Source organism: Hippoglossus stenolepis, chromosome 4 (genome assembly GCF_022539355.2).
Source record: "Hippoglossus stenolepis isolate QCI-W04-F060 chromosome 4, HSTE1.2, whole genome shotgun sequence".
Lineage (NCBI taxonomy): Eukaryota > Metazoa > Chordata > Actinopteri > Pleuronectiformes > Pleuronectidae > Hippoglossus > Hippoglossus stenolepis.
Window position 1 is genome coordinate 3,170,316 of NC_061486.1, and position 121,251 is coordinate 3,291,566.

The window sequence follows — 121,251 nt, forward strand, 5'->3', positions numbered from 1 at the left end:
TTGAACGTCTCTGAACGTGAGTGAAACACCAGTTGAAACCTAATTACCTCAGCTTGTTAATGGCTGTAATCTTTCCCACGGGAGTGAGAGCAAAAGGCACAAGAGCATAGTTAGTTAATGAGACGCCACCGGAGAGAAGAGCAGCAACAAACTGCACACGAGAGAACTTGATAAATAAATTACTCACTGAGCCAGAGAGGGAACTTTGAAATAAACTGCAGCCTTTGCAGTTTTATTCAGTTTTTGGGTTTGTCGAGTGGCTCATGCAGGGAACACTGTGAGCCATTCTCCTTTAGCACACACACACACACACACACACACACACACACACACACACACACACACACACACACACACACACACACACACACACACACACACACACACACCATGTATCACATATCCAATCTGTGCTCAGTTCCTTCACCAGTTCAGCCTCGGAAAGCTTGTCACCATGAGGTGTGTGTATGTGCACGTGTGAGTGTGACTGCATATCGGACCATATCGGAGTGTCGGACTGTGTGTGTGTGTGTGTGTGTGTGTGTGTGTGTGTGTGTGTGTGTGTGTGTGTTCTCAAAGCAGTGAGTCACAGTGTCTCTGTTCCTGCTGTGGCTTCATCTGACTTTTTCAAAGAGGAATCTAATGAGTCAATAAGTCGGTTCTGGTTTCGCTGCAGTGAAATTACAAGAGCTGCTGAAGATCATGTTGACGGATACAGGAATCTACTGAACGTTAACAGGACAGATACACTGGAATGTTATTCATTTAAATAAAATGAAGTCCAGGCAAAGTAAAAGAATCATCAGTTAGTATGAAGATATGATTATTTAATTGCCTTAGTTCACAACATAATGTGATTCTTCTCCAGGGACGGAAATTATACAGAAAGATGAGATCAAATTAGATTTCCAATCAGTTTAAGGAGATTGGAAATTTAAACTACATTAATTAACCAATTCCAATCAAAAGAAAATTACATTATGTTAGAATAGAATAGAAAAGATCTCTATTCTCCACCAAGGTGGACATTTGTCTTCAGTCACCAGAAAGAACAACAACATAAAACAAGCCAGCGGAGAGTGAAGGCTCTTGATGGCAGGTGGGATGAGGGACTTCTTAAATACCCTTTCAGTTACAGAGGGACTCTATAGCGCCTCCTGGAGCTCAAAGGCTCAAACTGGCTGAAGAGACGATGGCAGGTGTCTGCCAGGATCGTCCTCCCTCTCTTCCTCGTCCTTTGAGCCAACATCTTTAGGGGTTTGCCAACTGATCTTCTTGACACCGACACAAACACTGGTAATGAATATAAAATTCAGTTAATTAAGGAAAAAACTAAGACTAAAGCTGTTTTCGTGTATTGTGCAAAATGCTACCACACACATGCACGCACACACACACACACACAGACACACACACACACACACACACACAGCACACCACACACACACACAGTGTTTCACACTTGTGAGCAGTTAACTGTGCTCAGTGTCGCTTCCTCCCACAGTCCAGTGAGTTTGTGAATGAGTTTGAACGTTTCGCTGCAACGAGGCAATAAAAGCTAATGTGCTCATTTGAATAATAACATCTAGAGCATTTACAGAAGTGTGTTTTATGGACAGAGGTAAATACATTTACCTCGAGAAGCCCTTAAAGTTCAGGTTAGTTGTGACTGAGGGACACAGGGAAATGAGTTTATATCCTGCTGCTGTTTAATCTCGTTACCGACAGAAGGAACCAAAATAAAACTGAGCAGAAACATTAAGAGCCTAGAAGACAAACTGTCGGGGATCAGCTGTGCAGCCGGAGACGTTCAGGACCAAAGAGGACAAACGTCTCCTGTTTGCAGCATTTCCACCACTTCCTCATCCAGTCAGACGTAATCTGTGTAAACAGACTCTACATGTGAACGTGAAGAATCAGGAGAGGCTCAACATTTTGGGGCCACAAGGTTTCTGGTTTGTAGTTTGAGCAGCTCAGGTAAACGGTCCGGATGCAGAGAAGAAGAGGATCGGCTTCGGCTATTTAATTAATCAGCTTTTAAATGTAGACAGCTGTTAATAGAGATGAGCCAAACTTTCATCTGGACCGAAAACACCTTCGAAAAGCTTCACTCTTTGTGTTTTGTGTGGAGAAACATTCGACTCATGCGATGAAAAGAAACTAGTCAGACTGTAAACGTCGTACGAAGAACAGACGACGGAGTCTTCACCTGGAAATCTGCTTCCAGCTCCAGAGTGTCGGCCACTGCTCTCAGACAGACAAGGGTTGATTTAGATTTTTATTGTGCAAAACAAATCCCTGTTCTCACGTCTTGGCATTTTCTCAATCAAAAATACAGCTGCAGGAAATCTTGCTGCAATCCTCTCACTCAGTTCTCACACCAGCTGTGCATCTATGTTTCTGTGGGATGACCTTCATACGAGTGGTGTTTCCTTTTCCTCTTCAACATGCTGCAGCAGCTCGGACTGAGTTTGTGAGAAAATGTCATCGACCTCATCTCTGTTCTACAACCCTCGTGATCCAGGCTGAAGTATTTCACATGCTTGTCTCACCCAGGATCTGCTGTCACCATCAGGAGGCCGAGCTGCACACGCTGACATTTCCTTTCCTTTCATCACACCTGCTGAACGCCGCTCACGCTCCTGCTCCTGTATCGGCTCCGTCACGTTTCTGCCGAGCTCGCTGCCCACCGACCTGCAGAACGTTTCTCCACACAACAACCCAATGATCTGGACTGGTCACGTGTCTAACAACGTGTCCACGTGCACAGACGAGAGCTGCTCAGTCACACACACACATGAAACCTCTCATGATCACTCACATCACAGCATGTTCTTGTGTTTGCAGACTGAATCTACTTTGCAGCACGTGAAGGAAAACCAAACCAAACAGATGACGAGCATCTCGTGGAGAAACTTCATCACAGCAGAGACAGTGATGCAGGTTAACGTGCACGATGAAGATTAAAGACTCGTCAGATTCATTATAAAGACACTCTGCTCCTGCTCGAGTGAAATTAATGTTCTTATACTGACAAACGAGTGCAGAGGAATAAATGGTTTGTGTTTACAGATGTGCACGGCGATGGTTTGTGTTTACAGATGTGCACGGCGATGGTTTGTGTTTACAGATGTGCACGGCGGTGAAAGGCATTATGAAGCAAACTTACAAATCGAAGCAGCATCAGTTTCTTTCAAGGCAGAATTAATCAAATGAATATTTGTGTTTCCTTCTCCCGGCTCCGTTCTGGACCAGAGGAAGGAGTTTCTGCTGTTTTGTGTTCTTTCCTTCTTCCGTCTTTTTCCCCCCTTTGATCTGTTTTAAGCTCTGAACGCTGCTTTTACCCAGTTTGAATAAAACCCTTTGGGCTGCTGCCAATCCACAGAGCGAAGCCAACACAGAGCGAAGCCAACACGGAGCTCAGCGTGATTCAGGGAGAGGTTAGCGAGTGAACAGGTAATTCCCACACGTCTCTCATCAGCCTTCCATCTGTAGCATAACGTGCACAGGCGTGTACACGGCAGGAACTGTAATGTGTTGCGTAACAGTTGGACTTTTAATGCAACAAGGCATTTGCAGTATTGCATGAACTGCATTAAATTATGTAGTTATGTAAAAGAATGATGTAAAGTTGGCAGTTATATCTCTGAGCCGCTGACGGGTCTGTTATGACGGCACATTCTGTTATTTTATGGGAAAGATCAGAGGTTTCTGTTTGGCCTCCGGCCTGAAATCCATATATTCAATCACATAGACTGTGCCAAACCAGCAGCAGGCTAAACAAAGGGGTAAATAAGACTCAGCCCAAACCTACGGGACTTTCTACGGCTGCTGCTGGGTGGTATTTTTGCCGTGTTCACCGGGGAGCAGACACACGACCCGCAGGAGGGACTACATATCCCATGTGTCCTGGGTGGGATCCCCAGGAGGAGCTGGAGAACGGGGGCTACAGCTTGCAGCCGCTGATACCTGGAGTGTTCAGGTGATGAAACATGGGTGGACGTCTTCACGCGTGTGCTCTTTACAGCTGAGGTTGAGCAGCCGTGAACATTGTTGTGCTCTAATTGACAAAGAGCAGCAGGAAAAAGACTCATCGATAGTGTAAAATCTCTGCTGCTGGATTCAGTCGTGTGGTGAGTTCACTCCAGAACTTTATAAATGACTGATTTACACCTGACAGATCCTCCTTCGTCTTATTGTAACACTGATGGAACAGTCGTCTATTCACAGCTGCAGCCGACACACACAGAGAATCTACTTCTTCTGATTCACTCCATCACGTGATGTTACGTCCAATATTCACTCTCCTGTCGCTCTGGTTCCGTCTCCATCTTGGTTTTACTCTCTTCTGCTGCTGAAGAGGGAGATGATGAAAATGGACTGAACCAATATCCCAACAACCCTTTGGAGAAGTGTGCATGTGCCCAGGGCCCAGGAGCAAATCAGGACCCTTGACCTTAAGATTATCACTTCACTTTTCTAATGTATTGAATATAAATATGATTTTGAAAATGTTGCACGTTTCTGAGAGTCCTTCTGTCCAGGACCAGGACGACGACTGAACACGAGAACTTTTGACGAAGGATATTCTTCTCTGCAGGTTTGTGTGGTCGTGTGGCTTTGTGGTAGATTTCATGTTTAATTATGTAAACTCCTAAAGACGTAAGCGTGTGAGAAAGACCTTAAACAATCAGAAAGATGTGGTTAATGGACTTTTATAAAATGCTTTTCCAGTCTGATCCACCGCTCAAATGCTTTAAAGTACTTTTACACATCTTCTGCACACAGGAATCAAACCATTCAAAACATGTTTTGGTTCGGTATCTTGCCCAAGGAAACATGAAAACCCTGTTTTAAATGTGTTGTAAAACCAATGAGCTCAGTGATGATCTGACTGTTCGTTGGATTCCAGCTTCAAACTGATCTAATTATAACTGGACCAGGTTCGTCCCTGAAGTTCAGGTGTGTGTCTTTTTGTTTCCCTGTGACTGAACAACACCAGGAAACAGCTTTGATCGCAGGTATGAGACAAAACAATTTGAAACGTGCAGAACAAAGAGTTCCGGTTGCTGCGACCTTCCATCGGCGGCCGTGTGGCTCACACATGCACGTCCACACCTGTGTGCTACACAACCTGTGTGCTACACAACCTGTGTGCTACACAACCTGTGTAATAAAATACAAGCTTTGTCTCACTCTGGAGCTGATTCAAGAGTCACTGGTCTTGATGTCTGTCGTCCCCGCGTGACGCAGAATAACCAGCTCGCCGTGATTCAGCTCACGGTCGGACCTGGCTCTTCGCCTGCTGACCGGCCGCAGCTTCGTTTATCAATCACACACTCTGATCCTTCTCTGGCACCAACTGATCCCAGCGTCCATTGTGCTTCGGTGATGAAGCATTTTCTCAAAGACGAGACGTCCGATGCATCAGTATCAAGCTTCAACTCAACCGAAGAGCAAACGGTAGACGTGTTCAAAAAGAAACCAAGGGGCATTAGAACTTTATGAGCAGCTCTGTTGCTAGGAGACAGCGGTAAGGTCAGGACCAACTGGTGACGCCATCACGGAAATACTCTGGAGGCCAGACCGTCTCATTTGTATTGAAATGAAAGGAGTCGCTCTCTCTGTGACAGCTGACGTTTGGTTGAGCCCGTGTATCGGCCCGGACCTCGACCCCGTGGCTCCGTCCCCCGACTGCTGCTCCACTCTGACTCCAAACGGAGACGCGTCGTCCATCTTTATCCACAGTCTGTGTCTGTCGCTACTAAACCTCTCGTTAATATCTTAAGATTTACTGCAAACACAGAGCAAATCCTCAAAGACTGTGTGTGTGTGTGTGTGTGTGTGTGTGTGTGTGTGTGTGTGAGAGAGAGAAACAGAAGCTGACAGATAAATCTCCTCGTTGATCTTGTAACTTCTGAAGTTGCATATAAAAAATAAAACAGCCAAGAGAAGCTGCGGAGGTTCATGAAGTCCTTAAACTTTAACGTGATCTTTTAATTGTGTTCGATGGAGCGGAACCTTTGTGTGGACCGCTCAGTCGCCGAGCTGTGAAACAGACCATATGACAGCTGAGCCTCGGGAAAGAAAGAACGATCCAGGATACACAGCAGGCAATTAGCACACACCTCCTCTAATCGCTGGGCGCCCCACGTGCATTGCAGCACTCATTATTGAGACAGATTTTCTATGATTCATCACGCTGCTGTGTGATTTGCCACCAGTCGGTTGTCAGGCGAGAATCCATTTCGCCATTAGAATGCAAATCCCCCCTTCAAGAACGAAGGCATCAGTTTGCAGGGCGACGCCTTGGCTAAGCGGCCGTTTGGTTAATTGAGTCGCTCTGTTTAGAGAGCGGATTAGCGCGGGAGCTAATCAAGGTCGCTGCCCACAAACAGCCGGCTCAGACAGAGGCAGAAAACAATGAACCATCCTGGGGGCAAATGTCGGCTCCGAGCCGGGGGATCGTTCTTCAGCAGCACCGGACGATAAGTGAGGAACGTGGTGAAGTCCCACAGGTCAGGAGGTCGGGAGGTCGGGTGTGTCGGTCTGTTGTCATCACAGCTGAGCTCCACCGACGTGACACATGACTTCTGGTCCAGAGGCATCGATATACAGCTGGAGCAGAAGATCACCACCTCACACTGGAACTCAGATGTGATTCTGTTCCACTACATCAACTTTTACATCTACACACTGAGGTTCATGCATTTAAATACGCTTCTAGAGGAGATGGAGCGTAAAGCTGCAACAGAGGGCAACATTAGAGAAAACACATGTATGTTGAACTTATATATTATAAACTGAAATACTGATCAAACTTTCTGGTTTGTGAGGATATCAGAGGACTTTGAGGTTCACAACTTGGTGGAAACGACCTCGTTTTGAGTTGAATTTGAACGTCGGGGCTCACGGACACTTGGATGACATCACAGGAGCAGAACGGAGACATGTTGTGTTGTTTTTCTGTAGTTTCTTTTACCCATTTACTGTTTTTCATAATTGTAATTGGATTTGGCTGCAACGCTGTTTACCCCTGAAACTCCAGAAGTGTTTTGTGGACTCAAACACTTCACCCCCCCCCCGTCCATCAACATAAAGCTGAGTAGATAACGAGCGAATCTTCTTTTTTGGGTGAACTATCCCTTTAACCTTTAACCTTTGACCGATCAGCTCCAAAGAGTTAATCACAAAAACAAAACAGCACAAACACACGTGTGTCCTGCAGCAGCTGCAGGTTTGATTCCTCACCGGCTCTACGCTGTGTGTTTCCCGCTCTCTCTCCACATTTCATGCTTGACTGTCACATCCATAAACTTATCATCTAGATGAGCAGAGTTTGTCCAACAGTGAAGTATCGATGTGTTTCCATGGAGTCAGTGAACTATGAAGCTGAATCAAGCATCTGCCAACGGTGAAAAAAAGGAATTCACCACGTCCAGGACAAGATAATGGAGACGACCCAGATCAGCCAGGAGGGGAGATGAGTTACAGATGGACACAGACAGGACGGGCTGAGGGATGGTGGTCCGCTCGGCGACATCTGGCCCAAACAACACACACACACACACACACACACACGTGCACACACACACCCAACGTGTACACGCAGAAGCTGAGGGGGAGAGGGGGACGTTCAGAAACGGTTCGAGCTGCAGGAGCGTCTGTGAACACTCACCCTTTGAGGTGAACAGTTTTTTTTTCTTTCTCTGACAAACACAGAATCACACATAACATCCAACACATTTATCAGCCATCTGCAGGAGCCATTATCACTTTCACATACCCTTGAGTTTTGGGCACATTACCATTAGGCAGGCGAGCAGCCACACACTCCGAGACACCACGGTTATAAATATGCTGATTAACCCTGAGTGGAAGCTGACGGCTCAGAGTGACACACACACACACACACACACACACACACACACACACACACACACAGACAGACACACACACACACACTTGGATGGTGTTTACAGCCTCTGAGCTCGTGCACATCACCAGCAGCTTAAAAGATGGATGAGAAAGCCTCTGGGACAAAAGCAGGGAAAAGCAGCAGCAGCAGCGACATGTATTTTTTACAAGCGTCTCCACGAGGGCAGTGACCATTTGGGAGTTCAGCGGATCTGACGACCCCCCGCTGATCTGACGACAGGCGAACAAGCTGACCCCCCGCTCAGCAAACATCAACCTGTGAGAATACGAGGCTCACTTTTATTCTGAAGGCCTCCAGAGATGTATCCTGGACTCTCCCAACGTTGACTGAAAATACCCCTTCAAAATAAAAAGGATTCTGTTCTCTGAATGCCAAGAAAATCCATTTGTATCAGCGTTCAGATGACACATCACCGGCTCAGTGAGGGGAGGAAGCATTGAGGATGAACTGAAGCCGGTTAACTCTCCATCTGTCAGCGTCAGGGCAAAGCCAAGTGTGTCTGTGTGTTTTCAGCTTCATGTTTTATCTAAATGCTTTTTTAAAATCAGGGCTTTTATACATGTAAGAGCAGAAGAACTAAAAACACAGACACCAACATTGGACGTTATCACCGTGAGTGAACAGTGAGTGTAATCACATGTTTTTTCACTTGGTCTCAAACATGAATTATTTGTCTCCCTGACTGTGTTAGAGTAGAATCACTGGCGGACAATGAAAGCAAAAAAACATTCTCATTCAGAAATGATCCCTGCACGTGTCCACAGGATGAAACATTCATCTGGTCCGGGATCTGCGTCGAGACAACACTTGGACGATAAAGACACGTTCAGAAACAGACTCAGACAATGAGAGAACATGTGATGACACTTTGTCTTTCTTCCTTTTACCTTCCTTGTATTTTATGTTTCTGACCTCGACCAAGTTTTCTCTTTGTCCAGATTCGTATTTTTGAGTTCAGTTCATTAACCTCTCTCCTGATCTCTAAACCTTCTTTAGAGTTTAAAGAGACATATTCACTGAATTGTAACAAAAGCTATTTCATAACTTTATATATTTCTATCAGAAGTTAACGGTGCATCTGCAAGAAGAAAAGCTGCTTCACAGCTACAGCAGATAAACATCTCGCAGACAAACTTCTAACTTCTGCTTCTGCAACGAGACGAGATGATCGATACATTAAAAAGCTGCAGTGAATCAATTCATCGTTTACAGTAAATGACCACTTGCGGTCCGTTTACGACTCGTTCATCATTACTGTGAACGAACGGACGGTAAACGGCCTCGGACGTGATGAATGGGCCCAGTGGAGCTGTTTAAAGTGCGCCAGTGAAACAAGTCGCAGCCAGAGCAGCAGAGACGAAGGACATGTTTAAATCCTACATTAACTTTTCAGTTCCCAGTCTGGAATATATGTAACACATTTAAAATAGATGGTGTTATGTTAATTAGGCAATTAAAGCTTCAATCTGAATCTCCAAGGTTGTCGGACAGACGGGGAAATTGATTCTTGTGGAAATTAAATGTGAAGACTAACAAAATTAGGCAGGAAACTGAAATGACTCTTTATAAAAAAGACGATACCTCCACCGAGGCCAAACACTTTCCTTAAAATCAAGTATGAAAACTTTTATTTTAAAGAATAAATAATGCAGATGTGCATTTATGTTTATTGTCCTAATTCAGGTTATTTTTATTTGGTTGTTTTTCGTTATTGCCTATTACAATAAAGTTTATAGTTAAACTTAGGAATCATTGCCAAGTTGTTTTTAATAAACAGCGGCCAAAGTATATCTGAAATGTTTTTATCCCTGATGTCAGAATTGGTCCCAAAAATCCATATTAACCGGATCTAATATGAGGGAGAGAAACTGAAGATTTCTGAATACAACCGAGTTTAGACTTTACTTTTGCCTCAGTCACCAACTTTCTGCAGGAGCGTCTGAGTAAAGTTATAAAGAAAGAACAGGAGCAACTTTATTGTCACTGGAACTTCGCTCTGTCCTTGTTCAACCAGAGTGGATCTGTCGTCCTCTGAGTGCAGCACAGGAAGCTCGGAAAGTATTGTCTTCAAATGTCAACGTCCCACTTTGTCCCAAGTGAAAAAAAAATGAATATCTGCCAGAAATACTGTATGAAAAGTGCACCTGAATTCATCTGTGTGTGTGTGTGTGTGTGTGTGTGTTTTACACGTGAAATGACAAAGCAGATTATTACCAACACATTTATTACAGTGACAGTTTCCACACACCTGCAACATCCCGACAGAAACACACATCTAAATCAAACGTTAACATCTGGGTTCACATTCAAAAAGACAACACATTAAAATAAACGTAAACTAAAATATCAGTAAAGGCTTTTTTCCTCAGAAACGCTGGACTGAAGTAACATGACTGCTCGTGATGCTCCTACATTCTCCTGGATGGGGACTGACCCTGGATCAGATTAACTGTTTATGAGCCCAGTGTTGTGTCTATTCACCAAAGAGCTGGGAGACGTGAAGTCATGAGAGGATTCAGGACCATAACCTTCTGTAACGTACTAGAACAAAGCCGGTTTCAGACATGAACTCTGGAAAACTGGGTGCGGACATTTTCCTGAGTCCGGGACGTTCAGGCGAGGGGTGGAGCCTATGTACAGAACATCGACAGGCGTCAGGACTTTATCGTCCAAAACCCTCTTTTGTCTTTGTCTTAACAAGTTGACGTCTTCATGTACAGCTCATATTTTTCATCCTGAGATATTTGAATTCTTGTGAATTTTCCAGATATACAAATATCTGCAGCCACTCAGATATTTGGACGTCTGACATCCGACATCCGACCCCTCTGGAAAATTTCAGGAAAATGTGGGTGCATGACTGAAAGCAGCTTCTGATGGCTTTGTTTTCCTGAGACTGAAATCCCCCCCCCCTACTTCGTCAAGCAGTGTTACCCAAAGTGTTTTCAACATCAAGATACTGAAATAAGTCAAATACAATCATTATAACGTTGGAATGTTGTGTAATATAACCCACTTTCTACTTATGTAGAGCAAACCTGTACGACTGGTGTAAACCGTCTGTGGAAAGCTTGAACGTTCCAGGCTCGGAGCTTTGAAACCGAGCGAAGCCGACGCTGGATGAATGTGCAACAGAGCAACAATTGTACTGGGGGTAAAAAAAAGAAGCAAAACACAAAGAGCGCAGTGAGAAGAAGCCTGTTTCTGTAAAGAGACTCTCCCAGTGGAGGTGCAGCTTTGATGCTCCTCTCTCACTGCGGAGGAGACGCAGCCACCGTCCTAATGAGTAGGTGGAAGAGCAAAAGGTGTCCGGGAAAGATGTGCAACTCCCACGGAGGAGACGGAGGAGAAGTGAAAGAGACGCTCCTCACATGCTAATCATGTCCTGGGCTATAAACAACACATCAGAAATGAGGCTGATGATGTGGAGGCTCCACCAGGTTCCACTTCAACCGGGTAAAATCTCCCCAAGTGCTGCCAGACTCATAAAGATTAAATCAAGAGACATTTATAACAGTGACTCCTTCGAACGGAAAGAGAGGGAGAACATCTATAAACATGTACGAACAAAAGAAGAAGCAGGTCAAAATAACCGCGAAGGGGAATGTAAGGGAGGAAGTGAGAGGGAAGTGTCTGGTGGAGCCAAAACGATTAAAGATCAAGGGACAGAATATAAGTGTAGATGGGAATGAAAGCAGCTGTAAAAAAGTAACTGTCCACTCAAAGTGAACGGGAATAAAATCATCATCGAGGCTTATTCTTTCGCAATCAGTACCCGCTCTGTCCATCCTCTCTCTCTCTCTATCAGCATCCTGAGATGTCTTTGGTTTTGTTGCGTCGTTGGAAGCGCGTGTCCGTCGGGTCGAATCCCTGCTCGGAGGCTCCGAACAGAGCCCAGCTCGGGGTCTTAGCGGTGTAGTCCAAGGCCGAGAAGCTCCGTTGGCCCCCGCTCTCCTCGTGGGCCCGGACTAACTCCTGGAAACGCTCGTAGTCGATCCACGTCCACCACTCGCCGGCCACCTTGAACTGAAAGCACATGAGTAGAAAAACTTATTAAAGATCAGTGGGATTCATTTAAAAACCTGTTTTATTACCAAATTAGAGCAAATCTTGTTTTTAGAAATTACAAAGAATCCGACTGGATGTTTTAATAATGAAACACAAAACCAAAGATACAACAGACGGCCTTCAAAGTAAGTATTTTCAGTGCTAAATAATCAAGTAATTTATTTTTGAATAATGGATATTATGGTCTGCAAAATGTCACAAATGATGAAACAGGTGAGTTACCACAAATATAAGTTTTGTATCTGAAGCCTGAACGAGAAAACGAGATCATTACCTCAATCTTTAGATCGAACACGGCTATGAAACTCAGAGTTTAAAGTATATTTCACAAACAGATAAATATCAGTCCTGTAAACATGTCAGATTTTAAGATCCATGAATCATCCATCAATCATTTATAACACTTATCGTTCTGAGGGTTTTGAGGGACTGGAGCCAATCACAGACACAACAGACGAGAGACAAACACCTACAGACAATTTACATTCTCCAATTAACACAACCCCAATCTCTCTGTGTGTTGTGACTGTAGAAACCAGGGAACGTGGAGTAAACCTGCACAAATACAGGGAGAAGATGCAAACTTCACGAAGAAAGACCACGGCCAAAGCGGGATTCAAACCAGAAACCTTCTTGCATTGAGGTGATATCCATGAAATATTCAGAGGAATCAAGGGAAATTTAGAAAAACGCTGTATCTTGCAATGTTCCTGGATCCTTTAACTGCACCAAACTTTAATTTAACACTAGCTTTTCTGTAATCCTGCGAACTAACAAACAAATGCAGATGAAATTATAACCTCCTGACAGAAGTTAAACGTACAAACAGAAAAATGCTGTTTATTCCAAATTTAAACAGAGAATTTAAAGACGAGCTGAAGGAGGCAGAGCGTCTTGCTCCACATCTGCCACTCGCTGTTACTTTAGCCTTTTTTAAAAAAAAACAGCTCCACCTCCTCCCTTCTCCTCACATCTTCTCCTTCATCAATCACCGTTTCTTACTCCTTCACCCGATTCGCCATCCATCATAGTAAAGAGAACAAAGGAGGGAGATAAATGGACAGAAGGAGAGCGAGCAGCCGAAAAGTGTCTGCTCTACTGGGAAATACTGGGAAGAAACAGAGAGAGAGCAGGCCGAGCAGCGAGCGAGTTACACACAACACGTCCTCTGAATGTTTACTTCTGTTCACGTGCAGCAAAAGTTTTATCTTTAAATGCTCCTCGATAACTGGAGCTCCCTCTCGGGATTTGTTTGGATTTTCTCGATGAGCTGCAACCGGATGAAAAAATCTCAGAAGCCCGTCACTGGGGATGAGCGTTGTGCTTTTAGCCTTCAGCCTTTAAAAGCTCTTTCAGGTTCACGGCAGCTTTGGCCCGACCCCCTCGTGTCCACATTACATTCTGAGAAAAAGACTCAAAATGACAAAATGTTCTGACTCACATTTATTTGCCCAGTTAAAGACTCTGCACCGAGGGAGTAACGGCACAGAGCGTTTGAATGCTGGCCTGCGTCTGCCTCAGCCATTAGAGAGAGAAGCTTCCCACTGCATTGCTAATGAGGCCTGAGAAGGGGGAGATTAAAGCAGCATCTACTGGGAGTTAATGTTTCTGGTAATGAGAAGGGCTAATATTTGCTCAGGCAGCATCTCTGCAAACAACTTCGGTCTCCGAGCAACAAAGCGGAGCTGCTCTGTGCAGAGAACAAGACGGCCCTGTTGTTTCCACTAACAGGGACTTTGCTGAGGATCAGCGAGGATGCTGAGGGCAGCGTCTGCAAGCGAGCGCCACGGGAGGCGCGCTCACGTCGAGGCACACGACAAAGAGCTGAACCCGACTTTCACACACGTCTCCTGTGTTTTCTTTAATGAAAAATAAGCGTCTGAAAGGGAGAGGTTTCTAAATATAGTGTGTTCTTTTGATTAGTCATTAAAATATCACCGCTAACTGTGTTAAAGGGAATCATTTTATTGCTTATAGCTAATTGAAATATTCATTAATTTTCAGGTCAGTGTCATTTTCTTATGTTTGGACAGGGAGACAGATTTGTGTTGGACATTTCGTTGCAGAACGAGCTCCAAGATAAACTGTAGAGGTTAGAGGACGAGAGAGGAAAGACCTTCAGGTCGACTGGTGGAGGTGAACCAGGAGGAACTTGGGGAATTTGTGAGAACACACGTCTCCTCCCATGTGAGAACACACGTCTCCTCCCAGGTGAGAACACAGCAGTGAAATACCCAGAAAATTCCCAGCGAGCGAGTGGGCGTGTTGATGATGTTCTAAACAAATATCTCAGGATGTAAAAGAGACAAAACAGACAAACTACTGAGGATTGATCTTTAGAGCTTCTAAACGTTCCCGTCAGTCTCTCAGTCTGTCAGTGTGGATGCTGAATTGTGTTTGTGAACTACAGACAGTGTGTCTGTGCCCCGGCTCAGCTGACAGCCGAACATCTGCACCAGCACAGCTGGAGGCTAAGAGACACAGTTTGGCTCCTCACAGTGATCTGAGAGTCAGGGAGGTTTGTGTCTTAATTGTGTAGATGTGTGTTGTTTTCTCCGTACACAGTCGAAGCGAGACAAACAGAAGTGGATGGAAAATAAGAGGAGAGATGAAAGTAGAACGAGGGGGGAGAAAAGCAAAGATGGAGAGAAATGACTATGAATGGGAGGATCCCAGAGAAACTAATGATGATGTGTCAGTGTGGAGAGGACACACACACACACACACACACACACACACACACACACACACACACACACACACACACACACACACACACACACACACACACACACACACACACACACACACACACACACACACACACACACACACACTTTAAAGGACTACATCAAACACTGATATCATGCATCTGCAACTGAGATCCGAGGACTGTGAAGTACGCAGACACGCACGCTCGGCTGATGTGTCTCAAACTCGGCTGTTATGCAAGTTAAAACCTGGAGGATTCTCGTCCTGCTGAGGAGACGCTGAAGACACTTAACAAAATAACTTCAGACTTCAGACGTTCTCAGAAGGAACCTAAAAATGCCTCCAGCTCCCGAACTCTGCTGGATTATTGATGTCCGCCCGAAGACAGCGGCGTGCTGGGTTAGACACACACACGCCTCTGTAAACATTTAAACAGGCTCATCCTCGACGCCCCAGTTTCTGATTACGCTTAAATTTTCGTCTTATTCTCACTTTTCCCTCTTAACTTCTGCCGTTGACCTCATTTTAATAGTGAAGAATTTCTCGAGTTGTGATACATAAATTCAGATGACTCCAAGTGCTGCTTTTAATCCTGTACTTGATAGTAAGCTTTAACTAGGCGTGACTTGTGAATCATAACTAGAGATGATCTCACTCTTTTCTGTTTCAAAATGTAATAGAATTGTTCTTGTAGTTTCCTTCAAGCTCATAAAAGACAAAAGAAAATGTGGATCAATCAAATTCAGGAGCAAGAACAATAAATACAATACGTACAAAAAATACTCGTTAATCACACTGATGTATGTTCATGTGTTTATGTTTCTGATAAGTTTGGGTTTACTTTGTTATTTGATGCTGTAAAAACAGGGTCAAACTTCATGATTGACAGCTGAGACCCCCCCCCCCGATACTGAACAATGGCAGCGGACGCATCTGGGATATTTTTACTTCAATTCTGGACAGTGGGAGGAAGTGGTGACGTGTCGTCCATCTTTGTTTTCAGTCCCTGATTCATAGTCATTTCAGCTCAGATGTTAGATCTTGCTTTTAGGTTTTCAGGGGATTTTAACTCAGCGTCTTCAACAATCAAGACATTTGACTTTATGAACTTGAATTAACACCAGATCTGATGCGTGTACTTCATCACACAAAAACACATTAATGCCCTGATAACGTGTACATTAATATTTCCATATTGGAAACAGAGAAACACAGTGGAAAAGGTTTTAATTTGAGGTACAGTGTGTGTGTTTGAATCTGTTTCTTCTTAAAAAAGCCTTTCACAGGTTCCTAAAACGCCTGAGAAGACGAGTGTGTGTGTGTGTGTGTGAGTGTGTGAGTGTGTGAGTGTGTGAGTGCAGAACGCTGTTCATTCTCCTCACGGTGGCTCAGCCCCAGATATTAGTTAACAGGCAGACAGATCCCGCCTCAGAGCCCCGAGCACTAATACTGCAATCTGTGTGACCGCGTGCAGGGAGTGGAGAGAGATGGAAAGAGAGGGAGTGTGTGTGTGTGTGTGTGTGTGTGTGTGTGTGTGTGTGTGTGTGTGTGTGTGTGTGTGTGTGTGTGTGTGTATATATTAAGAAACACTGACAGTTGTAGGCGAGAAGGTGCAAATAAATTGGTCTAATGTGTCTAAAGCAGTCACACAAATGGCCACATCTATATTTGTGAAGGTGAGAGAACGATGATAATGAAAAGAGAGAGGGGGGGGGGATATAGAGAAGGTGTAAAACCAGTTCAGTGAAACAATGATGTGTCCTAGAGAGAAAAGAGAGAATTTAAGTCTTTCTAACAGCGTCTTGTCTCCTGGGGGTGTGTGTGTGTGTGTGTGTGTGTGTGTGTGTGTGTGTGTGTGTGTGTGTGTCATCAACAGAAAGGTACTGATAGAGATGATGATCTTTGAGTTAATGTAAGTGAGTCTATCTTTACAAACCAGAACTGAATCTTCAAATGGCATTTTGGAGGAAAGTGTACATCTCTGCTGCCGCTCTGTAAGACTAGTTCTAGGATAGCAGAATGCTAACATTCGCTAACCAGCACCAGACACCATGTACAGCTGTGGCCGACGGGGGATGTCATTTATTCTGCAGGTATTCAGTCGACTGACAAACCGAGATGGTCGGTGCCTCAAGCTGCGCTGCTGGCGCGGCTATAAATAGATTTCCTTTTATAGAAGTTCCCCTTAAATGTTGGATGTTTACTATTTCCAGCCAGAACCAAATGAATGAAGCCTGAGTTCATACTGTCAACATGAAGAGGAATCATTATCATGTTTTTATTATCTCTCAATTGTATTTGTTATAACCTGATAACATTTATAACTGGTATTAATTTGTGAAACCAGCGTCCACATTGAGATCTGATTGTTCGCTTCATTCTTACCTCCTACTTTCATTTGCATAGGAGAAGAAGAAGAAGATGGTAGCAACACTTTTCCAATTGGTCTTTTCCTCCCTCCATCCACGAGTTTCTTAAATAAAGTGAGGACTGAGGAGAGGACTGAAGAGAGGACTGAAGAGAGGACTGAGGAGTGGACAGAGGAGAGGACAGAGGAGAGGACTGAGGAGAGGACTGAGGTGAGGACTGAGGAGAGGACTGAAGTGAGGAATGAGGAGAGGACTGAGGAGAGGACTGAAGTGAGGACTGAGGAGAGGACTGAGGAGAGGACTGAGGAGAGGACTGAGGAGAGGACTGAGGAGAGGACTGAGGTGAGGACTGAGGAGAGGAGTGAGGAGAGGACTGAAGAGAGGACTGAGGAGTGGACAGAGGAGAGGACAGAGGAGAGGACAGAGGAGAGGACTGAGGAGAGGACTGAGGAGAGGACTGAAGTGAGGAATGAGGAGAGGACTGAGGAGAGGACTGAGGAGAGGAGTGAGAGGACTGAGGTGAGGACTGAGGAGAGGACTGAGGACTGAGGAGAGGAGGAGGAGAGGTGAGGTGAGGACTGAGGAGAGGAGTGAGGAGAGGACTGAGGAGAGGACTGAGGAGAGGAGGAGGAGAGGAGGAGGAGAGGAGTGAGAGAGGAGAGGACTGAGGAGAGGAGAGGACTGAAGTGAGGACTGAGGAGAGGACTGAAGTGAGGAATGAGGAGAGGGCTAAGGAGAGGACTGACGTGAGGACTGAGGATAGGACTGAGGAGAGGACTAAGGAGAGGACTGAGGAGGACTGAGGAGAGGACTGAGGTGAGGATGAAGAGAGGACTGAGGTGGAGGACTGAGGAGAGGAGGAGAGAGTAGGGAGAGGACTGAGGAGAGGACTGAGGTGAGGACTGAGGAGAGAGGAGAGAGGAGAAGAGAGGACTGAGGAGGGACAGGAGAGGACTGAGGAGAGGAGTGAGGAGGACTGAGGAGAGGACTGAGGTGAGGACTGAGGAGAGGACTGAGGACTGAGGAGAGGAGTGAGGAGAGGAGTGAGGAGAGGAGTGAGAGGACTGAGGTGAGGACTGAGAGGATGAGGACTGAGGAGAGGACTGAGGTGAGGACTGAGGAGAGGACTGAGGATGAGGAAGGAGGAGAGGAGGAGAGGACTGAAGAGTGAGACTGAGGAGAGGACTGAGGAGAGAACTGAGGAGAGGAGTGAGGAGAGAAGGAGGAGAGGACTGAGGAGAGGACTGAGGAGAGGACTGAGGGAGGACTGAGGACTGAGGAGAGGACTGAGGAGAGGACTGAGGTGAGGACTGAGGTGAGGACTGCTTCGTGTGTTTAAATCACTGCCTCAGTGGATTGGAATGTTTGTGTATGATTATTATTTCTGTCCAGGTATGTGAATCGACAACGTAATTGCATTTATAACAATGCTTCCCTGCCCATCAATCAGATCACAATGTGTCCTCAATGCATCTTTCATGTGATCGTTTCCAACCTGATCCAGGATAAACACATTTAAAGGTGTAAACGATGATTTCTTTCCTGTTAACCCTCCGAATACGGCTCCAACACAAAGAGCCGGCAGGTTCCTCAGAGGTAAATACACCTGTAAAACTAAGGGTTAGTTTGGGTGGTAAAAGAAACAGTGATAAAACATCACTTATCATTCATGTGTGTCTGTGTTTGTAAATGTGAATGAGTGTGTGATCTGTTCTGCCAGTGAGAGTCAAGACAGCAATTAATCATCATTTGTTAATCATTGACGGACAGAACCCCCCCACTGACTGAGGCTTTGTGAGCGAGCGGCTGCCAGAGTAAACCACTGATTCATATTTGGAAAGGAGAGGCAGAGAATTGATAATCTAAATAACACAAAAAAGACTAAATCAAAACACAAATTTAAACAGTCACTTTATGAGCCGTTTAAATAGATAAAGCTCGTGTTTGTGTGTTTGTGTTTGAAAAGAGCCGATGTAGAATCACAACAGATGCAAAGAGGATCACCAGCTCATCCACTGTGTGTGTGGAGGCTGATGCAGTGTCCACCGTCTGCGTCCACTGATAACACGGATAACTTAGAAATGCTAATGTGCAGAAACAGCAGCAGCAGCCAGCGAGCTGCACTTAGTAAATATCCATCAGACTGAGGCTCCTACTGAACACACATCCATCTACACACACTAGAAGGAGTCTGACACTACAGGTAATTAGTTTTACTGATCATGTAGTTGACAGTAAATAAACAAACCTGTATTTTTATTAGAAAGTAAGAATTTAAGCTTCTGATCAATAACTTGTTTTAAAATCGAATTATTCTGTCTAAACTAATAATCTATTCAAACGTATATATTCAGTCTTATAAATAGAGGAAAAACGCTTTATTTCTTTATCATCAAGTTGCTTGGTTTGTCATATCAACAGTCAAAAGCTCAAACTTACGAACACAGCGGACTAAGAGAATTCTGACTGTCACATTTGAGAAGCTGGAACCAATAAATTCTTGGCACATATTTGACAAATAAGATGCAACATCTAATACTCAGCAGAACAACAAGCCGTGTTCCTTACACTACCAGGTCGGAGCTAGCTAACACGATAGAAGCACGTTTGATCCATTTACAAGCTCACATGTAGCGTTAGTTGTGTTTTAGTGTAAACGCCGAACATGTGTGCGTTTGGTGTTTTTATGTATGAGCTCCCCTGGAGCAGCGTTCTTACCTTGGTGTGTGCGATGAGCAAACAGTTGGAGTGCTCGTGCTCGCAGGCGATCTCGTACTGAGGCAGCATGTCGGCGAGCTGCTGGACGAAGGCGACCACCTCCTGGTGCCAGGGGACGTTGGCCATGGTCAGGGTGCTGGCAGAGCTCTCCCCACAGTACGTCACCCCCTGGACAGACACAACATACCGTGAGAAATGATGGAAGTGTGGAAACTGTGTTGCAGTAGGATGATGGTGAAGGGGTCATGAATAAGGAGATGAAATGTAGAAGTGAGTCTTTAGGTAAAGAGGTCTTTAGGGAAAGAGGTCTTTAGGGAAAGAGGTCTTTAGGTAAAGAGGTCTTTAGGTAAAGAGGTCTTTAGGTAAAGAGGTCTTTAGGTAAAGAGGTCTGTAGGTAAAGAGGTCTTTAGGTAAAGAGGTCTTTTATTCAGTCTGAAGTGTATCGATGACAAAAAGGCTTCATAAACTGACGATTATCCCCAGTATATATTTTCTGAGCTGACAAATAATCTCTGATTCGACCGCTGACAGAACTGGAGGAGGAAGTGAAAAACCATCTGGCCCCGGCCACGGAAATCAATCAAAATAGCAGCTGAACGCCGGGTGTTTTCTGATCGATATTGGCCAATCTGTGCTGTGGCTACAAGTGATGGGGGGGGGGGGGGGGAGAACAGCTCCCTCTGGCACGGACAAACTATTGATGAGTCGGGCTGAGAGCAGAAAGGTGTGAGGGAGCCATGAGGAGAGTGCGTCATTAGCCGAGCTCCCGAAATACACAGCGAAAAAACACTGTGAAGACGGCAGATACAACTGATCTGGGATCGGTGGAAGCTGCGAGGATTTCACTTCAGTATCTGTTTGAGCTTCAAGATGTAAAACAGAATCTGAGTCTCGTAAATCTGAGCGATGAAAACACACATCTGATTATCACTCATCTGAATGGTCATGATGTTAATATATTTCCTTTCTAATGTCAACATAGAATAAAACCCCCTTATCCCACATTTACTTATAAACTAAATATTTTGTTTTTTAAATGTCCACCACATGAAGAAAAACCCAACTGGCCTTACTATGTGTTTTTATTTTTATTTAGATTAACATGAATGTTTCATGTGATTTAAAACACAAGTTCAATAAGACTTTATATTTATTGCATTTCTCTCATTTCCCTCTTGTTGTTTACTTGGATGTGATGAAAAAAGCCCCGGGACGTCGCAAGGAAATATTCAAACAAACAATCTCTTGGACTCGGAATAAAAATAATCTGCCGGGGGGGAGATAAAGAAACAAACGTTTCCTCGGTTCTCCTGAGCCATACCCTAAAATCCAATAAGCCTAATTTACAACCCATGAAAACACTGGTTGGTCTCAGACGTATTTACCTGCTTTCACCGTGTGCCAAAACATTCTCACAACTCATCCCCGTCTCTGATTGGCGTTGATATTGCCAGACCGCAGCCGTCGGGGACCTCTGACTCTGCTGGTGAACTGCAGCCGTTTCTTCAGTGATTTAACCACACGTGTCCTGAAGGGCTACTTGCGAATTCACCTCACAGAGAAACCTGACGCAGCTCTTTACTCTTTCGGGGTCGAGTTTGGAGAAAGAGAAAAGGGTGCAGCTCGGGGTAAAACAGGGCGGGACGTTGGGCAGAATTTATGAGGGACCTTGGTATTATCGGGTTTGCCTGGAGGCCCCGCTGAATAAAGATCAAGTCTTCAGGCCTCTATAAATCACCAGGAATGGGCCGGGCAGGAGGAGGAGAAGATCTTTGAGATATACGTGGGGAGTGACTGCATTGAATCATCGAGGAACTGCATTATCTGTTTACAAATAATGCTTTGACTTTAAGGGGAAATCATAAATGCTGATCCCCAAGGCCCCCCCTCTGTGCGTACATGCCGCTACACCAAATTTATCTCCAGATTTACACCCTTACCAAAACCCCTTCTCCCCCTCATCCCCCCCCTCTCTCTCTCTCTCTCCAGAAATCCATTCCTCCCTCAGCGAGCGAGGGAACAGAGGCAGGTAGCTGCTACTGAGATGATAAATCACACATCGGACGACAATCGGACAGCGGATGGTAAATTGCCCGAGCAGAATGTGTTGCACCGCACAAGATGATGGACTAATAATTAATGGGTCAATAGCAAGTGTCTCACTGCTGTCGAGGGAGGACACACACTGACACATGCAAAACATCATTTCAACACATACATCTTGATCAAATGCACGGACAACCCTCATCTGTCTGCACAGTCTGTGAAGGTGGAGGAAAAACGGAATAAATTGGGAGGAAAATACACAAGACTGTAGATGCAAGTGAGAAGATTATTTCTGGCTTGCTTTGGTTCAACTTGTCCCTTTAGCACGACATGTTTGCTGCAAATCAATCAGCTATTCTGATAAGTTAACTTTAGGCTCCCTTGAAAAATGTGACATCCGATTAAAGAAAGTTAAAAAAAAAGTTGTTTCCAGCTCGACCAGGCCTCTGCAGGGCCGGAGGATCACTCGATGAGTTAGTGAGTGTGAGAGTAATGTGAATCATGTGCTACAGTCTTCAGAGTCTCCAGAGCTCCAGCTAATTAAACACCTATGGGAGTGTTGGATGGAGATCTGGAAAAAAAACCCGTCATCAAAACAACAACTTGAGGAATATCTTTTGGGAGAATGGTGTTTATACTTTCGTGAGCGCTTCAGGGCCTTGGAGCGTCTGTGCCAAACACAAAGTCCCTCTTCAGGTGCATTAAGGTGGAGATGATATTTTTATCCGTCACAAATCTTTATAATTATCTTAGAAAAACCTGACTGAGCCGGTTCAGTTAGATTTGCTATACTCACATTTTCCAGTCGGCCAACGTCAGCACAACAACCGTCTCAACAAGCCAACAATATATACACGCAATAAAATATAATATAATCAAAGCGCAGGTTTCTGGGTTTTCTGATTTATAGAGTTGAATGACTTCTCGAGGATGCCGACCATTATATAAGCAATATAAAATGACAGAGAGAGAAAATGTGTGTTTTGCTTCTGCTCCGTTCTTCCTGTGCGTGAACAGAGTGGAAAATGTGAGTGTGGCTTAATGATACTGACATGTCAGTATCTGTGTCAAGCCCACGACCACGTCTGACGGGTATCTCTGATTACTTGTCCAATCCAATGTTCCCCGCTGTCTTGTTAGTGTTGCTCTTTCTCCAATATAATGAAATGCCGTGAAGTGATGGATCAATACACACTCCTACGCAAAATCCTTAATAGAAAATCCAGCCAAGTCTCGGGGGACGACTTAGTTCCAGAGGAGTGTGTTTTACACCACTTACACATTAACAACACATGAAAAAACACCAAAATGCTCTAAGCAAGTGGTTCATTACATAAGCAGCATTAAAACAGTTGGTAGAAACAGTAAATGAGAAATTTGGTAAGATGTGCTTAACGTAGAGGTAAAAACGAGGAGGAGGAGGAGACAGAGCCGTGGATCCTTGAACTGTCACATAACTCGTCCAGTTCCATTTTTGCACTGATGGCAAAAAAATTGCTTTGACATTTACAACACATGATGGACTTGAGTGAAAAAGCAGATTTTAACACATCGAACAGAGGAAAGAGGAAAAAGACAGAAAGTAAGTTGGGCGAGGGTAGACACAACTGTGTGTAGTCATAGGAGACAGGGCCAGGGTGCCATGAATTAGAAAATAAAATATATAAAGCAAATGATGTGCAGAGAGAATTAGTAACAACCTCTTCGGCTGCAGGACGTGTGAATCTAATGTTTCTTACATTTCTATTTCTCTGTTTCTCATCAGTTCTATGGACTGTGTGCTTCTATCCAGACTGTTCACTCAATCGACAGCCAGACGCATAGACTGTACATGAAAAGGTCAGAAGCAAAAGTGCAAGAGTGGCTGAAATAGCAAGTCAGACTGATCTTTCTCTGTTATGGTGATTAATGCATTTTTAGTTACTCCTCAAAATCAACGATCTTTACCGACCTACATCCCCCAAGCAGCTTATGATGCCGTAATGTTTATTTCATTGTGCTGCAAATCGCTCTTCACAGTGATATTTCTGAGGGTTCAGAACGGGGTGATTTTGAACATGAGGACTTCAAAACAAAATGAGAAGCTCATATTTAAAAGCATGGCGACTTCTGTCTCATCAATGTGGTTTTACATGGACCTGAAAACCGTTCTTTGGAAATGTATCTGCAGACCAGTTCACACACTTTTACAGAAATCTGTAACTTGGTGTTTTGCTCTATTGCTGCACTGTTAAACCTTGGTTGCAGCTCGATTGGCCACTTTGCACTATCATCCATAAAGTGTTTACCGTCCACGCAGACAGACAGACCTCCCAGTTTCAGCTGCAGTTGCGTGCGTATATACCCACAAGTGGCATGTAAAGCAGTTATCTCTCTGTCAAACAAAGTGAAAACATAACCTCAATAAACAAAACGCCAAAGAATCACGAACATGGAAAAAGTTAAGAGCTGTTGTTGTAACTTGCATCTGCAGCGATAAGGCCTCAATTCAAACGTTGGAGTAACAATATGCATCATCTGGATATGAAATTACTATTGATGATGATGAGATTCTGTTGATATTGGAGAGTCCAAACTACACACCATCAGATTTAGCCTCCCCATCCCAAAGTCAAAGCCACATGACAACAGCCTGCGATGACATCTAGCAGCAGACTCTACGCTGGCCAGTGAAATAGAACTGGGTCCCATTGGGCTCAGTTTAGGAAACAGATGTCCCGTCACCAGTGTCCACGCCACCAGCCAAACCACAGCAGGATTCACGCTTCTCCAGGCGGCTTGTGAGAAAACCAGCTGTGACTGTGGGCAAATACATTTCAGAGGATGGAGAATGAACAGAAAGTGAACTGAAAACAGATCTGTGTGTCGAGTACGGGCCACAACAGGATGATTGGTAAGAAAGTGGGTTTCTCTATAGGAGCTTTACTGCCAGGTCAGCAAAAGTGCTAAAAACACTTCATTAGGGGGGGAAAAGAAAAATATCTTCACACACCTGCATACACACAACCACAACAACACACAAACACACATTATATAGTTGTCTGCTGGCCCATGAGAAAGTTGTTGTGCCCGCCCACATGATCTGACCTTCCGACTGCAGGAATCCCTCACTACGGCCCCAGTTCCCTTATCTCATTAATTTGAAGAGAAAACGTATATAAACTTCTGTTTGTTTTCCGACTGTTGTGAAAGTTTAATAGGGATTCTAGTAAAACTTGTGTAAATGTTGGTGTGAAAGTCTCTGGTGGACAAACTTTATTTTGTTTCATTAAAATCAGCCAAATGAATGATTCATTTGACAAATTGTCATCTGTATGTGGAGCTTAATGCAAAGTGAACGGTATCCAGCAGAAATGAGTCAGCTTTTATTATTCAAGTAAATGCAAAAGTGAAACTAGAGAAAAAAGATAAACTAACAAATTCCTCAAAACAAAAATGTAATCCTTTCCAATCCTCATCAACAATTAAGAAAATGTCACTCTGCTGCTTTTTAAAATTAAAATAATCTGTGTGAACTGGAGCTTCAGTGGGAATCAGCAGCCCGAGGTGAGTGTGGTATATCTCCACTGGGCTGTGCATAGTGCTGCAGTGCTGGCAAACCGAGAACCTGCAGGTAGTTCCACACGGTGAACAGCGAAATCAATAGGCTGCTCACGGCAACAACTGCCACTCGTGCATTCCCCTGCACATTTCTAACAAAATAAAGTTGAGTCATAACCATTTCTGATGTGTGTGTGTGCTCTTATTTCTGCACCATTAACACTGTGATGCAGCACCAGAGGGAAAAAGGAAGAGGACGTGAACAACTCGCTGCCGGGTGCCACCAAGCAAATGTCAACAATGTGCATTGAGACAGAAAAACAAAGACTAATTTTACTCTTTGGTAGACGATCGTTTGGTCGACATCAACATTTGAAAGTTTGCATAATGAGACAGGACACTTCAATTGTCAATATTAGGCTTTATCGTGAGTTTCAGAAGGAGGGGGGGGGCACTGCAGCAGTGTATAATATGATACAAATAATATGCATTTATAACAGAACAAAATGTAAACTTACTCTAGTCGACCACAAATTGTTATTCTGACCCCAACATGTGCACTGAGAGTTAAACCTTAACTTGCATGTTGTCTTTGTTGGACAAAAACAAAAGTCAAAACATTTCTGTGTGTTGTTAAATGCATGGGTGATCAGGAACACTTCAATTAATATCACAGTGGACGTTACAATTATCAACACCTAATGAAGATTGTCACTAATGGTCCAGCTTGACGGTTTAATTTATTGTATTGGTCACTGAACCGTGTCTTAGATAATGTTTGTTGACGACATCAGCCACACCCATGTCTCTTTCTCAGCCCCCCCCTCATTACCACTTGTTGCGTTGTCCTTGAATAAGACACGTTATCCCCGATCTGCTGCTGGCCCACAGATAAGACTGTGCTGGTACTGGGCAGTTCTCTGGTGTGATAATGTGTCAATGTCTCTTCACAGTAGTAATCACGGCCTGGATGAATGAAGGTTAAAGAAGGAGATAGCTTGGAGCAGTGAGGTCCCAGCAGAGGAACTGAGGTGTGCTGTGGATTATGAATCAGAGGGCGTGGGGCAGGATTCCCATGTGGGGGCTCTGAGCAGTAAGAGGTGCGTCATGTATGACAACTTTGTCTGTGGGAAGCCTCTGCTCTTTACAGCAGGACGTTGGGCATGTGGGACACGTGTAATGGGTGTATTCATGTGTAAGGAGGGTGGAGCCCATCACCTGATCAAACCAGATCGCCTCCACCCCCTGCAGGACGACTGCATCCCAACTTTGGTTCACTTCCAAGGTCGGGGCTCTGATCCCCGCAACCTGAGGTGGAGCCCATTAATTATGCTGACCTATTTCTTTTTCCACAGTGTTTCAAATGAAGAGAGGATAAACTGCACCACACAGCAAATTCCTGTGGTTTTCAGTGTAACGAAGCAGAATACAAATCAAAACAAACAACCAAAGTTCCAAGTCTATTCCCCAACGAGACCATATATCAACAGGCTCTGCAGCTACTGCATATATGAAGAAGCACAGTCCCCCTAATGCCAGAGGCTCCGTGAGACAACCTCACCATAATTGAAAAACCGTGTCAGACCTGCCACAGACAAATTAATAGACGCACTGCAGCACGTTGAGAGCTGGGGACAAAGGATAGATCGAAACAATGAAATTAAAATGATGCAGTCGCACCAGGCGGAGAAGCAAACACCGACCATTGTTTCCAACGTGAAGCCACTGACTACAACACAATACAGGCTCCTGAATTCAATTCTAATCCACTTTAAAAGGAGCAAATGGTCCTGACAAGTAAAGTCTCGTGTGGGGAGCAAACAGAATCTGCTGCAGTACGATGACGGGTCCAAAGCAGGAAGTCTGCGAGGAGAAGCTGAAAAAGTGACTCGAATTAGATCAAATCGGGTTTGAATATTGATTTTATTTAGATCTAAAACCATAAAATGTTACACTTATATATATATTATAGAAGTTATAAAGTATTACCAACTTGTGCCACCACTTTTTATGTTAATACTATTAATGCAAAAGAAACAGTAGAGGGATTAAAACAAACCCTTTCACTGTCATATACATTCAGACCGGATACAAAGATGGACGATAAGACGGCTTCCTCCAAAGTGAAGCAAAATCCCCTTGATCGCCCCCTGGTGGCTGGCTACAGTGTAGCTCATAAACCCGCCTTGACATGGACCAAATTAAAATCAATCAATTACTTATGTGATGCTATAAAAAATGTGGTGAAACATCACGATTAACAGCTGAGACGAACTCGCGATTGGCCGATCGACCTCGATACCACAGCTCCTTCCCCTCATTGCTACCATGCATATTTTAGCTTTATTTTAAAACGAGAGAAGGTGAAAACGTGTCATCCATCTTTATAAACGGTCTGTGGCTGAGATAGTTTTATTATGCAGCTTCTGCTAAGGATGAGCACTGCTTTCACATGTCCTTCCCCCAAAACCTATTATTTAATTCATTACCAATCCACTGTGCTGTGAAAACATGACAGATCTCCAGCCCCCTCCCTCTAGATAATAAGTGCTCGATAACAATAAGTGGCTTTGAAACTGAACCTCGTAAATCTCAGTGAATGAGGTTTTTCTTAAATTCGGAGGAAGATTTCCCCACATACAGGCAAGAGGAGCTGATAGAATCTGTTACTACTACAGCGACTTCTGCTGCTGCTGCTGCTATTATTACTGGAATCAAACCTCGATGTGACTCTAAGTAATGAACACAGACTGAGGCGAGTGTGTCACTATGACAACCACGGCTCAGACTGCCACCAGGTGCTCCCTCCCATACTATTAATACCTTCTCCGCCAAATGAGCGGCATAAGGTCGCTGTAGTTCACAGCCCACTATTCCAGTGAATTATGCCGCTTTTCTACTGACACATATTTGGACACAGAGTCTGGCTCCATAAAAGCCGAAGGGTGTTAGCATAACAGCAGTGCTGGCATTTGGCGCGGAATAAATATAGATGTCATATAGGTGGCATTGTGTAGGAGGCCTTGTCCTTGGGAGGAAGTAAATTAAGAATTTGCCGTCTCTCACAATCTAACAAGCTCACAAACAAGTCTCCTTACACATAAATTCACCAGCACGGAAAGAACCTTGAAGTTCTTACATCATAAAAGCTTTAAATGACTCCTCGGCTGTTAGTGAGAGGATTAATGATATGTGATATGATTTGTTGTGGCTCTAATATTTTAAATAAAAGCAGAAATAGAAGCAGACCTTTGCAGAAAGTGAAGCTTTGAGTCTGGTTGTTTGCTCAGCATGTTCCCGCGGTGTTTAAACTGGTGGGGTGCCAGAGTTACTGATTCGTTTAGTTTCAGAAAACTCATTAAACGAGGAACAAGTGTGACAAGCTTTGATTTAGGAGGGTTTACTCCAGACACACATCAAAGCTGGGTACAAAAAATAATGAGAACAAAGACACAAATTTATTTTAAAAAAAGGAAACAAAAGAGATTTATTGGTCTGTGAAATATGAAACATAAACTGAGAGGGGGGACGGAGAAACAAGGACAGATACAATGTACACAGGGCCGAGTCCTACCTTGACCTCAATGAAGTCCGGCTGACCCACAGAAATGAGCTCCGAGTACGACAGCATCTCCTCCACGTTCCAGGCCTTCACCAGCGTCAGTCTGTACACCGTCCTCTGTCTCTGCACGGGGGGTGGGGGGGGACAGGAGGTGGACAGGAGGTGGACATTACAACCACATTCAAATAAGTCACTTCCATCTTATCAATCAAATAATTCAGACAGAAACATGAAAATAACCCTGTTGTTGTATGTGCATCTTTTCATTGGCGCTTGTTTGTTAATTAGCAGGATTTCGTAGAACCTACTGAACCGATTTCCATTAAACTTCGTGACCGGCTGGTGCACGAGCCAAGGAAGAAGCCATTACATTCTGGAGTGGATCCAGACAAACCAGACTAGATTCCACTTTCCTGAACATGGTGGAAAGAGGGCGTTGGCCTTGGCAGAAGTCTGCGCTCTCCTCTCGCCCTTCAAGTTCATGAAGGCAACTGAACGTTATGGTTTTATTCCTTCTGAGGAGGAGAGGCTATTTAAATTCACTCTGACAAACATTATAGGACCCTGGGCTATATTATTTCAGTGACATTGTATTTAACCAACAGGTTAATGCAAGTATAATGTATAGGGCTTTACATCAAAAAAAAAAAAAGATATTAAATATGAGTATTTATTGGAAGATACTTAATATATACAGATCTGAATCAAGGCCAAGAAAAGCAGGTCTTATATGAGCCCATTCCACTTTCCCCCCGGGTGAATGAACGGACTGAATAGATCCCGGCTCACGGCTCAGCGGAGTGGATTCAGGATACTGTTGTTACTGTGTGGCACCAGAAAGAGGATTATTGAGAATGTGACTGAGAGGAAGAAAGGCATGAAAAGACGAGCAGAGGAGATGAGAGACGGGGGATTGTGAGGACAGAGGACATGAAAAATGGATGATGTAAAGAAACTAGTAAATGACAGGGGGAGAGGAGAGTGTACTCTTTCCCTCATTTGTCTTCCCCCCCCCTCTCTCTCTCAGGCGCTCTCACTAGAAGGTTATCTATAACACTAGGTCCTTTCAGCCCAGTAGAGTAGGGGGATAATTGGCCGGTGGAAGCAGGAAGGTGATGTATTTCAAGCTGCCTCTTTTCTAAATCCGACACCGAGGGACAACTCTATCAGTCCCACTGAACCGCGGCAGGGAGGCCAGGTGGAGGAGAGCTGGCAAAAAGGAGAAGAGAGAGGGATAGACGCTTAGGAAGGATGGAGCCAGAGAACCACCGTGAAATGGAGACGTCTGGAGCAATAAGAGGCGGAGCGGAGGTGATGGGAACAGAGAGGTTATTTTTAGAAGCTGGGAAGCTACACACCGACATATTGTCAAAGTGAGGTGTACACATTCATACACACAATTAAACGCACTACCCTCGGGGACGTGCATAACTAGGTTGCCACTTAGTAGAGCGCATAACGCTGCCGAGGCCCAAGAGTCCCCTCAAATGTAATCAAGCTGCACCACACAATTCCAATGCCGAGAAAAATTCCCTCTATTCGAATCCACACCACATTTGTATGGGTTCTTTTTTGGTCCAGGTCTCATTCTTCCAGTAAGGAAATCAATTCAGCAGGTTTTGCGTAATCCTGCTGACAAACAAACCAACCTTTAAAAAGGGGCTTAAACAAAAAATACAAAATAACCGTAAATACTGGTGGACAGCGTGGATATGACCATACCACTAGGGGCGCTCTCACATCTACCTCGTTTGGTACGGACCCCTTAAACTTTTAGGTTTAGTCCGAAACAAAATACCAGGTGTGAACGGTTCCTCGGACCACAGTCTAGGCCAGCGAACCAAAATTTTGTAGCATTACAACATTAAACAATAGAAGAGGAAAGATCTAAGTTAAAGGAATATCAACATTATGTTTAGTGTCAACTCACGTGACGTCACTTGGTATTTTGTCTAGCGCCATCTTGTTTTTATCGAAACCATAAGTAAGTATATTTGGTAAAGTGGGGTAAAGTGCAAGCTGTCAATCACATGGCATCCACGCCCCGACACATACAGTGCGTTATCGTCTACCTGACTCCAAACGGGACCATAGTTTACCAAATGAACATCTTGCTGTATTGAAGAATTGTTTACTGACGATATAAATCAAGTGAGAAGTGAGATTTCTATAGAAACTGTTGGTTTCTGCCGGTCATTCAAGAGAACACATGGTTTGCAGGCACTTCCACGTTGGCTTTAGTTTCCAGTATTAGGCTGGAGTTAGACCAGTGCAGCACGGGGGGGGGGGGCCTCACAGCGAGAAGGACCTTGATTTGAACCTACAAGTTATTTCTGTGTGGAGTTTGCGTGTTTTCCCCACTTCTCTGTACTCTGGCTTCCACCCAAAGACATGCAGGTTAAGTTAATTCGCCTAATGGATGAAGGTTTTGGCTCATCAACACATATCATTTACAGTAATTAGAGTCTAGATTGAGGAGGCTGCTGAGAAGTGAACGCAGTCCGTTCAGGGATTAATGTGGAAGGGATCATTTACAGTAATGACCTTTAAATGACCACAGACTCGACTGGAACTGAACATCTCAGCTTCCCAGTGGCTGAATGTGAGGCTACTGATTATCTTAACTCCGAGACGTGGTGTTATTTCTGGTGCACCGGCACTTGCTTGTTGGCCTGTGGTGAAAATAGCGATCTAGATGCAATTAGGGTGCAATGATCCGTCACCAGTGATTTGCCTCGAGCCGAGCGAGTCACCAGCACCTCCAGCTGAGTGCTAATGAATTTGTCCGTTGTTTGCTAAAGACGCCGGCTCATTACAGGTCGGTGCAACAGAGGCTCCCTCCGAGAGACTTCACAGCCCACATGTTTCCCAGGCTCTTTGTGGCAGTGGCTTTTTTTTTCCTTCTCAATTTGGTTCATTGGAAAAGCACACGAACCAAAAGGAATTGATTTGCACAAGCAGCGTAGTGGTTAGATTCAGCCTGTGATGACGGACCTTCCATCTATTTCGTGAATGATAAACAGGACTGCAAGGTTATTGGATTTCCTTTTCTCCTCAACTGCTGTGGGGGTATCTGCAGGATCCTCTTTGGATGTGGCATTTCAACTCTGATACGCCAAGCCAAAATGTTAAAAGCTTTAAGAATCAATAAAATTCCACCCTAGAGTCTGCACAGTAGGCACAGGTTGGCAAAATAACCAGACCTGGGAGAACATAACTGTGACAGAATTAATATTTTCAAAAAGCTCTGAGATCTAAATGTCAAGTCCTAGTTTTGGTCCAGCTTCCTAACACAAGCACAGATGATTTGCGTTTACATTTATCACGTGAATAAGGAAAATGCAGGGAGCTGATGGGAGCTGAGAATTCAAACCTGAACAGCGTGTAAACAATGTATTTCCCGGTTTTATCCCAGTGTGTTTCACAGAGCCCCATGATATTGTAAAAACCTACTGGCGATACATTATTTATGATTATGAAGTCATAACTCCAACTACTTGGAGTGAATCCACACAAAATGTACATGCACTGGCACTCACTCTGCATAGTTTAGGCATATATATATACATGGAGCTTTAGAATTTTACAACTGCACAACATAGTTTTGCATAGTTTATCTGGGTGAATATGACTGAGCAGACATATACGTCTTGAGTAGCACTTAACTTTGGAGTCGCATACAGTTCAACTTCTTGTTCACATGCTCACATCTCCTATCTCCTGTGTCTGGAAATCAAACTACCACCGCAGACAACCTACCTTCTCTCCCAGGGCCTTGAGGCTGTCCAGGAAACGTGGCCAGAAGTCCTTGAAAAGCGGCCGGTCAATCTTCTTCAGGCTGTCTCTGGTGCTCGCGTCCACACTCACGTATAACTGGGTAACTGGCACCAGGGTCCTGGAAACGACAGAGGGAGGGAAGATAGGAATGAGAGAGTTTGAATGATAAAGAGAGTCTGGCAAGAAAAATCTAGATGCATTTGAAAAAAAAAGAAAACAAACATCTCTCTGCAGTTCGGTCACGTACAAGAAAGTAAACATTTGGGCTGAATATAAATTTGTCCCGTTCAGATCCACTCAGAATATCCATCTCTTTTTGTTTTCATTCATTAACATGAAGTCAAACACGTCTACTGAAAAAAACAGTCATTACAAAGGGGGGATGAAGGAAGGGGGTTAGAGAAAAAGGTAGTTGTTGAAAACTAATGAGCTTCTAAATATATGAATTTATTTGCATGTAGCTGCACAACCTTTTAAAAGCAGGAGGAAGCATCGGAGGAGTAAACAGAAGCAGAAAACTACAAGATTAACACGACTGCAGCAGAAAGAGCACCGAGTGTTCTTAGATGGAAGAAGATGCATCTGCTGTGTAAATTATGTAAAGATGTAAAAAAAATAACCAATTAGCCGAATGAGCATCAAGAAGGAAATTAAGGGAAATTCTGTTCTTTCTTCTGCTTTCTGAAGAATCACTTCCATTGCTGTACTGAAATATGGAGCCAATAAACTGAAACAGCTCATCTCCAACCACGTGGCTGCGGCCGACAGGATAAAGAAATAGCTGACGCTCGCTGTCCTTGCCTTCAACCTGCTCAATGAGGACACACGATAAGTCGGCCTGTGACGGTCTAGTTAGCCGACAGATCCCATGTGTCACTTTATGTCTCGGTGACAAGTTGCAAGGTCTCAAGACAGAGTGGCATCTCTTGATGGGGGGGGGTTAGAGGACACAGAGAGTGACAGGGTAAACATCTGGACATGAAAGATTAATGTTTATGTCAAGCAGGTCCACAGGCATACATCATTTTCTGTCTAGGTTGGGGAGAGACTGCCTGGGGATGTGTAGGTGTGGACATGTTCCCACCGGTGACACCAGTATTAAAACTGCACATTTTACAGGAAAAGATGTTCAGCTCATCTGTGGAGCTGACTGAGATCTTTAATGATTTAGCCTCACTCCTGCAGTGCACTTGAAGTCATATGCAGTGTTTCCCATTAATTACCTAGACCATGTTGGGTAGGTGACTCCTGTGTGAGTTAACATTAAAATTACATCTGCTTCCACATGTTGTCTTGTGCTGTTTAGTGAGTTCTTCCAACACCGTGATGGGAACAAGCTTTGTTTTATTTATCTCCTCCACAAAGTGATGTCAGGGAGGCTCCGCACCACAGGGCTGTGTTGACAGAGCCCAGTGGGGAGAAGCTGCAGTGTTGAGGATAATGACACCTCGAGGTCACTTCAGTGTTTCCTCCCCAGACGCTAAACTTCTCATGTCGACACTCACACACACGCTCTTGCATCTAAAGTACGACGTGTGTGTGTATTTGCAAAGCGTCCACCTGCTCCACCTGAGGTTGTGTCGTCTTTTATGAATGTTTCATGCAGTTGCTTTGCATGTGTCTGTAGGAGATGTGTCTGTCGTGAACTCTTCCGTCAAAGAAACCCTGGTTGAAGAAAGTACAGACAGGAACTCTCACAGACAGCACAAAACGAGCATAGCATGTGTGGACTGCAGGTGAACTTGAGATGCTACATCTCATGGGAAAGAGCTTTTATTTTTGAAAGATGTGAGAGAGCATGTGGAGCCAGCAGCATGTGGCCATTAGAGAGAATGCACGTTTCAGCACTCCGGCACCGGTTTCAATATTCTGCAATTATGGTGTAAAGGGACAGTTCATCTAAATTAGAGAGGAAACATCTCCCTTACTCCTTCCTGCCATCTGGTCCTGCCGACAGCTTGGGCTTGACGAGCCAAGTTTTGGACGTGTCCGCCCCTGAAACTGAATCTTGAAGCTAATTGAGTTTTACGTGTCCTGCTCGAAGCACCAAGGGGTGTAATCTGACAACGTAGAGCTATTTACAAAAAAATAATTATGTGCATTATAAATAACATCATTCAACACTGTCTTACTGTCATAGGACACAAAACACGTCACTTTCACACCGACCTTGGACTGGATCAACCTGAGCCATGATCCGGTTTGTTTGTTTTTAGGAAACCTCCGACTTTCGGACCAATGCCAGGAAGTTGATTATGAGCACTTGAGCTATTGTGGAGTTCTGCGCCTAAAGTTGGTGAAGCAGTGTCACAATGATATCATAAAATTAAGCAGTTCAAATGTCCGCCCATCTACAAACCAATCAATGTCAAGTATAGGGAGACACAGCCCATGTCTGTGATTCCCAACTCCTCCTCCCCGACATCAAAGAGAAAGGCAGGAGAACTTTAAAGACATGAAAGAGACAGACTGGGACGTACAGTACGTTTGGAAAGTAACAAACAAGTTTTATCACCCACAAAAACAACATCTCCGTTCAGCTCTTACCTGATTTCCTCTGGAAACTGTGCATTTGTGACCAGGAAGCTGGAGATGCGTTGGGAGTGGAGGAGGCGGATGAAGGTGTTGATTTCGGGGTACATGATTGGCTCGCCCACCAGGGAGAGGGCACAGTGCTTGACTGCCAAACCCTCCTCGTAGCGCTCGGGCTTCACGCCAGGAACCCCTGCAGGGCGAGAGAGAGAGAGAGAGAGAGAGAGAGGTCAGTGGCTGATTAGATGACGGTTGTGAAGTCGATTCCACCTTTGACGTCGTCATTGTCTCCCAACAGTGAAATCAAGGGCCTCACACGCAGAAAGACCAACACTGCCGGGTTGAATAACTGCGGGAGGTCAGACTTTAAAGAGAAACCTCATGCTCATGAAAAATGGAGGGATGGGATGGGAGGGGAAGGGGAGGGAAGGGAAGACACAGTATATTAAGTTTGAGCTTTGGGAGTTCGGCCCAGAGCATCTCTCTCCTCTCTCCTTCTCTCTCCCCTTCTCTCTCCCCTTCTCTCTCCCCTTCTCTCTCCTTCTCTCTCTTCTCTCTTCTCTCTCCTCTCTCCTTCTCTCTCCTCCTCTCTCCTTCTCTCTCTCCTTCTCTCTTCTTCTCTCTCCTCTCTCTCCCTCTCTCTCTCCTTCTCTCTCTCCTTCTCTCTCCCCTCTCTCTCTCCTCTCTCTCCCTCTCCTCTCTCTCTCCTCTCCCTCTCTCTCTCCTCCTCTCTCCTTCTCTCTCTTCTCTCTCTCCTTCTCTCTCCTCTCTCTCCTTCTCTCTCTCCTTCTCTCTCTCTCCCTCTCTCCCTCTCTCCCTCTCTCTCTCTCCTTCTCTCTCTCCCTCTCCTTCTCTCTCTCCTTCTCTCTCTCTCCTTCTCTCTTTCCGCTGGGTGGTCTTGGCTCCTCTCACTGTTCAGTGGATATACAAGGAGAAAATGCAAGGTGCAGTAAAAACCTGCTCAGTAGTGGTTTGAATAGGATCATGAAAGCACAAAAGGTAGTTTATGTATGTTTTTTAAGTTTAACTGACTGTTTCTCTTCAATTTTCAGAATACCAAATAAAAATATAAATCATAAAGAAGCATCAAAAACCGTTCGGCCCTCAGCCTCAGTTATTAGATGCTGCTGTGAATTATATCCATTACCAGACTCAATCAAATTAGAGTAAGAGGGAAAAATCAAGTCTTAATTTCCATTAGTTATAGTTTTGCGAAAGGAAATCATGGTTTTCCACATTGGGATTACAACCATACGGAACTAACATTTGACATTAATTAGATAAACTGGCCAAACTTGATTAACTAAACCACCTGGTGATGAAGTCTTAATTTCAAAATATAGCATCTGTGATTTTATGAGGTATAATAACATAAAACAAACAGTTTTCTATTGACAGACTAGACTGTAAACAAAGACGACATGTCTCAACTTCCTCCCACTGAAAAAAAATGGAGCTATGATTTCCCAGATACAGGTGGCGCCATATTTCGCTTTGGCGTCATTTCAACCAATCCCGAGTCAATAACATTACGCCACATTTTCATTGCATTAAATATTTGATTAAGACCAAACTTACTCGACACTTAACACTTGAACAAACATCAATAACCTGATATGACGGAAACAACTTTCTTTTAAATTGGTCCATGTCCTAACTGCTAACATGGAGGAGCATGTGGTTTAAGAGCCACCCGGGTGTGAACAGGATGGTTTGGCTTCAACTGTGATGTCGTCCATCTTCATATCCAACCTATGCCTGGCAGTATGAAGACGTAAATGCCAGTTAACACAGTAAACAGTCGATTGACACTCAGGGAATAGAAACTCGTTTCATACCCTTTCCCTGGGATTTGATGTCATATTGATGTAGCTACAGCAGATGCCATTTCATTTAAGGCTACAAGCAGGGAATCTTAATTAAATAAAACTTTGGACCGTTGCCTTCGTATGCTTTATGAAAATGTCCATGAATTATTGATAAGGTCTCAAAATTCTCTATGGTCGAAACCGCAGAGAGCAACTGTTACTGCGCCGCCTTTCAAGGACAAATTACATCGCACGACATATGCAAAGACATCAGAAAGGCAAGCTGTCCCCCCCCAGGAGAAATCCCACTTAACTCTGTTCATAAAAGCCAGCTGAGGCTGACGGTAAGTGTGTGTGTGTGTGTCAGAAATCTCATTAAATGTATGCATCTTGTGGAATTAGTTATGTGAAATTCCATTAAAGTCTCACATAGCTCACCCTCTCGGGGCGGAGAGTGAAATCAAGTCTATCAGCGAGGACATGGGACTCTATTAGAAGCCAGTGAATTGATTCAAGAGATGACAGCTATTATCAAAGCCCTTCGATTTCTCCTGGACTTGACCTGCACTCTGTGTGGAGACACCCACACTCATGGAAGATTATCCTGTCCTGTACTTCTTATCCCGGTTTAATTGGCTTTTTTCTCATTCTTACCGAAACACTTTCCACTGGTATTTTTTCATCAATAGACTTAAAATTTAAAGTTCATACAGTTAAGTGGAGAATTCATGACGGGAGTGAGTCTTCTTAAATGTTAAAAGTGCGGTGATGTTGTGGCTAAGAGAATGACGGAACTAAATGTTTAATTCATGCACTGACTTGGCTGTGAAAGTCAGAACATCCCCAATCTTCTTCCTCATATGCAAATGTGCCACACGGTGACATTAAATCATTTGAAATGTATCGTGATGCCTCACACACACACACACACACACACACACACACACACACACACACACACACACACACACACACACACACACACACACACACACACACACACACACACACACACACACACACACACACACACACACACACACACACACACACACCACGGCTAAATGTGAAATACTAAATAAAATAATCAAAGTGCAAGTTAAAACCTCAATAAACCATTCTAGTTGTTTATAGTTTCAAATGGTCCTGGAAATTGTTTTGGTATATCCTGTCCCAACTTCCTGTGACAGCAGAAATAAATCAACACAGAGTTCTGTATCACTGGACACAGAACTCAGGGGAGAAGAACCTGATATAAAACACTTCAGTGAAAAGTGGCAGCACATTAAACAGCATATATTCACACTTTAAAAAAGGTGACTAATAACTTTACATAATAAACAGTAACGTGGTATTTAAAGCTGCTATTCGATGAGACCTTTTAGGCAGAAGATTATCAAGCAGTCAGAGCAGAAACCGATCTGGTAAACCACACAGAGGGCTTCAGGAGTCATCTGGATAATTCACATTCACCAGTGCATCACTGTGGACGGCAAATGGACCTGAACGCTGCCGAACTGGAAAGGAAATTAGAGACGATAATGACAATATGGGATTTCACTTTGCTCCATTATACTTGTTATTTCAACTGCAAAGCTTTGATTTGTCAAAGCATCTAAAAATGTACTTTTTATTATTTCCAGCACAACACATTGTGGCTGTAATCCCTTTAGTGACAAATGTGTTTCTCACTCTAAGTGGACTAAAGAGCAGCTTATAAGCTTGTGTGCACAACTGTTCCATTATGATCACATCAGGAAATTACATTTTCAATGACAAAATGCCTGATAGCTCATTATGAATAACACAGAGAATGATAGGAGCTATAAAAGTGGGCCTTTTAAAGACGATACGTCTCAGAGGTTTTTAGCATTTGGCTTCTGCATCATGTCAGGACAATGGCCTCGTTATTTTATAATGGGATCAGCAGTGGCTTTGAGGTTAGATCATCCGACTCTGATGGTCACAGGATCTAACCAGGCTTTAAGGATGCTTCAGCTGGAGGTACAGTCGTGCACGTCAACGTACTGCGGATTTTGTATTAGACGTCAACTTGGAATGATATCGAGATTCGAGAGCTTTTGATAATAAGGATAAATGCCGGTGTTGATGTGCAAAAACATTTGATTTCCACAGTTGAATTTATACGTTATCTCCTTTCTCATGCAAGCAGCCCCTTGCTTAAATGTTCTGGACATTTCCTTGTTGTTGTGAATCCGTCTCCCTCGGACAATCTCCATGTCTAGACCCAACTGAGCAGCCAGTCTCAGGAGTTCTTGTGTTGAAACAGCTTGTGAGAGTCGATGTGGCTGTGCTGACTCTGGGGTCTGCAGAGTAAATCTGTTTCAATGGGCTGCAGACTGGGGCAATGTCAGAGTCTATTACTTTTCTGTTTAACATAATGGCAAAACAAGTTCACCTGAGAAAACTTTGCCTGGTACTTTTGAATTAAATGATTAATTCCTTAATTAACAAAAAAGTAAAAAACAGACAAATCAATAAGAATCATGTACAGTCGGCTGCTACTTCTGTTCAAGTCTTGATTCTAAACTGGTGAAGATCTTGCTTTTTAAGCTTAGAATCCCTGTGGAATACAAAACAATTTTCTAATCAGCATTTGTTTGTCTTTGATAAATATCTGATTAATGTGTCACCACTTTGTTTTGACAACATTTCCTCAAAAGCCCTAAGAGCAAATCTGCTCAGGGAATACTCACAGAACGATCACGAAATTCTGTTTTGCCTGAGCTTTGGGCGCCTAACCAGACGTCCTCAGCCAACGCCGGTGGAAGCCAGAGAACCAAATCCCACATGGAAATAGTATCAAGTACAAGTCGTACAAATGGAGCCCAGAACTGTGGATCCAGACAAGGTTAATTCTTCTACTACAAAACAATACCCAGTGTAATTCCTGTTCTTTTCTGTGGAACCATCTGCGAGTTTACAGCACCACTGTTGAAAATAAAGAGAGTTGGGACAAATAGGACGCAGTGAAGGAGCAAGATGGGGAAATTACATTGTGTGTGTGTTTGTGTGTAGGTTGAGGAGTGATTGATGAGCTGCTATAGCGAGGCTGGGAAGAAACAACAGACAAACCATTAGCATTCTGATCTTCCCTCTGCTACACTTCCCCGAGTGTTAGAGGTCACGAGCAGTGAGTTCAACATAGGAATCAGGCAGAGTGCGATGAAGATGTTGCTGCAAGTGTCTGAGTTTATTTCTACGTGAAGAATAAAATGTATAATGTTGCACTACTAACTGATGAATCGATAAATAAAAAGACAGACAGACTTGTCACAGAAACGGAGATGATCGTAGCGATGGAACATAAACAAACCTCTGAACTGTCGAATGAGGCTCTGGTGCTTCTCCACGGCCTCCTGCAGGATTTTCTCTGCTGGGTCCATCTTCCAGCGCCACTCTGTGCCCACCGGGTTGGTGTGATGTCTGTTAGTGGTGCAGACAACAAAACAGATGAGGAGCTGGACAAATTCCAACAAGCCTTAGAGCTGAGGCTACACACTGGTGGTATTCACAGGTTTGTCGCCCTTATTGTTTCATCACAGAGGCTGAACCGAGTATCAGCTGACAGTCGGTATCACTCTTGATGTATTTATCTGATTGAGACAGATTCTGGTAATACACAGTTAATAAACATATTTCACTGGAGCCACGAAAACATCCTTCTATCGAGGTGAAAAATATCAAGACCACAGAAGTTTATTCTCAATCTGAAAGTGAAACAAGCTGGTCGTGTGTATTCTCACGCTATAAAAACACATAAAGGGAAAGAATCCATCCTACTCTAAAGATCGCACCTCCTCTAGGTGTTGCTGACACCTATTCACTGTAAAAGTGTGATGTCTGGGTGCAAAAACAAATCCTGAGACATAACAAATATCCGACAGTCTGTTGCGTGCATATGGGCACACACCACACGCACCGGCCGTGTCCGTCACATCCACTTCCACCTGTTGCTGCGGAGACGGATGGCGAGAGCAGCGGCGACGATACGTCTGTGCCCCGAAACTGCTGACTCCCCGTCATCTCACATATCTGCCTGCAGAGAGGACGGCATATCTGTGGCGACAGGGACGCGGTTCACCGCTGCACATTCTGACAGCGACCTTTCACTGCTCAACACAGTCGCCTTTCCAAATGAATCTTGAGAGGTGGAGAGGGCCCAGTCTCTCACCAGTGTCACGACGAATCACTGTCCACCTTTTCGGCCTCGCGGTTGCGCTCGCCATTCGTCTTCTGCGCATTAATAATAAATGTGTGTGCCGCAGAGAGAGAACATTGCTCGGTGCCTCATGGAGGAAACAAGTTCAACCCTTTTCTAAACAGGAAAACTAAACATGCAGAAAATAATTAGAGCCCCATGATTTTTGCTTTCCAATGGGGAGTAAAATCAGTCGAGCTCTACTGATATTCCTCAAATGCTGGTGGATGTATTTGTAGGGTACATACCTCCAGCAGAAGACGCACTTGTTAGCGCAGGCGAGGCTGGGGGTCGTTTCCATGCAGCGGTGGGACTCGATCCCGTAGAAAGTGTGTTTGTAGCAGCCTCCTCTCCCTCGCAACATAGACTAACCAACAGAAGAGACGCAGTCAATGTGAACACATGTGTAAGTTTGTCAAAAAATGTAAAGCTCTATTATGAAGAGTTAAATCTAATACCTTGGTCCATCGACAAAGCTTCACTCCTGAGTGACTTCCAATTAGTTTGTAGCCTGCATGGAAAGAAAAAGAGCATGTGAGGAGAATAAGAATCAGAGAGTCTGTTTCTAGAACCATTTAAGACAAATTCAGCTTATAACTAATACACAGAAAAGTGGAGATTACATTATCTGTCTATAAAGTCATGCTTTCACAAAATCCTGTTCATTCACAGTCCTTTGCTCAAAGCTACTCAGCATCTCAGTAAATCCACGAGCAAGTGCTCAAGGACAAGCTAACAGCAGGAAGGAGAGGAGGAAGAGGAGGAGAGGACTTCCAGCTCCCTTTCAGCACAGGAGGAGGAAGAACTGTGTCCAATTCAATTTCTTTATAAGTCGGCCTCTCTGTCACAGCCTCATAGCACCTGATACAAACAGCCATGTTGGGAGAGTCCTTGCTGCAGGCTTCGATTTTATATTTTTTAGTAGATCCTACTTAACCCGTGTAGATTAAATGTCTAAATAGCAGGAAACTTTAGTTAAGATGGATACGAGTTCTCACAGCTTCCACACATCTCAGGTTTGATGCTTGATGAGTCAAATCCAACTCATTCATCGTTCTTCACGGCAATTTAGGAGAATATCTGAAGAAAAATAAAATGCTCACACACTGTCCTTGCTTTGATTAACCACCTGAATGAAACTGCCTGCGGCTGGTCAATGGTGTTCTTGACCAGTAGAAAAAACACCCAAAGGCACACACACACACACACACACACACACACACACACACACACACACACACACACACAAACACACAAACACACACATGCACACACACACACAGAATTGAATTTCTTCACCTAATGTTTGCTGTGGTGTTGTGACCGACATCAAATTGATTCTCGGCTTTAAAACGCCTCGGAGCGTGTCCTCGTCTGACCTCGTTCCTAGTTACTGCAAGGCTCATTGAAATGAAAGATCCCAGTGGAAACCACAGAAGGGACCTGGACCGGCCGACAGTTTATTTAACTATTATTAATAGTCCTAATGGGAACAAAGTTTCCTCACTTGTGTTTGTTAGAGAATTCAATTGCCAGTGACTTTATCTCATGTGTCAGTGGAGCTCAAGCCAAAGTGAGGGGGGGAGTAGATGGAGAGGAAAGTTTACTATTTCTCCTTTCTCTGAGGAATGGTGTCTGCTAAAAACTAACATGTGCTATTAATAATCTTACAAACCTACAAGTGCAAAGCATCAGTAGTTCAGGCAAAGTGAAAAATGACCCTCGGCTTGTTTTCCTCCACCAACAAGTGCAGCTTCTGTCTTCATACATTTTTTTACCAGACTCATATGAGGTCACCATGACCTTTGAACATCAACTGAAATATTCTTCAGTTCATCTTTGAGTTCAACTGGTCACATTTGACCTAGGACTTGAAGATATCATGGTTTAAGACCATCTGATTCTGATCTGATTTCGGGGGTCTAAGAGAACATTTGTGCCAAATTTGAAGAAACTCGCATGAGGTGTTCCTGAGATGTTCTGTTCACAAGGCACAGAACATGTACGGTGAGGTCACACTTTGACCTTTGACCACCAAATTCGAAAGCAGTTCATTCGTGGGTCCAACTAAACATCTGTAACAGATTTGAAGACATTTCTTCAAGGCGTTCGGACGGACGGACGGACATCCATAAAACATAATGCCTTCAGCTGCTGGTCGTGACGTGAAGGTGTAAAAGTTCAGATGAACAGACTGAATACAAAGTGAAAGCCTGTTACTCAAACATCTGTTTCTGTGGTTAAATTAGTGACCACCTGCTTCTCAACCAGCTCTTTATAGACGACTTCAATTTGCCACCAGACCACATCAACTGTAAACTGCTGCTGAACAGAAACAAGTCCTTACTCAGAAGACTTTTAATCTGTAGGGCACAAAACCAGTGGTGGCCTCTAACTGTGGAACTAAATAACTTGAGATGAAAGTTATTTGGGTGCAACATTATTTACTATTTATGTGCGATACTCTGTTCTCCACTCTGAGCCACCTGGGGGGGAAATAAAATGAGCAGGGAGCAGATTTGTTTAATCAAAAAAAAACTAGAATGGTGGCAAGTATAGCACATATTTCAACCAAGGCCCAACAGTCCTCTTAAATTCAATCAAGCTGCACCAAATTTCACATATTCATAGATATCACTCGTCTAAATATGCCAGATTTTTCATTAAGATTCATGAATTATGCCCCGGGAAACTTTGCAAAAAGAGGAAAGAAAGCTCTTTGTCCCGATCCGCCCCAAAATTAATCAGGTTCTGTCTTGGCCCATGTCCCATCCTTCCACCGAGTTTCATGGAAATCGACGGTTGTTTCTGTAGTTTTCTTGCCACAGCCTCTTGTTAAACTCTCTGAACTTAGAATATCGCCTCATTTAAAAAATCTGCAGCTACATCAAAGACAACACTGACCGATAACCCACTTCTGTTGTTTTCTGTTGTTGCAGACAAACACGTCACCTGCAGCTACAAATGGAGCAAAAAAAATAAAGAAACAAAACACAGTTTTCACTAAACCATAACGGTGACATTCCAGGTTTTGATTTGAGGAAACCGTGTACAGGTTGGACTCCATCTGAAAGTTGATGGCACATGATTTGCCTGAAACATGGAGCCATGTCCAAACTTTCTTGGACGCTTTCAGTAGTGGGACTTTTGCCTCCATCATGTCATGCCAGAAAGATCGGCTATAAAACATCCGTCCAAGACCCAGTCTCATTCAAACAAAGCCAAAACTTTCATCCTTTGCTCCTTTTACTTTGCAAATAAAACAAACTGTCCACTGGGACCGAACGTTGCCAACACACACACCATGAAATAGGTCGGCATTTGGTCAGATGAAGTCTTGCTCGGTCCTATTTATAGAGTGTTGTGTAAGCCAACAGCGGGGGGGTCATTAAAGTGACCTGCCTGAATTAACTAAATATTAGAATAGATCAAATGAATAGTCTCCCATCATATAAAATCTAATTTAAAGGGCTATATTTTTAATTCTCTCTTTTTATTCAGCCTCATGATTTAGTCAATGTTCATTTTCTAATTTAGTTTTCTATTATCTTCTGTATCTTTTATTGCATTTTCCTCTTACATAGATTTTTTAATTATGCCATTAAAGTTCTTTTTATCCATAAATGCATTGTTTTTTTCTTCACCAGGATATTTCCTCATCATCTTAATCCAATTAAAATCTCAAGTTTTAAACGTAAAGGACTCGGTGAAACTTTCCCACTTTCCCTGTGTAATAAGACACATTTCAGTGAGTTAATGTCATAACCCTCAAATCTAGACAATCACAGTTTTCCTTAATGCTGGTCATTGAATTAAGAACTTGAATATCATGAGGACAGAAGCTGAGTAGTTCTGCTGAGGTTACAGTGTGGGAGCAGGGAGGAGCTGGACGGCGCCCTGAGGACAGGAGGAGGGTAACTGGACAGCAGGACGTCTTTTCAGAGCCATTAGACATCAAACATTCCCCCAGAAAAAATAAAGACTGGACCAAGATGCACTTTCAGCTTCTGAATACTCACATATTCCCTCTTTCTACAAGGAGCATCAGTGTTTGAGGCAAATGGATGCGCAATGATTTTGGAAGAAAACATCATTAAGTACCTGATTTAACTTGACTTTGAGAAAACTGACACCTCTGTTAAGGAATTAGGGGATGGGGGGAGGAGGGGGAGGAGGGGGGCATGCTTGTAATGCATTCTGCTGAAAAAAAAAAGAAAAAAAGACACGACTCATAATTTCTGTTCCAGAGTGAATTACATCTTTGCCGCCCTTGTGACCTTGGCAAGGTTAAAGATATGCAGCAGCAGCTGGTGTGCTCAGTTTGTAAAGTGATTTTCTTATTGCCAAGTAATGCAGCTATAATTATATGCATATATTATACACAGTGAATATTATACAGTCACCAGCGATACCCGGCAGATGTTCCTCTCAAACTGGCTGTATTTATTGTATGTATAAGTCAGAACATGTTGTTTTACTAAAGAAAGATCCTCTGCTCCTCACCTTGTTTGGTCAGTGCCTCTCTCAGGGCCGGGGTGATCATCTCTCTCCTCTCCTCTTCATCCTCAGTCTTCTTCACTCCATTCAGCTTCGACAGCTTCACCATCTGTCCGCCTCCTCGACCCTCCTCTTTGCTCTGTAGACGCAGAACTCACAATCAGTCATTGTTTAAAACCACGATCTGTGGAATCTTGAAACATCAGCCTTTGGTTTTGCTGTATACATCTTTAAAATAAATAGAAATTTAAGTTATATGATCAAATCATGATCTCGATTTAAAACCGTTTGCAATCTCATGTCTACCTGATCATGTTCTAAGATATAGGAGTTATAAGTTTCTGTTTGACCACACCATCATCACCGGACACTAGAGGAGTCAAGGTTTGATGTGAGCCGACCTGGCGTCACAACAGTTCCCTGTTCCTCTGCTAACTTGGTCAAGAACCATCCAGGTTAGCAACGAGTCACTGGCCAACGATGACTCAAGGGATATTGTGTTGCCTACAGAACAATGCCGACAAATGGGGAGATGTTTTGAGGACATTGTTCTGCAAACTGCAACTTGATCACACCCGTCACTGCAGCAAATGTCCTGAAGAGCCACAGCAGATTAAATAACTGCATGTTTTAACTTCAGCAGCATCGGAGAAGGTCAAAGAAACAAAGAGCTCAAGTTTTGTTTGTTTCTTTAATCCAGATGAAGGCATCGAATGTTGAGGAAGCAGCTACTACTTATTCAGAAAGGCTTTTTAAGTGCCAAGACTTTAAGGAAACAAGTTAAAAGTAAGAAATACTAAAAAGCTCCTCTGAAGCGTTAGATGTTGGAAGGAACTGTTGGAAGGGCTGTGATTTAGTTCTTACATAACTTTGTGTATGAAATAACCATTTAGTAATAGATTTGAGCAAAGGGGCCTCGTCTCGTCTAGACAGCATAGTTGTCTTAAGGTCCTTCAGGGGCCCAGTGAAATGCAACAAAGGGACTTGAGCTTGATACGACAATTCTTGGACTTTATATCGCGACAGCTTTTGATGAACAAAGCCACTGCAGCCTTTTGCTTTCAAGGATTAACAGCTTCCTTCAGGCTCGGATTGCATTTGTGTTGTGAACAGCATTTGTATGTAAATCTAAATATCTTACAGATGCTGTTTACAGATACAACAGAAGATTAAGTTCTGCTAGAGAAGTTGCCCCAGGGGAGTAGGTATTAGAGTAGAGTAGGGTTTCCTCTTCAGAAAGTGGTGGACGAGCTGCCGTTCAGATTAAACATGTTCAAGTGACAGCTCCTCACAATTACTCTACTGGTGCCTCTGCGTTGGCTTGTATCAGGATATGGTGTATGTCACCTTCTCAGCACAGCAGCACTCTTAAGGGGCCGATACGCTGTCAGCAAACATTGACAAGTGTTTGTATGTGTGTTCCTGAGGAACAGAGACATTCCCCTGGTTCCTGTGCAGCTCGCTGCAGGGCGACGGCTCCTGTTCATTGGTCTCACGGCTATAAATGCTACAGAAATGTGCCACTGAGTCGTGAAAATGTCTCAGAGAAATGTGGGCGAACGAGGTCTAGGTGCTTCAGCCAAGCCAGTGTGATTACCACTCGACTGAAAGTAGTGTGAGCTCCATCAGACCATTATCTGAAGAGCAAACTGAAAACTTGAAACAGCAGTGACTGATTGTTTTGGACATTAAAGCTGCTTATTCACACATCCTGCAGACGTGCAGCAACATCATTTGCAAAACCTTGTCTGTTTGGTGAAAAGCAGGTACAGTGTTGAGTGGTGTCTGCTGCGGCTACAAATTAAGCTACACGGTGGAGTCATTTTGTAGTGGTAGCGGATTTTTTAGTTCCCTACATAGTGCAATTATTGTTTCCCATAATGCATCATGAAAAATAGGGTATGACCGGTGGTCACTAACCGAAAATATATACCTTCATGCATTGCACTCACGGCGGAGAGATGAGAGAACAGCAGGAACAGCCCGACCCGTCGTACAAATGTAAATATAAATAAATAAAAGTATTAAAACTAAGTGTCAAATAAACATTTTAAATTCATTGTGGGATTTTCCACTGGCAGATGTTGTTGTACGTCATAATCCTGCAAGAGCCTATTGGGGTTAGTGAGTGATGGGGTGATTTCGGACGCAGCCTGAAGATTATCACCGAGAAGAGACCAAGCTTAAACATGAGCGGTGTGAATACACAACCTATGGATTGTGCGTCTGAGCGTGACGTCAGGTGTTCAGGGCCCATCTGTCTCTGCTGACAAACCACACAGCGGTGTACTTTCACCTTCGAAGCCCATAGCAGCTCTATGTGCTCTCTGCAGCTGAGGCCACGTACTGTAGGTCTCATTTAGGAGCTAAGGCCCCATGTACATCAGAGACGGCACATTACTAACAGCAGCAGCAACGGCCCCTACCGTGAGCAGTTTCCTTTGTCAGCAGGGGATGCAGTAAATAAACAAACCATTACGCTGTGTCAGAAACCGCCAACACCTCATTCTCATGGTGGAAGAAGATTAGGTGCTGAGCTGGATGGACATCGGGACACGTCATTTATCTTTCTGCAAATTGTGCGGGGTGCTGCTGTGCTTTGGGTGGTTTAATGGATGCTATAAGTCAAGCTCTATATCCAGATATCAGTGCTGGTCTGTGGCAGCCCACACACACAGTCAATCAGGGACAGCGTTAGCCACACTGAGGCACATTATCACCAGGATGTGGCTCAAAAAGCTTGTTTAAGTTTCCAGGTATTTGAACCAGACATGAGAATTCTGTAACCTGCACTTTCCTTTAAATCGCAGAAGATGAGGAGGCTAGTTTCCGACTCTCAGGCGGCACAAATGTCCACTTCCACAAACTGAAAATTCAGAAAACATTCACAACAAGCAGCCGACAGTGCAACAATCTGTCCCTGTGGCGTTTAGCGTGCGGCCCTTGTGATTCATCTGGCCCCGGCCCCTGATCCCCACTGCTCAGCCTGAGAGCCTTCAGACATCCAGTCATGACCGGGCCTGTCCGGACAAACAGAACTGGGACATCTCACAGCATCGAACTGAGCTCTGGAACCGTGACACAAAACGAGGCTGATGCAGCTGGACAGTGCATCGACAACACACAGAGAGACGGGCAGGTGACCAACGGAGAAACCCGAAGGCTCAGAGACATGAAAGAGAGCGAGAAGAAGCGGAAGAAGACCTGGGAATAGAATAAATTAATAAAGTATCAGCACCTAGTTCTGCAGTTACACACGTACAAATGAGGATGTGATTAATATTGTATAAAGAACCTGAATTACCCATGTGGCAGTGCCTTTTTAATTATTATACTAATTAAAGCCTTAATATGTATACTTCTACATTTCAGGGGACACAAACAATAATAAATGAGTCATGTTTATTTACGAATGCAAACAGTATTGTATTATTCTCTTCACAGCTTCTGTATCACCTGCATGAAGAAGATGATCAATTTGTGACTTGAACATTGTGAAGCAACAAAATCCGACATTCCTGTAGTGAGTCGTTTCTCGGTCAGTGTTTAAACAGCTTGTTTACATGGAGCTATAGAGGTGGTGATGTAAAGGATACACAACATACACAGCATGACTTTCATACTAACTAATATGGTACCATTAAGGTTGTGTTTTCATCCCTGTTTGTGTGTTTGTTTGTGTGTTTGTTTGTTTGTTTGTTTGTGTGTCAGCAGGATTACGCAAAAACTACCGAACAGATTTCCACGAAACTCCAGATCAAGTAGTTAAATGTGTTTTTATCTGTTGGGCCAGTCTAGTTGTTGGACACATATTTAGCAAACAAAAGACTTGCTCCGTTTCTCCTTTGTCACCACTGAGTTTGTGCGTTAACACCACAGACCTTTAAGTCAAAGCAGCATCTGCACCTCAGCTTCTCTTCCCTGGAAACCGAGTTAACATTTAAACTCAGCTGAGAACGCTGTGCAGCTGCTCAGGTTATTGATCCGCTCCACACTATCTTCTATCTGGCAACACTTTGCCTGCATGAACTGGACAACTGGCAGAAACAGACGACTCCTGGGACAAATTTTTATTGCCAATGCAAAGGTGCAAAATCAATAAGAGCAACAATGGAAAATCTGACACTAGACAGACTATGAATAAATCTACAGCCCAAAAGACTGACATAGAGTAAAATTGAGCAATATAAGCTCTGCAATCTGGAAGCCAATCACAGCCAGTCGATCAATGAGGACGTTTGAAGAATCGCAGACATGAACCTATCATCAAGTTCAGAAGTAATTCAGGCTTTCTCAATCCTGCCTGGCAACAAGCAACACTAAATTAATGCAGGTAAATCCATCTGTAACATATTTAGCTCTTCATCATTTGGATTCATAGGGTTGGATGAAGTAACTTGTTCAAGTGAGAGATGATTTGTGAAGAAAGTAGACAGCTGCCGACACGTCAACCAATTAATCAATAATAAAAAGAAAAATCTAAACAATTAATGCTGCAGGCTCCTTTTCTGAAATGAATTTTAAAGACCACACGTTTTTTAAATTAAGTTCAGACAAGATCCATAAAAACAGATCAAGTCTGGATCATTAGATTAAAGAAGTGCTGCAGTGGTTCGCCTCACACCAAGAAGGTTAATGTGCTGACTTTTACTTTAACTGCAAGGTCACGTCTGCGTATTCCTATGGAGGCTCACATAGCTGTGTAATGAATATGGAAAAATATGAGTAAACAAACGTGATGAAACATTGCCATGATCGTTAGGGGAAGACGGTAATAAAATCTAACTCAATGGAAGCCAGAGAGGAAATTAATGAATCCAGAACAATTCACTTAAAGAGCATTTACCACCAGTGAGTCAAAGCACATGAACACAGACTCAAGATATAAATGAAGGTCTGGTTTCCGTTTGGTTGCATAAACAAAACAAAAAAAATCTGTGAAGCGTCGATCTTGTTGATTCATGCAAATATCTTCAGAAGTGAAACAACAGCAAGTGTTGAATATCAGCCGGAGACCAATGATTCACTCAGAGTCCAAGTTAACTGAGGGTCTCTGCCATCACCTAGTGGTCAAACACGGCCTGAGATCAGTTCTAAAGAGACGCATCTCAAGCAGTTCCACACCACAGCTGATCTTCAGCTTCGTGTTGAATACAGCAACACAGAGTCCATTCTTCATCAATAACCGGAGACTCAATTGTAAAAGATCAACTCCATATTCAGCGGTCAGGATTATTAACAGGGAGTCGCACGAAACAGATTGAGACCCTGAATCTAAGCCGCTGCTCCGTCGTAAATTAGCTAATTTCCTTGTTCACACTTAATTTGTAGCTTGGCTAAATACTCGTCGTCTCTTGGCGAGAGCAAATGTTTAATGTAACAAAAAAAAAAAACTAATTACATCTTGTGCCGCCTGCTCTGTGCGACCAAATTATGCAAAGAAAACACTAATTAGTTTCCTCTACGCACAGCAAACTTGTCATCATGACACGAGCCATCGCAGCAAATAATTAGAATGTTATGAGACAAGTTACAGGTTGAATAAAAGTATATTTGCAGGAGGCGAAACGGAGGAATGGGAGTGAATGGGGACTTTTGTGTTTGGCCGCTAATCTTCAGGAAGAGAAGAGAATGAGAATAAAAACTAAACGTAGTCTGGCTCTTCTCACGGCGACAGACACAACCGATAAGAACTGAGGGCTCTGACACAGACGTCTGTCCAAACCTCCCAGAGCCAACACACAATACACTGTAATATTTATGTCACAAAACAAGGGACGGTCCTGTTGTTCACGTCATGTTCCTCATCTGTGTGCGAGACATAAACAGGAACTCTGTCGTGAAGCATCATTCATTTATGGGAACAAACTTTAGGAACCAGAACGGCTCACGTCAAACTGCGGTCACATGAAATGTTCCGTCTAAGGTAGAGACGGAAAAACAGAAGAAAATGATTTCACACTTCCCTGACCTGAAGAGAAAATACTCATAAAGGCAAATCTTCCTTAAAAAGTTTCATTTCAATTCTCAAAAGCAGCTCGTGCTCCGAGCATCTTGTTGTTATGACCTGATATTTCCAGCTGAGAACGAAAAACTGCACCTGGAGAATATTTTAAAGTGTTAAAGAGTGAGAAATGTATAATATCCACCAAAGAAAAATAAATGGGCTTATAGGTTGATCGACTACTATTACACGTTCAAGGTTTCCAGTAAACAATAGAGATGAGGTTGCCAGTTTGACTCCCAGCTTGCCGCATTATTTTCTCTCTTTCATTGCCACTAACTAATAAAAGGCAAAATAAAACTGGTTTTCATCAAAGTTTTGGAATAAAACCAACCAACATCAGGATCATGGGTTCACAGCCTGTGGAGCTATGATTTGTTTCTGTTTGAACACAACCGTTGTTAATGCAACATGAAAACTAGTGAACAGAATTTATTATAAACTCACTCAAGTCAAAGTTTCCATGAATGTTTCCCCTGAAATGAGATTCAAAACAACTGGAACATTCATATTTTCTATTATCTCTGCTCTCATCGCTCACTTCTTTTTGCCCGGCTCATAAAAAGGAGACCGATAATGCCTCCACCATCTTTCTCTGCTCTTCTTGAGTCACCCGTTCCTCACACGTCTGCGAGGTGGGCGTCCTCACTATTACGCAAGCCTCTGCTTCTCGCCTGCCGGGGTCTGGTGTCTATCAGCCCATCTGCCATCTCTCCCTCAGTGACACCACTCTTTCCTCCTCACTTAACACTCTTAGGCTGGATTAACGCGGGCGGAAGCTTAATGCGACGACGATGCCCGTTTGTAGACCTTAACACAGACGCACTGAAAATAAACCTGCTGCATGATGAGGCAAGAGCAACCTCCAGACTGTACAACTATGATGCAAACAGCTACGTGCTGTACATCGGCCTCGTATCGAGAAGCAGAAACGTACAGTACTCCGTATGTAGTACTCAATCTCTGAATACTCCGTTGTAGACGAGTGCCTGAGACACCTTTAGAAGTACTGAGGATAGGGAAAGGTGCTACGATGGTAACTGGGATCATTTTAAAGGTCATGGTGACTTGGACGGTGTTCAGTGGAAGGAGTCTGACCTTGGCTTTCTTCATGCTGTTCATGATGTTGCCCAGATCCTCCATGTCCACCACTGAACCGGATTTCTTCTCATCCTGCAGCCCTGACTCGTCCTCATCACTGCTGGATTCCATCAGCTCTTCCTGAAACAAGAGAGAAGAACAAAACCCACATTAGTGGATTCAAAAAGGTTTTCAGGAAAAAAAAGGTCAAGGACACGAGGAGACAGACGACTGAAAGGAAAATGCAAATGATCCTCCCGACCGCAGAGAGTCACATATGTTCCAGCCCGTAACCAATTAAAAACTTCATTGAGCAGGGGGAGCCCATATGGGAAGTATTTATTGTACATAATTATCCCCTCTCATGCTGCCTGATTAAATTAACCATCGCACGTATATAGCGTTTCATAGAGTTTGTCTTAAATCATGGCCCGGGTGTGGAAGCCGCTGCCCACATGTGCGGCGGCGGCGCCTGAGTCGTACGATGGGCAGAGAAAAACACGATGCTGGTTGTTGCCTCGCCAACGTTCTCAGCTGCTCTCGGTTCCGGTTGAATGCCGCCGCCGCCGCTGAGCGCACAGAAAGAGCGTTGAGTGTTGCAGACCGAGGGGAAGAAGTGTCAGCTAGAGTTGGCGCCGAGGTGCCCGCTGCCATGACAACTGGTCATCTGCGTGCACCGTGATCCGTGTGACAGCTGTGCGTGTGTGTATATATATATTACACGTCTGTTTTTGCTTTTTTTTTTTGTGCAATCTTTATTTTCAGCGATTGGCGCAACTTTTCGAATTTCTAAATGATTGACAGGGTTGACAGAGATGATATTTCCCCCCCGACACCGTGCTGCCCTTGAAAAACATCAGTGTCGTTAAAAAAGGATTAACAGTGTAACACAAACTTAGAATAAAGTGAGAGAAACACTCCTCTTCCTCCTGTCCTCTGATTTGACTGACAGGACATTTTACTTATTCAAATTTCAGTTTTCGATCTGACCCGAAGGACTTGGCTGAGTTATACTCTGTTTTATGATCTAATGATGAAACAAGAAAGAGGAATCTCTATGTTGTTAAAACTGTTAATGATTAAAACTCCGGGCGAAGGTCGAGGGGAGAAAATAAACAGTTTGTTTGTTCGAGAATGATGTCGTAACATTAACATGTGTTGCGAGTACAAGAAACAGAAACTACACAAAAAACAGAGAGAACCAGATCCCACATCCAGGACCGCCCCCCCCCCCCACGTATCTGTCTCTGAACACATGGACACAATATGTGGACTAAATAATAAAGTCATGTTTAGCTTTTGGGTCTTTCAGTTAAAAAAGCATTAAAACTTGATTAGATTTGGGATGTAACAGTTATGGATTAATCATATATAATGATTGTGTCGTTCCAGATCATTACCTCGGAGCTGACTTCCTGCGGCGCTGCCTCCTCCTCCTGCTCCTCCACCACGTGTCCATCTTCTCTCTGATTCTTACAGGAGCCTCCAGTTTTAGAGTCCCTGTTGCCGCTCTTCTTCTCTCCCTTGGCCAGGGCCTGTAGCCGGTCCAGGAACTTCCCCTTCCAGGCCTGGTAGTCGGCCTGGATGCTGCCATTACGGCTTTTCACCACGTTACAGTCGCCCTCTCCTCGGGTCATGATCCGCATGCCGCTCAGCATCCAGAGCCACTTGTCCACATTTGTACCCACCTGGAGTTGGAAGAGGAACAGATTATGTTTCCCGCTGCTGAACTACAGTTGTGAAACGTCTTCAACTGATTATAAAGCGTATGACAAAGCAGTATTATCATTAATCTGACAGAAATCTCTCACCGTGTTGTAGTGGCCTTCGTAGACAGAGTGGCCCAGACCAAATACTGCGTATCTGAGGCCTTTGAGGAAGGTCTTCCCGTATCGGAAGTCAGTGGACGCCTCCTCCAGCCACTTACAGAACCACTCTGCGTTCTCTGTGGGCTGTCCGTCCGTGTACGTGGCCACAAGGAACACGCAGACCGACTTACTGGTGCACTGAATGGAGACATAAAAGGACAGTGAAACAGTGCAGTAAGACATTTGGGACAGAGTCATCCATAACAACAGGAAGACTCTGGAACATTAAGGTGAGGGATGGCGGCTGTAGAGCAGCAGGAGGCAGGACATGACGTATCAGTTCTGTTGTGAGAAGCTCAGTGTTTTTGTTTACAGAACATCGACACAAAAACTCATCGTCTTTCCAAGTCTGCGTCTGATACGTGACTCCTCTTGTTCATCCTGACATATTTGAATTCTTCCAGTTTCATGTCCATCACGAGTTCTCAAGTGATAAGACATTTGCTTTCTCATAAAAAGAACTACTATAAACATAGGGTTTTCTTTTTTGGAAACAAAATTAAACACCGGTGTTAATTTGGATTTGAGGAACAAAATTATGGATCAACTCTGAACAATATGGAGCAGAAAGGAGACACCGAAACAAACTTGAGGAAATAACTTATTTATGCCTACTTTAAGTCGTAGCCGAAGAAGAATGCACCAAAGCACCATGAACAACTTGCTCCAGGAAGAAGAACTTATCATATTTTCAGCATTTATCACTTGTGGAAGCTGAGTGATGAATAATACACAAAGTAGATTATGCGGACTTGTCCACAAGACTAGAAAATCAGTCTAGATTGAATATAAAGTGGGTCCATGTATGAATAACCAGAAAACTTCTGAAGTGAAGCAGCTGTCTCATGTCCAGCTGAGTCCAGGGAGCTGCTGCTGCCTGCCGTCTTTTTCATTCTCAATTTTCTTTCCATCCCAGAAAACTATATTACTGCCCTGTTGAATAAATGGCTATTTTCTCTCCTGCCGTGCAGCAGTCAACCAATCTCTGATTCATCTCTCAGTGCACTGCACAGTGGCCACAAAATAAAAAAGGCAACACTGATGAGATTAATCCATCTTTCTTCAACTGAGCAGGATTAGTGTGGCACATTTTCCTCTGTGCTGTCGTCTGAAGAATCAAATCGGGGAAATAGACGGAGGAAAAGGCTGAGCTGCAACATCACAGAACTTGAGGATTACTGTGCTGTTTGTTGTTCGGCTCTAAATTAATAACTTATCATTTCTTACACTCTGATTAATTCTGTTCTGATTGAGTCTTGCATGTAAGTGCACGTTTCCAGGCCTTATCCGCTTGAAGTTGCATTTTAGAGATTTAATTGACAGCCCAGAGCGAACTCTCACTACAGTACACACAGCTTCCTTATCCTCTGAACAGCGCTGCAACAATTAACTGATGCATAAATTAGTCGCTTAGTTTATGAAATGATAAAGTTAAGGGTTAAGAGGAGCAGCTCTGATGTTTGGTGGTTCAGGTTCTTGCTCGAGGACAATCTTTTAATCTTTTATCAGGTTTTAGGGCCAAATACCTCATCACACTCATATATTTATCACCTGTCTGACCTTTATGAGACAAAGACAAAGCCTCTTCTCTTTGGACTCAGCTTCCCCCGGGGACGTCATTGTCTGTTCCTCGCTTGTGTCACAATTATTACAGCATCAAACACATTACTACCAGAGAACAGAAACCCCTCACCTGTAAATAAGCTTGTCTGTGCTTTTTTTAACAGCTTTTTGCTCAAGCATTTTAGATTATGTATCTTCAATCAGATATAAAAAAACGCTGAGCCCTTCTTCTCTGCTGGGGCTAAATAAAGATTTACAAAATCTAAACAGACAACGGAGGAATGCCGAGCAGAGATGATAAACTCAGAGTTTCTTTTGCCTCCCGGAGAGATTTATTGTCCACTTATCAGCGAACAATCACAGAGGGGGAGCAACACCAATTTTTCAAATCAGAATGCTCAGAAGGGTCACACTCCCAGAATCCATTTTAAAATCATAAATTATGTGATTGGTCCCCTGCCCAGGCAGACAGCTGAATCCTCCCCAGAGAGATGTGAGGAATTTCTATATTCCCTTTATAATAAAACTGTAGAGATCGGCTGCACGGATGATAAAAGCATCCTCAGCATTAACCCTTTTCAGGGAAATCTCTCTGTCAACCCTGTGAATCCCTCACCTGCCCTTCAGGCTGAATTCCCACTGGTTTATAAAAGCTGTATTTCAGACAGTTGGTTCACAACTGCTCTCTGTCTACTGGTATTTTCCCCACCCGGTTTTAAACATACTACTGTTAACTCCCTTTCAAAGAAGCCTTCTCTACATCCCTATGATTAAGGTCATCCATGAATAACAGCTTGAAGCCGACTCACATCAGGTCTTCATTTCAATTCCTTGACCCCAGTTCAGCCTTTGATACAATGAAGCCTAATATCATAATCAGCCATCTGAAGAAACATGTTACCCTCAGTGATGCAGCTCTGAAGTGTCTAATCTCCAAACTTTCTACTTTATTTCGTGGTGTCCCACATGGGTCCAGTTGGGGATCCCCCCACTGGGGCAAATAGCCGTGACACTGCTTTCTACTGACGCGGATGACACCCAATTATCTTTCCTGTGAAAGCCTGGTATCGCTGATTCATCCTCTTTCATGTTCTGCGTTGCTGAAATTAAAAATTGCATGTCCAAACACCTCCTGCAGCTGAATGACTCCAAATTAGAGATGATTATAATTATCCCCTGTGGCCCCGGCACTAAACGCTTTAATAACCTCTCCTCTAATCTGGGTACTTTATCCAATCATGTTGGGAAAGAGGCCCACAACTGATTTTTTTTAATTCAGAGTTGTACTTTGATGCTCAAGTGACTAAAGTGGTGCGGTCCAGCTTCAGGCGTATCAGGTCATTTTTTTATTTCTTCCCGACATGACTCGTGTAATGGATGAGCAGGCGAGTCATCCAAAAGCTGCAGTGGATACAAAGAGAAATGTCCACATTACACAAATCCGTGCTGCACTTCACTTGCTTCCTGTGAGATTAATATTTGATTTTGAGATTTTACTGCTCGATTTAAAAAAGCCTTGAATGGTCTGGTTCCTTCCTACGGCTGCGATCTGCTGATTTCCTTTTTTTTTTTTTTTTTTAAATCATAAACTATTAGTGCCCTTATTATATTTGTGCTATATAAATAAATATTATTATCATTTTACCTCATCAGCCAGTCGATCATCTGGATCGTAGTCTTTCATGTCAGTCACCTCCACTGGTATTCCCAAAGTCTTCACCTCTTCCGACAGCTCTTTTGCGAAACCCTGAGAAAATGAAAAGTGTCCGTTGATGTCAAAATGATAAATATACTGTGTGGGATTAATTAATCACGGCTGGAATTTCACTTACATATTTTGTGTTAAATTCTGCTTTACAAAAGCTGAATACATGGTTATGGTGAACCAGGTTTGTTTGTATAGCCCTGAATTAATTCCTACTTATGTCAAACTTCTTTTGATTCTTCAGCATTGTGTCAGTGACTGGTTATATCAACTGGTCACATCAACTTACAGGATGATCTTGTCTTTAATGTCAACACTATGAGCTCGGGGACCTTGTTAACCTTTTCAGGTGAACATCTCTACCTTTGCTGTTCCAGTTTGTGAACCGTAGAAGATCTTAACTCCCGACACGTACTCCACAGAGTCAGGGCGGTCGTTGTTCTGCACAGCTTTGTAGACCCACGGACCGACGGGCTTGGAGAAGCTTTTCTGGAAACACACAGAGGAAGAGACGACGGATCTTAAAGTTGGAAAACAAAAGAGAGAAAGCAGCAGCTCTTGACAGAACAGTTTCACACAAATCTACACCAGAAGACTAACAAGACATTTCAACTGTATTATTATTACAACTGCTGACTGGATGTCCTGATGAGGAACAGCTCGGTCAGTGGAGGTGGTGGGACAGAGGAGGAGGATGATGGACAACCAGTCCCCCCCCCCTGCAGGACACCATCACAGCACTGGGCAGCTCCTTCAGCCACAGCCTGGTTCACCCAAAGTGTCTGAAGGTGAGGTATCGCAGGTCGTTCCTTCCTGCAGCAGTGGGACTAATACAACCAGCTCTGCTCCCAGTAGAACTACAGGCACCACCATTATGGACTGAACTTTAACTCTTTACTGAGCTATATTCATCTGTCTGTGCATTATCAACGGTTCATGTGCACATATTTCTCCTGTCTTTACACTGTGTATTATAGTTTAATTACATTCATATTTTTCTCTATATTCCTTACACTTCAGTATTGCTTGTCACGTATTACTTGCTGATGCCTAGTTTGACTCTTGCTGCTGTGATCCTGCAAATGTCCCCATTGTGGGACTAATAAAGTCTCATCTTATCTTATCTTGAATAATTGACATCTTGAGTGAAGAGGGGATGTGAGGAAGAGGGGATTCACCTTCTTCAGAGCCACCTTCAGGGAGAACCAGACCCCGAACACCAGAGCAGCAGCCGAGTACAGGTAGAGTCGGTTGTGCCACAGGGACGTGAGGAAGCTCTCGGTGTGTCTGTGCTCATCCTGAGAAACTGGAGAGGGAGACAAGGCATCAAACTCTGGGTTTCACAGGGAAGCTAAGCTAGCAACAGCAATGCTACGTGCACACATGCAGTAAAAGCAGGGGGGGGGGTTCCACGGGGCTGCGGCAGCGGATCCTGAAACCCCCGAACCCGGATATATCCTCTTCACCTCGGCTGACCTGCAGCAGGTTGGTAGGGGCGAGAGCCAGGGGGCTAGCAACACATGCTAGCTAGCAGCGTTAGCACAAAGTCAGCTCGGAGTTGGCACGTGAACAAAGTGGATTCACCTTTAGCGTCCGAGGCCGACACGCGCCCCGCGAAGAGGAGGAAGACGAAGATGAGGCTCAGCATCTCTGCGGCGTGAACACTCCTCCGCACCTGGAACAGTGCGCCACCATGTTTGTTTTTGGCCGCGGAGCATGCTGGGAGGTGGAGTTCTTTAGCGTCGTGGATGAAGCGGATTGACTCGAAGCAAAACTAAAAGGAAACGAAGCCTTGATATTTAATAATAAAACTAATTTTGTTTTCCTGATGGTGTGAAGAACGATTCCGTCACTTTGAAGTTGTGTGTTTGGCTGTTTTAAAAGTTTTATTTCTAATATATTTACCGGATTTTCTACTTTTGAGACTCACGTGTATTTAAGTTTCATATCCACGTGTTGTTCTTGTGTCCAAATATATTATTTTTCAACTTCAACCCAAAAATAAGTCGTTTTTTTAAATTATTCCGTCTGTTTGTTGTTTTTCCATTATCGCAGGCGGAACCTTCGCGAAGGCCAGTGTTGCGCAGGGGACCGTGAATAACAGCGCACCCGTGCACCCCTCCTCGTCAGTGGCGCAGCAGTTCTCGGTCTCGTCGCCTCGTTGAAAACATGTCGATTTTTACCCCGACAAACCAAATCCGCCTCACCAACGTGGCGGTGGTGAGGATGAAGAAAGGGGGCAAGCGCTTCGAAATCGCCTGTTACAAGAACAAGGTGCTGAGCTGGAGATCCGGAGCGTGAGTACAGTGTCAACAACAACAACCACACGATCTGCACGTGTTCCGCTTCCAAAACAATGTGTTTACCTCCTGTTTTCTCTCGTCAAACGTGTAATTAGCTCTGATCTGTCGGTTTGAATCACCCACACGCTCCTTAAGCTGAGATATAAACCCCAAAACAAGTGTTGTGACATGGTGTGTGTGTGTCCTCCAGAGAGAAAGACCTGGACGAGGTTCTGCAGACTCAGTCCGTGTTCGTCAACGTGTCCAAGGGCCAAGTGGCGAAGAAGGAGGATCTGACCACGGCCTTCGGGACAGACGACCTGACGGAGATGTGCAAACAGGTGAAGAAACCTCGTCCTGGATGTTCGTCACTTAGATTCACTGCAGGTTTGACGCTGCAGTAATGATCGCAGGGTGTTCCCCACACGAGACACGTTCACTTACCTTGGACCTTCAAGCAGCTCTGGGTTTACAGGAGTAGACACTGGAGCGTTTGGTCCACATCAGCGGGACGTCCTAAGTTTTGGGTTCAAATCAGGTATACTGTATTGTCCCTGAGGGGAAATTTGTCCTGGGCCAAAGTGCTACAGCAGCAGAACAGTACATTGTACAACAACAAAACACCACACAAGGACTTATCATGTAAGACCCGGAATAATAACGCACAATACCAGTGAGTTGAGTATCGCACCTGCCCTGAAAACACGTAAAATGATATAACTTATAAAAGATGACAAAACTAAAAACTGGCATTACAACTTAAAAAACCAAGTGTAAAATGTGCCAGAGTGGAGACGATGAGATCACCCATAATGATCCTTGTCCTATTCTCTGTCTCTATATATTCGTTTCAATACTTGTTCATGTAAATATTTAGTAATATTTTGAAGGTGGACAGCTCTGGAGGAGGCTCCGTAGCCCCAGGTCCGGTGCTTGGTCCTGAGCGGAAGTGAGAGGAGGTCGGCCTCAGAGGAGCGGAGGGAGTGTGGTGGTGGTGGTGGTGGTGGAGCATGTCAGTGACAGTGAGGTCGGAGGGGCCTGGTTATAGTGGGATTTGTGAGTGAAGGAGAAGGACTTTGAAAAGGATCGACTGTTGGACAGGAAGCCAGTGAAGTTTGTGAGGTACGAGGGTGATGTGGTCACAGGCAAGTAGCAAGAGTTCAGGATGTATTTTACTTTTGACGATGTGCCATAGAGAATGGTATTGCAGTCGTCAATTCTGGACGTTATGAAGCCATAGATGAGTTTCCCAGGCTACTGCTCTCTACAATATCCTCTGACACCCCCTGACCTTTAACCTGTCTGTTTATTAATGTTGTGGACAGATCTTGGCCAAAGGAGAGCTCCAGGTGTCAGACAAGGAGCGGCACAGTCAGCTGGAGACCATGTTCCGGGACATTGCGACTATAGTGGCGGAGAAGTGTGTCAACCCAGAGACCAAGAGGCCCTACACAGTCAACCTGATCGAGCGGGCGATGAAGGACATCCACTACTCTGTCAAGGCCAATAAGAGCACGAAGCAGCAGGTGAGGGGAAAACACAGGTTTGCTCTTTCATGAAGGCGTCACTACCAAGTTCTTTATGCTGGAGCCTCAAACTGTGAGAGTCTGTTCAGTCTCCTGCCTTTGTTCTGGCAGTGATGATCTGTTTGTACCTGTGTCCTTTCCCCAGGCCCTGGAGGTGATCCGGCAGCTGAAGGAGACCATGGAGATCCAGAGAGCCCACATGAGGCTGCGGCTGGTGCTGCCAGCCAAAGAGGCCAAGAGGCTGAAGGAGAAGCTGAAGCCGCTCCTGCAGGTCGTGGAGAGTGAAGACTTCAACGAGCAGCTGGAAATGGTGAAGGAACACGAAAGGCCTGTCTGTGATCGTCCCAGAGCAAACTGCACAGTCACTGAATACAACAATCAGGTCTTCAGGACTGTGGATTTGTGCAGAGTTACAATCAGACATCAGCTAAATTCTCCCAAAAACTAAAACTGTATCGTCCCATGATTTTAAAGTTCCCATTCTCCCTGTGTTAACATCTGTCTCCCCCCCCCCCCAGGTGTGTCTGGTGGATCCTGGCTGCTACCGGGAGATGGACGAGCTGATCCGCTGTGAGACCAAAGGCCGCGGCTCCCTGGAGGTTCTCAGTCTGAAGGATGTGGAGGAGGGAGACGAGAAGTTATAGGAAACCAACCAGTCCGGACTCTGCACCTTATCCACACTAACTTCCCTGCAGCACACAAGCTCATTAAAGAGAATATATATATATATATATATACAGTATATATGATCAGATTCAGACATTTTTTATTTCCCAGCTTGTATGAATAATTAATTTGACTAAAAATGTTTTCTTTCGTTTGCATTTCTTGTGGAATGTATTTTGAAAATACATAAATTGCAGGTCAGTAAAAAAACCTGTTTGCCTGCATTGAATTATTATTATTATAATTTTCCTAATTTTCCTTATGTCTACTACATTATTGCCTTGCATCAGACTTTGCGTGCCATGTAGACATGCTCATATACCTTATGGATAATTAACCAAATATTAATATTTTGTCATAAAAAATGAGTTTGCTCTGTAACAAATAAATATTTAACAAAAATATGGAAATGCTCAGTGATTTTTCATGACACTCCCTCAGTTTTGCAAACAACAGGAAATCCAACTTTTGCTTTTAGCTCAGAAAAATCATGTAAGTGTAAAGTTGTTCTTTTGAAACAGGACAATGCAGAATTACATGTCTTGAATATTACAATAGTACAGTAAATGACTTTCATTGTTCAAATTGCAGTGTTCATAAATGTTAACGTCACTGATGTATGATGTTCTGTAGCTGGAAGACTCTGAAACATCAAAGATGCTTTAAAGTGTTTTTATTTGCAAAACAAAAGCAGGAAACACACACGCACACACACACACACACAACAAGGTCCAGATGGTTTGACTTGAGAAGAACGATCACAAAGATCCTGGGTTTGAGGTCACAGGAACAAACAGGATTAGAGGGTTTTGAATCAACTTTTTCTCACAATTAAAAGCTCAGAAGAATAAAGTCTAAATTAGAAATGTGTGACATTTAAATGAGAAGAAAACTGAAGTTGTTGTTTCAGTCAAAAGCAAAAGTAGAACTGAAGGTTTCACTGTAAAATTGTGTGTGTAAAAGTCAAAGAGCACATTCAGAATCATGTCTCTGTTTAGTTCTGACCCTCCAACTTAACATTGGTATAAAACTTCAAATAAAAGTCCAGTTTCACATCCGCTCATTTGAAAGCGTATCAACCAACCCACAAAACACCGGCCTCCTCTTCTTTTCAACGATGGAAACAGGCAACAATTCAAATCAAATAACTTTTCTGAACAAATGCTCCTTTCAATGTTTTTATTCCGTCCTCATCTCAACATTTTTTTTCACTCAACAACAAACCAAACAAATGTGAAACTTCATGACTCTTAATACCGTGCAGTACAGTGTCTAGTTTCAGGATCAGTATGAACTCAGTCACTTTTAAGGCATCACATTATATTAGAAGCATCGGGGGCAGTGGTCAGTGTCGGACAGTGTCATGAGATTCAGTATCAGTAACTTCATCAAAACTCACGAGTATCAAGTCACAGTGATATTATGTTTTGGGGTAAATGACGATTCAACGTAAAACATGTGTTTGTGGTATATTCCGTGTGTTAGCAATAAAGAAACACAACTCTTATTTAAAATCCTATCCACACTTCTATGACTAAACCTAGCTCAATAACACAATGACCCACAACCTTGTGCTTTTCTAGTGTTAAATTCCTTCTTGGTTTAAACCAGTGTGTCGTTACCCAACATGTGCAGCCAGAGTTTGACCTCTGCTGTTAAATCGACCCCCAGTCATTCCACTTATTAATGATTCTCCAGTTGAATCATTCACTCTCGCTTGTTCCGTTCCAGTCCGTCAGATGGGCTCTGACCTGTGTTCGTACTGGCTGTTGGTGAACGTAGTTCTGTTGATCCTGCTCAGAGGGTGACTGCTCTCATCCTCCACAGTCGGGTACCGGCCCTCTTTAGGCTGCTGGGTCTGACTCTCCCTCGTGGGGCACCTGGTGGTGAGGAACCCCCCTCCGACCACCAGCAGAGTGACAGAGATCCACCCGAGGTACAGAGCCGGTCCCCAGTCTCTTCTCAGCATCTCAGCGCCATCCAGTGGCTGACTGGTGTGATGGGACGTCCAGGCTGTGGGAACCAGCAGCAGGATTCCAGACAAAACAAAGAGAATACCAGAAAACACTTTGACCTGGCCACGCTGGGGGAACCACACCGCCCCCACTGCACTAATCCCCACAGCAAAGGCCCCGGCCCCGACGGCTGCCATGATGAGGGCTCTCCACGTCCGAAAACTTCCAGAAAGAGACATGAGAGACTGGTAGAAGGAGCAGTGCAGGCTGCCATCGTGGGCCAAGTCCCAGTGATCCCATTCCAGCCACACCCCATCCCAGTAGGCCGGCAGGGTGGCCGTGTTGTTGTCCAGGGTGCCGCTCACCTTCCACAGGGCCAGGCAGCGGGTCAGAATGGCACAGATCCACCCCGTGAAGGCCAGGCCGAGGGCAGCGAGCTCCAGCTGCCGCATCATGACTGCAGGCCTGCTCCTCCTCTTCACTGCAGGCCCAACTGTCTGAGCAGAAACAGCTGGCAGCGGAAAGCAGTGGGGTGGGGTGTTGTTTTAACGTGTGTGTGCATGAGTCAGGCAGAGGCAATCTGTGTAAGTGTGTGTGTGTGTCTGTGCAGAGAGGAGAAACCAGTTCTTTGGTATTCATGGAGAGAAGAAGGCACAGGCTGCCGCTGGGTGGAGATGGGGAATCCCTCTGTTTGCTCTGCCATGGTTTCAAAACAATCCCTTTCTCCCAGTTTGTGCCGAGAGGGAGAAACAAAGGTTCCACTGTGCTCAGTGTTTTTCAGGCGCTGTTGTGCTTCTGAGAGGAGATTTGATTTAAAGAGCCACAACTTGTCACTGGAATGAAGGTTTGTGTTCTCACTGCAGAAGAGTAACTCAATTCAAACCTGTTTTACTCTGCTGTGTTTATTTTTGAATTCTTCGATGGAAATGTTTAACACACAGATTAATGTCACACAGATAGTGAATAAAACATGACTAAACGCAGTTTCCTACTGGACCAGTACACGGGTCACATGCACATTCCACTGTTTCCTGTTACCTTCGCCCAGGAGGTTATGTTTTCACCCTGTTCATTTGTTTCGTCTGAAAGCACAATTACACAGAAACTACTGAACAGATTTCAACAAAAATAAAAAGGATGTGATACAGATCCGGGAAGAACCCATTACATTCTGGAAATCAGGAAATGTTTATCACTATCTTTAAAACTGTGGGATTTTTTTGATCTCCCAGGGAATCGTTTATGGATTTTGATGAAAAACAATCGGACATATTTAGGGAACTGATATTTATGAGTGTGTGTAATTTGGTGCAGCTTTATTTACTTTAAGGGGACTGCTGTCTTACTACTGAGGGTCATTCCAGTTTCCTTGTTTGGAAAGGAACTGGCAACAGATGCATACTTCATTCCATACGATGATTCACTGGGGCAGTTGGCAGCTATAATAAAAACAGAAAAGCCAGTTTGCCACAGCTGTATCAGACAAACAGTGAAATATACCTCCTGTTATAAGCATCTAATAGTTCAACTGCACGTTTCACTACAACACTTTGAATGTCCACAATGATTAATCAAGAATTAAAGTAAATTGGATAATATTCTTATATTATTACAACACATTTATCTATCTAGATATGGCCATTTTACTACATTGCACAGTTCAAGATGTGTTAGTTATTCCCTCCATCCTGACTTCAGACATAGTTTTTGATGGCATAGCTGCCCTGGGGGGGGCTCCTGGCCCGGGTGTACCCGCTGGAGGGGAACCTGGGCCTCTGAGGTGGGCAGCTCGTGCACAGGATGGCCCCCCCACAGAACAGCAGCCCAGAGGTCACGAAGCCGATGTATATGGCCGCTCCGAGCTCTCTCTTCAGCACCTCGGGGACCCGTGGGTTGTGGAAGTCGCGGATGACGGTGTTGGCCGTCCAGGAAACGGCCACCATGGTGGTCAGCGACGACAGGCAGAAGATGGCCCCAGAGCCTAGCACCACCCGGGCCTTTATCCCCGGGTGGCTCAGGCAGTTGGTGCAGCGGGCTCCCAGGAGGAAGACGAGGAATCCCAAACATCCCAGCACCAGGCTGATGCAGATGAGGCCTCGGGCTGCCTGCAGGTCAGGCGCCAGGTCCAGCAGGGCATCGTAGAGCTTGCACTGCAGCTGGCCCGTGTACTCACTCACACAGGTCATCCACAGGCCCTCCCAGAACACCTGCATGACCACCAGGTGAGTGCCGATGAAGGCCGTCACCTTCCACATGGGCAGGGCGCAGATCAGGATGGTCCCAGCGACGCCGATCATGGACAGGCTGATGCCCAGCTCCTCCAGAGCCATGGGACAGAGGACACGCACTCACACCCTGAAAGAGAAACAGGAGATGAGGGTTTTATTCAGAACGGAGAGATTCTATTCTCTCTTACTCACATCCTGACATCTTGATGGCCTGCAGTGTTCTATAAAACTGAAAATGATTGAACATAATGTGAATGTGTCATGCAAACTTGTTCTGTGCATTAAATAAAAAACTAAATACAAGAATGAAATACAATAAAACAAAATATCGTAAAATAAACTTGATTAAAAGGCTAAAAAGTTGATTAAAAACTTTCTAGAGAATATGTGGGACTTCAGTTTAACCTTAAAAACAGCTCCACTGTCATTGTGGAAGGTGGAGCAGAGTAAATTAAAGCTTTTAAAACAAATAAAATAATCTTATACTGGATCTGAAATAGTATTGGGAGAAATAAATGAGCAAAATATGAATGTTGTCTGTAAATCCAGAAATATACCGATTTTCTAGCCATTGAGGCAAAAGGCCACTAGGGGACAGCATGTCCCAAAAAGAACATACAACACAACGATGATGTAATCTGCTTACACAACACAATGCACACCAGGAAACAAAAACACTTTTAAATTCACTAGATCCTGATTTTTTATTTCTGCATTAAACTACTCACACTCATAAATATCAGTCCTTTAAATAAGCCTGATTTTATTCATCAATTGTTCTCGAGAAATAGATGAAAATGTTGGAAAATGTTTTATCACACAATGTTAAATAAAGTGAAAATAAATTCCCTGATCTGCCCCCTGATGTAAAAGGTTCCTCCCTGAGCAGTAACACATCCCTCCACCAGGTGGCGATCTAGTCGTTTTTGAGTATTCTTAATTAACGAACACCAGTGAAAACAAAACCTCGCTGGCGAAGGGAGTTTGTATTTCTGGAGGTGAGGTGCAGAATGTAAGAATCCATTTGACTGACCCTCCTCCATCTTACATCACATGGTTTACTTTATGTGATCATAATAACTGGATATGGGAATTTGAGCAGGAAAACTTAAATGTTTCATTATTTCACTATGAAAGTGAAAAGGTGGGTCAGGAAGAAGTGAAACACTGGAAACAGGAATTCAACACTAATATTAACAAATCTGTCCACATGATTACATTTAGAACCAATTATCTTTAATTTGAGGTATTGGTTGTAAAAAGGAACATTAAAAACCTTTTTGAACACAGATACGTCCTCTGTAGACAACAACCTATTAATAAATAATCTAGTTCCCTTCCCTTAGTATTTGTGCGTCAGTGTCGGACGAAACTTTGAAAAGTGTGTCATCCTTCAGCCGACAGGTGTGTGGGTCCCTGAGTCACCTGTGTTGTGAATTCTGGTGAAAACCTGACAAACAGGTTCTCTCACTTCTCTCTGTTTGGTTTGAATTACCACAGGGGAATTAAAAGGTACATCGTAAACAAGAAGCCTGAGAGAAACACAACTAACAACAGATGTTCATTTATTGTGAAAAATAGAACCCCCGAATATCAAAAGTTGCACAGTGCTGAAACAAAATCAATTCCCAAACCTGTAAAACACACTTTCTCTAATTTAAAGTATCCCCGTGTACAGAGGATGTCACGAGTCAACATTGAGATTTAAAGAAATCTCCACAGTTTCATTCCTTCGTGACGATAACGGTCACATTTCCTTCATTTTGTCCCTTTTCCTTCATGTTTCATAGCTTAAACGTCCACAAATGTTTCTGGAATAAACTCCAAGCTTCAGTTTCCTCTCAAAGACAAACACAGAGTCGTCAACCAGACGTCAGATATAGGTCCTTGATGGTGTGAAAGATGCAATTGAATCCACTTTGCTGTGTCCTCCGGACTTGTTCAGGAGGTACTTCACAGACGGGGACTTGTCTTCCTTGGGGGGGCAGGTGGCACACAGCAGGCCCCCTCCCAACAGCAGCAGAGCCCCGGCGCCCCAGCCGATGTAAAGAGAGGCCCCGAGCTCTCGTTTCTGGGCGTCCACCAGCAAGGGGCTGTAGAAGTTCCTGATGATCATGCTGGCGGTCCAGGAGACGGGGATGAGGCACAGGAATCCACTGATGATCAGCATCACGCCGGCGGCCACCGACGCCCTCGCCTTGGCCCTCTGCCCCGGAATGAAGTTGGTGCACTTTCCACCGGCGAAGGCGACGAGGAGCCCAATGATGCCAGTGACGATGGAGACCACCATCAGGGCACGGGCCGCCTGGAGGTCTGCGCTCAGAGCCAACATGGAGTCGTAGATCTTGCACTGCATCTGGCCTGTACTCTGGACCACGCAGCTCATCCAGATGCCCTCCCATATGATCTGCGAAGTCACTATGTTGCTGCCGATGAAAGCAGAGACCCGCCACATGGGCGCGCCGCAGACGATGATCACCCCGATCCAGCCCAAGAGGCCCAGAGCGCAGCCCGCCATCTGCATCCCCATGGAAGTCATCGTCTTCGCTCTCTGGGAGTTTCGGAGAAAATCTCCAGAGTCGATCGGGAGCTCGTGTGCATCCGAAGCAGAATGACACTGAAGAAGGGAAGGCGTGAAAGCCAAAGCTATTAGGGACAGTTCACAGGCCCTGCCAAAGAATACCAGCCATGCAGGATTCTTTGTGCACAAGGACAATGAAGGTTGGGGTTTCAATTCTTCCTCTGGATGGATGTGAGGCTTGTGTTACACAAGGTTTCGTCGGTTCTCTCAACGAGGGAAAGGACGTATGTGACAGAGAGTTTGACGGACAGAAGGCGGAGTATCGACGTTCAAACAAGAGACAAAGACACAAATCTGCAAACTGAGACTAAACCATTCCAGACACAGTGATTTGTCAGGGACAGCCATAGCATCTGATTGCCCCCTGGTGGCTGGCTGCAGTATAGGTCATGAACCCCACCTCCTCTTTGTTAGTGGATGGGACAGGGACCAAGCTAAAAAGTCAAAGTAAAACGTTAAATACATTTCTAGATGTCTGAAGGTGTCCTTTGTTCATAAAGTCATAAATTAATCAGTGGTTGAAGTAGTTTCTCTCTGTAACTACAGAGGAATGTGAAACCAGGTCTAAAGTAGAAACAGGGTGTGAGCTGCCTGACGTCATGTGTGTGTTTCAGAACGTGGTGGAAAAGCAGATTTTATACAGATTCGTAAACGTCTCATCTAGATTATGAATTATTCTTGAGTTAATTCCAAATACACTTCACTGCTGCTGTGAACGCTCACAGAAAACACGGTGGAGGGATGTGGTGTGGGTCGGGGGAGGCGACAGATTCTCGATTTTTGACATTTTCAAAGATTTCCCAAGACAATTCATGAATCTTGATGAAAAGATCTGGCATATTAAGAGCAGTGATATCTGTGAATGTGTGTAACTTGGTGCCACTTGATAAAAATATCAGGGAATATAGGGTCTTGTAATTTAACAAGTGATTATGTTTCCTCCAAAACTTATTTGCTGTTGTAGATTTGTGATCAAAAACATAATTTCAAGGATCATTTCTGCAGGGGACTGAGTTTCTATGGGACAAATATCCAGTCTGAGATGCTTATGTTCATTAGTCATCTTTCAAAATGTCCCCTTGTCTTTTGTTTATTCAAGTGTCCATTTCAGATTGTTTGAATTCTTAAACCAACCCACTGCAGCTCGTCCTGTGACACAGCTTTGATTGGCACCTTGCACTGTAAAACTGGTGGAACCGGTTTGACGCCTGCACCGAGAGCTCAAACAAAATGAATGCTTTGTTATTACAAGTGCAATCAGTCAGAAACTGGTTCATCACTGTATTCTTAAACCCTTGTTTGCCTCATGGCCTGTAAATGATCACAAGACAGGCTCTCAATCACTTCCTGATTACAAATATTAAACATGCTGCACAACTGTGGATGAGCTAAAAAGACACGTAGACATAAAAAGTCAAAGTCAAAGTTTTATTAAAAATCAGTGATTTCAATGAACAACAAGTCTTTTTCATGATGCACAAAGATGATTGTAGAATATTTCACACAATAAATTCACGATATATTATCGCCACTGTACAAAGTTTCTTTCATCGCAGCTCTTTCAAACCGTCTTCGGTTCGATTCGCCAAACATTCACAGGAAAATAAGGTTTGATACAAGCTGAATACAGAAAAGCTGGTAAAGTCCAGTCGTCACACTGTTGGAGGGTTTTCTTGCCAGTTCACGAGTTTTCACAGCAGGTCTTTGGTTCCTCGTTCTTTAAGAAACCGTCTCTCTCTCTCTCGCCTTCAACAAAGAAAGCTGAATTTCCTAGAAAATCAGTTCTCGCTCTCTCACGCTCTTCGTTAAAAAAAGAGAGACTCAACTCGTGGGGCTTTCAGTAACTCACAACGACGGAGGGTTACTCAAGAAAAGTAAAATAGTTTGAAGTCTTTGTCGGAGCGAGCGGGCTCTCAGACGTAGGCTCGGCTGGTGGCTGCTGACCTGGCGCCGGAGTACTTGATCGGATACTCTGGGCCATCTTTTTGCGGGCAGGAGCTGCAGAGGAGGGCACCGCCCAGGAGGAGGAGCGCGGCCGTGCCCCAGCCGATGTAGAGCGCGGCCCCCAGCTCTCTCCTCTGCGCGTTGGTCATGAGGGGGTTGTAGAAATCCCTGATGATGGTGTTGGCCGACCAGCAGACTGGGATGAGGACGAGAACGCCGGCGCAGATGAAGATAATCCCGGCAGCGATGGCCACCTTGGCTTTGGAGGTTGGGTCCTCAATGAAGTTGGTGCACTTGCCCCCAGCGATGCCCATGATGACCCCTAAGGCGGAGACGATGATGGCGATGACCACGAGAGATCTGGCAGCCTGGAGGTCCGGAGGCAGAGCCAGGAGAGAATCGTAGATCTTGCACTGCATCTGACCGGTGCTCTGCGTGACACAGTTCATCCATAAGCCTTCCCAGATGACCTGCGCCGTCACGATGTTGGCTCCAATGAAGGCCGTGACCTTCCACATGGGCAGGGCGCACACGATGATGGTCCCCAGGAAGCCGATGATGGCCAGGACAAAGCCCAGCATCTGTCGTCCCATAGACACCATGATGAGATCTTTCTTTTCTGTCAGAAGCGGGTGCAGTGTCTCAGAGGCTCAGCTCGGGCTGTACAGTTGAATAAAGACGGTGGCTCTTGTTCTTCGGTTTTAAGGATGTCGCTCGTGGAGGCGGAGTCCCAGTGTCCTTCCCTCTGACCTGAAACCTGTGTGTCGAACGACCTACCAGTCCGACCAGATTCTTCACACTATCTGTATGTGGAGCCGGAGCAGTTTCGATGAGATGAACATCAGTGGCTCGATGTAAATGAGGCCTTTGGAGACGCCCCGCATTCCTCATTCAAACAATGCAGAGCCAGTGGCCAAACTTCGATTGGGCCAACGACTGGAAGATCAGGTCAGGCAACTGGTTTCAGTTCAGCAAACAGCACCAAGACGACGGAGGGAGTTTCACCGGATGTCCGACGTTAACGGAAAGCACCATTTTCTTACTTCTCTTTAATCCTCACTACAGGAGGGGATTTGTGTTTGATTTCCAGGTTGAATGAAGGTATCACACTGATCAATGTTGCAGTTGATTAGATCACAACAGATCACCTCTGCGTTTGCATTTCACCTCTTCAGATTCAGGGTAAAGAGATTAAATTATAGTTATTTTAGAGCTCTCACCAATTGATGGGATCTGACTCGGCTATTGTTGAATGAAACACGCAACTGATCAGAGGATTTATTCATTATTCATCCGTTCACGTGTTGTTTAAATCAAAATCAGCAGGTTTGGTTTTGACCCTTTTCTCCTCATCTCACACTTAATGATAATAATTAATTGTGTCTGATATTAAAACACAGATTATTGTAATGTGTGGTTAAATTACTGTTTAGTCTGTTTATTCTTATGTTTATTCTTTTGTAACTGTGTTTCTTATTATTTTTACAACCTTCTTTTGAAAAGTGTTGTATAAATAACAATATTAATGTTATTTTTGTCACAGACAAACTCACTGGAACAAACTCACTGTTCTGAGAGTTTTCTTCGAATGTTTTCTCATCTCATAATTCTGTGACGTGGCCTTGGATGCTGTTAAATCCTTGAAATGCACAATATGAATCATATTTACTGTTGTTTTTATCGTTGCTCATGTTTTGGGTCATTCACTTTTTTCTTGCATTGCATCATTCTGATAGAAACCAAACATCCCCACTTCCTGCAGAGTTACACTTCCTCTTCGGACAGACGGGTTTGTGAAGAGGGTTTGTTTGTCTGAACGTTCAAAGATTCATGTGCTGAGTTTTTGTTCACACATTTATTTTCTAATCTTTCACCATTTAAGGTTTGTCACTAGACAAGACCTGCTTAGATTTAAATAAAAACAGGGAAAGTATATATATCATGTATTTGTGTTTTTATTTCTTATATTGGGTCTAGTTTTGTACTTGTATTTTATTTTATCTTGTATGTATTGTGTGCCTGATACCTTGCTGCTGTAACACAGGAAGTTCCCAGTTTATGATCAAGTACATTGATCCTAATGAGTGTTGATCAGGAGTGAATGTCGTGACTCCACAAACAGATACGTGAATATTCTACAAACGTTTTTATTGAAACCATTTTGGAATAATCAGAAAAAAAGTAAAGTGGCAGAAAACAAACACATCACAAATCACAAATCATCACTATATATATACGTACAAAATATTCTCTGTATGACGAGTAAATAAATATATTAACTGCTAAACAGCTTCTCCAGCCTCAGTGCACACAAGCATGTTGATGCAACATTTCTCTCGTGACGTGACTCGAGCAGATTTCGAACTTTCGAGCACAATGAATCCGGAAAAAACAGAAAAACATTTCATCAAAGATTCACAATAAACAAACATTGATGGCTTGAGTGAATTTATTCCAACAGGTGATTGGAAAAACCTACCAGCCTCTAAATACAAAGTCTGTTTTGGTGCTGTCGTGGTTTCCCTGAAGTCTTTCAGCTTCTAGAGGTACTGTCTAGGAGCGTATGTGGGGGGTGCAGCGTACGGCTTGGTGGGTGCATACGACCCCGTTCCTGTGTATGGTCGGCTGGATGCGGGCGCGTACACAGGGGCGTACATGGATGGGTTCGGCCCTGGGCCTGAGTACGGGTACCCTGGTGCTGGTGGGTATCCTGGGTATCCATACATGGGCTTCTGAGGAGGACACGAGGTGGTCAGGATGATCCCGCCGATCAGGAGGACGGCCGCCGAGGCCCAGCCGATGTAGATGGACGCTCCGATTTCCCTCTTCTGCGTCTGGAGGGTCAAGGGGTTCTGAAAGTCTGTGATGGTGATGGTGGCAGACCAGCAGACGGGGATGAGGATCAGGACGGCGGCCATGATGATGAGGCAGCCGCTTATGATCACCACGTTGGCCTGGGAGGCCTCTTTCTTCAGGCAGCCGGTGCAACTGGCTCCGATGAAGCTGACTATGAAGCCGATGAAGCCGCAGAGGAGGGAGATGATGACCAGAGCTCGGGCGGCTTGCAGATCCGGGGACAGCCTCATCACAGACTCGTTCAGCTTGCACTGCATCTGTCCCGTGCTCTGCATCACGCAGTTCATCCACAGGCCGTCCCACACGACCTGGCCCGTCACGATGTTGGCTCCGATGTAAGAGGTCACCCTCCACATGGGGACGCCACAGCTCACCGACACCCCGACCAGGCCAATGAAGCTAATGATCTGACCTGCCACTTCCTTGCCAATCCTCCCCATGGTGAAGAGGCTTTGTCCACGGCAGGAGAGCGAAGCGTTTCCAAGCAGACGTCTGTTTCTCTCTCGGAGTGATACAGCTCTCCTTCGTCTGTGTCAGAGAATGAGCTGCAGGAGGAGGGCTGGCCTGTCGTCAGGTGAGTTCTTCTGGACAAACAAGATTCCTGCCCCTGGAGCTAGAGGAGTGGCAAGCGTTTTTGAAACACTGCTTCACTTTTGTCCTTGAAAAAAAAAGTCTTATGTGCATTTGCTGGAGGAAGGACGGGGGGGGGTGGAGTTACAACAACTCTTCAAAGGTCCTTGTTTTCACCAACAGGCTCTTTACTGTGCTAATTTGAAATGAGAGAGTTGTTGGGACGTCTGAACCCTCACTCACGACTATGAGAGATAATGACATGATTTCATTATGAAGTTGCTATTGACATTTGATTTTTTATAGATATTTCTAGCTGATATTTATCATTCAATTGTGTTCTTTTAGTGTTGTAGTTCTTTTTAATTTGCTATCTTTATGTTAATTGTGCTCGTGATTATGATTTAATCACAGCCAGGAGCGTATCAAGGGACTTTGGGGGCCCATGCAGGCAAAAAGGACCCGGGGGCCCGACATCGAATCAAACTGACTGGATAAACACATGATGCTAAACCACATCATTCCAATCTTCAAATTCATCTTTTATGGTCAAAATTATACACAAAGTGCAGACTTTGCATACATATAAATATTAGTAAAGTAGTAGTAGTTTAAGTGCACCACATTTCCACTCATTTGGAAAAATCTAAATATGTCTGATTTCATCCAGATCCATGAATTATTCTCTGGACAATCAGTGAAAAGGTCCAGAAATCTCACAATAATAAAGAAAGTGATAAAAACAAACAAACAGGGTGAACTAATGGTGACTCATCAACAACAAGTCAAACCCACAACAAGCAGAGTGACGTGATCTCTCTCTCCGCTGTTTGTTTGAATCCCGGATGCTGAGTGTGTGTTTGTTTCTATGTCAGGTTGTAAAAGGAGTAAACACAAGATGTGACTTTCATTCAAGAAGATTTAAGACAGACGATCAGAGAATGTGTGTTTCAGTGTCAGAGAAACGAAGACACACAGGAAGCCGCTCACTCGCTCACTTTGCATTTCTAATCATCCCATGATGGAAACCTGTGTCGTGTAAAGAATCTGTCGACACCTCAGTCACATGATACTGAGCCCGATCACTCTCGTCTCCACCGGGGAGGGACGCTTGTTTACAGGAAGCTGACGAGGGCGGAGACGAAAACCCACAACACAACATTTTAAAGATCGAATCCACAGATTAAAAAAAATGTAAAATGTCAGCATATTATTATTGTTTAAATTAACTTAACTCCTCTCGGTGTATAATGAAGTTATTGACCTGCTTTACATGAACACCAGGTGCATTGTCATGGAGGACAAATTAAAAAGTTTGTTGTGTTTGTTTCTTGCAATTTAACTTGTGGACAATTCAGGGTTCAGTTTGTTTATCAGGAAAACCCCTTGAGATGCATCACCGTTAAATCAGGATCTATGGATTATTCTCTAGAAAAACGTCCTCTCTTGCCATGTTAAAGAAATAGATAACAATCCATTCAGAATATATTTTATTTACAGTGATAGAAAAGTACAACATTCACAAGCAAACACAGAAATATCGAGAGGTTCAAAGACCTGAATGTGGAATTTCAAGGCTAAAGGACAGTAATAAAAATGTTTTACATATTATGCTAAACACCAGAGAAGTGAGAGAGCAACTACTGACACGTCCTTTAGTTATTAAAGCAGATATTTCCAATGCAAATCTGTTGTAAGTAGAAGTTATATTTGTAATCCTCGTTGTTAAACTTAGACATTTAAAATAAAACATAATCATAAATCAAGTTTTGGTGTTTAAGTCGAACGCAGGAAAAATACAGTGGAAACAGTGATGTTGTTTCATCGAGCTGTGATTTCATGTCATGGAATATATGTGTTTTTTAATCCTAAAGCAAACTCTCATTTCCTTTCCTGTTCCTGTGACCTTGAGAGTCCGTGTCGGAAGGTCAAACCATCCTACACATATTCTCTGGACGTGGAGGTCGACTTCACAGGCCTGAATTTGGGGACGTAGTGGGGGTGTTCGTGTTTGGGAGGGCAGTTCCAGCACAGCAGTGCGCCTCCCATCAGCAGGAGAGCGGCAGCCGCCCAGCCGATGTACAGCGCCGCCCCTAACTCGTACCTCTGGGCCTCGATCATCATCGGGTTGTAGAAGTTTCTGACGATGGTGTTGGCCGACCAGGACACGGGAATGAGGCAGAGCAACCCCGAGACGATGAACAGAACTCCAGCCAGGATGCAGGCCTTCGCCTTGGACCGCTCGTCCTCCATGCAGTTGGTGCACTTCCCACCAGCGATGGCCACGACCACTCCGAAGACCCCCGTCAGGATGGAGATGATGGTCATGGCGCGGGCGGCCTGCAGGTCCTGGGGCAGAGCCAGCATGGAGTCGTACATCTTGCACTGCATCTGGCCCGTGCTCTGCACCACGCAGTTCATCCACATGCCCTGCCAGATGGTCTGAGCCGTGATGATGTTGGCGCCGACGAAAGCGGTGACCTTCCACATGGGCAGGGCGCACACCACCACGACCATGAACCAGCCGATCACGGCCATCGCTATGCCGATCATCTGAATCCCCTGGGAAACCATTTTCCTCCTCGCACCTTTAAATCCAAAGAGAAAGACGAGTGGGACGGTGCCAGCTCGTATTTATAAAGAGGAAGAGGCGCAGAGACATGATGGTATCTGACACCACAGTCCTCAGCTCCTATTGGCTGGAGGGAGTTTACACACAAACACAGACCCAGTGACCTTTAGTGGTGCTGACCTGCCAGAAACCAGCTGCTTCAAGGTCAGATGCAGAAAAATAGCTTTGGAGTTTAATTAACCCTTTGTCCTCTTATTCCTTCACTGATGTGACGGATGAGCAACTTACAAACTTTAACAACTTTATTCATAAACTCTGAACAACACGTGTTAAGTATACAAACTGTTCAACAGGAAAACTGGACCAAACTACTGCATCGTGAATTCAAATTGAATGATCGGTTGATTACAGTTGAATCTTAATTAGAAAGACGATTAACTTGAAATGAGGAAGTTACTGTTGCTCACTTGAGCACGAGGAACCTCAAGATGCTTTATCTTTCTTTACAGCAAGGGGGCAGTGTTGAACAGGTAGTTACCAAGACACTACATTACTCAGAGAACATTAAAAAGTTTTTAAAAGTTTTAAAAGTTCCCATGTTGGAGTTAATATGAACTATTTTCATTAGTTTAATGCAACTTCTCGGTTTTGAACATGTTAGGAAAATATGATTTCTTGTAAAAGATCAACATAATGTCATAATTCACAAGGATTATAAACCCTTTATATTATAGTGTATTTTTTGTATTATTGTTTTTATTTGTATTTTGTTGTTCTCTTCTGTGATTATGTCATTTTATAAGCCTTTAATATTTAGATGAAGTCTCTGTATAAAACCTCTTTTTTCCGAGTATTTTAAATGTAATATAATGAATATTTATCATGAGACAAGTTGATATGAGGAATTTTGTATTATACTTCTATAAAACATGTATCATAGCTTTTAAATATCTATAAACTAAAATCTATTCTATAATCTATAATCTGTCTAAATAACAAGTTAATAACAGCAACACCAAAAACATGGAAAATGTAATAAAAAAATCTTTATTTACAGTCTCAGACCATTAACATGAAATGATGCAAAAGGACAAATGTTGACAACAAAGGAGAATCGAGTAACAAAAGCACAGTAACATAACGTTTGTGTTGTTCCGTCTTTTTTTCCCCCGGCCCACAGAGGCAGTTGTGGGTGTGGCGCTCACGTCTTTTATCTTGGCACCGATGAAACAAATGATAGCGGCTGAACCCGTCAAACTGAACTGTGAGCTCTGTGAAATCAATGTGAAATTCAAATCGTACATGAGGTGGGGACGTGACCACAAAGTCTTTTCACCAGTCTCTTCCCATGTGGCTCCTCTCTCCTCACACGTAGTCCCTGGGTGCGGATGAACGCGGGGCATTGTACTTGGCGGAGAAGTTATCCTTGGGAGGGCAGTTGGCACAGAGGAATGCGCCCCCGATGATGAGGAGGCCCGCGGCCCCCCAGCCGATGAAGAGTGCCGCTCCCAGCTCCCTCTTCTGGGAGCCCATCATCAGTGGGTTGTAGAAGTCCTGTATGACGGTGTTTGCTGTCCAGGACACGGGGATGAGGCACAAAACGCCAGTAAGGATGAAGATCACACCTGACGCAACGCAAACTTTGGCCTTGGTGGTTTCGTCCTCCACGCAGTTGGTGCATTTGCCCCCAGCGATGGACAGGAGGATGCCGAAGACGCCCAACAAGATAGCGACGATGATGAGGGCGCGAGCGGCCTGGAGGTCCCTGGAGAGGTTCAGCATGGAGTCGTACACCTTGCACTGCATCTGGCCCGTGCTCTGCACCACGCAGGTCATCCAGATCCCCTCCCAAGTGGTTTGAGCCGTGACGATGTTCTGACCGATGAAGGCCGTCACTTTCCACTGGGGCAGAGCACAGGTGACGATGACCCCGACCCAGCCAATAATGCACAGGGCAATGCCCAGGATCTGCAATCCGGCTGCAACCATGTCTCCTCAGAAAGATTCTTGCACAGACGTCCAAAAAAGAAAAAAGGTCCAACAGTCGAGTCTCTGGAAGTCAGGTAAGTTTTGCTTGAATGATCCTCAAGAGTAAATGTTTGGAGAAGGTTGGAGTGGGTCTTATATACACTTAACCCGGGAGGGGCTTGACACACACACACACACACACACACACACTTGCACAGTAAGCTGTGACGTGACGACTACTCTAACCACCCCCCCCCTCCCAGCCTGGGACGTGTGTCATCATGCCAGTTTTTGTGATCTTTTCAGGTGAATCAGTCACGATGACGGTGACTAACAGCGAATGAGATCAGTTCGGCCGACTCTCAAAACTGCCGCCAGCCGCACCCTGAAAATCGTTCATGTCGCTCTCGTGTTGCTTTTTATTTTTTTTTTCTGCATCTTTTCTGTTGTATTCAACAGAAGCGTATTGCATTCACTTGAAAAAAGACTTTGTATTCTGTGGTCGTCTGTGTTTGAGGAACTGTGAAGAACCACTTTGGTCGACAGGTCGTTATTTTGCATTTTTAAGTTCCTTCAAAATGTTTCCTGATTGAAGAGGTTTGGCGTTTCGGTCAATTATCACGATCTGAACAAAAAGCCATTTGTAAAAAGACGAGGAAGTGTCGGGTTTTAATTTGTAGGAGACAACAAAAGTTCTTGTTGAGATTTTTTTGCTCCTCGATGTCGCGTGTTAACATTTGACCTTTGGTGTGTGAGCGAGTTTCAGGTTGAGGGGAGAACACACAGGCTTTTGTTTGCAGATGCACAATCGCTCTCAATGGAAATTGTACAAGTGACAACAAGTGTTCAAGAGAATTAACTGTACATGAATTAGATCCACAAGTGCATAACATTACTATTCTCTTACTTTTACTTTGTATTAGATTTAAATCCTTAGACCAGAGAATATAACGTCACTGAGAGTCACATAGAGTCACTGTTTTTTATAGTTCAATCCAAACAGCACATTGTTAATGATAAATAAGTGACTGGTAAATGATAAACTGCTGTTAGAGTAAACACTCTGGTGTCTGCACCCTCAGGTATTTGCACCAATACAAGTGCATATCACATCCTGCACAGATTTGAACAGGCAAGTGTAACAGAAAAGCCCAAATAAAATGATTTCCCCTTGAAAGTCTTACAAAACAAAAACTATAAAACCAAAGCAAGTGCTTGAAAATCATTGATAATGTCTATTTTTTTCATAAAACACTTATTTATCTATCAGTATCAATCACAAAGATGTATATTTTAAACTTTGACGCGCACGCATGAAGAGTAAATATGAAGAATGAAACACGGCTGACCTTTCAGAGTTGTCAGTCCTTGAAGGCTGACGGGGTTGCAGCCTTCTTCTCGCCGAGGCTTATCTGTGGTGAAGAATGTGCTCTCTGCAGCCCACGTCCCACCTGAATCATCAGCAGGGGTCCGCAGCAGCGAGAAGACATCAGGAGGGAGATGTTGGGGAGCTGGCAAACACCGTGCCAAGTGATTCCAGTTGACAAACTGCTGCAAAAAGAGAGAGGGGATAGTGAGAAGGGGCAACGAGAGGTAGAGAGAGAATCAGATTGTTTCAGAAATGAATAGAGGCAGTGTTTGAGAGCCAAAACTACCGTTAGGACTATAATGCCTCTATTTTATCCAAGGTAAGATCATTAAAGAGACTTTGGCCTGGCTATGGAGATTGGGTTCCACACACAAGGAGGCTCAGAGGAATTTCCACAATTAAGACTCTGAGGAGAGATGGTTTCAGGGTGAGATTAATGTGATGTGTGCGTCCTGATCGGCCTCGGACAAGAACATGCCTCATTTCACATACAAGCCGGCAACAACTTATCACACACGGAATAATCTCACACGTGCATATTCTTCGACTGATTCAAATCAAGTCGTGCAAAGTGCGGATGGTTTGCATTTTTTTCCGAAAGTAACGCAGCTCATTGAGGCAACGTATTGGCAAAAGGGAACCGGAGCATATTCTGCAGCAACGTGACGTAAAGACTTGACTGGTGCAGCCGTGAGAAAGTCCCCGAGGGAACAGAAGTGACAAGTGTCAGCATGTTGTCTGTGGCAAGCCCAGACATCCCAGTAACGGCCGACTCCTGCTTTCACCCACTTGTCCAACCCTTCAGTTAAAAAGGCTGGGCCACCGTGCAAATTCAGGTTCAACACATATCCAGGTGCCGTCAGTTGCTTCTTCCACCACAGCCGTTTTGTGGATTTAAATTTGACTAGAATTCCCTAGAATCTAAAGTTAATCAACTGATGTAAAATCAAACGTGTGTGTGTGTGTGTGTGTGTGTGTGTGCGTGTGTGTGTGTGTGTGTGTGTGTGTGTGTGTGTGTGTGTGTGTGTGTGTGTGTGTGTGTGTGTGTGTGTGTGTACACATAGCTGTCAGTTTATTAGTCACACCCAGTTCAAAACATTTCTTGTCTAACATGTTTGTTTGTTTGTTTAGGCTGAAAGGTGTTTCTATTATTTTGTAATCCCGATTTTAAGTTTAATACAATTATCATCTTCGCAAAGGAGGATTTCTTGCAGGACAGTTGTATTAAACTGCTTTTTTTTTTTAGCTGGAGTAGCTAATAAAAAGTTTAACTACAAAACAACCATTTTGACTGTTCGAGTCGCGGCCTGTATATAGAGACGGTTCTCCAGTTCTCCCACTATCCAGAAATGAAGCCTAAAATATCCCCCATACGAACGCTGCCATTGTGTGTATTTGTGCCGTAGTAATGTAACGTGCACTTTGGCTTTTAACTGTCCATGTCCCTTCTGCTAACATGGAGGAGGCAGGCTTCACTTTTGGGGAGCGGCCATGTTTCCCTCTTTATACACAGAATCGTTCAGGGTGGGAAACCACGAATTACCAGTATATAAATTTGCAGTTATAAAATTAGCGAGGTTAGCGAAGGTAGAATCAATAATGGCCCTTGATGCCTTGCAGAGAAAAGTTAGGTAGCTATAGAATATGATTAGAAATGTATTGTGTGAATTTGATCAGTTTAACCCAAACAATCTTGGTTCAAATGACAACAGGCTGACATTTTACGAGCCAGGATTAAACATATTTAGCTCAGAATAATAAAAACCAGCAAGTGCGATGTTTTATTTACATGTTTATCCACGTGAAAGAATAAGAAAAATCCGTTTTGAGCAGTGACGTGTGAAATATTAGATATTCTGTGATGTAATGGGATTTGTTCTTGGTTACATTGTTTTTGTTTTTCAGGAGATCAGAAGTGTGTGTGTGTGTGTGTGTGTGTGTGTGTGTGTGTGTGTGATGTCATCACTGCGAGCCCCGAGGCCGTTGTTCCACTGCAGTCACAGTTTCAGTGGATAATTTCGGCGCGGCCAGTATCTCTGTGGGATCTTCAGTGACTCATGCATGTTCGGGCCTGACACGTGGTCACATGACACAAACAGGAAACTCTTCAAGCCTCTGCACCAAGTGACGAAGGACAAATTAAAAAAGATCTTTGAGAGAAGATCAGATGAAGTAAAGTGTAAATATCTCAACACGTCAAACAAAATGTTTTTTTCTTTTTCCAGGACACGAAGGTTCAGATATGTTTCTCTTTGTAGAGTTGATTTTTTTTAGTTATTTTGCTTATGGAGAAAGCTTCAAATGCAAATCTCATTTAATGTCTTTTATAAGTGACCGAGCAAATGTGTGAAATATGAGTTCATTTCTGCTTTAGCTGCCACGAACGTCCGTTTACACTCAGTGAGCCGCTCAGGTTGTGAAATAGCGAGGGACTGAGGGTTGGTTTTGTGGCCTGTGGAGTCTTTCTGTTCCATTCGTGTACGTATATATGTCAGTGATGAGGCCTTTGTTGTCTTCCCACAAAACACAGAAGCAACTAGTGCTTCCTTATTTTTCAATTTGAATGTTTCACTTCCTAATGTGTGTTTTTGTTTTTGTTCATCCTTCACTGGACTTCTCTCTCTGGGCTTTAAAAAAACCTGTCCTGTGCTGTTTCTTTAAACGTGAACCCACATCGGTGGCGGAAAATACACATCTAAAGAAACACGTGTTTTTGAATTATGTTGACAAATGTGACGGTTTTGGATCGACGAAGGTTTGATGTGAAGAACTAACAGCCCACACTAGACACCAGCACCTGTAGAAACCGGTCCGACTCACTGCCGCTCAGGTGAATGTTTGGCAAGGTGCTCTGCAAGTAGGAACATGTGCATCTCCAGGGGAATGCAGCAGTCGGGTAAGTGCACCTGTCGAGGACGTGGTGCACTCCCTAAATAATGGTCGTGTTTGGAAAAGAACACAACACAACGGCTTGAGGTTCAGGGACAAAGACCTTTAGAGATATTTTACTGCACGAATCAAGTAAAAACAACACAAACTGGATGTGCATGTGCAACCGTGACTCACGGTAAATATAGTGTGAGGTTCCGTGGACCTGAAACCACAACAGGTGCTTTAGTTGAATCTAAAAATATTCATCGCGTGAGAGAAATAACATATTTGCGTCACATGGATTCGCAAAAAAGTTTCATAAAGGAAAAGCTCATGTAAAAATACGACGGGCTGTTCCTGAAACCGTCCAGATGGGAGCAGGTTTTCACTCAAGACAAGTTTTGTAAACTCTGCACAGTTTGTCTATCTTGTATTTTTGAAATAAAAGAAATCTAAGACAGTTGTCATCTTTCCTTGTTTTCAAATAACATTTAAAACATCTTTTTAATTGAAGTATAATTAGTTGTTTTTTGTAAGTACTAGTTTTGGGTGGTAATTAGCTTCACTAGACTTCTTTTGAACTTCTTTTAAACCTGTATGGACTAAAACAACTTGTTTTTCAACATCAACAAATTCACGTCATGCACTGCAGCCAGATTTGCTTGTTTTGAGGACACTGCTTGTATTGATGTCTGAAAATTAACTGAGCAATTTTTTTCTTTTTTTACAGTGCAGCCTCCACATTCATTTTACTGTTGGTAAAAAAAAACCTTGGAAGACAACGAGCTGCACGGAAGAACAAATCAAGACCCTGAAAGTTTTAACGTCAAAAACACTGTAGCTCCTCAGTTTTCCTGTGAAAAGAGAGAAAGAACAACAGAGACATTTCACAAGGGCTCACGTGGGTCTGTTTGGCTTTTTGTAAATAGTTTTGACACTAAAACAACATCCTAACTTCTTGAGTAACACATCCCTTGTTCTGCATTTCACATATTTATTCTGCATGTAAGCAAATTTTATTAATCTTTCACAACGACTTAGCTGCTGCCAGTTTACCTTCATTGTGCAATAATGGTTTTGTGTCTGTTGCTTTATTGAGCAATTCACATGCTTTTTAAGCGTTCTCATGTGTGTAGACACATTGTGGTCAAAGCTGTTATCAGAGCGAAAAAATACATGGTCAGTTTACTGCTACTGAAAAACCCAGAGTCTGTAAAGGCCAAAAAAAATGTGAGCGTCTCCCAGATGCATTAACCAATCACACGTGGGGATTCAGGCTGTTTTATCGGAGCTTATCTGTCGATCCTCAGAGTTTTCACTGGGTTTCAGGGTTGGAGGTTCCAAGACATAAAAATATTTTCCCTTGGAAGTAGAAGCTCCCCTGCCAGGATGGAAACGAGGATGAAGACCTCAGTGGACACTTCAGGACGAGCTGAGGAATGAACCATAATAACGATCACAATCTGTATTTACTGTAGGTGACAATATGTTATGTGATAGTAAAATAAAATCAGAGGATCAAACTGATTAAAAACGTTTCCAATAATATAAAATAAAAGAAATAAAATCAAACAGAGGATACTTCAAATTATAACAACAAACTCAAGTTAATCTTTTTGACAGATGTTTGTTACAAGACGAGATAAAGACGATGTTAGTTTCTCAGGCAACCTGAGTTTTGTGTGTAAACATTAACACATTTTTTCTAAACACTGATATGAGAACTACACACGTGTAAATACACACTAACGGCGCAGACACCACCTTGTTCTCATGCAGGGCGTTTTTCTTCAGAGACAAATATAAATCAACACAACAAGGACATAATGAGATGCTGGCTCCCCCTGCCTGTAACAACACATGTTTACAGTTTAATGCACACAAAGGTACAATTGTAATCTTTAAAATAAATAACAATTCTCCAAAGTGGTTCCCGGATTAGTTTGTTAAAGCGGTAACGCATCTCAACTTCCAGTGGTGGGATGTGACAAAGTACTGCATCACTACATGTTTCATGTATCTCTACTTCACTTGTATATATTTATCTGTGGATACTTTCACTATTTACTTCTTTACCCATATCAGCAAATATCTGTACTTTTCTCTATACTACATTTTTACAACGACATTAAGTGGACACAGATAATGATGTAGTAGGACGTTGCATTAAGGAATAGGCGACAAGTACTTGTAATACTTTAAGCTTATACTAAAGCAAGTACTTATACTTTTACTCAAGCAGAAAAGTAAATGTGGTACTTTTACTGCACTTTTACCAGGTACAATATTTGAGTACTTCGTCCACCACTGTCCAAATGATCTAAAATATATTAGATATTAGATATTTATCATTTTCCTTGGTCCTTTGCAGCCATGAGTCGGTTCAGTAGTGATCCCAGCTGTCAATCATGAAGCCTCAGCCCTCGAGTGACAGGAATGATCTTTGAGAACGAACCGTGAACATAAATATCACAAATGTGGAAAACTTGAGTTTGAATGAGCAGCATTTTCTCAACTGAAGGAAAAAAAAGTGATGAAACGATGTTTTTTGGGATTTCATTCCTCTGACTAACCAGTTTCTGTCAGGTGTGTGTCTGTGTTGGTGCGGGAGGATGGGGAGTGTGTGTGTGTGTGTGTGTGTGTGTGTGTGTGTGTGTGTGTGTGTGTGTGTGTGTGTGTGTGTGTGTGTAGATATGTGGAGGAGGTAAACCACAAGATAGCAGCAGGGATCATTCTGCCCGCTGACCCCAGGTGACCCGTGTTCATCAGAGGAAAGCCTGTAATGACAGAGAGCTCACCTGGCGTCGCACAAAGGAGCTATTCTGGATTCTAGAAGCTGTTCTAGATACATGAGGAGATATTTCCCGACCGTTGTTTTCTATTCATCAAGAGCTCAGCGGGATAAATATGGATTCAGATAAGGATGCAAATTCAACTTGAGATGTTTTTCTCACATTTCTGGGTCTTTTGCAGTTATATTTTCACCCTTGATCGTTTATTAGTTGGAAGTTTTGTGTGTTTGTTCGTTTGTGGTAAGATTACACAAAAACAACTGAACGGATGAACACACAACTTCCTCAGGGAATAATAATGAATCGATCTAATTGAAAAACTTCCTCTGACAGAAGTTTGAACTCTTTGTCCATTTGTGGAGTTAGATTTGTATTGCCTTGCTCAGAAATAACAGTTTCATCCTAAAACTAAACGCGCTCTCTGTCCACTGAGATTCTCAATAAATGATCATACAATGTACAAAGGGGATATTTACCTCCACAGATAACCAAGCATTAAGTCCCAGGTATGTGTTCATGGTTTAACGTTTGCCATTAAGATTCAGAGGAGTGTTATCGGCTCACACCAGTTCACGGATGTTCCCAGTTTGTTTATTTGGACGTGGAGCCGCACGGCCTCGGGCCTGAGGACAGGATTGAAGGAGAATGAGTCCCTGTGTCTTTCTCTCCTCTCAGGTGGGATCGTGGAGCCGACCAACAAAAACAAGGCCGGTCATTGTTGCTCTTCTCATCTTGCATGGAGATCTCATTCAGGTGGTGACTCAGCACTTTTCTTCAAGGTTGTCACACGTCCTCTTTCTCAAATTTAAAATACTTAAAAGAATCACTCGTATCTTAGTATAATCAGAACTGAGTACTTTAAAGTATTTGTGTAATCTGTGTAAATGACGTGTCCAGAGACCAAGTTTAATATTTTACTGTTCTTCACAAAATGGTTTCAGCCGGACGACTGATTTCCATACATACATTTAAAGGCATTTTTACGTACGTATACAAATTTGAAGTGTCCCCATGTGTAGTTTGAAGGTAAACATGATGCCACCTGAAGCTGACTCCACCTTCAGTCGTCTAAGCTGTATAAAGAAGGTAGAATCTGTTCTCCCCCCCCTCTCTCACCCTCACTAAAACTCTTACGCAGGACTTTGAGTCAACGAGATCCGATATCGCCTTCATCTCAGGAGGGTTGAGCCTGCGGACACAGAGGGCCTTCTATCCACAGACACCTGGCACACAGTCGTGCTCGGCTCCTTCTTCATCCCCAGCTCCCACCATGTACTCCGCAGGCGTGGAGATCCTCGGCATGATCCTGGCTGTGGCCGGTTGGCTGGGGGTGATGGTGGCCTGCGGCCTGCCCATGTGGCGGGTGGCCGCCTACATCGGTCAGAACATCGTCATCTCCCAGGTGATCTGGGAGGGCTTGTGGATGAACTGCTCGGTGCAGAGCACGGGTCAGATGCACTGCAGGGTGCACGACTCCATGCTGGGGCTACCGGAAGACCTGCAGGCGGCTCGCGCCCTGGTCATCGTCTCCATGGTGCTGTGCATTGTGGGCATCGGCCTGGCGGTGGCCGGGGCCAAGTGCACCAACTGCAGCCGGGACGTGAGCAGCAAGCCGAAGCTGGTGGTGGCAGCTGGAGGAACCTTCGTGGTGGCCGGACTGCTGCTGCTGGTGGCCGTGTCCTGGACGGCCCACGCCATCGTCCTGGGCTTCTACGACCCGCTGCTGGAGGAGACGGGGAAGAGGGAGTTTGGCAACGCTCTGTACTTTGGCTGGGCTGCGTCCTGCCTGCTGATTATTGGGGGGGTCCTGTTGTGTTGCTCCTGCCCCCCCAGGCCAGCCGCGGCGCCGAGGGGAGGTGGCCCTGTGCCGCCGCGTGTGGACTACTCGGCTGTCAAAACCCTGTCAGTGAACGGATACACCAGAAGAGACTATGTGTAAACGTGTGTGAGCGCAGAAGAAGAAACAATAACCGACACTGACACGTCTGTGCTCAGTGTGCGGAGGATGGCGCTGATTTTACTGCAGCCTGTCGGGTTTCATGCTTCATGATTTGATGATGTCACGACCATTTGTCTTGTGTTTTCTTTTATTTTTGTGTTAAAAACTTCAAAACATTTTATATGGAGTAAACATGTCTTATCTTGAAACTGAAGAAAGGCATTGAAAGCTTAAAATCTAATAAAATAAAAAAAGTTTTGCATGATTGAAACTAAGTTTTGAAGCATAATGTTTTAATGCAGGCTGAAAAAAACTAATCTCTGTTATTTTGTATTTGAGTTTTCCTCCTTCAGAGCTGCAGCACTTCATCAACAGTGTTTCTCTACAGACCTGGTCTCTCATCAGTGCAGCTGTTTGTCTTCCAGGGTTGAAACCTTGTAAATGCTGATCTGAAAACTGGTGCACGTACGTTGGAAAAAACAACAACTGTGAGTTTCAAATGAGGGCGAATCTTGATTTTGAAACTTTGTGGACGAACACCAGCACTCACTCACTTTCCAGAGATTTGTGAGCTTGCAAATCACGTTGTCTTTGGCTGCGTTGTCTGGCAGTTTTGACCTGAAACTCCGAAACTGAAAAAAAGTTCCAGTGGCACGTGTTCCATCACATGTCGTACACTGGGTTATCAGGGATTACCGCTCCACAAGCAGATTGTCTCTTTTTGAATTAAGATGTCTTTGATATCCAGATGCAGATAACTCAGATTAAAACTTTTAAAAACGAGAAAAGAAAAACCTTCTTCAAGTTATTTAGCAGTTTGTAACTTTGCCACGGAGTCAGACGTTGATAGATATAAAGTGTAACATCACGAGCACGGAGGTATGTGGCCGCTGCAGGGCTCCGACCAATGAGCGCTGTACCGGCGCGCACAAAAATTAGGTATTTCATTTCAATGCAAATGGGTGAGAGGAACAATGGGGGGGCTTGTTTCAGAAGATCACCCTCTGCTTCCCTTCCATTGTAGCCTGTCCTCCGTTTGTGAGGGTGAAACTGACTCAGAGATAAAAAAAAGTGTGTATCTGCGAGGAAACGTGACCCGGACCGCGGAGCCACAAAGACCCTGTTGATCAGCTGTTCGCCTCCTGAGTCACAGTCACTGGTATCGAGACGCTCAGAGACTCTGCAGCTCGAAATGTCAAAATAAAAGCAGGTGCTGTCGGGAAAGAAAGGCCTCTCAGGATAAATCGGTTTTGTAAAAGTGGAATTTTTAATAGACTTTATTTAACGATAGCAAAACCGTGTTGATAAGGGGAAATAAAAAAAATACAGAAATAATACGCAAGTAATAGTACATTATTGTTGCCAAAAAAAGATACTGCATAAAAAGGGGGCTGATTAGATGAAGCAATAAGATTCATCATCATAAAACTGTTAAGAGGCTTCCACGATGTTGCTTTGAGAAGAAAATGGGAGGAATTCTGCAAAAAGATAAAAAACCACAAGAGACCATATCTGAAGAGCTTCTGGCTGAGAGTGGGTCAAGGTCATGGAGGTCGAGCCGTCCACAAACAGCTCTTTAGATCTGTGCCACATGTTTCCTGCAGATCTTCAACATCCTCAGCAGGAGAGCAGAGGGCAGGCCCAGTGTTGTTTGAGGCTGACGATGAAGATGATGTGATATCTGAGCCACCAGCTGATACAGAGATGTGCTGTCCTTTGTTCTCACGGGGTGAAACTGCATGAGCGACCAAATGAAGAAAGGTCCCGGTAACCTCCGGAAAACCCTGGAGACCGATGCTGCTCTTTCAGCCTCTGACGTGGGAAACCTGCAAACACAGAACCAAGATGAGATGAGAGGAACTGGCTTCATTTAATTATCTGTTTGTCCTGCAGCTGATTGAATGGCTTCAGTGAGCAGCTCTCTGGCTGCAAGTCATCACTGGGTTTCGTGGCGAATGTTTCACTACATGATGATCGTTAGCAAACGCTCGTTAAAATCCGCTCGAGGCGTTTCCAGCTCGTGGTCAGTGAGATGTGTGATGATGCACAATTATACAAATAACTGCAGATTTACTAGTAGTTGTACATTAATAACATCTTTAACTGTTGTCCAATAAAAGTATTTAGTCACTTTCTTTGTTCTTTCTAGCACAAGTGTGTGTGTGTGTGTGTGTGTGTGTGTGTGTGTGTGTGTGTGTGTGTGTGTGTGTGTGTGTGTGTGTGTGTGTGTGTGTGTGTGTCGTGAACTGCACCTTCTCCTCCTCTGACGTGAGTCTGTGCTCGCTCAAGCGTCCCTGTACTCTCCCTTGTTGGATTTGTGCCTGCTCATGCACACACTTTCAAGGAGTGTGGATCCTATTTCCCCATTTGTTCTGCCAGGTGACTGTAACTCTTTTTTTTTTACTCACGTCAAAACGATGCCTTGCTTCAGTCTGGGGCAAAATTAAGGACTTTTGTATCCCTTCTCCTTACTGTTTCAATCACACAGAGTCAGCACAGCCTTCAGAGCTGATTTGGAGTTCTGTATTACGCCCAATCACGTGATACCAGGCCCTAACCGGGAAAACAAGGGTTTTTGCCATAATAATTGCACAATATTAATAAAGCAGCTTCTCTTTCTTTTCAGCATCCTCCTTTCTTTTAAGCTGTTTTACTAATGAATAGCAAAGTGAACTATAAAGCTGTAGGAACGATTAATGACTCCTGAAGCTACAGGAGGTGGGAGTGTAAATAGTGGAGGGTCTTTTTTCCTGTGGCACGTGCAACAGTTAAACTGAGGCAGAAGCCCCTGATACACTGTGACCTTCAGAGCAAGGACACTGATAACACACCCCCCACCCACCCACCACCCATGTGCACACAGAGGCACACCAGCTATTGTTTCAGACCCACACTCTCTTTGTAACACTGGAAACACACGTTTGATTCCTGACAGAAATACACACTGGTTCATAAATGATGTTTTTTATCAGCTCTACGTGCACATGCTGCATATGTACAGAGGGTTTGTGTTGTTTGCACTGCAGCTCCCACATGTGGTCTCCGTCATGAAGCTCCCACGGTCACCAGGGAAACAGATTAATCACAGAACCCTGTCAGGGAAGCTGCAGAAAGCACATAGCTCAACACACCCCCGATGTTATTACATCATATTTGATCATCTTGTTGTTTCGGATGAAAAGGAACAAAAGACGAAAAGTTCAATGCCTTATAAATGGTCAAGAATAGTTACGAGAGAAACATTTTCATCGTCATCGTCTCTCGAAAAGGTTTTTTCCTCACCACCTCTGTGTTCTTCAGTATTTATGAACTCTCTCTGCCGCAGTAAAAACTACAATCCGCTAATATTTTGTTTGGATCTGCCCCAAATTGGGGGGAAGGCCGAGCAGCCACCGTCCACACTGTGACAAAGAACCACTTTCTGAGAAAAGCTTCAGATTCTCAGAAGTTCGGTTGAAGACGAGATGTTTGTGTTTGATGTCTCTGGTGTGGGTTCAATTCAAGTTCCTGTAAAGCCCCCAATGTTCCTTAAAAGGCCTTTGGGCCCTTTATACAATGATGGTTACAGTAAATTAAACATTAAGAGACCTAGTTTTAGCAAAGTATCAGAGAATGATCCTTTTACCCCTAATTCCCTCTTACACAGCTTCATTAAACATTGTTCATAGCGTCATGAGAGCACCGACCTCTGCCCCAGCAGCCCCCGTCAATTCAATCAAGCTGCAACAAATTTCACACACTCATAGAAATCAGTTCCCAAAATGTTCCTGATCTAATGAATGCAGAGAATGTGTGTTCAGGTTAAAGTCCTAACATAACAAAATGATTGTAGGTCAGAAATGTGAATCCTGAATCTTAAATCTCCTCCGATACGAGTGTAGAGAGAGAAAGCTGGTTCCTTCCTCTTTCAATCATTCATCCACAGATCTTAACTGTGTCTGTTATCCTTTAACCACAGACGAGCTGAGATCCAGGCCCTCTGTTTACTCTCCCCTCACCCAAACAGGTGGGAGCGCTACCGGGGCCCGAGGAAGATGAATGATTAAGCCGAGGCCGTTCACATGCCAAGGCTGGTGTTTTGTTTGTTCTGTAGCCGCTCAAACGAGGTGGGACACAAGACAATCTGAACTCTTCCCTGGCCAATAACCAGCGAAACTCCCCCTTCTGCTCTGGAGAAAAGTTGTGTTGATATGTGCGTTCAGCTTCACTCCCTCAATCCCCTCCTGTCTGATACCGCGGAGCCTCACAGAGTTCAGACATGCCTTCACTGGGACTGGAGATCCTCGGAGTGGCCCTTGGCGTCCTGGGATGGGTCTTGGCCATCATGTCCTGCGCCCTGCCCATGTGGCGAGTGACCGCCTTCATCGGGGTGAACATAGTCACCGCTCAGGTCACCTGGGAGGGCATCTGGATGAACTGCGTGGTCCAGAGCACCGGGCAGATGCAGTGTAAAATCCACGACTCCATGTTGGCTCTGAGCGGCGACCTGCAGGCGGCCCGGGCCCTCACCATCATCTCCATCTTGTTGGGCGTCCTGGGGGTCATGGTGGCCATCATGGGGGCGAAGTGCACCAACTGCGTGGACGACGAGACGGCCAAAGCCCGGGTGATGATAGCTGCTGGCGTGGCCTTCATCTTGGCCTCTCTGACCCAGCTCATCCCCGTGTCCTGGTCCGCCAACACCATCATCATGGAGTTCTACAACCCCATCATCCCCGAGGCGCAGAAGAGGGAGATCGGCGCAGCTCTGTACCTGGGCTGGGCCGCGGCCGCATTCCTGCTCATCGGCGGCGGCGTCCTCTGCTCCAGTTGCCCCACGCAACCGGAGAAAAGGTACGGGCCGCCGTCCAAGATGATTTACTCGCAAACCCGGTCGATCGCCCCAAGTGACTACAACAGGAGAGACTATGTCTGAACTCACTCCTGCAGCTTTTCTCACACTTTACCATCACGGAAAAAACTGCTCAGAGACGAGAGTCAATTTGAACTGAAACACGGATCTGAACACGTCGGGTTGAGATGGAGGAAAAGCTGCTGACACCAAACACGCTTCCTCTGTTAATGTGTCTGTTTGGGATAGTGAAGCTACGACTATATGTTCGTGATGTGATGTTTATTTTATACTTTATTAAACTACTTGTACGATTTGTTTCCTACATTTAGAGAACACATGTTTCTGCGGTCGTACTTTTTTACTGTTTTAACTGTGTTTCATGAGTTATTTGTGTAATGTGAAGAAGCAACCTGATGCATCTTTGTTCAAATCTCCTCATCTGCATTGTTGACATGTTTTTTCATTAAAGTTCTTGATTTTGACTGAATTTGTCTGTTTCGTTACTATTTGAGGCTCAGAGGCGAAAAAATATCTGCTTTTAAGGAGTTTGAGGAAAATTGTATTAAAGGGGACATAGCATGCCCATTTTACCACAAGTTGATATGGTTCCTTGGGGTCTTAATGAAATGTCTGTAACATACTTTGGTCAAAATACCACAAGGATCATTTAAAACAGCACCTTTTACCCTGTATAAAACAGCCCTCCACAGAGTGACCTGTTTTGAGTGCCTGTTCCTTTAAATGCTAATGAGCCAGCTCCCCCTCCCCCATGATTTTAAACGATATAAATTACATATTTTATATGATATAAATTATCAAATATGCATCATACTTTGTATTCCCTTGTTGTCCTGGGTTTAATTTTCCCAATCACAATAAATGTCCCCTCTGCCCATCCACTACAAGCACACACAGACAGACAGACAGAGAGTCCGTGTACCCGGCGTAACTACTGTACCGGCGTAACTACTGTACCGAACTACTGTAACCCGCACAGTAGAGCTGAACACTGCGGAAGTCTTCCACAGCTGGCAGTGTGAGGACCGCTGCGAGCAGCGCCGTTCTCAGCGCGCAGCCGCCTGGCTGTTCACGGACGAGCATTTCTCCGCTGGTCAGCCCCATAGACTGTATATAAGGTCAGCCCCGATTCTGCTTTCTCCGCTTGTTGTTGTACCCGTTGAATGTCGGTTCGGGGTTACAGTAGCGCTGAACACTGCGGAAGTCCTCCACAATGCCGCTGCGTGGCGCTGACACAAATTCCAGCTCACGCAGGAGGCGGCGTCGCTCGAGCAGCTGCTGCAGCCTCCCAGTCCCAACGATCCAGACAAATGCCACATGGAGTGAATCGCGGTGACCAGCGAGAAATGCTCGTCCGTGTGAACAGCCCGGCTGCGTGCTTGGGAACGGCGCTGCGCTGCTCGCCGTGTAAACCCGAGTAACGAGTGGGGGACGGGGGCCAAGACCATGTAGGAGACTTCAGTTCCTTGTTACGACACAATACCCAGGAAGCGCAATCGAGTCGCCAAGCATGACTTAGAGGAACTATAACAAAGCGTGTTTTCCCCAGAGTTTTTGGGTTGGTAGACATGCCAGATACCCACATTAACCTGTAGAAGCACTAACAAAGTGGAATTTGCATGCTATGTCCCCTTTAAACAAAATTATCCGTAACTTTTTCAATATCGCGTTTTCGATATTTTTTAAGTATTGTCAAAAGGGAATAAATGGAAAACGATGAAAAAGGACAAATGAAAAGCAAAAAGCAATCAAGTAAAAGCTCGTTTTGAGGGATGATTTAAAAAACTTTTCGATCTTCAGTCTAAACTGAGGAATTTTAACAAAGCAGTTTAGAAATCAACCCGGTGAGATGTTTGATCTTTACATCAACGTGAGCAGAGGAAAGTGTTGGACTGGTTTCCCCCTTCGGCCGATGGGAGTTTCCATCCCAGCATCTCTTCACCTGTCTGTCTCCCACATGTCTGTGCTGCTCCGTGAAAACATGAACCGCTGCTTTGTCGGCTTCTCCACACTCGGCTCCCTGCTCCCAGACAATGGACCCGTTTCATGTGAGGGGAGGGGGAGACTGCACAGGTGGGGGGGGGGGGAGCATTGTCAACACCGGGGCCACAGAATGCCAAAGGAGGGGGGGGATGCTACAGGGAGACAGACCCTGTCCCGAAGAATTTCAAGGGCAGTCTGCAGACAGGTAGGATCGTTAGAGCCCGTCGGAGATAAGGCTCCGACTCTGACGAGGAGGAGAGTTTAAGAAAGTTCCTTGTTCCTATGAAACCTTTTCTCAATCCCTCAGCATGACCTCATCGACACCGCCGTCGATCTGGAGGTGAGAAGTTCTCTGACACGCTGGTATGTTTGGATGGAGCGAGAGGTTTTCACCACAGAGCGATGATAAGGAGGCAGAGACATGGAGGTCAGGCGTTTGTTTGTGAAGTGACGTGAAGGAGCATCACCAGACACCTGCAGAAGTTTATCTACGACCGAAACCTGGAAACCAAACTGATCTTATACACAAGTGAGGAGTGTAGAAACATACGAGCCACTCCCTGTTAGATAAAGTGAACGACTCATCTTATTCAAACGTCTTCATTTTGCCGTTTCTCTGGTTCTAACAGCCCACTCGTGCCCTCTCGGCTGCACAGGGCCTCTTAGTGGACAGGCCCATTGGGAAGCCGGCCATGTAAACTGATAGCAGCGACTGCTCAGCTCCTTCCTCCCCTTTTTCATGATGTCAGCTCCTTCGAGGACTCCTCCCCTCCGCCTGGTCCGCCTTATAAAGGATACTGGTGAAGTCGAGGCAACAGATCACCACAGTCTCACAGATGCGAAGCCCGAAGTTGTCTTAATTGCAGGTTGGGTCTCAGGTTGACTCTTCCCCCTCTTTGCAGATCTAGTTTTTTCTGTGATCTCCTCAGCAGCAGCAGCAGCGGCAGCAGAAGAAGAAGAAGACGTTTCAGGATGTCTGTAGGGCTGGAGTTGATTGGCATCTCTCTGGGCATTCTGGGATGGATTATTGCCATTGCGGCGTGCGCCCTCCCCATGTGGAGGGTGACGGCCTTCATCGGCAGCAACATCGTGACGGCGCAGATCATCTGGGAGGGCCTGTGGATGACCTGCGTGGTCCAGAGCACGGGGCAGATGCAGTGTAAGGTCTACGACTCCATGCTCGCCCTCTCCCAAGACCTGCAGTCCGCCCGCGCCCTCACCGTCATCTCCATCCTGTTGGCCATCGTCGCCGTGCTCATCGCCATCGCCGGGGCCAAGTGCACCAATTGCATTGAAGACGAGGCGTCCAAGGCCAAGGTGATGATCATCTCCGGTGCCTTCTTCATCGTCTCCGGGGTCATGCAGCTCGTTCCCGTGTCCTGGTCGGCCAACACCATCATCAGAGACTTCTACAACCCGTTGGTCACCGACGCTCAGCGGCGGGAGCTGGGGGCCGCGCTCTACATCGGCTGGGCGGCGGCTGCCCTCATGATTCTCGGCGGCGGCCTCCTCTGCTGCTCCTGTCCTCCACGTGAGACCAGGTACAACCCGTCGAGGATGGCGTACTCTGCCCCGCGGTCCGCTGGAGGCCCCGGGCTAGAGAGGAAAGACTACGTATGAGTGACGGTGGGAAAGGAACTGAACTGCTCGCACTGAGGGAGCACTGAGGGAACAAGGAGACAAGGAAGCAAGGAGACTCCACGATGAAGGATGTGTTTGAATTCACCTGTAATGTTTAGGAATCTGTGAAAGAGGCTCTTTGTTTTTCTAAGGCTGTAAAAGTTCGCAAAGGACATTTGAGTGGAATTTGTATTTTTTAGCTTTAAAACTAAATAAATATCCTCAGTGCCTTTTTTATTTTTTACATCACCACAATAATAATAATAATTGTAAAATCACTTATTTTTTTAACAGAGTCCAGGCTCCCTTCATGTTTACGACTGAATATTTTTTATAACCGTTACTGCTTCATGTGTCACCACCTTCATAATAAAAGCACTTCTGGGAACTAAATGAAAGAAGTTCACGTGTTAAACGATCATCGACAGGTTCACATGCTGTAAATACTGTTTGAAAACTTGTAGTAACTGTATTAAACGCAGCTCTTTGTGCAGTGGGGCTAAGGGTGTGGGGGGTGAGGACGTGGCAGAGGACTTTGAATGTCTCTGTGTCTTATATTCCACGACTGTACATGTATCTCACAAGTGTTTTTTTTTTAATAAACGTGACTTTTTCTACGACATCTTTTCTTATTTCCCTTCAACCCATTACTTTCTTTATGCTCATGCTTCATTCGAGGTTTTGCAACCTCACATCCTGCACAGCGTGAGTCAGTGAGACGCTGCCAGGTGCCTTTGTAACGGAACCCTGACATTTGATCCCCGGGTCCACGTTACCTGGCAATTTAACCACACGCGCTCCCGACAATTAGCCACGGGATCGGCTAACGGGCGGAGGTGAGAAGCGGTGAGCTCAGAGGGAGTGGAAGTCGTGCTCGACAGGTTTGCATGATTAGCTGCTGGCGCTGCTTTCCAAAACACTCGCCACATATTTATACAGTTACACAGATCGGTTGGTGGGAGCTGCCGTGTTTACTCCTGTTGGCCGACGAGTGGGATGAAGGTAGAAGAGTCTCGGAGCAGCACTTTCCACTCAAGGGTTTTGAGGCTTTAAGTCCTCGTGGCAGATTCCTGGATGGATCCACTTCCCTCGGCTCTCGTCCACCTTTCTGAGCTGTTATCTTCTAAAACTCCACCAAGGCCCAGCAGGCCTCTTCAATTCAATCACACTCACACATATCAGTTCCTTTCAGCAAGATCCGTCGATTATTATCAGTGAAAAGGTCAACTCTCCCAATGTTAAAGATCAAACTTTCTTCTCAAACCCATTCCACATCTTTTTACCTTTTCTTTGTAGTGATCCTTCAGGTAGTTTGTGTGTAATCCTGCTAACAAACACACAAACACACAAACAGAGAGGGGTGAAAACACTTTATCTGTCCAATCAGCAACAGTTTCCATGAGTCCAGAGTCTTCCAGTGTTGTGGACTCACACCTGGTGACGGAGGCCTGTTGAAAAATTCATGCTCATCTCATAGTAAATATGGGAAAGGAGCCTCCGTGCATCTCTCACGTTACGCGGCAGGATCAGTGTCGCCTCCGACAAAGAGCGACGGCTCGACATCTGCTCACGATGAGTCACGGTCACATTAACTACAGATCACAGATCGGTTCATATTGTAATGAGTTTATTCATGAAGCTGAATTGGAAGTTTAAAATGCCTGAAATACAAATATAATAAAATAAATCCCACAATTTCCCTATAGATTAATTATAATGGAGGGAGTCCACATAGTGTACTTCATATTTCCATGGTCACCCGAATATCTTTCAGTTTGTACATAACAGATTAAGTTTAGATTTGTGTTGAAGTGAAGTCAGGTTTGCCAAATAATGTAATATATTATATATTTCATGATAAATCCATATAGTAAACACATAACTATTTATTTGCTGATTAAAAACGTTGAAAATTCAACAAACTAAAACACTTTCATTCCTCTGCTGCTGTTTATTAATATCCTGTCGTCCCACGTGTTGTTTTGTTGTTGTTTTGAGTTTCCGTCGTGAGAAATGTGTGTATTTCGTGATATTTTGACAAGAGACTCATCAAGTTTCTGAGGTTGTGATGAAAAGAAGTTTTACAACATTATCACCTACAAGTTCATTTGTGTTCAGGATCACATGAAGCTGTAATATATGTCATGATAAATACATATAATCCAGGTTGGGTGACATGGCTGAAACATAAAATAAATAGAATTGCAGCATTCTGTGAATTAATTTGTCTTTTATGATGATAAATTGTTTATTTGCTGATTAAATGACACATATTCCCTTAAACACACATTTACGACAAGAAACCTGTCAATCATTAATAAAGTAACTTATGAGGAAAACGGTGAGGAGGTACTCAGGAACTCTGCGAGTCTCTGTGGTCTCGCTCCGCTGGCTCTGGTCAAACTGTGGTCACGTGACCGATACTGGGGAATGTGAAGGGCAGAGAGGTTTCCTGGCACCTGAAGGCAGAAAGAGAAAAGCCTCCATCCCCCCCCACACACCCCACACCCACTGGAAATAACACAGACTCACTGTGTCCAGTCAGTGGGAACGGAAACTCACTGAGGCTTCTTACCTGAGGAGGAAAAGCCCCTCAGCTCTTTGTTTCCCCCTCGCTGTGTGTGTCCTTTACATTTAGATATTATTACATTATAATAGTAATAAACTTTATTCATACAGCACTTTTCAAATCAGAGTTACAAAGTGCTGCACAGAGTTTAAACAAGATCAAATGTGACGAATAAAATCCGTCAATAACACAAAATTAAGTCCAACAATGATAATAATGCATTTAGTTTATATTTCATTTCTTTTTCATTTCCTTTTTTCTTTTAAATGTAATTTTAACATGTTCTTGTGTTTCTTAAAATCGTCTTTCTTCTTATTTTGGATTAGATTTCAACATGTTTATATTTGTATCTATATTGTGCTAAAGAAATAAAGTTTATTATTATCATATTATTATCATCAGGAAAGGTTTTACTGCCTGATCTTTAAATCATCCACAAAGTTGTGTGTGTCGAACTTAACACAACAGACTCACAACAAAGACAAGGATCCCAGGATCATCTCTAAAATTGTAGTTTGTTGTTATTAGATTGAATCAAGTTTAACAGTTTCAATTATTTTTTTTCATTTTTGTCATTCATTCATTCTCACACACTGAAACGACCTTAATGACTCTGAGCTGAAGTTCAGTCCGTCTTCATTCCTCCTTCAGTCACGTGCACGGTTCCCGCTCTCGCTCTCTCTCTTCGTCCAATCACAGCCTGACGCTCTCGCCTTGAGCCAATCACCTGTGAGCTGTCAAGAGTTTCAAACGTTCTCTCTCTCCACCTGTTACTCAGCTGAAAGTTCAACTAGTGACACATTCCTGCATCACCTCAACTCTTCATCATCTCCCTTCAAGCTGTCCAATCAGCGACGAGGCTCGTCAATGGTGCGTACCTGTTGTTGTGCTTTGTTATTTGTTGAGTTTTATGATTTGTTGTTGTGTTGTCAGGGCCACCGAACAAATTAAATATAACATTTAATTTCCTCTAATATCAAAAAAGTATAATATCATCTGTTGAAAAGGGAAAAGTTGAGGATTCAGCCGCTGAGTCTTCACCGAACTACTGAGGGGACGTTAACAGGGGAAAACCAGCATGAGAGGGATGTGCCACAGGTTTACTGAGGTCAGGTCGTACTGGCAAAATCTATTTCTGTGTGTGTGTGTGTGTGTGTGTGTGTGTGTGTGTGTGTGTGTGTGTGTGTGTGTGTGTGTGAGCTCATTGGTGAAGCAGATTTATGTTCAAATGTACCTGCTGATAAATCGGGATCCCTCCCTGTACATTCCAGTCGTGCGTCTGAGCTCAGATAAGAAACTCTCCCTCTCACCATCACTGCTCAGCGCTGCGGTCGAACGACTGAGGTCAATGTTTGGTGTTTGGAGAGACGCCGGCCGAATGAGAGAGAGGATCTGTGAACACGGAAAGTTACGGTTTCAACAAGGCAGTGATAGAATAAAACACGTTTGGTGAAAAAGACAAGAAAAAGGCTGAGTGAGGAACTTTTAAAATGACCTGAAATCAAAAGACAAACGAGTGCAAACGACAGATTCTCACACAGATCATCTCACATGAAAAGAGCAGAGAGCAGTAAAAACAACCTGTCACCGACTCGATGAGAAACGTTCACCCAAAGAAACAATCAGAACAATCTGCTGCTCTCGTGTGGTCAAACTAAAAACCTGCAACAATTAGTTGTTAAAGGATTTTTACTCTGTTATTACTGTGGAACAACTCAAGATTCATCCTTTGGTTCCTTGAACTTTCTCTTGAATCAGAATTTCCACCTATGATCGTCTTCTGCTTCTTCATCTTTATTCTACTATTATTGACTTGATATTATCTTATCATTGTAACTGTTTTAAACATCTAACTTGTTATTTGTTGTTATTTGATCTTGAACTTTACATGTGACCAGGATCCACAGGTGGAAATGAGCCTTTTTGTTAATTCTGGGGTATTTACGGTGTCGTTATCAATAGACACGGGCCCAGAAAATTAACTCCATGAATGAACTAAATGAGAAATACATCTTTCTCATGCAGCAATTTTTTTTTCTTCATCTTAATTTACAATGTTGAGTTTTAGAAAACATTAAAATCATTTTGAACGTTAATTTTCTAACATGTCGGGGCCACAAAATAAGTTGATGCCGAGATGAAAAAGCCAAACATGTAAATTTAAACATCAATGAATAGTAGATGTTCATTAGACAAATAAATGATGTGTAAAAATAATAAAAACATTTTGGATTTTCTTTCACCAATTTACCCCAAAAATTCCAACATTTAAATTTTACTGTGATGACTTTTACAGTGTGATACAGCTGCCTCTACTGCCATCTAGTGGAGACTGAGACAGCACACAGTCCAAACAAGAGGCCGACAGAGTTTTCTGGATAACAGAACTAACTCAGATCTGGAAAATGGACACGAGGAGAGTGACGTGTTTTACTCATCACTGTTTTCCACATAACTCAGTTAACATCTTAAAGTTCCAGTAGAGTACAGTAGAGTACAGTAGAGTACAGTAACCATGTGGCTTGAGTGTAAAGTTCAATTTCCTGGAATGAAAAATAGACTGTAAAGAAAAATACTATATTTCATCTACTATTGTACAACTTCTAAGTCAATTTATATATTTAAATAACTGTAAATTGAATATTAATCTTAATAATTTCCATTGTACTTAATTCAGTTCAACTTAAACAGTGAATCTGCTTGAGGAGCCTCTGAGAGCTGTTGTTCAAACCAGCTCGTCCCCGTCACTGCTGCACTTATGAGTCATTATGTGGAAACACAAATACACTTCCACCGACCGAACCTGCAGCGTCACACAACAACACAGGGCGTGACGAGTCGCCTGCATCGCACAACTGAAACCAACTCTCGCTCATGAGTCAACTTTGCTTCCGTCAACAACTGAACAGATTCCCAGCAGCTACAGAAAGAAGCTGAGACGTGAACGTACAGTATCATAAACAAATTACTTTATTGGGTCAGACAAGAGGAGGAGGGGGGGGTGAGGTTTATAAAACACAACATTCAACATCGTCCCTTATTCCTCATCCGTGTTTGTGCAAAGCTAACAGCAGACCCACCACCAACACACACACAGACACACACACACACACACACATCAGGAAACTACAAAACAACAGCTACTGTAGTTAGTGCTTCGTTTTCAACAGCATCAACCGTGTCATGGTGTTTTTTAACACGACACACAGACACACACACAGGATGTGGACAGTCACAGCTCCTCCTCGGCGTCGTCCAGTGGCGTGTACAGGAGCGCGGCCGTGTCCTCCTCAAAGATGATGGCCACAGTCTCTCCAGCGTCCATCACCGCTGCACTGGTCTGCTCGTACGCCTGCAGCGAGAGGGACAGACGAGAAGTGAGCGTTTCACATCGTCACACGACAGTAAGTCATTGTTTTACACTCAGGTTCACGGAGGTACCCGCTCGAGCAGCTGCAGCCGCTCCTCGTTCAGCAGGTTGCTTTGTCTCAGCTGGATCACCGTGTTCTCCAGACCCAGGAGCTTCTCCAGGTGACGGCGGTGACGCTGCTGCAGCACCTTCACCTTCTTCTGCAGCTCAGAGACGATCGCCTCCAGCTGCTCTTTGCTCAGACTGTTCCTGTGGTAGCTGGGAAACAACGTGTGAGGAGCAACACCAGAAAACACAGGGGAGAGAAGACAGGAATGTGTTTTTATACTTTCTTCAACGTTGTGAAAGTATTTTTTTGACATTTTCATCAATTTCCCAGAAACAATATTCATGGATCTTGATGAAAAAATAAATCAAGACATATTTAGGAGACTGATATTTGCAATTTGGTGCAGATCCAAATATAAATTTGGACCAAGCAGATTTAACTTGTTTAAATCACCATTTCATTTTTCTATTTATTTTGATTGTGTTATAATTGAATAGTATAGTTGACTGATTGTAGAATCAGTTCTTCCTATTTTATCTTTTTAAGCAACTATATTATTTATTTATCATGTCCTTCAAGGGGGATTTCATGGATTTCTGATTTATTTTTTTTATTTGAAAAGCCTTTTGTTGTTAAGCTTAAAAACTGCTGAATAAACAACATTTATGATTATTATTATTCATGAGGGGAAAGTCAATCATTCTAACTGACTCTGTGCATAAGTTTGAATCTAAGACTCGGTTCCCATTCTTAACCCTGAACTCTGAGGCCTTTCTGAAAGTTTCCCCTGAAGGTTCTCACCAGTGCTCCTCCAGCTGGTGATCCGGCTGCTCTGTGCCGTCCTCGTCTGACTTCCCATCATCCCCCTCGTCCGTGTCCAGTCTTTCCACCGTGAGGACGAGCGCCGCGGGGGGAGGTGGCGCGTGTTTGGACACTATGGGCACAGTGGATGAGATGGGCTTGGAGCTCAGAGCGGACGACAGCACCGTGTTCGGGGTGAAGACGAGCCGGGTGGAGGACGCACTGGGGAGGACGCTCGGTATCTTCTCTAAGTAGGCGATGACTTCACGGCCTCCTTGGAAGCTGATGGTCTCCTCTGTGAAACACGTCACGTCTTCAGCCCTGAGGGACGCCACAGCCTCGCCTGTACGACCCAGGGTGGAGTCGTGGCCCCGAGTTAAAATGGCGGCTGCGATTCCATTCACAAGCTCATCTTGGCCTTCAGCAGCGGAGCCGTCAGACATCACCACCACCTCCGTGTTCTCCCTCATGTCGTCAACGGTCTGGAATAACGTTAGAGGGAAACTCGTCCCTGTTTGGAATCCATCCACTGATGTCAGCGTGCTCAGGTCTGCGTGGAGAGACTTGACACCATCGCTCGACTCCACCAGGCCGGTTCCACCGCACTGCGACGGGTCGACCGTGATCTCATACAGGTGCACCGTGCGCAGCGAGTTCTCCACCTCCGCAGCGTCCACAGCCGCCGTCCTCTCGTCATCACCGTGCAGGCGAACACGCTTTGTCCTCTTCTCACTTTGCTCAGCAGCTTTTCTTTTCTAGAAAGAAGCAGAAGTGTGTGTTGGGACCGATGCAACACTCACTTATTGCATAACGCTGCACAAGCATCGGCTGAGTGTGAAGGATTTAGCGAATCTGTGCAACCAGCTGATTAACGACGCCTCACGCTTCCCCCTTCTCTTTTTGGTTTGACCCTTCTGGGCTCCTGTAGCAACATGGCAGCCCCCGTGGAAAAGAAGCAGCAGCTGATTTAAATACAAACGACTCATTCTAAGGTCATGAAAACACAATCATCCCTTGTTCCACTCATGAAAACATAGTTGTGAATATTACGTTAAATTTCTGCTGATGCATCACTGGAACTACTTCACACTCGCCCATTAAGAATTAAACATCTTTATAATATGAGAAGTGTGTGTGTGTGTGTGTGTGTGTGTGTGTGTGTGTGTGTGTGTGTGTGTGTGTGTGTGTGTGTGTGTGTGTGTGTGTGTGTGTGTGTGTGTGTGTGTGTGTTGATTCTAGAGCCGGACAGACTTGAAAAGCCTGATATCAACACTGAGGTTTGGGAGTCAAACGATTTCCAATGCCAATTTATCAGCTGATATACAAACTAAACAAAGAGAGAGTTTCCTTAAATGTTTTTATCAAATTCGTACGACAAAGAAAGGAAATTGAGGGATTACATTTTACACTTTAACCATAAACTTTATTATTAATAAGTATAAATACAAATAAAACACAAACACAACGACGTATATAGAACTTGAATTAAGAAAAGAAAGATTCTTGTTAAATAAAATGTAAAAACTTATCCGCGACTTTTCTGCTTTGTTTATTCTGTAAATTATTAGTTTTAATATCAGTTAAACAAATAGAATCCTTGTGAATAAACCTGATCACTAAACTGTTTATTGTAACGCAACTTCTTAACGACTCAAGTATTCTGCAAAGTAAAATAATATAATGACTGTGCAGCCGTGAATCGTGAGTACGAGACTGTGTGGTTGGTTCCTCGTTCTCTTTTCTCTTTACCTCGACCTCCTGGAACACCGTGGGCACGGCGTCGCTCTCCAGGTAACGGATCCCCCAGCGCACCCTGAAGCACGACGCCGCAAAGTGCTGGTGGCAGATGTACTGGTGTCGAGAGGGAGTCCAGTTCTCCCGTCCCATGTTCCTCAGCCACTGCTGCAGCCGCGCCGGCTCCTGCAGAGGGAACCTGGAATATAAGGATGAGTTTAATATCAAGTTAGAAACGTGAAAAATGCAGAGAACACATTGGAAAGTCTGAGCGTTAACACTGTGATCATGTGACTTGACGACTCTGTGGACTCATCGCGTTGCAGCTTGTCACATTAAACCACAGCGTGTAATGTAATTCACCTCCAGTGTTTTACATAATAAACAAGTTTCTCTTATACAGGACAACTGCACCCATGGGTGTTGGTTCTCTGCTGCTGCTTTCTACCACCCCCCCACACATACTTTACATGTCATCTATTTCTACTTGTGTTGTGAGAGGTAAATTAATAATAAACACCAGCATCACAGAAAAACAGCCTCCAACGTGACTTTTAACTAAATAAATACAAATACTATGATAAATAAATCGTTCTCTGCTCATGAAGAAGAGTTTGAAACCAACAACCTTCACTCAGGAGGAGAAGAAGAAGAAGAAGGATCAGAAGAAATGATAATGAGACATTAATCCTGATAATTATTGATATATTAGCTGATGTGAAAACATGTATCTTGATATGTGAGATCAGAGTTTTTCCTTCATGGAGGAAGACAGTTGAGTTCTAAGTGTTTTACAGATAAAACCACTGATGGCTTCTCTTCACTTTCTCTTCCTGGTTCTTTCAGGACTTTCCACAAACATCAGAAAACCACAGATCTCACACAAGCGAGTTGATTTCAGAGGTTCAGCTTCTCAACTTCCGGGCAGAGACACAGAAAGTAGATTGAAGGTGAGTGAATTAAACCCCCCCTCCCCCGGTTCGGGTCTGACCTGTAGAAGCTCCTGGTTCCGCTGCAGGACTCGGTCTTGCACCTCGGGACCGAACAGTACTTCGGCATCTCTCGGGTCCAGCTCACTTCACAACAACAGGAAACTCGTGTTCCGTGCGAGTGAGCTGTCAGCTGGCGGCGCCTTGTGACGTCACGCGATCAGCTGTTCACACGCGAGCGACGTCATATGCCCGCGACATCACAGGGCTGTAAACACGTTGTTTTTTTGCTGAAATGGAAAATAAAACATTTATTATTATAAACAATGAGAAGAGATTGAATAGAAGAGAAAATTACCATGAAAGAAGTTTTAATAGATACAAAGCAAGAGATTAAATAGCAGGAGGATTGGCTTAAAAATAAAAATAAAATATAAATGAAATAGGATTTAAAAAACTATTAAAATATGTTGTAATAAAGATACAAAGCAAAAGAGAAAATAATAGGATTGGGTTAAAAATTAAAATGATAAAATAAAATCTATCTGACTTTTAGATTGGTGAAAACATGTTCATTAACAAAAAGCTGCAGATCCATGAGTCTACATCGTGATTATTGGCTGTGGAACTGTGGAATAACCTTATATTGTTTCAATCCACAATACGCATATTTACATGTGCTACCCGATTCCACCAAAAGTAAACGAATTACACAATTAAACAATAAAATAAATACAAAATTTATGAAATAATGAATGATTTCTACCCTTGTGGTGAGTTTTTGGAGATTTGGTTGTGAGAGAAATTAGTTTTCTGTAAAAAATTTTGAAACAGAACTGTTCACTGTAAATTTCATACATTTTGTTCACTGAAGTTGTTTTAAAAAACTACCCAAGAATGTACACAGTGAATTTATATTAAATAAGCTGATAATACTGGATATAATTTATCATCATATATACAAATGGAGGAAAATAAATCCACTTTTCTGTTTAAAAAAAAGGATCGTCTCATTTCACTAAGGCTAATTCCTGGGAAATCTTATTCACAAAGCAAAAACTATGTTTTGTGATGTCACAATGTTCTTGACCTTTGACCATCAAACCTTGCTGATGCTTATCGTTTGTTCCAAATCTAAAGAAATTACCTCAAAGTGTTCTTGAGTAAATGTGTTGACAAGAATCAGATGTACAGAAATTCTAATCATCCATCCACAGAGAACACAGAACTACAAAACAGACAAAGACAATATGGACCAACATAAATAAAGATACCAGCTTGTTTCTAAAATCACAGGACTGGATTTTTTTATTCAATATTTTTCTCCAAACATTACACGGAATCTTTAAATGATACAGTATATATACATACACGTCAGTGTATTTCTTTATCTAAAAAGTTGAGGGCCGTTGGACAATGCAGCTGTGCGTTTCAAGACAGGGTTGCATGTTGGACGTTTGTGTACTGAAGACATCCACAGAACGGTGGTGGTGGTGGTGGTGGGTCAGAAGTTACCAGGGATCGAGTGCCATCAGTGTTACACCAAAGCTACGTTCGGAGAGTAGAGTGTGCAGGAGCTGCCGGGTGAGTGGCACCATAACGGTCAGGGATGAAAACATGAAGAGCAGCAAAATCTTCCTCGGCAGGAAGCAGTGCAAAAAGAAAAGTTACCAGCTAATGACGGAACCAGCTAATTACACCACTAATGGCAAACAGCACCTTTAAGAGTGTACCCAGAGACACATGACAGACTGGGATCACACACGTAAGTATAATTTGTAATGACTGACATACTGCAGGATGGTTTGAGAAACACTGATCCACATGCTGCTCTTAGCTGTGTACACGGGCCTACAGTGCAACGCCAGGTTTCAGTCACAAGATGCTCCTTGTACAAACTGAACAATCATCTTTAAATCACAGATCTTTGGTACGTACTATCTACTTGATCCCATCTGCTAAGTGTGTCAAATATTTAAAAACCAAGCAGCTCTGAGGAGACTTGTCTGAAATTCTCACGGCCGGTGTCTTTACCCGGTGATGGAACTCATGAACAGACTAATGACAATGGAAACAGTATTTTTTTTTAACAGATAACATGGTCAGACGTGCCCAGTTCTGAACTGGGCCGGGCTGGTACGAGTGATCTCTCCCCATCTCAACTACACCACGGGTTTTTTTTCAGCATACAACTAGCGGAGGTTTGTCAGGGAGAGGGATCCCATAGGCTAAGCATGAATGAGAGCATGTCCGAGCACTGGAGGGAGTGAGGTGGCCGGGATGGTTCGGGTCAGATGGGAGGTCGTCAGTGTCACAGACGGATCAGAGTCTACATCATCCCCATCTGCATTAGCGAGTTGGCGTACGCCATGGGCTTAACATTCGGATGAGGCTGTAGAAGAAGAACATTAGATCACACTTTAACATGCGTTTTTAAACGATTTGCAAAATTAGTCATTATTAGCCTGTTGTAATGTTAATTTCTTAAAGTAAAAGTCAGTGGTTGTTTAACTGATATATTATTATTATGGAAATGACAACAAAATTGTATAAACTGGACCAATCTTTGTACAAAAAGTACAGAAAGTTTTATAGTTGTTATTAAAACTACAATTTCTCAAAGTTCCACTGAACGTTGCGGACTGGAGAACTGAATACTGACCACAGCAGTGAACTGGTGAAATTCTGGCTTGAGGTCTGATCCCCTGAGATGGATATACGCTCCTTTGTTCCCCATCTGATCACTGGAGGAATAGATCACACGACAATGTAAGTGAACCGCTGGAATAAAAGCTGAGTCAACACTTCTAGGTGAGCCGAAACCAGTACGTACCAGTAGTTGGGCGCTGAGAACACGGTGATGCACTTCCCTGAGTGAGTGACCTCGTAGCCCTCAGCTTTGACCTCATGACTACGCACGATGAAGTCGAGCTTGTTCTGTTCCAGGAAACGCTCCGTCACATCAGGCCCGAACTGACAGCTCACGCCTCGCTTGCTGACCGACCGGCCACTCTGCGAGAGAGAGAGAGAGAGAGAGAGAGAGAGAGAGAGATTAGTGGTCAAACTAATTCTTAACCAAAAGATAAGAGGTGGAGACGATGCTGCTCTGAAATAAACAAGTGTATAATGTTGAGTGGGTGAAAACTGACCCCAGGCTGTGGATCGGACCAGAGGAGGTCACACATGGGACCTGTGGGAAAGAGGAGGCAGGATGAAATGGTTGTTGTTTTCTTAGAGTGAGTTTTACACTGATTACACTGGATTTAGAGTCGGACGCTACCTGAGTCAGGAGGCTGTCTGTTCCTCTCAATCTTCCTGAGGTCCTCCAATGTGACGCCATCTTCACTGAACAGCCCCCCGTGCATAATCTGAGAGGGACAATGTTGTTAGGACTGCGTGTGAAACGGATCAAAACATGAAACCACTTCCAAAATCATTATCAAGATTCAGGTAAATTATGGCTGTTGGTCTGTTACACAAAGAACAACAAACAAACAGTCTTCAGTAACTTCAAATTTAGAATCAAGATATCGAAATAATCCACAACAATTTGCTAAAGTTATCACCGATTAAACCCCCAAAACTTGTGGCAAGGCCTCGGTGAACAACAACAAATTGAGTTGCACATCTCTTCCACTGCCTTCAGCTCATAGCTTCCACTGCTCACCAGTATTTTGCTGTTGATGCATTGAGCCAGAGGCAGCCACTGGAAGACCTCGCTGAACAGCTGGAACATCTGGGCTGTGTACTTGGCCTTGACCTCCCCTTCGAATCCATACATCTGGTTCATGTTGTCGGTCTCATGGTTACCTGCAGGTACAGGCCTGGTTATTGTACAATGAATGTTCCTGATTGAACAAATTTCCATATTGTTCATAGATCTTTATGATAACACATTAGTTGTGACACATTAATATAACATGGACAGGACATGTGCGGATAATAAACATGCACCCACAGACTTATACACAGGCACAGAGGGCGTGTTCTCACCCCTGAGCAAGAAGAAGTTGTCGGGGTAAAGCAACTTGAAGCCAAAGAGGGTGAGAATGACCTCGACGGAGAAAGAGCCACGATCCACGAAGTCCCCGTTGAACAGCTGAATTCTGTGGTTAGGGACTGTGCCGCACAAGATTTGGATTCAGCGCTTTGGGAAGTTTTTTGTAATAGACATAAAAATGACATGAAACAAGTCGTATAACTACATTGAACCCAAATCTAAAACCAGATGTTCTAGAAAGGATACGTAAGGGTTGGTCTCTGAGGGTAAGCCGTTCAACTTGAAGATGTTGAGGAGATCGTAGTATTGCCCGTGGGTGTCACCACAAATAGTTATTTTTTCTGTCTGTGGCAAAGAGAAACAGAAAAACTTTAAATTATTTAAATCTTATATTATGGTCTATTGACTGCTGTGCTGCGAAAAATAAATACGTGGTAATCAGAGAATAAAACTATTTCATTGTTCCACTCAGTGTTCTTGAATTAGTGATAATAAGCAAAGTGCAGCTCACCTCTTTTAATGAGATCTCAATGAGACTTGGTAGCTTCGATAGAAGATCTTTAACTTGCACCAAAATCTGAAAGAGCACAAAAAACAGTTTAATTTACAGGTGCACGTTCGATTCCCTCTGTGAGCATCCTGTGTGTCACATGAACACGTTTACCTGATAAGCACACTTTCTGTGCAGTTTCTTCTGGTCTTTGAACCAGTCCATCATCTCATTCATGAACTGAGATGTGACCTTACCATCTTCCAGTTTGGGGCCAGAGTAGTCGTCCTCAATCGCTGCAACACAAGGTCACATTAACGTCAGATTGAGAATCAAAGGTAAAGAAAATGGATTACTTCAGCTGTTATATTATCCCTAGCTCCTGTTTTAAATGAAACAGTACGTCTATGATGTTTTTATGATTATTTTATGTATTTGTCCAATAAAAAAAAGGAAACTTACTCATGTTTTCAATGTCCAGAGAGTCAACAACAGATTTTCTTATCTCATCGCTGGCGATGGCTCTTTCAAAAGCCTTTTGTTTCACAATCTTATTACATTCCTGATACTTCATCTTCGCATCCTTGTCATTTGGTCGAACCCTTACTACCTGTGACCAGAGCGAGAAGAGAGAGACACAAAGTGAACACACGGGTTAATATAAAAAAACAGATTATCAAAGCAGAGAATTTAATGTAAAGTTAATAACAGTAGTTCAAAAATGAAATTTCTAAATTATGCAAACAGTTTCTTCTGGAGTTAAAATAATTTGCTGTGTGTGTGATACTGTACAACATTTAAACAGAGTCACACCCTGTCCTTGAATATACATCTGAACAAACTATATGTCATTTATAGTTTCAGTAGGATTCTATAAATACATATGAATCTTGTTCAAGCCTCTCGGAGCTCCATGAGGATTAACTCATTTTTTGTCGTCATGGTGCTTGTTCGAGTTTGGGCAATAAATTGCGACGGCTGAGCTTTGGAGGTCTTTGTTGCCACAGTCCTGGTATATTTAAATTGGCCGTTATGAGAACATCATGCACAACAATAGACTAAATTAGCTGCGGTATGAGAGCCTATACACCGGATCTAATTGGCATCATGGGCTGGATTTAAGGATAATCCCTATTTTGGGCTGTTAAGGCAACATGAAGAGCCTAACTCTTGGTGACAGACCAACAGATGGAGCAGGGGAGCTCTTTTCCCGAGAGAAAAAAGCAGGCAAACACATTTATAGCTGTCCTATAAGTGCTCGTTTCAGACCATATGGCAGCTTAGAGTGCGCTGCCGCTAATAGACACAAAAGCAAAACATCTTACCGTCTCGTAGTCCTTAAGTGCTGCCTTGAACTTGCCCAGTGCCATGTTGGAGGTGGCGCGGCGGTAATACCCCTTGATGTAGTTCTTGTCTATCTCCAGGGCCTTGGTGGCATCTGCCAGGGCATAGCCATAGCACTCTGTGCGCAGGTATGCCAGGCTGCGGTTGCTGTAGTAGACGGCGTTGGATGGATTGACCTCCAAGGCCTCCGAGTAGTACTTGATAGCATTTTCATAGTCTTTATCTGAAAAAGGCAAATATCACATTTTGATTTGAGTTTGTGACAAAATAAAAAAAATCAGTGCTCAGGTCGTTGCTTAGTGTTCGAACAGTGGGAGTCATATTTGTTTTATGTGTCTGTATTCATAAGAGACACAATGAGGACAATGAGGACAATGAGGACATCACTCTGGGTTCTGGCATCATGTGTCTGCTATTCTACGTTTTAAATTTAATGATCATGACATGCATTTTATTAATCCAAAGGACTTTATACATTAAACAAACCGTATATCTGCAGCTTTAAATAAAAACAAACATTAACCTTAATTTATAATCTTCCCTCCTGGATCAGTGAGTCCAGGAACAACAGTTCTGCTTCATCACGATGTTACAGCGATCAAACCCACAGATGACATTTGGGCTCAAGTTACCATTTCAATGGTTTTGTAACACAATATTTTAGCTCCAGGGGGAAGTTATGAGACAGTGAAAATCATACTTTGATCCCATTAGTGAGCAAACTGTGAGGATGTAACCAGTGCTAACCCAGTACACCCAGGATAAACAGCTGTCTAGTCTAGTTCCCAGTGAGCGGCTGTGATGGAAAACCTGCAACGCCTTAGAGGCCAATCACAGCCCTGATGCTGCTATTATTGTTCCCACTCAACACAAGTGAAAACATAATGGCAGAGGAAAATGCTAAATTTAACATTCGGTATAGTTTACAAAACACAGAACGTAATTACATTAATTTGCTGAATAAATAGAGCTTTTAGTTTAAAAATAAAATGAACATAATATGGTTATGAACTCATGTTGATGCTTTGAATCAATCCACAGGGTTGGTTTCCACCCACTTGGTACCTGATCTGATTTGAATACAATAATTTGGTTACAACAACTTTATGGACGGTTGATATACTGGTCTTTATGTCGTCCTAATAAAAACGGCAATACAACAAAATCTATAATGCTTCTACGGTGCAAGCGAGTGTTTATCATCTTGTGCTGTTTCACGGGGTCAAAGATCAGTCTCTAAAGTTAAAAGAAATTAAAAAGGGACATTTATTATGATAATCAATGATATCAAATAAGATTTGTCAATATTGATTTAATTTCTGTCCACATTTCCCAGCCCTACTTGTCTTTGTAGACAACCCACATTCCACGTGATAGCGTGACACTAAGACAGCAAACACACAACTCGTGGCACAGTTTGTCTAGTTTGACACAACACTTGCTCCACGTGATTATGGCTGAATAACCAACTTTGCCATGCTAACGATTTTTGTGCAGGAATCCTTCAAAACAGAAAGGAATTAAAAACAGACACTCCTCGTTTTACAGGAATCACTGACACACCTGGTTATGTCATTTAGGAAAAAGTCAAAGTTCACTCATCACGTCACGATACTGGAAAGTCTCTGAACGTCCCCTGGGGCTGAGATGTGCTTAAATCACGTTGCAGGTCAAACCACATCTATTTAAACGAAATATGACTTATAATCAATAATTTACAAAATGAAATCACGTCTTAATATATGAGAACAATCAAGGATAAGCTGCAAGAATAATGGGGGGGGGGTGAGAAAAGTGCCTGATAATCAGCCCTGAGCATCACGAGCCTTGTTGCTGCTGCTCTCACGCGTCGCTGCTTAACAACGTTCATTTCCAGTCGTTGCATTTGCGCAGAAATCTACACGAATCCACGAGGGAACAAAATGTCGCCACGGATTCGGGAGGGAATCGAACCCCCCCGGCAGGTGTTTGTGGCACATGGGCACATGGGCACAGCATGCGTCAACACCGCAGCTTTAGCGCTTAGCCGCGGCAGCTAATCCAATGAATGGGGTTTACAGCTAGCATGCTGTCCGAGCGGTGTTAGCTTAGCCTGACGTTAGCTCCCGGCTCCGGTTTGGAGCTTGACGGGCCGCGACCGCGTCCCCCCGCGCGTTCACGGTCACACCCGTGTCTGTTGCAAACCACCGACAAAAGCCACAGACCTGACAAGCTCTCCAAATTACCTTTAAAGTACTTATTCGCCTTCTCCTTGAGTAGCTCTGCATCATTACCACCCTCCGCCATCTTCTTCTCGCTGCCGTACTCCGATCCGTGCGCCATTGACCGGACTGTCGCAAAGGTCGCAAAGTCTGTTTTTTCAAAAACTAGTTCCTGCGCGAGGAAATAACTGATATTTAAAATATTAATAAAACATAATAATTATTAACTTGAAAAAATACAGGGACATATCAATGCAGATAATACATACATACAAAGGATTTAGTTGAGTCTTTCTAATATTAATAATAATAATTGCATTATTAGATAATAAAAAAGGTCATATTAATATTAACAAGAAATAACTACGAATGTATGTAATTATTCAATATTATTATTATTATTATTAGATAAGCTACTTGAGTAAACGTCTTTAGAAGAAAACTTAAAACATTTCTCTCTACTTCAGCCATAATTTTTTATCACTTTCCTTCTTTCCTCGTTTTTACATTTATTTTTATTTCCTTTTCTTTTAAGTGTAATTTTAACATGTTCTAATGTTACTTGAAGTCCTTTCTCTTATATGAACTACATTTTAACACGTTTTTATTTGTATTAACATGTTTTTATATTTATCTGTGTATGTAAAGCACTTTGAGCTGCATTTCTTGTATTAAAGGTGCTGTACAAATAAATTGTTTATTTATTATTATTATTATTATTATTATTATTATCATATATATTATTGTTATTATAATTGTCATCATCATCTTAATACATCAGATTAAACTGCAGCCTTCTGTTGTTAACACATATTTATACATTCTCCGATAATCAACGTTCTATAGAAGTGTGCATGAGAGACACTGATAATGTCGATTTCAAAACTTCGGGTAAAAAATATCAAGTATGAATATTTCCATCTGAGCTCTTTAGGTTCACTAACCAGCAGGGGTCAGTATAGACTTGTCGCTGAAGTAACTACTGATGCGATTGAGCAGAAATGACTTGTCAGGTTTGGAGGCAACAATAACGCTGATCTAGGGAGTTACATTTGTGAGGTTAACCAGAAAAATGTTCAGATTGTGAGTAATGAGTTGCAAGTGAATCATTAGCTGATAATTAGATAAATGTTCCATGTCAATGCCAAGTAATGACTTTATTTGTTAGTAATAATAGTCTGTCCACGGGTCTCAACACTTCTGTGACTGAATGGCAATACATTTCCAATCAATTAAAAAGTGAGGTCATGTGAGAGGAAAGTACAGGTTGGGTTTCTTGCAGATGCCTCCAGGCGAGTTTCCCGTTGCCGGAAAGACAGCAATGTCGTCCTCATCAAACCTCGCGAGGGCACAAACATGGCACAGGTGCACGTCTCTACAACTTTAGTCACTCACACATGGCATCTGACGCACTCCGGCCTCACAACTGGTTTGCAACAACATCACGCAACCTTTAAGCACAAACACATCCAAGCCGAAACATCTTTCCTTCAACAGAGAGTTAAAAAAAGAAAACTACTGTGTGGCAGTGGAGTCAGGAGAGGGACGTTTCTACCAGAGGAGGAAAAAAGTCAACGCTTTGAGGAATCGTCTTGTGGTTTGGTGTGTTTGGGTTTTTGAATGTTAGGGTTAGAAGTTCAAGAGAGTAGGAGACATTGGAGAGACGCATGTGACACGGAGGATCCAGGCCTCACCAGTCTGCCGCCCTGACTCACAAGCAACACCCCGCAGTGAAGAGTAAGAGGCCAAACAGTCGGGTGAGTCACTGCGACCCCTGTCGAGCACTTACTAACCCCAGAGTGTGAGTTCACTTTCCCTTATAGCAAGATTACCTATGACTCGCCTCTTTGTCTGAGGCATAAAACGTCTAGTTCCGTGATGGTTTTACTATAATAGATCTTGGAGGGGAGGAAGAAGAAGAAAAAAAACACAGGATGAGATTGACTGTGAACGAGCTGACGTTACTGCCTCGGCCCCACATGAGAGTAAACGCAGACAGTGAGTGGGAGAGACAGAGTGGGAGGGAGAGAGGTAGAGAAAATCTGGCCTGCTGGGAGCTCGGAGGAGGGAAATCGCCGTCCTCTTGGGTGTACGATGCATGAGCGTGGGCTTTGGAAGGGGTCCTGAGAAAGTTAAAACAAACACAAATGGACGAGCGCGGAGATATACGAGCAACCAGAGAAAGGGACGGATGAAGGTCAGGGAGAATGTGAGTGACATTCCAGGGCCGCGAGCCAATGAGCGATGAGGCCTCAGAGCCGAGTGTATGTTACACGGTCCTGATCCAGACCTTATTGCTATTTATTATCCTGGAGCATGCAGGACCATGACACGGTGTTTTGAACACCACATTCTAATCTCTGAGTTCCCTCCATCCCTTCAACCGTCGTGTCTGACTCTGCCGGAGTCTTGTTTCCTCCTCCTCTGCTCCACTCACTCCAAATAATTCACTAATGAGAGCTGGACTTCAGGGGGTCTGTGTGTGGGGGGGGGTGCGTGCTTATTTGAACCATGTGTTTTTCTAGCAGGCAGGGCAAAGGACTTCAAGCAAAATTAAAGTTAAGTGAAGAAGAAAGTCATCCTCCGGAGCTCCACCCTTCCTCCTCTTTTCTTAATTCCCTCTATCTTGCTTGTGCTCGCTCACTGGCATTTTCCTTTCTCTCGCTGATATGGTTTGTGAGTCATCCACTAATTGCTCACATTGTACTTCAGCATTAACAGAGTCACTCCTCCAGCAGTGGAGCCTCGTGTTGATCGCTTCATGTGTAAATCAACATCCTGCAGTGACACATCACATGTTCACTGAGGTTATTTGCGCTGCAGGGGAGTGAGGAGCTGGAAATATGAAGCAAATGGAAAAAGGAACGTGATGCATACCTGCTACTGGCTTCACCTTTCCACACTAAAACCTCCTCTGCTTCGCTCCTGTGTTTCTTGGCCTTGTAACCACGGTGGTTATGGGTGGGGACTGGAGCAGCGTATAGAAAGCGATTGTGTATATATTTTGTGTAGCGTCTGTTTACATCTCCTGTGGGGCTGTTTTAAGTATAAAGTCAGGTTTCTGACCTCTGTGCCTGAAATGGAAACAGCTGCAGTCGACCACAGATGATTTTTATAAGATTCTAAACCAGATAAACACAATTGTTTGTTTCTAAGAAATGATTTTAGACAAAGTTCCTGAACTTGTAAACGTACTTATAAGTGAAAAGGTATTTAATCTTAAATAAGAATTAATATATTTTATAGTGGAATATAATGACCAAATATGTGTTTTGCTGGTATTTATCCTTCATTTCATAAAACATTGAGGGTCTGTTGACATATATATAAACCTTATACTCCCTCCAATTTAGTCTTCATGTGGGTTTAATTACATTTATATATATTATGTATTTGTATCATTTATCAGTTATTCATTTTTTGTATCTATTGTTGTTTACGTTAGTTTGCATTAGTCCCTAAATCTGAATGTTTCAAACTCACTTTTAACCTCTTATGTTTTCTCAATCACCTTGAAATGCATCTGATTTGTTTGAAATGTGCGATATAGATACAGTTCTGATTGATTTGTCGATTCATGTTGTTTTTCTGGTTTAAAACAATAGGGAACTTTTTATTCCACGGTCTCCAATGACTCCACCATCCCCCCATCCTTCATGTTCCTTCTTATTTCAGCACTGTAACTTGAATAACAAAAAGCCGTGTCTGGTTTTACATCTCATGTGCTGCAGTATGTGTTTTCCGCCATGTGCATGTGGCTTTCTCTCGGAAAACTTTCCAATCAAACAGGCAGTTTTGACTCATGAACTAATACAATAAGGATAGTCGCAGTAGCCAGTGAAACCACAGCTCCATACCTGAAGCCCACACACAGCCCGAGTGGAATCAGTTCTCGACGGTGGAAATGTGAGACAGACTGTACGGGAGGTTTTTAAGAGCTCATACCCTGCAGCCCCCCCACCCTGATCGACTGGCACCACCGGCTTGTTAAGGGAAATTTAGAAAATGGGCCGACTAAACAGATAATTATAATCAATAAAAGCTAATTGCCATGGGGAGGGAAAGCAGCCTGGATTCCTTCAAAACATAGATTAGGATGAAAAATGATCTTGCAGCATGGCGCAGGCCTTATTTGGCCATATCTGTATATATTATTATAATCAACCACTTTCTGTTTCCTCCTCCTCTTTCCTTTGGTTTTCCTCCTGACATCAGTCAGGATTTTTCCATCCACTGTCCTCAGCCGGATTCTTCTCCCGTTCACATCTACTCCTGCCATCATCCCCTCGTTTATATTCTCTCTGTCTCTCTCACTGACTTTTGAGCAGCACGAGTGTTTCATGTGCACCGGGCACGAGAACAAGGGATCGGATACACACCCCAAACAGGAAATGAGAAATTCAAGCAAATAGGCCCGTGAATGCATGTGTGCCTCAGAGAGAGAGAGAGAGAGACACAACTTGCAGGGAGGAATGCAAATAGATAGAGCAGAGCAGACAGTGGAGGATGTGAAATAGACAAGAGGCGGTAAGTATCTGAGGTGAAAAGGTTTTAACAAACTGTGAGAAAAGACAGAGGAGGAACACCCAGGGTACGGTATTTATAGACAGTGAACTCCCCAAACACTGCTCACGTCGCCCGATGACATCAACCATCCTCCTGAACCACCAAGACTCACAAAGTCTTCATTTCACAAGAGAACTCGTCCAGTCACTGTCTACCTTTTCTTTTCAGAGCTCGTTTCAACAGCAGCAGCTCAAACATGTCTTTTCTGGACAGACACAAGGTCACTAAAATGTCATCCTGGGAACCAACATTCAGGGTTTTGACCTGTTTTCTATTTGTGGTGTGTAGGATAAGTTTAATACCCATCCATCCATCCATCATCTATAAGCTACCACGTATTCTCTTGGGGTCGGGGAGGGCTGAAACCAATCCCAGTTGACATATTGGGGCGAGACACCCTGGACAGGTCGCCAGTGTTTCACAGGCCCGACAAACACCCATTCACACTCAAGTTCAGACCTATACAGTCAGTTTCAGTGTCTCCACTCAACCTGAGTCCAACGTGTGTGTCTTTGGACTGTGGAGAGAACATGGGACCTCCACACAGAAAGACCCGAGCAGAACCAGGATCAACAAACCAGGACTAACCCAAACCCGGCTGTGAGGCACCACGTTTGATATACAGCTTGATTTCGATATCAAAAATCGAAAAAAATTATTGTGAATACGCGATTTAGAAAGTAACACAATCAAATGAATAGTGTTGCTTTGTTTTCGTCGGAGAGTGTGAAAAGAAAAGAAAATACTTTCGTCAGACTGTGAGAACTCAGGGTCAATATCTCGGGAGATTCATTTAGAGATACTCTGCCAAAAGTTACATTCGAGGGGACAAGACCAAGAAAAAATGAAATACATCTTGTGGAGCCAGATGACAGCAAAGTCATTTTTGTGTCTTTCTAAACACAGTAAGCCCAATTTAAGAACAGCTCTCAGATCTCCTGCTCATTTTCTCCATTGACGTTTCAGAAAATTCGTATAAAAGCTTCATAAGCTATGAACCGTGACCAAGACTGAATACATAATTATTTTAAGAGTGAAGGAACATGAAATGTTGTGCTTAATGATGCAATCACTCACAATTTTCATGGCTGTGGCAAAACTTTCCACAATAACAGGAAGCTCCACCAATGACAGCCACCACTACTACACCTGAGGATTGTGGGTGATGTAGTACCTTGATATCCCGAATAAAACAAAGATTTTCCAGACTTGTGGCTTCTACAGGAATATATAACATCACAGTTTATGGCAAGTCTACCTCGGATGGTTAAAATATTATGGCTGATAATTAAAATCTCTATTCAGAAAATGAATGGGGTTTATTACTTGTGCTGCTGTGGGATAAAATCGATGAAGCTCGCTCACTCATCCGGGGAAACACCAGCTTTGTGACGTCACCCCCCGTGACACAGTCGCTCTGATGTGCAAACCTCGAGCGCTTGAGCTCATAAACTTGGACACAGCCCTGAGATTATCCATCATGCGGAGCAGTGGTGGGACCCGCTGCAGCCCTTTCATCTGGCAGCGCGGTTTTTGCTTTCACGCCAGTTAACGGTAGCGACGACATGTTGTGGCAGTTAGTTTATTTTACATCACAGGCATCGCTCCGACTGTTTATGAGCAATGGACGCACGGGCTCTGCACACACGGCACAGCTTTCCCACAGAAAGGAACTCGCATCATGAGTGACTCAGGGCGTCTGGGAGTACACACTCTGACCATTCGATGACTATAGGACTTAAAAAAAGAAGGTAGACCTAAATAGGGCTTTGCACACAAGGTGGAACGAGGCTGGAAACCACGCCGGGCCTCCTCTGACTGAACTGTTTCTTGAATAGCTGCGATGTGATGCGGCGAGGCAACAATAACAAACAAGCAACACAGCAGACAGCCTGTTTCACAAGTGTTCAAGACAAACTGTCACCATAACAACATCACTTTCCCGACCGCCGTGCACACAGAAGCTGGAACACAGATGCTTTTTAAGTTATTAATGTGACGCGGAACGTTTGCCGTGTCAATACCAGCTGTGAGGCAGAAATACAGACACAGAAATGTGTGCACAGTGTCTGAAAATATCTAGTCACACATAGGCCGTCCATCCAGGATGTTGTGGGGGGGGGGTTTCCTCTTCCTGTTGCTCGTTCTGTTGGACTTTCCTGTCACTTAGCATTAACCACTGACAGACCTGGGTGCCGTCCAGACTCATCCCTGGGCCCTCTTTATCTCTGGGGAGTGGAATTCCTCGCTGTCTTAGTATTAGTCCACATCCTGTGAACTTGGGTGGCCAGGCGGCGTCAGATCGAGGGGCTCTGTGGAGCCGACGGCCGCTTTGCACCTATTTGTGGGTACACTGCATTTAGAACCACCCGTAGTCACATGTGTTCGTCAGGTGGCGTGAACCAAAGATCAGCCGCAGATACCGCCATCCAAACTCTCCCTGGACCTCGGTGGAACGCAGTCGTCTCTCTGACCGCCGTCTTTATCATCGCTGTGGTCACAAAAAAGTGAAGTTTATCAGACGTTGCTCAGATGATACGTGGGAATGAGTGTAGTGCGTGTAGCGCTCAGTTTGTTCCAGAGAATTAAACTCCAGCCTTTGTGAATCACCGGA

At 43.8% G+C, this 121,251-nt stretch overlaps 11 protein-coding genes across 11 annotated transcripts; 3 read left to right on the forward strand and 8 right to left on the reverse strand.

The window, feature by feature from the left end:
- Positions 1-10,146: 10,146 nt before the first annotated feature.
- tyw1 (tRNA-yW synthesizing protein 1 homolog (S. cerevisiae)) lies at positions 10,147-59,721 on the reverse strand. The gene is made up of 16 exons (XM_035154236.2): positions 59,595-59,721; positions 59,189-59,316; positions 58,374-58,499; positions 57,951-58,052; positions 54,686-54,880; positions 54,275-54,562; positions 52,893-53,015; positions 45,797-45,929; positions 41,752-41,804; positions 41,542-41,660; positions 40,409-40,518; positions 35,279-35,456; positions 32,714-32,849; positions 28,967-29,077; positions 19,807-19,974; positions 10,147-11,965 (listed from the first exon to the last, which is right to left on the reverse strand). Exons 1-16 carry the CDS (start codon positions 59,656-59,658, stop codon positions 11,744-11,746), a joined length of 2,256 nt encoding a protein of 751 aa, XP_035010127.2. The 5' UTR covers positions 59,659-59,721; the 3' UTR covers positions 10,147-11,743.
- A 372-nt stretch (positions 59,722-60,093) lies between these two features.
- Positions 60,094-62,888, forward strand: sbds (SBDS ribosome maturation factor). Its single transcript, XM_035154237.2, has 5 exons — positions 60,094-60,307; positions 60,504-60,633; positions 61,618-61,818; positions 61,964-62,128; positions 62,337-62,888. Exons 1-5 carry the CDS (start codon positions 60,180-60,182, stop codon positions 62,460-62,462), a joined length of 750 nt encoding a protein of 249 aa, XP_035010128.1. The 5' UTR covers positions 60,094-60,179; the 3' UTR covers positions 62,463-62,888.
- A 761-nt stretch (positions 62,889-63,649) lies between these two features.
- LOC118106077 (claudin-4) lies at positions 63,650-65,200 on the reverse strand. The gene has a single exon (XM_035154238.2). It carries the CDS (start codon positions 64,892-64,894, stop codon positions 64,220-64,222), a length of 675 nt encoding a protein of 224 aa, XP_035010129.1. The 5' UTR covers positions 64,895-65,200; the 3' UTR covers positions 63,650-64,219.
- A 754-nt stretch (positions 65,201-65,954) lies between these two features.
- On the reverse strand, positions 65,955-66,772 carry cldnj (claudin j). The gene has a single exon (XM_035153993.2). The coding sequence runs from the start codon at positions 66,767-66,769 to the stop codon at positions 66,134-66,136; it is 636 nt and encodes a 211-aa protein (XP_035009884.1). The 5' UTR covers positions 66,770-66,772; the 3' UTR covers positions 65,955-66,133.
- Positions 66,773-67,870: 1,098 nt separating this feature from the next.
- Positions 67,871-72,143, reverse strand: LOC118105937 (claudin-4). Its single transcript, XM_035153992.2, has 2 exons — positions 71,312-72,143; positions 67,871-69,209 (listed from the first exon to the last, which is right to left on the reverse strand). Exons 1-2 carry the CDS (start codon positions 71,792-71,794, stop codon positions 68,541-68,543), a joined length of 1,152 nt encoding a protein of 383 aa, XP_035009883.2. The 5' UTR covers positions 71,795-72,143; the 3' UTR covers positions 67,871-68,540.
- Positions 72,144-73,323: 1,180 nt separating this feature from the next.
- LOC118105936 (claudin-3) lies at positions 73,324-77,242 on the reverse strand. Its single transcript, XM_035153991.2, has 2 exons — positions 76,717-77,242; positions 73,324-74,498 (listed from the first exon to the last, which is right to left on the reverse strand). The coding sequence occupies exons 1-2, from the start codon at positions 77,190-77,192 to the stop codon at positions 73,733-73,735; spliced, it is 1,242 nt and encodes a 413-aa protein (XP_035009882.2). The 5' UTR covers positions 77,193-77,242; the 3' UTR covers positions 73,324-73,732.
- A 979-nt stretch (positions 77,243-78,221) lies between these two features.
- LOC118105942 (claudin-4) lies at positions 78,222-79,301 on the reverse strand. Its single transcript, XM_035153996.2, has one exon. It carries the CDS (start codon positions 79,177-79,179, stop codon positions 78,556-78,558), a length of 624 nt encoding a protein of 207 aa, XP_035009887.1. The 5' UTR covers positions 79,180-79,301; the 3' UTR covers positions 78,222-78,555.
- An 8,159-nt stretch (positions 79,302-87,460) lies between these two features.
- Positions 87,461-93,445, forward strand: LOC118106206 (claudin-3). Its single transcript, XM_035154571.2, has 2 exons — positions 87,461-87,941; positions 92,386-93,445. Exons 1-2 carry the CDS (start codon positions 87,461-87,463, stop codon positions 93,042-93,044), a joined length of 1,140 nt encoding a protein of 379 aa, XP_035010462.2. The 3' UTR covers positions 93,045-93,445.
- A 2,347-nt stretch (positions 93,446-95,792) lies between these two features.
- On the forward strand, positions 95,793-97,077 carry LOC118105674 (claudin-3). The gene has a single exon (XM_035153445.2). It carries the CDS (start codon positions 95,937-95,939, stop codon positions 96,582-96,584), a length of 648 nt encoding a protein of 215 aa, XP_035009336.1. The 5' UTR covers positions 95,793-95,936; the 3' UTR covers positions 96,585-97,077.
- Positions 97,078-102,100: 5,023 nt separating this feature from the next.
- On the reverse strand, positions 102,101-106,264 carry LOC118106637 (THAP domain-containing protein 5). The gene is made up of 5 exons (XM_035155337.2): positions 106,099-106,264; positions 105,123-105,306; positions 103,374-104,128; positions 102,595-102,781; positions 102,101-102,505 (listed from the first exon to the last, which is right to left on the reverse strand). Exons 1-5 carry the CDS (start codon positions 106,164-106,166, stop codon positions 102,386-102,388), a joined length of 1,314 nt encoding a protein of 437 aa, XP_035011228.2. The 5' UTR covers positions 106,167-106,264; the 3' UTR covers positions 102,101-102,385.
- Positions 106,265-107,297: 1,033 nt separating this feature from the next.
- On the reverse strand, positions 107,298-114,230 carry ppp5c (protein phosphatase 5, catalytic subunit). Its single transcript, XM_035155411.2, has 13 exons — positions 114,096-114,230; positions 111,852-112,093; positions 110,989-111,136; positions 110,701-110,822; positions 110,548-110,613; positions 110,283-110,381; positions 110,030-110,135; positions 109,704-109,846; positions 109,317-109,404; positions 109,186-109,226; positions 108,870-109,048; positions 108,699-108,780; positions 107,298-108,428 (listed from the first exon to the last, which is right to left on the reverse strand). The coding sequence occupies exons 1-13, from the start codon at positions 114,190-114,192 to the stop codon at positions 108,366-108,368; spliced, it is 1,476 nt and encodes a 491-aa protein (XP_035011302.2). The 5' UTR covers positions 114,193-114,230; the 3' UTR covers positions 107,298-108,365.
- Between the last annotated feature and the right edge of the window lie 7,021 nt (positions 114,231-121,251).

What these genes read in the sequence shown, in the direction of transcription:
- LOC118106077 (XM_035154238.2), bottom strand. Translation starts at nt 64,894, where the DNA reads ATGATGCGGCAGCTGGAGCTCGCTGCCCTCGGCCTGGCCTTCACGGGG.
- LOC118106637 (XM_035155337.2), bottom strand. Translation starts at nt 106,166, where the DNA reads ATGCCGAAGTACTGTTCGGTCCCGAGGTGCAAGACCGAGTCCTGCAGC. An exon ending in GGAACCAGGAGCTTCTACAG is followed by an intron (nt 105,307 to 106,098) that starts GTCAGACCCGAA and finishes CTTATATTCCAG; the next exon opens with GTTCCCTCTGCAGGAGCCGG. An exon ending in CGGTGTTCCAGGAGGTCGAG is followed by an intron (nt 104,129 to 105,122) that starts GTAAAGAGAAAA and finishes GCTTCTTTCTAG; the next exon opens with AAAAGAAAAGCTGCTGAGCA.
- LOC118106206 (XM_035154571.2), top strand. Translation starts at nt 87,461, where the DNA reads ATGTACTCCGCAGGCGTGGAGATCCTCGGCATGATCCTGGCTGTGGCC. An exon ending in GACGGGGAAGAGGGAGTTTG is followed by an intron (nt 87,942 to 92,385) that starts GCAACGCTCTGT and finishes CACAGAGTTCAG; the next exon opens with ACATGCCTTCACTGGGACTG.
- LOC118105674 (XM_035153445.2), top strand. Translation starts at nt 95,937, where the DNA reads ATGTCTGTAGGGCTGGAGTTGATTGGCATCTCTCTGGGCATTCTGGGA.
- ppp5c (XM_035155411.2), bottom strand. Translation starts at nt 114,192, where the DNA reads ATGGCGCACGGATCGGAGTACGGCAGCGAGAAGAAGATGGCGGAGGGT. An exon ending in GGCGAATAAGTACTTTAAAG is followed by an intron (nt 112,094 to 114,095) that starts GTAATTTGGAGA and finishes TGCCTTTTTCAG; the next exon opens with ATAAAGACTATGAAAATGCT. An exon ending in CCTCAGAGACCAACCCTTAC is followed by an intron (nt 110,136 to 110,282) that starts GTATCCTTTCTA and finishes CACAGAATTCAG; the next exon opens with CTGTTCAACGGGGACTTCGT.
- cldnj (XM_035153993.2), bottom strand. Translation starts at nt 66,769, where the DNA reads ATGGCTCTGGAGGAGCTGGGCATCAGCCTGTCCATGATCGGCGTCGCT.
- sbds (XM_035154237.2), top strand. Translation starts at nt 60,180, where the DNA reads ATGTCGATTTTTACCCCGACAAACCAAATCCGCCTCACCAACGTGGCG. An exon ending in TGACGGAGATGTGCAAACAG is followed by an intron (nt 60,634 to 61,617) that starts GTGAAGAAACCT and finishes TGTTGTGGACAG; the next exon opens with ATCTTGGCCAAAGGAGAGCT. An exon ending in TCAACGAGCAGCTGGAAATG is followed by an intron (nt 62,129 to 62,336) that starts GTGAAGGAACAC and finishes CCCCCCCCCCAG; the next exon opens with GTGTGTCTGGTGGATCCTGG.
- LOC118105936 (XM_035153991.2), bottom strand. Translation starts at nt 77,192, where the DNA reads ATGGTTTCCCAGGGGATTCAGATGATCGGCATAGCGATGGCCGTGATC. An exon ending in ATCGAGGCCCAGAGGTACGA is followed by an intron (nt 74,499 to 76,716) that starts GTTAGGGGCGGC and finishes CCGTGGACAAAG; the next exon opens with CCTCTTCACCATGGGGAGGA.
- LOC118105937 (XM_035153992.2), bottom strand. Translation starts at nt 71,794, where the DNA reads ATGGTGTCTATGGGACGACAGATGCTGGGCTTTGTCCTGGCCATCATC. An exon ending in CGCAGAGGAGAGAGCTGGGG is followed by an intron (nt 69,210 to 71,311) that starts GCCGCGCTCTAC and finishes CAGAGAGCGAAG; the next exon opens with ACGATGACTTCCATGGGGAT.
- LOC118105942 (XM_035153996.2), bottom strand. Translation starts at nt 79,179, where the DNA reads ATGGTTGCAGCCGGATTGCAGATCCTGGGCATTGCCCTGTGCATTATT.
- tyw1 (XM_035154236.2), bottom strand. Translation starts at nt 59,658, where the DNA reads ATGCTGAGCCTCATCTTCGTCTTCCTCCTCTTCGCGGGGCGCGTGTCG. An exon ending in AGCTTTGTCGATGGACCAAG is followed by an intron (nt 41,661 to 41,751) that starts GTATTAGATTTA and finishes TCTGTTGGTTAG; the next exon opens with TCTATGTTGCGAGGGAGAGG. An exon ending in CCTCATTCGACAGTTCAGAG is followed by an intron (nt 35,457 to 40,408) that starts GTTTGTTTATGT and finishes CTCGCCCTGCAG; the next exon opens with GGGTTCCTGGCGTGAAGCCC.